Source organism: Scyliorhinus torazame, chromosome 9 (assembly GCF_047496885.1).
Source record: "Scyliorhinus torazame isolate Kashiwa2021f chromosome 9, sScyTor2.1, whole genome shotgun sequence".
NCBI classification, from domain to species: domain Eukaryota; kingdom Metazoa; phylum Chordata; class Chondrichthyes; order Carcharhiniformes; family Scyliorhinidae; genus Scyliorhinus; species Scyliorhinus torazame.
The window spans coordinates 205,935,546-206,071,222 of record NC_092715.1 but is presented as its reverse complement, the minus strand read 5'-3'; the positions used below and the strand labels follow the sequence as shown (position 1 = coordinate 206,071,222).

Below are 135,677 nucleotides of genomic sequence, written 5' to 3'. Positions count from 1 at the left end.
CGCCGGGTTCATTTTTAACAAGGGGTGAATGTGGTAGTATGCATTAGGGGTCATGTGGGACTGTGAAGCCGTGATGTCATTGGCTGACAGATCCCGGGTCCTGGTTGGCTGTTGACCTCTAGCTCCGCCCTGAAGGCGGAGTTAAAGAACCAGGAGTTCTCCCCCGCAGGCCAGTCTGTTGCTGAACTGCGGGGAACAAGTCACGCTTAATAAAGCCTCATCGACTTCATCTCTATTCGTCTCTCGTGAGTCTTTGTGCGCTACAGGTGGCCCGGTTGGCACTGCCGAAACTACTCCCGCATGTTCCACCCCCCCATCTCCGCACCACTGGCCCTGTTGGTGCTCCTCACCATGGGGGCCTCTGGCCCTGACGACTGTCCCTGCTGCCAGGGATACCATCAGCTGGCGCTGCCCTTGTCAGAAGTATGCTCCACGGCTCCCATCCGGCGCCCTCGTGTAGGGGCTACTCTAGGCGTTGCCTTTGGGTGGGCCGTGTGATGCCCCACCAACAGGTGGTGGCCAGTTGGGGGGAAGTGATATGGCGAACGGTGGAGTGCGGGGGTTGTGGGTGATGGAGGGGTGGAGGGTGAGGGTTGAGGTGCGGGGAATGGTGGGGTGTGGGCACCCATATAGCCGTTGTTATTCTGCAGAACCATGGGCCATGATGGGTGGTCAGTGGGGTAAGCAGCAAGATGGCTGTCTGCAGGCCACGGCAATGGCGGTCAACCCCCGCAGCCCCCCCCCCCCTCCCCCCCCCGCCCTCGCCAGCCAGGCCAGTGACAGGACCGGCAGACCACGGTCACTTCTCTGCATTTCCTACCTCCTCTCTCTTCTTCATCAGCCACGGTGCCTGTTTCCTGATTTAAAAAATATATATACTTTTACAAACAAAATTTTATTATAACAAAAGAAAAATAATATTTATCCTTTTAAACTTCAAATCTAACAAGAACATGTATATCTTAACCCTAACATATGATTTAGGGATGGCACGGTATCACAGTGGTTAGCACAGTTGGTTCACAGAACCAGCGTCCCAGGTTTGATTCCCGGCTTGGGTCACTGTCTGTGGAGTCTGCATGTTCTCTCCGTGTCCGCGTGGGTTTCCTCCGGGAGCTCCGGTTTCCTCCCACTGTCTAAAGATGTGCAGGTTAGGTGGATTGGCCATGTTAAATTGCCTTTTGGTTAGGTGGGGTTACTGGTTTACAGGGATAGGGTGGAGATGTGGGCTTAAATGGGGTGCTCTTTCCAAGAGCCAGTGCAGATGCTATGGGCCGAATGGCCTCCTTCTGCACTGTAAATTCTATGATATACATACTCTATTAAACAGCTCGTAAAATGAATATACAGCTCTCAACTCCATTTACACGGTTGGCAAAACTATGTTGAACATGTTCCTGCTGATAGTGAGTCTCCTTCAAATCTTTTTTGAAAGCCTGCCTCTGTGGCAGTTTCTTCACGGCCTCTCTTGGTCTGTTTTCAAATCTTTCTGCCCAACCTGTTCCAATAGGATTCTTTTATCTCTAAACTCCGCCCAGCCCTTCAAAGATGGCTCTGACCAGGCACGTCCAGACTTGAACACATCATCACTACCTGGACTTTTGATTATCTACTCCCTTTTACACAAAAGACCAGGGCCAAGCTATGAATGTGCAACTAACTTCCAATTTATGGAGAATCAAACTCTGAAATAGACTAATGACTGGCCAGATCAGAGTGTCCGAGAGGACAATGGATCTTGAATGAATCATCCCAGCTGAACAGGGGTATCCTGTTTATTCCGATTAACGAATTTAAGTCTGAATGGGACAATGTAATTCAGGCCAGGTGTAGGCGTATACCACTGACTCTGTGCTAGCAGTTTTACCCGCTGGCTGTTAACCGCTAAATTGCCCACTACATCTTCGATCTAATTTCCTAACATCTCGTCATTACAGATCATCAGTTAATCCCTCATGGCACATTACCAGATCTAGAATAGCCTGACCTCTGGTTGGCTCTAGAACTGCTGGTCTCAGAAATTGTCCCAAAAACCCTTTATGAATTAATCTTCCTACATTTACCAATCTGATTCATCCAATCTTTATGTAGCTTAAAATCGTCCATGATTATCATCGTACGTTTCTCACAAGCCTCCATTATTTCTTCCTGCATATTCAGTCCTACAATGTGGTTATGTTTCTTTTAATATTTTTATTGAGGTTTTTGTATTATACAGAGAAAGGATAAGTGTGGACATACATTTGAAGACAAAAGAAAAAGTAAAGAGAAATATTTACACATTGGTCGACTTCTGTTATTTACATCAGTCGTTGCACGTTATTTACAATGGTTACAGTTTCCTGTTTTTTGTTTTCCAGTAGGTTTTTGATTCTGGCTGGGTCCCCTGCTCCCCTTTCACCTTTTCCTTCCTGATCCCCCTCTGGCCGTCGAGCATGCCTTCTTCCCTCGTCTGCTCTTGTGTCCTGCTCCAGTTGCATTGGTGTGATACCGTATCTCTTGTTATTTGTTTGGCATGGTTGGGTTCCATGCCTCTTTGTTCCCCACTCCCCCCTTTCCTTGCTGTAACGTGACTAAATCTGTGGTGATATGCCTATGGGCTATATCATAGATGGATGGTGTGCGACTTCCAAGCAGCAGGTGGCAGTGCAGACACACCATGTGGTCACCAGACCAAGGTCATGTGACCTGTGACTCCGATATAAGAGGAGACACATTCGACCTTCTCCAGAAGAGGATTGAGACAGTAATAAGACATACCTGTGAATGGTCAGTGCTAGGTGCAAGTTCCAGAGGAGTAGTGAGCAGACTCTATGATAACGTGCTCTGTATTAGATTGCCACCTTACCACACGAGACTCAATAAAAGATTCTGGTTTGGACAAGTCAAAGTGTTTGGCGGATTCCTTTGTAGAGTACAAGGGACCAAACACAACATCCTCTCCTTTTCTTTGGTTTATTGGTTGTTGGCTATAAACAGGTCTTGGAACCGAGTGATGAATGGCTCCCACGTTTTGAGAATGGCGAATTTAATTTTCTCCATTTGGAGAAATTCCAATAGCCAGCCTGCAGCTTTGGGTGGTGTTGCTGACCGCTAGCCAAGTAGGATTCTCCAGCGGGCGATTAGGGAGGCAAAGGCAAGAGCATCGCCCCTTGTCCCCATGAATATATCTGGCTGTTCTGAGACCCAGGAGACTCTTGGGCATGGCTCCACCCTCACCCCCACCACCTTGCACATTGTCTCAAAGAAGGCTGTCCAAAACCCAGCATGTCTGAACATGTGGGCATGGTTGGCCAGGGCGTGGTTCCTCCATTAGCACCCACTCAGCCTCTGGCTCTTTATCCACCCCTTTACCCTCTCCGCAGTTGCTGCCCAGTGATAATATTGGAGGTTTGGGAAGGCTAGGCCCTGCATGGTTCTTGCTCTCTGCGGAGCTCTTTTTGGGATACTTGTCTACCCCCCCTTTACGATGTCGATCAGAATTGATCTGAACAGGAAAAGGAACCTGGGCAGTACCCTCCCCACATGGAGAATGGGAGTGTGTTCCATCTTGCAGGTCCTTTTTAACTTCCTCCACCAGACTGGTCAGGTTCCACTTCTGGACCCCTATCCAGTCATGAGTGATTTAGATCCCCAGGTAGCGGAATTTGTGCCGGGCCTGGTTAAACGGCAACCCCTCCAGCTCCGCTCCTCCCCCTTGCGGATTCACCGGGAAGATCTCACATTAGCTCACGTTGAGTTTGTAGCCTGAGAAGGCTCCACACTCTTTCAAGAACGCCATGATTCCTTCCATGCTGCTTTGCATGTCCGAGATTTATAGCAGCAGGTCACCTGCATTGAGCAAGACTCTATGCTCTCTGTCTCCCCTTTGGACTCCCTTCCAATTCTTTGCCCCCTAAAGAGCAATCGCTAATGGTTTGATCGTTGGTGTGAACAGCAGCGGGGATAAGAGCATCCCTGCCTTGTGCCTCTGTGAAACTAGAAATACTTAGAGAAGGAGGTATTTGTCCGTACACTCGCCGTGGGAGCGTTGTACAGGAATTTCACCCAGGTGGTGAATCCTGCTCCAAGCCTCTATGAGATGCTTCCATTTGACCATGTTGAAGGCCTTTTCTGCATCCAGGGAGACGATTATCTCAGGTATTCTCTCCTCAGGTGGGGTGCTGATCATGTTCAGTAGGCGCCTGATGTTCGATGTTAGCTGCCTACCCTTGACAAAGCCGTCTGGTCTTCTGTTACCACCTCTGGTACGTAGTTCTCCAGTCTTTTGGCTAGGACCTTGGTCAATATTTTCACGTTTGTGTTTAGCAGTGAGATGGGCCTGTAGGACCCACATTCTGTTGGGTCTTTGTCTTTCTTGGGTATCAGCGAGATTGAGGCTCATGCTAACATAGGCGACAAAGTGCCCCTCACCAGTGAATCTATGAACTCCTGCAGGTACGGGCCAGTGCCGTCGCAAATTTTTAAAGAGGTCAGCCGGGAAACCGTCCGGTCTCGGTCCCTTTCCCGCCAGCATGGAGGTAATACTCTCCATGACTTCTCACTGTTCTAGCAGTGCTTCCAGGCCCCATCTCCTATCCTCCCCCACAACTGGCATGTCCAGTCCATTGAGGAACTGCTTCATCCTGAAGTCCCCTGCTGGGGGCTCTGAGGTGTACAGCCCCCGGTAGAAGGCCTCGAATGCTTCGTTGACCTTTTCCAGCTCTGCTACTAATTTGTCTCTGCTGTCTCTAATCTGGGCTATTTCCCTTGTGGCTGCCTGTTTTCTCAGCTGGTGAGCCGGCAGATGGCTGGCTTTGTCTCCGTACTCGTACAGTGTCCCCTGTGCCTGGTGGAGTTGGCGCACTGCTTTCCTCGTGGAGAGTAGGTCAAAGTCCACTTGTAGCTTTTTCCTCTCCACCAGGAGCTCTGCGGTTGCGGTCTTGGAGTATCGCTGGTCCACTTCCAGTATGGAGTTAACTAGCTGTTGCCTAGCCGCCCTCTCTTCCCCATCTCTCCATGCTTCAAACGCGATGATTTCACCCAAAAACAGGAAAGGCCTCCAACATGAAAGAACTCGGCACATTTATGGAGCAGATGGGGGCAGTGGACCCATGGCGATTCACACACCCAGAGGAGAAGGAATTCTCCTTCTTCTCCCAAGTACACAATGTACATTCACGGATCCACTTCCTTGTAGTGGGGAAATCAGTGCTTCCACATTCTGAATGTTACTAATATATTCGCCTATGGCTGTGATATTTTCGAGGGCCATGTCCAACATCCATGGTGGGGGGGGGGGGGGGGATTTGTCACGGCCCATCTCCAACCTCACATCCGTATAATGTGGAGCATGGTCGGTGATTATGATTGCAGAATATTCTGTTCTTACTAGCCCTGGAAGCACTGATTTCCCCACTACAAGGAAGTCGATCAGTGAATGTACATTGTGTACTTGGGAGAAGAAGGAGACCTCCTTCTCCCCTGGGTGGGTGAATCGCCATGGGTCCACCTCCCTTATCTGCTCCACAAATGTGCCGAGTGCTTTCATGTTGGAGACCTTTCCTGTTTTGGGATTCAACCTGTCTGTCCATGGGTCCTGTTCAGTTGAAGTCCCCGCCCCCCCCCCCCCCCACCCCCCCACCCCCCATGATTAGTTGGTGTGTGTACATGTGCACTAATACTACCAGTGCCCCATCCAGGACATCGGTGATCATGACATCCCATCCCCCTGGGTCCGTAATTGTCCTTGTCGCTGTAAATGTTGTCCTCATATTTAGCAGTATGGCTACCCCCCTGGCCCTCGTCCCGTAGCAGGAATGATAGGTCTGTCCCACCCAGTCCTTCCTTACCCGCAGTCGGTCCTTCTCCCTCAGGTGCATCTCTTGGAGGAAGACTGTGTCGGCTTTCAAACTTTTCAGGTTGGCGAAGACTCTGGATCTTTTCACCTGACATTCCAGCTGACTATCCTGATGGTTTTTGTTTGTCCCGCCGCTCCTGCGGGATCAATCATACTTACCTTGTGGATGTCCCCCTGCATTCCAGGGTTTCCCTTTGTTAGAGGGCCGTCCAAAATGGCCGCGGTCACCATACTCACCATGAGGCTGGGCCCCTGCGCTCTGGGGTTTCCCTTTGTTCAGGGGACACCCAACATGGCCGCTAACTATACGTTTGCCAAGTGCACTCCGGGGTTTCCCTTTGTTCAGGGACCTTCCAGGATGGCGGCTTGCGGTGCCATTTTGTTCCAAGTCGCCACATGTGGCCTGTTGTAGCCAACCTAATTGCCCTCACTCCCTCTTTTCCAGTGTTCCCCTTATGATGTTTTCTCCCCGCCCGCCCTGTCTTCCTTCCCCCCCCCTCCCTTCTGTCTTGTTATGCTCTAGACATAGCATAAGCAGCTTCCTTGTGGTGCACTTGACAAAGGAAGGTTCAGACGTGGAGATAACTTCAACACGTTTATTAAACTATTTACACTTCTCCTACTCGGGTTCGCCACTGCTGTTAATCCTTCTATAGCTACTCAGACTGACCAACCAGTCTGTTACAATCCACGTGGTGGGTGTAATATTGAATCAACCCTGTGTCTCTACTCACTGACTGTCTCCATTGGAAAGAGGAAGATCATATGTGTTGTGTCCTTTGGGTTGGTGTAATGCCCTCCTGTGGTCGTGTCACCTCTGTGTGTATTGTGAATGCCCATTGGTCGTGTCCTATCTAACTGTTCTATTGGTTGAGTGTCTGTGTGTCATGTCTCTGGTACTCCCTCTAGTGTCTAGCTAGTCTACATGTATTTACATTAACCCCTTGTGTCTTTACAGTGATGCACATCACCACATCCCCCTTTTCTTTACATTTTCTGTACACTTGAAGAAAATTGAACAAAAAACAGGTAGATAAGTTATGGTATGTACAAGTCATGAGAACAGTGATTAAACAATAAGTCCAAATCAAATGTGCGAGTCCAAAACCCTTCAATCATAATGGTCAAATGTCTCTCTTGGTGGGGTGGTGAGTTTGATGGTGGCATGTCCTTGTGAACACCATCGGTGTCCATGTGTATCAGGAACCAAGAAGTGGTCAAATCACTTCGCTGTCTGATTTGGAGTCTTTTTTTTTTCGATGTTTGTGATGGTGATGTTGGATGGCATCTTGTAGCTGATAAGTCGTTGATGTTGAAGAGGTACCATCAACAGTATCATTCGAGGTCATGTATGTGCCATATGTGGAAGTTGGCTAATACTGTGCATACTGGTTTTGGCCACATGCTGTGCAGGAAGGGTAATCCTGCTGAGAACCATTGAAGCTTGTCGAATTGGAAACAGAATTGCTGCTGGCATAAATACCGGGTGATGGTGTGAAACTAGAACCTTGCATCTGATAGGAATATGCCGTTTGGCCAGGCTGGGGTGCAGCAAATCCTGGGCTGTAACTAAGGCATCCAGTCTGTAGTACAGTTTGCGCTTGCGGTAGTCCTCCTTCGGTCTTGATTCCATAAGTGGGCGATCTGTAGTGCTGGCCTGTTTGAGAATATGCTGCATAGACTGCTGGCTGCTGCATTCCTGAATACTGGGTTTGTCCAGCATAAGCTGTCATTGACTGCACTGCTGGTGTGGAAAGAATGTGTGGGTATGGCTTGGAAGGATATAGCTGTGGTCAATATTGGTGTATTCCTCTTGGACTGTAGCCACTACTTGTTATTACTGACCCAGTGTAATTGTCAAGTGATCCATCTCCTGTTGTCGTCGTCACCCTGAGCGTGCCGTCACTGAGTTTGTGGCACTCCCTGCCTGGAGTAAAGTCCGGCTTACGTGAACCAGAGTTGGCGTTTGGTTGCTCTCCACCTGGAGTCTGGTCTGTTTCATCTGAGTCGGTGTTGGTTTGTTGATGCTCCCCGTCCGGAGTCTTAGCAGGTTCGCTGGAGTCAGCTGAGATTTCTTGAAGCTCCACGTCTGGAGTCGGAACATGCAGGAATGCATTGACTTGTGGAGAGGTTCGAGTGAATGAGGTTGGAAGTAACGTGGTGTCACCGGAGTCACCAGTGGTCTCACAGTGATCGTCGAGTGCCTCTGTACACACTAGCTGAGGTCTGTCACATTGCACATCTTACATGGGAAGTGGGATGCTGTCGTCACTCGTCTCACATACAGTGGATAGAGCCTCAGTAGCTTCTTGTTGTTCACTTGGGCTGGGTATACTGTCAGAGTCTTCTCCTTGTGGCTCAGAAAATGTGGGTGGACCGTCATAGTCGCTGTGTTGTTCATTTGGGCTTGGCTGTCATAGTCGCTTTGTTCTTCACTGGAGCATGATAGACCGTTATGGTCATCCTGCTGTGCACTGGAGCGTGGTAGACTGTCATAGTCTTCTTGCTGTTCACGTGAGCATGGCAGACTTGCATCGTCTGCCGCTAGTTGGTCAGAGGAGGTTGCTAGACCCTCATGGTCTTGTTCCTGCAAGGACTGCGCTTTGGAGTCTTGCGTTGCTTCTATCGTGGAGGCTGTACACAAGCTCGCGGCGGAGGCTTGTGACACTGGAGTCACTTCTTGTTCGTGCAAGGACTGCGCTCTGGAGTCTTGTGTTTCTTCAAAAGTGCAGTCTGTCCACGAGCTCTCTGTGGAGGCTTGTGACACTGGAGTCACTTCTTGTTCATCCAAGGACTGCGGTGTGGAGTCTTGCGTGTCTTCTATCGTGGAGTTGGGAACCCTTAGCGGTGCCTGGACCACTCTCTGTGTGGCAGCAGGCCGCGCTCTGTGGGCTTGTACCGCTCTCTGTCTCTTGGTGTCAGGCCGCAGCATCATCCTGCACTCACGAGTCGGGATGTCGTATCTGCAGGGCTGAAGAGCCTCAAATCCGAAGAACGAATCCGCGTCTGCGTCGGATTCAGTACGGGGGTCGCCAATTCTAATGAAAAAACCTTCGTCCGAGTTGTAGTCCTCTAGGACCATATCATCACTGTTTGTGTCGGAGCTGGCATGGGGCTCGCGATGTCCAGAGAAAAAAATAAAGGTCGGTGTCGTAGTATTCAAGGTCTGTGTCATCTCTTTGGGCGGTGCTAACTGCTTGTTGCAGGGTTTTGCGGCGGTTATTTTCAGTTCCTGGTTGAATTTGAGGCATTGTGCTGTCATTCCAGGTGAAAGAAGCTTGTTTTACGGCTTTAAGAGATTTCTTTCGTGGTTTGGAACATTTCCCCTTTAAATGGGCGAGGTCCGGGGCCTCTGCCGACATGACGCTTGTGACGTAGAGCGTAGGAAGCGACTGCGCATGCGCAGATCGCTGCTCCTGTACTTGGGGCCCTTTTCGCAATTGCACATGCGTGGCTTCTCGCGCAACTGCGCATGTGCAGTACCTTTAGCAAGATGGCCGCCGATCAAAATTGTCGTTCTCTGCTCCGAGATCTCGGCCTCGTGGTAAGTACTGCCGCTTCTCTTACCGTTTTCAGCTGGTTGGAGTGTGTTTTCCTCACAGTATTTACCGAATTTGTCCAGGACTGCCTGGAAGTCGCTCCTGTTTTGCCCTTTGGAGAATTTGAATTTTTAAAAGATTTCTTCTGCTCTGGCACCGGCGATGGTGAGCAGAAGCTCTGTCTTTTCAGCATCGGCCACGTCTTGTAGGTCGGCTGCTACCAGGAAGATTTCAAACCTTTGCCGGAATGCCCGCCAGTTTTCATGGAGATCGCCGTGGCACTGGAGCCACTGCCGAACTGGGATCTCGAACATCTTGCCGGGGTATTGTTGCTGGTTGTCACTGTACGCTGAGTTTTAGCTATATGGATTTGAACAGTTCACTCTGGTACCATGTCTTGTTATGCTCTAGGCGTAGCGTAAGCGGCTTCCTTGTGGTGCACTTGACAATCCACGTGGTGGGTGTAATATTGAATCACCCCTGTGTCTCTACTCACTGACTGTCTCCACTGGAAAGAGGAAGATCATGTGTGTTGTGTCCTTTATATATGGGTAGGTGTAATGCCCTCCTGTGGTCATGTCACCTCTGTGTGTGTCGTGAATGCCCATTGGTCATGTCCTATCTTACTGTTCTATTGGTTGAGTGTCTGTGTGTCATGTCTCTGGTGCTCCTTCTAGTGTCTAGCTAGTCTACATGTATTTACATTAACCCCTTGTGTCTTTATAATGATGCATATCATCACACCTTCCTTCTGTTTCTTCCCCCAGTTGTCCCCATTACTGATGTCTGCCCTGTCTCCCTTGCCAGTCGCTATTTGTGGCCTCTCTCTGCTGCATGCTTCCCAGTGCTAGCTTCCCTGCTCATGTGGTGGGCCCCTCCCAGGGCTGGTTGTATATCTTCCCGTCACCCATTCCCTGAGCTTCTTATCTGCCATTCCCCTGACCTTCTCCTGTACTCTGCTGCCCCTGTTCCTTCCTTCCTTTCTTTCCTCCCTCGTCCCCAGAACGAGGCAGTACAAACCCAAGCGAAGTGTTTGACATGGTGGTTCACAGTTGGCAATTCAGAAAGTAGAAAGTCTCTTCCTATGAGTTCTTCATCGTTGCCCCTGCTGTCGTTTTTCTCGTCCGTTCTCCGAGACAAACATGTCCGCATTCGCAGGGCCGTGAAAAAGTTCTCCCTGCCTTGGAATGTGACCCAGAACTTGGCTGGGTACAGCATCCCAAACTCAACTGCTTTTCTACACCGCGGCCTTTGCCCGATTGAATTCTGCCCAGTACTTGGCCAGGTCAGCCCCAGTATCCTGGTCGATCTGAATCCGGTGACCTTCCCAGTTACAGTATTTTGTTTGCCTCACCCAGCACAGGATTCATTCCCGGTGTTGGTACCGGTGCATTTTGCTGATTATCGCCCTTCGTTGTTCTGGTGGGTTGGGGGAGTTATCCCTTCCCACCAGGTTGCCCAGCATTTGGGCCACATAGTCTGTGAGATTCCTACCTTCGAACCCTTCCGGCAGGCCCGCGATCCAAAGGTTTTGGCACCTCGATTAGTTCTCTTGGTCGTTGATTTTCCCCTTCAGGCACCCCTGTGTCACGACCAACTTTGCCACTTCTTTTTCTAGGGTGACTATGACTATCCAGTCGTCCAGGTCTGTTGCGGCTTTCTCCAGCTCTTAAATCGTATTTTCCTGACCTACAGTCGCCTCTCCTCCTTTTCTAGCGCCACCTCCATGGTCGCCAGAGCTTCCGCAACTGCACCCCTGACAGCAGCTTAAATATCTGTTTTTGTCTCTTCCCAATGTTCTCTCAATTCTCTTGAGAGAAACATCTCCACCCATCCCCTGGTGTGTGTGTGTGGGGGGGGGCGGCGGCGCTCCTTGCGCAGCGGGCCGGTCCTTCTCGCTCTGATGAGGCCCAAACTTTGCAGCCTCGTGCATCGACCAGATCGGTCGTTTGTTTCTCGAAGCTCTTCCTGCTCCTGGTTTCCACGCGACCTCTGGAATGGCTGATGTTTCTCATTTTCCTCTCGCAGTGTTGTTGGTAGAGGTGTGGGGCTGTTTTTCCTTGGTGTTAGCGTGCTATTTTGGGTGGATAAAGGCCTATTTTTCAGATTGATGGAAGGAGAGCCACCTGATGTGCGACTTCTCAGCACATCCCCGTCACCAGAATTCAAATTGTTTCCCGATTTTCAAAAGCACAAGTGAACCTTTCTGTCGGGAATTCCACACGGCTGAGGCTCACGGAGGCCCTGGAGAATACCGGGTCAGGCTCGCTAGTGATATGCGAATGGTGTTTGCTGTACATGAGGAGTGGAACGCATTGACACCGCTGTCGAGATATTGGAGAATTGTGATTTGGCATGAACCCAGCGCCTGCCATGATTTTGACGTCAAGACTGATTCTCTGCACAATCACCTTTCCTGAATTCGGCATCGGTCGATGGAGAATCCCGCCCCAGATTTCCAATAAGATACTCTTCACTGGGGCTAGTTTAGCACAGTGGGCTAAATAGCTGGCTTGTAATGCAGAACATTGCCAGCAGTGTGGGTTGAATTCCATTACCGGCCTCCCCAAACAGGCGCCAGAATGTGGCGACTAGGGGCTTTTCACAGTAACTTCATTGAAGCCTACTTGTGATAATAAGTGATTTTCATTTCACTGAAATTAAAGGAAGTGTTATGGCACACTGGGTGAGTGTGCGATCAGTTCCACCACAGACCCCGGAGTCCCAATATAAGTGAAGTAACCACTTGTGTTTGTGTTTTCCTGACTGCTCCAATGAGATGCAGACACCAGATTTATAAGTAAAACATTAACAAACTGTTTATTAATAAGAGGAAATTATGACCATGCAAGGAAATAACAGGACAATGTTCTCCCAGTCTACTTAACCCCAAATCCCGTTCCACCCTCCACCTATACACATATGTGACAGGCACACAGTAAGGGTTGGAGAGGACTTTTTTAAGAACGGGGATTAAAGGAAAGGGTTCGAGATTACTCTTCACTGCTGCAGTTGTGATCTCTGGGGAATAGATTCACACATGAGTTCCAGGTTGGTACAATTCTGTCCTTCTACCACCAGGTGGAGCATCTGCCTTCTTGATATTTTACTGGGTTATAAATATAAAAGTTTACAGGCCTTTCATTCATCTGATTTCTGTTCACAAATTCTGGCTGCGTTATAATAATGCTCTCAGTTTAAGCTTCAATCTGAGCTCTTCCTGGCCTTTCAGACAAATGATCAAAAGGTTACAATCCTGCTGAGTTGACTGCTTGTTTTTTTACTCCAGAAGCCCTTCACCGACCTGAGTGCTGTGTGTGTCTTTTCACTAGAGGAGCCTTCACAGAACTGGCTTGGAGGGTTTAGAAATCATCTGGCTGAGGGAGAGAGAGCAGCAGAGAGAGAGTGCTTTCCAGTTGCTCTCTGGCCTATGTCTTCTCAGCACTGAGGACAAAATGGAGCTTTCTAGATGACCCGCCTTCCTTCTGGAAGTCTCTGAATGGCACCACCAATCGCAAGCAATAACAGGTGATAGTTCAGGATTACAGGGTCATCGATTGGTTGCTTCCCAAGTCTATCAAACCAAAATCATGGGCTCTGCCACAGAACCCAACAAGGAATTTCTGATTAGTGCATTAGAGCAGGGTGTTTCAGTTTGTCCAGTGTCTGGTATTTAAACAGAAATCCTAAATGGTGCAGCAGCTTACCAGAAGACTGTAGATCAGAGGCAGGCAGCAGAACAGGGATAAAAAGGAAACACAGAACAGTCAAAGGTTTTACTACAGTATTTCAACAGAAGGGACAGAGAGAGAGTCTTGCAGGATGCAGACCTGGAGACATCAGCTAGCAAGAGCCAGACAACTACGTTTGGTGACACCTTAATACAGCCTGTGAAACAATGGCATTCTGTTGGCATGGCTGGGTACCTGAGAGATTAGGGCAGCATGGTAGCATAGTGGTTAGCGCAATTGCTTCACAGCTCCAGGGTCCCAGGTTCGATTCCCCGCTGGGTCACTGTCTGTGTGGAGTCTGCACGTTCTCCCCGTGTCTGCGTGGGTTTCCTCCGGGTGCTCCGGTTTCCTCCAACAGTCCAAAGATGTGCAGGTTAGGTGGGTTGGCCATGCTAAATTGCCCTTAGTGTCCAAAATTGCCCTTAGTGTTGGTTGAGTGGGGTTACTGGGTTATGGGGATAGGGTGGCGTGGGCTTGGGTAGGGTGCTCTTTCCAAGAGCTGGTGCAGACTCGATGGGCCGAATGGCCTCCTTCTGCACTGTAAATTCTATTAAATTATGTGGAAGCTTGGATGCATGTGGTGTTTCAAAGCAGAGGAATACTGAAAGGAGAGATTGAAATTCTGGATATGGATCCTTGTGAAGATATTGAGAGAAAATGTGTTCTTCGAGATCAATGTTTGAAAACCCTTGTGTAAAAGTCAAAATCCCGGAGAATCCAATTGGATCACAGGTGTAACAAACACCTGGGGGGAACTGATGAGAAACCCACAGAAGTTGAAGTGGACGGTGTCTGTAACTTGGTTTCAGAATGTGAGTGTCTAACCACATTTTTCTATTGGTTTACATACATGAGAACATTAGTGTATAAGGTTTTGTAACTTGTGTTATCCTTATAAATCTGTATAGATCTGTAAAGGCATAGCTGGAGTGAGGGAGTACTTCATCATAATTGTTCTTTCCTTGTTTAATAAATGTATTATTCTTTTGTTAAAGGTTCATCAGCAGTCTTTTGACTCTGTTCATCCATGTCTCCAAACAAAGGTAAAACTTAGGATCTGTCATACCAGTGTTCCGCCCTGGGACCTCACTGTCCAGTAGTAACATCAGCTGGGATCGTAACACTTAAGAGAAATAGTTCTTCAGGGATAACAAACAATAATCTTAGGGAGCAGAGGGAGATTAGTAGGCAGATTTGTGAAGCATTACTTGGGAGTCATTAAACACTGGGAGATACCACTAGACTAATTTGATGGACCAATAGTCCGATAGATCAACAGGCTAATTTGTAATAATAATAATAAAGTCATGGGAGTGTCCCTTTAAGAAATGTTTGTGCCTTATCACATAGCTTCAGTGATGTTATTGTGTGGGTGGAGCTAGGCTGTGGCCCTGTAGGATTTACTTTCGCTTTGAGTTCAGACTGGTTTTGAACTGCACAGGTTGAAAGACGTGTTTCTCTAGGCAGGATTCTTCAACCCCCCCCGCCGGGCGAATCCCCGGGGGCGGCGCGAATCCCTCCCCGCCGCCCCCACGCCGGCTTCCGTATTCTCCGGAGTCGTTTTTCGGGCGGGGACGGGGATCACGCCACGTCGGTCGAGGGTCGTTGGCAGCGGCCCCTGATGCACAATCAATTGCACAGAGTCAAGAGTTGAATACAACTGAGGCTTTATTACTCTATGATGTGTGGCCTCCTACAGCAACTGGCGAAATGGCTGCTGTATCGGGAGCACACATATCTATACTCCGCCTACTGGACGGAGCCAGCAGGCGGGGACTGCCCTCGTACCTGTAGTACAGGGTCTCACCACACATCTCGTAATATATACAACATATTATATATGTTCACCCCCTGTTAAAATTGAGTCTGGCGGGGGTGGTGGAGAACTATATACAGAGCAAGTTTAATATACAGAAGCGAAAAAAAAAAAATTCTTTCTGAAGTCCAGTACAAGGTGGTTTGATAGTCCCGAACCAATTATAGATTTAGCCGGTCCGGAGCCTTTACGTGGCATTGGGAGTGACGCAGTGGTGGCGGCGATTCTGGTGTTGGTCTGGTCCTCGGTGACTCCGGGAGCGTGCCAAAATCCTCTTAATCCTCGGGCGTGGGCAGGGGGAGGACGGTTGGTCCTGGAGGGGTTGCTGCTGGGTGCGCCGGGGGGGGGGTGGTGGAGCCGGGCCGGAGGGATGTGTGTGTGTGGAACCCGCTGGTGCCAGGTCCCTGAGGGAGACAGTATCCTGGCAGCCGTCGGGGTATGCTACGTAGGCATACTGGGGATTAGCGTGGAGTAACTGCACCCTTTCGACCAACAGGTCTGCCTTGTGGAGTCGGACGTGCCTACGGAGGAGTAGGGGTCCTGGAACTGCGAGCCAAGTCGGGAGCGACACCCCGGATGTGGACTTCCTGGGAAAGGCAAAGAGACGTTCATGGGGTGTGTCGTTAGTGGCGGTGCATAGTAGCGACTGAATGGACTGCAGTGCATCGGGGAGGACCTCCTGCCAGCGGGAGGCTGGGAGATTTCTGGACCATAGGTCCAGTTGGATGACCCTCCAGACCGTCCCATTCTCCCTCTCCACCTGCCCGTTTCCCCGGCGGCTATAGCTGGTCGTCCTGCTGGAGGCGATACCCCTGCTGAGCAGGAACTGACGCAACTCATCACTCATGAATGAGGAGCCCCTTTCACTGTGGATGTAGGCGGGGAAGCCGAACAGCGCGAAGATTGTGTTTGATGACGGTGGCAGACGTCATATCGGGGCATGGGATGGTGAAGGGGAATCTAGAGTATTCATCGACCACACTGAGGAAATACGTGTTACGGTCGGTGGAAGGGAGGGGCCCTTTGAAATCCACGCTGAGGCGTTCAAAAGGGCGTGAGGCCTTCACCAGGTGCGCGCGGTCCGGCTGGTAGGAGTGCGGTTTGCTCTCCGCACAGACCTGGCAGTCCCTGGTGATTGCCCTGACTTCCTCGACGGAGTAGGGCAGATTGCGGGCCTTTATGAAATGGTAAAACCGTGTGACTCCAGGGTGACAAAAGTTATCGTGCAGGGTCCGGAGTCGGGCCACCTGTGTGCTGGCACATGTACTTCGGGATAGGGCATCTGGGGGCTCGTTGAGCTTGCTGGGGCGATACAAAATCTCGTAGTTGTAGGTGGAGAGCTCGATCCTCCACCTCAAGATTTTATCATTTTTGATCTTACCCTGCTGTGTGTTATTGAACGTGAAGGCAACCGACCGTTGGCCAGTGAGGAGGGTGAATCCCCTGCCGGCCAGGTAATGCCTCCAATGCCGCACAGCTTCAATAATAGCTTGGGCCTCTTTTTCGACGGAGGAGTACCGAATTTCGGAGGCATGAAGGGTACGGGAAAAGAATGCCACGGGCCTGCCTGCCTGGTTGAGCATGGCGGCTAGGGCGACGTTTGATGCGTCGCTCCTTGGCGATATCGGCTCTAATACGGTTGAAGGCCTGTTGAGCCTCGGCCATTAGGGGGAAAAGAGTGGACTGGATGAGTGGGCGGGCCTTGTCCGCGTAGTTTGAGACCCACTGGGCGTAGTATGAAAAGAACCCCAGGCAGCGTTTGAGGGCCTTGGGGCAGTGGGGGAGGGGGAGCTCCATGAGGGGGCACATGAGGTCGGAATTGGGCCCAGAACTCCGTTCTGGACCACATAGCCGAGGATGGCTAAGTGGTTTGTGCTGAACACACACTTCTCCTTGTTATAGGTGAGGTTTAGGAGAGTGGCGGTGTGGAGAAATTTGGCAAGGTTGACATCGTGGTCCTGCTGATCGTGGCCGCAGATGGTGACATTGTCTAGGTACGGGAAGGTGGCCCACAACCCATACCGGTCGACCATTTGGTCCATCTCCCTTTGGAAGACCGAGACCCTGTTGGTGAGGCCGAGGGGAATCCTGAAAAAATGGTAGAGGCGGCCATCTGCCTCGAAGGCAGTGTATGGGCCGTCCGCCTTACGGATGGGGAGCTGGTGGTAGGCGGATTTGAGGTCTACAGTTGAGAAGACCCGGTACTGTGCAATCCGATTGACCATATCAGATATGCGTGGGAGGGGGTACGTGTCGAGCTGCGTGTACCGATTGATGGTCTGGCTGTAGTCCACGACCATTTGGTGTTTCTCCCGAGTTTTCACCACTACCACTTGGGCTCTCCAGGGGCTGTTGCTGGCCTCGATGATGCCTTCCCGAAGCAGCCGCTGGACCTCGGACCTGATGAAGGTCCTGTCCTGGGTGCTGTACCGTCTGCTACTGGTGGCGACGGGTTTGCAATCCGGGGTTAGGTTTGCGAATAGGGAAGGTGGGTCGACCTTTAGGGTCGCGGGGCCGCACACAGTAAGGGGTGGTAGGGGCCCGCCGAATTTCAGTGTTAGGCTCTGGAGGTTACACTGGAAGTCCAGGCCGAGTAGTAGGGCAGCGCAGCGATTGGGGAGGACGTAGAGGCGGAAGCCGCTGAATTCTACTGGACTGTGAGTGTGACTATACAGTATCCCCGGATCGCCACGGAGTGGGATCCGGAGGCCAGGGAGATTCTCTGATTGGCAGGGTGTACCACGAGGGAGCAGCGCCTTACCGTATCTGGATGGATGAAGCTTTTGGTGCTCCCGGAGTCCAGCAGGCAAGAGATCTCGTGCCCATCGATCTTCACACTTGTCGAGGCGGTGGCTAGAATGTGCGGGCGAGACTGGTCGATCGTGACTGAGGCGAGTCGTGGCTGGTCGTCGCTGGTGTCGAATGATGGGGGGCACGGGTCCTGGAACAATGGTGGTGCCCATGTGCTGTCGGGATGACAAGATGGCGGCGCCCACGGGCTGCACGTGGCGAGGGTTGTTGCTCTCTTTGGTTGGCTCTGAATATGGCGGTCAATATGGTTGCCTTCCTTGATTCTAATTACGTTTGCTCTAGAGTCGCCAGGTATCTTTCGATACCGCCACAAGGTTCAAACCCGAATACTGATCAAAGACTCGATACACCAGTTAGTTAGTTCAAAGTCAATGCTTATTTATTTACACACACAGTTAAATATACTCATGTACGAAACTCTACAGACTAAACTATCACTACAGCTAAAGCCCATACTTAGCTTCAGGCGCCCACTCAGTCAGAGGAACAATGGCCGTTGTTCGGTTCTGAGGCTGCTGGGGTCGAACTGGTAGAGGGGAACAGCTAAGGTCGTCCGTCTGGTAGCGAGCGTTGACCTTGGACTTACTTGCTTCTGGTGAAGCTGGTGGACGGGTCTCTCCTCGATGAGAGCCGGGTCCAAGAGAACGATTCTCTCTTGGGGGCTCCTTCTTATACCCAAAGGGGCTTTGCGCTCTTTTGGGCGGGCCTTGTACTTGGCCCCAAATCAATTGGGCCATTTCTTGATCATTCCTGTTGATTTCATCCAATAAAGGGGTGGGTGCCCTGATGGCTGGGCGTGTCCTAGGTGGCCGTTGGCCTGCTTTGTTTCGGTCTCCTCTGGCGTTGGGGTGTCTGCCTTCGTATCGGTTACTCAAATGTTACTCTTTTGTTCCCGGAGATGGGCCATTAGTATGCTAATGGGCCGACAGTTTTGGTCTTGTCTGGGAGCTGCGGCTCCAAAATACAGATAAGCTCTGAACCTTCTTGTTTTATCAACACTGTCTATTTTCCCTGCAATCTTTGCAAAGTGTCCATTTTGTAATTGGGAAGTGGCCACCCCAGATGGCTACATGGTTGAAAAAGATGGAGGCGCCCATGGGCCGCACATGGTCCGAGAAGGGGAAGATGGCGGCGCCCACTGGCCGCGCGTGGTCTGAGGTGAAGAAGATGGCGGCACCCACTGGCCGCGCGTGGTCCGGGAAGGCGAAGATGGTGGCGCCCATTGTCCGTACGCGAGGGGGGTCGGGGCAATAGCGGCAACTGAGCGGGCCTGACACACCGCAGCGAAGTGCCCCTTCTTGCCGCAGGCCTTGCAAAGGGTGGTGCGGGCCGGGCAGCGTTGGCGGGGGTGTTTCTGTTGCCCGCAGAAGTAACATCGGGGGCCCCCGGGGTTGGCTGGCTGACGCGTGGCACAGGCGTATTGACCGGGTGAGGCCCCCGGTGGGGCGGCCGTCTGCGGAGTCCACGATGTGTTGGAGGGGTGGACCACGTGGCTGGGGCTGTAGGCCTGAATATTGCGCGAGGCGACCGTCATCGATAGGGCCAGTTTTTTTGTTGCTGCGAGGTCAAGCGTGGCCTCCTCTAAAAGTTGCTGGCGTATGAGGTCTGACCCTATCCCCGTAGCGAAGGCGTCCCACATGAGGAGGTTTGAATGTTCCGTGGCCGTGACGGCCTGACGGTCACAGTCTCTGACCAGAGGAATTAAAGCACTCCAGAAATCTTTTACCGACTCACCAGGGAGTTGACTGCGAGTAGAGAGTACGTGTCTGCCGAAGAGCGTGTTCGTCTGCTGGGCGTAATTCTCTTTCAGTAGCGACATCGCTTCGTCGTAGTTCGGCGCGTCCTGGATAAGAGGAACGACGTTGGAGCTCAGCTGCGATTCGAGTATCTGGATCTTCTGAGCTTCTGGGATTGGGTCTGGTGCAGACCTGATATAAGCTTCGAAACAGGCTAGCCTGTGTTGAAAGTCCTTCTTGGCGTCGCTTGATTGCGGATTCAGCTGCAGGCGATCCGGCTTGATGCGGAGGTCCATCTTCTGAAAATCTTAGAGTAATAAATTGATGCACGATCAATTGCACAGAGACGAGAGTTGAATACAACTGAGGCTTTATTACTCTAAGATGTGTGGCCTCCTACAGCAGCTGGCAAAATGGCTGTTGTATAGGGAGCACACATATTTATACTCCACCTACTGGGCGGAGCCAACAGGCAGGGACTACCCCCGTACCTGTCGTACAGGGCCTTACCACACATCTCCTAATATATACAACAGTGATGATTACCACAGCCCCCCCGGCAGTTCTCCGGGCCCCGATGGGCCGAGCGGCCGTCCGTTTTTGGTCAGTTCTGCTGGCGTGTGTTACGCATGGTCCCACATGGCGGGACCTGGCAGGTAAGTAGGCTGGGACAGTCCTCGGGGGGGGGGGGCGCAGGGGTATCCGACCCCGGTGAGGGGCCCCACGGTAGCTTGGCCCACGATCGGGGCCCACCGATCTGCGGGCGGGCCTGTGCCGCAGTGGCACTCCTTCCTTCTGCACCGGCCCCTGTAGGGCTCCGCCTTGTGCCAACCAGGCTGGCGGTTCCATACATGTGCGAGATTACGCCCGCCCTTTGGCGCATGCATGAACTTGCGCAGTCCGTTTGGCGCCAGCTGGAGCAGCGCCAACCCCCCCGCCGTCCACCTAGCCCCCGGAAAGTGGAGGTAAGTGGAGAATTCCTCACCTTGGGGGCCCATTGTCACCAGAGTGGTTGGCGTCGGTGTTCCCGCTGGCGTGGGGACGTAGGAAAGGAGAATCCAGGCTTCTATCTTCATTTTAAAAGCTTTTTCCAGACTACTTGGTAACTTAAAAGAGATAATTTCTTTCTGGAAGGAATTCAAACCTGCTGTTTTAAAGGGGAACAGAGTATCAATAACAAGCCTCATAGTGGAATTCTGTGAGATGTTTTCGGGGTGCTGGTCCCGCTGCTGGTGAGGGCATTTAATGAGGCAAGGGAGCGGGGTATTCTTCCCCCAACAGTGTCACAGGCTTCAATCTCATTGATCCTGAAGCGGGAGGCTGGACCCAGAACAATGCAGCTCATACAGACCAATATCCCTACTGAATGTTGATGCCAAATTGCTGGGCAAGGTTTTGGCCTCGAGAATAGAGGATTGTGTACCGGGGGTGATAGGGGAGGACCAGACGGGATTTGCCAAAGGGAGGCAGTTAACGGCCAACGTCAGGAGATTCTTGAATGTCATCATGATGCCCTCCGGGGAGGGAGGTGGAGGTGGTGGTCGCTATGGACGTGGAGAAGGCCTTCGACCGGGTGGTATGGGATTATTTGTGGGAGGACCTGGGTTTGGGCAAGGCTTTGTGTACTGGGTCCGTTGCTGTTCCAGGCTCCGGTGGCGAGTGTGCGGACGAACCGGGTGAGTTTGGACTACTTTAGACTACACCGGGGGACAAGACAGGGATGTCCACTTTACCCACTGTTGTTTGTCTTGGCTATAGAGCCATTGGCAATGGTGCTCAGAGCGTCAAAGGACTGGAAGGGATTAGTTTGGGGGGGGGGGGGGGGGAGTGAGGCATGATCAATTTGGCTGGAGACGAAGTTGAATTCAAACTGAGGCTTTATTAGTATCTGAAGTGTGGCCACCTACAGCAGCTGACGAAATGGCTGCTAGCTGAAGGCCACGCATATTTATAACCGGGCTCCTGGGCGGAGCTAGCATGCAGGGGCCCAGGTGAACCTGTAGTGCAGGTTCTACTGTACAACCCTTAATATAGGAACACAGTGGTTTACCACATTCACCCCCTGTTAAAATTGAGTCCGGCGGGGGTGGTGGATAACTATATACAATTCACAATCTTTAATATTTACAGAACAGTGAAAAAAAAATGTTTCTGGTCATCCGGTGGGCCGGTCAGAGGTTCAGACGGTCCGGCGCCTTGATCGTCCTCTGGGATCGATGAAGTGGAGCCGGCGATGTTGGTGCTGTCGTGGTCGAAATTGACTCAGGGAGCATGCCGAAATCCTCTTCATCAACGGAGGTGGGCAGGGGGAGGACGGACGGTCCTAGGGGGGGTGATGGGGGTGGCGGGGTAGGGGAGGGTGGCGCCGGGGACAACGGGGGTTGTGTGGGGGCGGAACCTGCTGGTGCCAGGTCCCTGAGGGAGACGGTATCCTGGCGGCCGTCGGGGAACGCCACGTAGGCGTATTGGGGGTTTGCGTGGAGCAGGTGCACCCTTTCCACCAACGGGTCCGCCTTGTGGAGCCGCACCTGTTTCTGGAGAAGCACGGTTCCCGGAGTTGTGAGCCAAGTTGGGAGTGATACCCCGGATGTGGACTTCCTGGGGAAGGCAAAAAGACGTTCATGTGGTGTACTGTTAGTAGCAGTGCAAAGTAATGAGCGAATGGAATGTAGTGCATCAGGGAGGACCTCTTGCCTGTGGGAGGCCGGGAGATTCTTGGACCGCAGGGCCAGCTATATGACCCTCCATACCGTCCCATTCTCCCTTTCTACCTCTCTGTTTCCCCGGGAGTTGTAGCTTGTCGTTCTGCTGGAGGCGATACATCTGCTGAGCAGGAACTGTCGGAGCTCATCACTCATGAATGAGGATTCCCTGTCGCTGTGGATGTAGGCGGGGGAGCCGAACAGAGTGAAGATAGAATTAAGGGCTTTAATGACGGTGGCAGACGTCATGTCGGGGCATGGGATGGCGAAGGGAAACCGGGAGTATTCATCGATCACACTGAGGAAATACGTGTGTCAATCGGAGGGGGGGAGGGGGCCTTTGAAATCCATGCTGAGGTGTTCAAAGGGGAGGGAGGCCTTCACCAGGCGCGTGCGGTCCGGCCGGTAGAAGTGCGGTTTGCACTCCACACAGACCTGGCAGTCCCTGGTGATTGTCCTTACTTCCTCGACGGAGTAGGGCAAATTTTGTGCCTTAATGAAGTGGTACAACCGAGTGACACCTGGGTGACAAAGGCTGTCGTGCAGGGCCCGGAGTCGGTCTACCTGTGCGGTGGCACACGTACCTCAGGATAGGGCAGCTGGGGGCTCGTTGAGTTTGCCAGGGCGATACTTAATCTCGTAGTTATAGGTGGAGAGCTCAATCCTTTACCGCAAGATTTTATCATTTTTGATCTTGCCCCGCTGTGTGTTGTTGAACATGAAGGCTATCGACCATTGGTCAGTGAGGAGAGTGAATCTCCTGCCGGCCAGGTAATGCCTCCAATGTCGCTCAGCCTCAACGATAGCCTGGGCCTCCTTTTTGACGGACGAGTGCCGAATTTCGGAGGCATGGAGGGTGTGGGAAAAGAATGCCACGGGCCTGCCTGCCTGGATGATGGTGGCGGCAAGGGCGATGTCCGATGCGTCGCATTCTACTTGGAAAGGAAGTGTTTTGTCTACAGCGTGCATTCCAGCTTTGGCAATATCAGCTCTGATCTGGGCGAAAGCCTGTTGGACCTCTGCCGTCAGGGGGAAATGAGTGGACTGTATGAGTGGGTGGGCCTTGTCCGCATAGTTTGGGACCCACTGAGCGTAATACGAGAAGAACCCCAGGCAGCGTTTGAGGGCCTTGGGGCAGTGGGGGAGGGGAAGCTCCATGAGGGGGCGCATGCGGGTGGGATCGGGCCTCAGAACTCCGTTCTGGACCACGTAGCCGAGGATGGCTAAGCGGTTTGTACGGAACACACACTTCTTGTTGTACGTGAGGTTGAGGAGAGTGGCGGTGCGGAGAAATTTAGCGAGGTTGGCGTCGTGGTCCTGCTGATCATGGCCGCAGATGGTCACATTGTCTAGGTACGGAAACGTGGCCCGCAAGCCGTACCGGTCGACCATTCGGTCCATCTCCCTTTGGAAGACCGAAATCCCATTGGTGACGCCGAAGGGGACCCTAAGGAAGTGATGTAGCCGGCTGTCTGCCTTGAAGGCGGTGTATGGCCGGTCTGATTTACGGATGGGGAGCTGGTGCTAAGCGGATTTCGGGTCCACCGTTGAGAAAACCCGGTACTGTGCAATCTGGTTAACCATGTCAGATATGCGTGGGAGGGGGTACGCGTCGAGCTGCGTGTACCTGTTGATGGTCTGGCTGTAGTCCACAACCATTCGATTTTTCTCCCCAGACTTAACCACTAGCACTTGAGCTCTCCAGGGGCTGTTGCTGGCCTCGATGACTCCCTCCTGAAGCAACCGCTGGACCTCGGACCTGATGAAGGCCTTTTCCTGGGTGCTGTACCATCTGCTCCAGGTGGCGATGGGTTTGCAATCTGGAGTTAGATTGGCAAAGAGGGAAGGAGGATCGACCTTTATGGTCGTGAGGCCGCACACAGTGAGGGGTGGTAAGGGTCCGCCGAATTTAAGGGTCAGGCTCTGGAGGTTGCACTGAAAATCCAGGCCAAGGATAAGTGCAGCGCAGAGGTTAGTGAGGACGTAGAGGTGAAAACCGTGGAACTCTACGCCTTGGACTGTGAGCGTGACCATGCAGTACCCCCGGATCGCTACGCGATGGGATCCGGAGGCCAGGGAGATACTTTGATTGGTCAGGTGTACCTTAAGGGAGCAGCGACTTACCGTATTTGGATGTACAAAGCTCTTGGTGCTCCCGGAGCCCAGTAGGCAGGAGGTCAGGTGGCCGTTGACTTTCACGCTGGTGGATGCGTTGGTCAGAGTGTGTGGTCTGTACTGGTTGATTACCATGGATGCGAGTCGTGGTTGATCGTCGGGTAGTGAGACAGCCACTGCGTCGGGGTCCTGAAATGCCATTGGTCTCCGTGTGCTGCGGGGTGTACAAGATGGCGGCGCCCGGAGGTCCTGGGGGGTCACAAAATGGCGGCGCCCATGGAACGCACGTTGCGGGGGTGGGGCAAGATGGCGGCACCTATGAAACGGACGTGGTGTGCGGGGGAGAAGATGGCGGCGCCCATTGCTCGCACATGGCCTGGGGAGGAGGGGAGGATAGCGGCGCCCATTGTCCGTGACCGGGGAGGGGTGGGGGCGACCGCTGCCGCTGAGCGGGCCTGGTGCGTGGGAGAAGATGGCGGCGGCCATTGCTCGCACATGGCCTGGGGAGGAGGGGAGGATAGCGGCGCCCATTGTCCGTGACCGGGGGCGATGTGGGCGACTGCTGCTGCTGAGCGGGCCTGGTGTGGGGGAGAATATGGCGGCGCCCATTGCTCGCACATGGCCTGGGGAGGATAGCGGCGCCCATTGTTCGTGACCGGGGGTGGGGTGGGGGCGACCACTGCCGCTGAGTGGGCCTGGTGCGTGGGAGAAGATGGCGGCGGCCATTGCTCGCACATGGCCTGGGGAGGAGGGGAGGATAGCGGCGCCCATTGTCCGTGACCGGGGTGGGGCGGGGGCGACCGCTGCTGCTGAGCGGGCCTGGCACACCGCTGCGTAGTGGCCCGTCTTACCACAGGCCATACAAAGGGCAGTGCGGCCGGGCAGCTTTGGTGGGGGTGTCTTTGTTGGCCGCAAAAATAGCATCGAGGCCCCCTGGAGATCACCGGCTGGCGCGTAGCGCAGGCGTACTGGGTGGGTAGCGCCCCCGCTGGGGCGGATACCTGTGGGGCCCATGAAGCGTAGGAGGAGTGGGCCATGCGGTTGGGGGCGTAGGACTATACATTGCGCAGGGCGACCGTCATGGAAAACGCTAGTGTTTTAGTTTCTGCGAGGTCGCGCGTGGCCCCTTCTAGGAGCCGCTGCCTGATAACATCGGACCCAATACCAGTTACAAAAGCATCCCTCATAAAGAGATCTGAGTGCTCCTTAGCTGTAACATCCTGGCAGTCCCAGTCCCGAACTAGTGGGATCAGGGCCCTCCAGAAGTCCTCGATTGACTCACCAGGTAGTTGAGTACGCGTTGCGAGCGCGTGTCTGGCGAAGAGCGTGTTCGTCTTCTGCTCATAACTCTCTTTGAGTTGAGTCATAGCGTCAGCGTAATTGGGCGCATCCTGGATCAGCGGGAAGATTTTAGAGTTGAGTCTGGGGCACAAGATTTGAATCTTCTGAGCCTCTGGAACAGGGGTCGGCGCCTCGTTGATATACGCTTCAAAACAAGCTAGCCAGTGCTGAAAGTCCTTTCTGGCGTCGCTTGCGTGTGGATCCAGTTGCAGTCGATCTGGTTTAATCCGGAGGTCCATCTTCTGAATCAGATACTATTAAATTGAAGCACGATCAATGTGGCTGGAGACGAAGTTGAATTGAAACTGAGGCTTTATTAGTATCTGAAGTGTGGCATCCTACAGCAGCTGACGAAATAGCTGCGAGCTGAAGGCCACGCATATTTGTAACCCGGCTCCTGGGCGGAGCTTGCATGCAGGGGCCCAGGTGAACCTGTAGTGCAGGTTCTACCGTACAACCCTTAATATAGAAACACAGTGTTTTACCACAGGGAGGAGCACAGGGTCTCGCTGTATGGGATGACTTACTCCCATTAGGGGGGATGGGGGAGATTATGCGGATCTTAGAGGAATTTGGCCAGTTCTCGGGGTATAAATTGAATATGGGGAAAAGTGAGATTTTTGTGATCCAGGCGAGGGGGCAGGAGAGGAGGCTGGGGAAGATGCTGTTCAATATGGTGGGAGGGAGTTTTCGATACTTGGGAATCCAGGTGGTTTGGGGATCGGAGCAGCTACATAAATTATATCTGGCCCGGTTAGTTGAGAAAGTGAAGGAGGACTTTCGGAGGTGGGACATGCTCTCGGTGTCTCTTGCGGGGAGGGTACAGACCATAAAGATGACAGTTCTCCAGAGATTTTTGTTTGTTTTCCAGTGTCTCCCTATTGCTATACCAAAGGCCTTTTTGAAGCGGGTTAATGCAGTGATCTCTGCGTTTGTATTGTTATGGGAGAGATGTTTTTTCAGAACCCCAAAATGTATCATGGAGTTCAACCAACCTCCCCCTTTAATGGATTGCTGCTTTTGAAGCACACGGCTTGTTCCCCAGGTGTGGTATTACAATTATGGACGCGTGGTTTTTAAAACAAAACAATGTTTATTCCATGAACTCAATTTAACCTTTTAAATAAATATTGGATCTCTTAACACCCCTTACTTTAAAGATAACCCCGAAAATAATACAACACTACCCAATCCTTCAAACTGTCCCTTTAAACATCCACAAGACTTCACCTTCAAAACACAGACCTGAGGTTACATTCAATATATTTATCGTCTTTGGATTTGCAGACATCCACAGACCAGCTCTGTGTTTCTTCCTGCAGCTCTCAGCAAAACACACAGACACTCCCAGTTTTCTCCTCAAACTGGCTTTCTCCTTTCAAGCAGCTCACAGCAAACCAGCCAGGCACTTTTCAGATGCCCTCTCTCAAAACTGAAACTAAAAACTTCAGAATGGCAGAGCTGAAGTCCAGCTCCACCCACACTCTGACATCACTGCATTTCTTAAAGGTACATTGCTTAAACATCCATTTTTTAAAGGCACTCTCACATGACACCTCCCCCCAAGAAAAATTGCACAAGGACTAAAGTTGGGTACAACTGTGGCTTTATTACAGTCAAATGCGTGGCCTCCTGCTGCAGCTGGCGAAATGGCAGGGCACTGGAGGTCATGCATATTTATACAGTTCTCCGTGAGCGGAGCCAGCCGGCAGGAGCTACCGGCGAACCTGTCGTGCAGGTCCTACCTCACATCTCCTATTACAGTGGTTCACCACATTCACCCCCTGTTAAAAATGAGTCCGGCGGGGGTGACATGAAACTATATACAATTAGTGCAATTATGTACAGTGGTAGGGAAAGAAAAGTCCATGTTGACAGTCCGGAGTCCGTCAAAGGTTCAGCCAGTCCGGTGCTTTGGTGCTTCGTTGGGAGCGGCGTAACGGTGGCGGCGAAGTCGTGCTGGCGGTGGTGAAGGTGGCAGCGATGGCGGTGGTGGCGGTGCTGATGCTGGCCAGTCATCGGGGAACTCCGGAAGCGTGCAGAAGTCCTCTTCGTCCTCTTGTGCGGAAAAGGGGAGGGGGTTTGGTCTGGTGGGGTCAATATTGGTGGCGCGGTGGGAGGTGGGGGTGGGGGGGGTGGAACCTGATGGTGCCCGGTCCCTGAGTGAGACAGTATCTTGGCGGCCATCGTGGAACTCAATGTAGGCATATTGAGGGTTGGCGTGGAGCAGGTGAACCCTGTCCACCAAGGGGTTCGCCTTGTGGAGTCGGACGTGCCCACGGAGAAGGACCGGCCCTGGAGCAGCGAGCCAAGTCGGGAGTGACACCCCGGATGTGGACTTCCTGAGGAAGGTAAAAACACATTCATGGGGTGTGTTATTCGTGGCGGTGCACAATAGTGACCGGATGGAGTGCATTGCGTCAGGGAGGACCTCCTGCCAGCGAGAGGCTGGGAGGTTCCTGGACCGTAGGGCCAGCTGGACGGCCCTCCAGACCATCCCATTCTCCCGTTCTACTTGCCCGTTTCCCCGGGGGTTGTAGCTGGTCGTCCTGCTGGAGGCGATACCCCTGCTGAGCAGGAACTGACGCAGCTCATCGCTCATGAATGAGGATCCCCTGTCACTGTGGATGTAGGCGGAGAAACCGAACGGAGCGAAGATGGTGCTGAGGGCCTTGATGACGGTGGCAGACGTCATATTGGGGCATGGGATGGCGAAGGGGAATCTGGAGTACTCAACGACCACACTGAGAATGTACGTGTTACGGTCGGTGGAGGGGAGGAGCCCTTTGAAATCCATGCTGAGGCGTTCAAAGGGGTGGGATGCCTTCACCAGGCGCACACGGTCCGGCTGGTAGAAGTGCGGCTTGCACTCCACACAGACCTGGCAGTCCCTGGTGATTGTCTGTACTTCCTCGATGGAGTAGGGCAGATTGTGATCTTTGACCAGATGGTACAATCGAGTGACCCCCGGGTGACAACGGCTGTTGTGTATGGCCCGTAGTTGGTCCACTTGTGCGCTGGCACATGTACCTCGGGAGAGGGCGTCTGGGGGCTCGTTGAGTTTACCGGGGCAATACAAAATATCGTAATTATAGGTGGAGAGCTCGATTCTCCACTGCAAGATTTTATCATTTTTGCTCTTGCCCCGCTGTGTGTTATCGAACATTAAGGCCTACCGACCGTTGATCCGTAAGGAGAGTGAATCTCTTACCGGCCAGGTAATGCCTCCAATGCCGCACAGCTTCAACGATAGCTTGGGCCTCCTTTTCAACGGATGAGTGTCGAATTTCCGAGGCATGAAGGGTGCGGGAAGAGAATGCCACAGGTCTGCCTGCCTGGTTTAGAGTGGCGGCAAGAGCGACGTCTGAAGCGTCGCTTTCTACTTGGAAAGGCAGTGACTCGTCCACTGCGCACATCCCGGCCTTGGCGATGTCTGCTCTGATGCGGGCGAAAGTGTGTTGTGCCTCGGCCGCGAGGGGGATTGGGTGGACTGAATGAGTGGGCGGGCCTTGTCTGCATAGTTTGGGAGCCACTGAGCGTAGTAGGAAAAGAACCCCAGGCAACGTTTGAGGGCCTTGGGGCAGTGGGGGAGGAGAAGTTCCATGAGGGGGCACAGGCGGTCGGGGTCAGGCCCGAGAAGTCCGTTTTGGACTATATAGCCGAGAATGGCTAACCGGGTCGTGCTGAACACACACTTCTCTTTGTTGTAGGTCAGGTTGAGAAGAGTGGCAGTACGGAGGAATTTATCGAGGTTGGCATCTTGGTCCTGCTGGTCATGGCCGCAGATGGTGACATTATCTAAGTACGGAAAGGTGGCCCGCAAACTGTACTGGTCGACCATTCGGTCCATCTCTCTTTGGAAGACCGAGACCCCGTTAGTGACGCCGAAAGGGACCCTCAGGAAGTGGTAGAGGCGACCATCCACCTCGAAGGCAGTGTATGGCCGGTCCGACTTCCGGATGGGGAGCTGGTGGTAGGCGGATTTCAGGTCAATTGTTGAGAAGACCCGGTACTGCGCAATCTGATTGACCATATCAGATATGCGTGGGAGGGGGTACGCGTCGAGCTGCGTGTACCGATTGATGGTCTGGCTGTAGTCCACGACCATCCTGTGTTTCTCCCCAGTTTTAACCACTACCACTTGAACTCTCCAGGGGCTGTTGCTGGCCTCAATAATACCCTCCTTAAGCAGCCGCTGGACTTCGGATCTGATGAAGGTCTTGTCCTGGGTGCTGTACCGTCTGCTCCTAGTGGCAACGGGCTTGCAATATGCAGTTAGATTGGTAAAAAGGGAGGGGGGATCGACCTAGATGGTCATGAGGCCGCAAACGGTAAGGGGGGGTAAGGGCCCGCCGAATTTGAGGGTGAGGCTCTGGAGGTTACACTGGAAGTCCAGGCCCAACAGGAGTGCAGCGCAGAGATTAGGAAGGTCATAGAGGCGGAAGTTACTAAATTCTATGCCCTGGACCGTGAGGGTGACTGTACAAATGCCTCAGATCGGGGCGGAGTGGGATCTGGAGGCTAGGGAGATCCTTTGATTGGCAGGGTGGACCGCGAGGGAGCAGCGCCTTACCGTATCTGGGTGAACGAAGTTTTCAGTGCTCCCGGAGTCCAGCAGGCACAAGGTCGCGTGGCCGTTGATTTTAACCGTCGTCGACGCGGTGGCCAGGTTGTGCGGGCGAGATTGGCCCAGCGTCATTGAAGCGAGCTGCGGGTAGCCATCGGATGCTTCGGGTGGCGAGCGTGTGCAGTTCCGATGTCGGGATGTCCGGAGACCCTGTGGGGGACAAGATGGCAGCGCCCATGGTGCTCACATTGCGGGGTCGGGACAAGATGGCGGCGCCCATGGGGCGCAAGTGGCCGAAGGGGGACAAGATGGCGGCGACCATTGGTCGCACATGGACCCGGGAGGAGAAGATGGCAGCTCCCATTGTGCGTCTGGCGTGGGGGAGGGGGCGATGACGGGCGCGATCGCAGCGTCTGCGCGGGCCTGGCACACCGCTGGGAAGTGGCCCTTTTTACTGCAGACTTTACAAACTGCAGTGCGGGCCGGGCAGTGTTGGCGGGGGTGCTTCTGCTGACCGCAGAAGTAGCAGCGGGGACCCCCGGGGTGCGCGGATCGATGTGCGGCGCGAGCGTATTGGGAAGGCAGGGCCCCGGCTGAGGTGGTCGTCGGCGGGGTCCAAAGGGGGTAGGAAGGAGTAGAAGGGTGGGCAGCGCGGCGGGAGGGGTACGATTGTATGTTACGGGATGCGACCGTCATGGAGAGCGCCAAGGTTTTCGTCTCCGCCAGTTCGAGCATGGCCCCTTCCAGCAATCGTTCTCGGATGCAGTCCGACGCAATCCCCGTCACGAAGGCATCGCGCATGAGGAGATTCGCTGTTCGGCGGCCGTAACGGCCTGACAGTCACAGTCCCGGACGAGTGGAATTAGAGCCCGCCAGAAGTCTTCGATGGACTCACCAGGTAGTTGCAAGCGGGTGGCGGGTACATGCCTGGCGAAGAGCGTGTTCGCCTTCTGCGCGTAGTGTTCCTTAAGGAGTTCCATTGCTTTTGTGTAATTCGTCGCATCTTGGATCAAAGGGAACACGCTGGAGCTCAGTCTGGAGTACAGGACGTTTATCTTCTGAGCCTCCGTTGGCGCGGGGTCCGCAGGCTTGATGTAGGCTTCAAAACATGCAAGCCAATGAGTAAAGTCTTTTCTGGCATCGGGCGAGTGCGGATCCAGCTGCAGGCGATTGGGCTTAATTCTGATATCCATTCTGTGGAAAGTCTGACTGTAATAAATTGATGCACGACCAGTTGCACAAGGACTAAAGTTGGGTACAACTGTGGCTTTATTACAGTCAGATGCGTGGCCTCCTGCTGCAGCTGGTGAAATGGCAGGGCACTGGAGGTCATGCATATTTATACAGTTCTCCGTGGGCGGAGCCAGCCGGCAGGAGCTACCGGTGAACCTGTAGCGCAGGTCCTACCTTACATCTCCTATTACAGTGGTTCACCACACTCATATTAACCTTTGAAATAAATATTGGATCTCTTCACACCCCTTACTTCTAAGATAACCCCGAAAATAATACAACACTACCCAATCCTTCAAACTGTCCCTTTAAACATCCACAAGACTTCACCTTCAAAAAACAGACATGTGGTTACAATCAATATATTTATAGTCTTTGGATTTGCAGACATCCACAGACCAGCTCTGTGTTTTCTTCCTGCAGCTTTCAGCAAAACACACAGACACTCCCAGCTTTCTCCTCAAACTGGCTTTCTCCTTTCAAGCAGCTCACACCAAACCAGCCAGGCACTTTTCAGCTGCTCTCTCTCAAAACTGAAACTAAAAACTTCAAAATGGCAGCGCTGAAGTCCAGCTGCACCCACACTCTGACATCACTGCATTTCTTAAAGGTACATTGCTTAAACATCCATTTCTTAAAAGCACTCTCACATGACACCTCCCCCCAAGAAAAAAAATAAACCATGCACTTCAAGATGGTTTAATTTTTCACTTTTGCACCCTCCACTAAGAAATGTACACAGTAAATATACCTTTTCGTTTTAAAAAACAACAACACGCAAACAGGTAGAATAATATAGTTCATTTTTCTTTGTTCTTCTTCCTCCAACCGAAATCCTTCCTTTCATCACATTCGTGACAAAGCATCGGCTATGATGTGTTTTCCCGTCCTGCCACATGTACTATTTTTAAATGAAATGGCTGTAACAATAAACTCCAGCGAAACAACCTCGCATTGTTATTCCGGAATCGCTCCAAAAATGTCAATGGATTATGATCCGTATATATAATGGTGTCAGATGGATAGCTGGTCACATAAATGTGAAAATGTTGCAAAGCCAGCACCAAGCTCAAAGTCTCCTTCTCAATCGTCGAATATTTTTTCTGGTGAGAATTCAATTTCTTTGAAAAATAACCAACAGGCCGCTCTAGCCCTTCGTCGTCGTCTTGTAGAAGCACCGCACCTACACCCACATCACTCGCATCAACAGCCACTTTGAATGGTTTTGTATAATTTGGGATGACTAACACAGGAGCAGTGGTGAACACAGCCTTCAGGCCGTCAAATGCCTGTTGACACTCCGCTGTCCACTGGAATTTGATACGCTTCTTGAGCAGGTCCGTCAGTGGAGCGACCACACTGCTAAAATTTGGTACATATTTCCGGTAAAATCCACTCATACCAAGAAATCGCATTATTGCCCGTCGTGTTGAAGGTATCGGAAACTCCCCAATAACTTTTGTTTTCACATCCCGTGGGACCATTCGACCCTGTCCGATTCTATGACCAAGGAAAGTAACTTGGGCTTTTCCAAATTCACTTTTGGCTAGGTTTATCACCAAACCCGCCTCCTGAAGTCGATCGAATAACTCCCTCAGATGTTTTAAATGTTCTTTCCACACCTGGCTGAAAACTACCAGATCGTCGATGTATACCGCACAATTGGGTAATCCTGAAACGGCTGTATTAGTTAACCGTTGAAATGTTGCTGGGGTGTTTTTCATGCCACATGGCATAACTTTGAACTGGTATATACCATCTGGAGTTACAAAAGCTGAAATCTCCTTCACCCTTTCAGATAACCTTTCAGTAAATCCAATTTGGAAATAAAAGCGGATTGTCACACTTTCTCAATGCAATCCTCCTAACGTGGGATAGGATAAGAGTCCGTTCTTGTAACTGCATTACCCTTTCTATAGTCCACACACAACCGTTGGGTAGCGTCTGGTTTAGGTACCATCACTATGGGTGAGCACCATTGGCTGCAACCCACTTCAATTATGCCATTTTTAAGCATACTCTCAATCTCTCTGTTAACCTGTGCCAATTTTAAAGGATTAAGTCTATATGGATGTTGTTTGATAGGAACAACATTTCCCACATCTACATCGTGTATAGCTATTTTAGTACTTCCCAATTTATCTCTACAAACTTGCCCATGTGATATCAATAACTCTTTCAGGTCAGTTCGTTTTTCCTCTGGAAGGTAACTTAACAATTCATCCCAATTTTTAAGGACATCCTCATTTTCCAATTTAATTTGAGGTATGTCAAATTCACAGTCATCTGGATTTGGTTCGTCACTTTGAGTTAGAATCATTAAAACCTTTTTCTCTCCTTCCCTTTCAAAGTATCTTTTAAGCATATTCACATGACACACTCGGTGAGTCTTCCTTCTATCTGGTGTTTTTACCACATAATTCACCTCACTTAATTTCCTTTCAATCTGATACAGTCCACAAAACCTAGCTTTTAAAGGCTCCCCTCCCACTGGTAACAACACTAAAACTTTATCCCCACTGGCAAAACTACAAACTTTGGATTTCTTGTCCGCTACCCTGTTTCATCACATTTTGTGCAACTTTCAAATGTTGTGTAGCCAATTCACCTGCTCTATTTAATCTTTCCCTAAAATTTGACACATAATCCAATAGTGTAATTTCCAATTTCTCACCCACCAATTTTTCCTTAATCAATTTAACCTCATGACCAAAAATTAGTTCAAAAGGACTAAATTTGGTTGACTCATTAGGTGCATCCCTAATTGCAAACAATATGAATGGGATTCCTTTATCCCAATCCTCTGGATAATCTTGACAATACGCCCTCAACATTGTCTTTAATGTCTGATGCCACCTTTCTAACGCCCCCATGCGATTCTGGATGGTACGCAGTTGATTTAAATTGTTTTATTCCTAAACTATCCATAACTTTGAATAACTTTGAAGTAAAGTTTGATCCTTGATCCAATTTAATTTCTGTGGGTAGTCCATATCTAGTAAAGAATTTAAGTGACTCCTCCACAATCCTTTTAGCGGTAATATTACGTCCTGGAATGGCCGCTGGAAACCTAGTGGACACATCCATTATAGTCAAAAGATATTGATTCCCACTTTTTGTTTCAGGAAGCGGTCCTACACAATCAATTAGGACCCTCGTAAAAGGTTCCTCAAATGCTGGAATGGGTATTAAGGGTGCTGGTTTTATCACTGCTTGAGGTTTCCCATCACTTGACATGTGTGACATGATTGACAAAATTTAACTACATCTTTATGTAGTCCAGGCCAATAAAGAATTTTCTGGATTTTAGCTTGAGTTTTCCTTATTCCCAAATGACCTCCCGCTGGTACCTCATGTGCAACTCGCAACACCTCCTTTCTATACCCTACCGGCAATACTACTTGATGAACTTCTGCCCACTTTTCATCCACCTGCATATGTACAGGTCTCCATTTTCTCATCAAGACATTACTTTTACAGTAATAACACTCTGGTATACTCTCAGATTCCTCTTCCGTATATGCTGTCTGATATATCAGTTTTATTTCTACATCTTTCTGTTGTAATTCCGCCAATTTTCCTGAACTAAAAATATCTGCCTCATCCTCCAACTGTTCTTTTTCAACCATCTGATCAAAAATCCTTTCTGATAATTGCACTTCAACTTCATCTTCACTCTTTGATTTCTCCTCTTGTCTTAACCTGTGACTTTGCGACCTTGTTACTACACAATCGGGAAAAATCCCAGGATATTTGTCCTTCAACCCTTCAGTTGTCTGATTTTCCACTGGCTTATCAACCACAGTAGGCATCACTCCCACCTGTGATCCAACTATATCATTACCCAAGATAAACTGTATTCCTGGACAAGATAGTTTATCTATTACTCCTACTACCACTTCACCATTACCCAAGATAAACTGTATTCCTGGACAAGATAGTTTATCTATTGTCCTACTACCACTTCACCACTCTTCACTGGACTTTCCAACCTTATCTTATATGATGGAACGCTACTCCTCTCACCCGGAGTTCCACGTATCACCACCTTTTCTGGCAACATTCTTCCCAAACTACATAATTCCTCATCTCTTACCATTAAAGATTGACTAGCCACTGTATCTCTTAAAATTGTGATTCTTTATCTGCTCCTCCTGATACACATGAGTAAACTTTACCCACACAAGTAAATTCTTTAAAGATATCTGGCACCTTCTTAACAATCACTCTTGAACAGGCTGTACAATCATTTGCACCTCCTTCACTTCCCTTGGGCTTTCCTTTACCACTCTAACAAATCCCACTGTCTTATCCTGTTTTACCACATCAGCCTTCCCAGTGCTTTTCTTCAACCACCACTGTGACTTTACATGGCCTAGTTTATTACAGTGAAAACATTTGAAACTTTTCATCTCTTTTCCATCCCCCTGGATTTCTTTTTTAATCTGAGGTACACTCTCTTTATTGTCTGCCATCAGATCACCTTGATCATTACCACTTGAGTATTTCTCACGACCCCAGTTTCTATCCCTCACCGGCTGAAGCTGATGTCGGAAACCAATCTTTGATTTATGAACTAATTCATAACCATCTGCCATTTCTGCTGCTAATCTCGCAGTTTTAACCCTCTGTTCTTCCACATGAGTTCTCACTACATCAGGAATTTAATTTTTAAACTCCTCCAAAAGTATAATTTCTCTGAGAGCTTCATACGTTTGGTCTATTTTCAAAGCCCTTATCCACCTATCAAAATTACTCTGTTTGAGCCTTTCAAACTCCATGTATGTTTGACCAAACTCTTTCCTGAAATGTCTAAACCTTTGTCTGTAAGCTTCAGGCACTAGCTCATATGCACTTAAGATGGATTTCTTCACCTCCTCATACGTTCCAGATACCTCCTCCGGTAGTGAAGCAAACACTTCACTAGACCTACCTACCAGCTTTGTTTGAATCAGTAATACCCACATGTTCTGTGACCATTTCATTTGTTTAGCTACCTTCTCAAATGAAATGAAAAAGGCTTCTACCTCCTTCTCGTCAAACCTTGGCAATGCTTGGGCATATTTAAATAGATCCCCACCACGTCTTCGACTATGACGCTCTGTCTCATTATCCTCATCCGTCTCCTCCAACTGTATGTGTCCCTTTGCGTCTGCCAATTTTAATTGATTTTCATGTTTCAGAGGCATTTTCCAAAGTTCAAACTCTCTTTTTCCCTTTCCTCTCTATCTCTTACTTTGTTTCTTTCTTCTCTCTCCTTTTCTTTTTCCTCTCTATCTCTTTCTTTTTCTTTCATTGCATATTCAAGCGCTTTAATTCTTTTTCATGTTCAAGTTGCTTTAATTCTTTTTCATGTTCAAATTGCTTAATCTGCAACTGGAGCTTTGCCATATCTAATGAGTCGGAATGTATCACAGGCAAACGTAAATGCGCAGATACCGCGTTAAGTACCTCATCTTTTTGTATTTTTCTAGACAGTGTTAACTACAATGCTTTTGCCAAACCTAACAGTTTGTTTTTAGTCTCTGTCCATAAGGTATCACGTGTCATCGTGTCCATCACCAAAAACTTCTACGCCTCAAAGAGCCATTGTTCACAACACTCTCCCCACTTAAACTAAAATACCACACCGGAAAAGCAACAATCCTTCACTGTCTTTAAGTTCACAAAAGCCAATTCAATAGATAGACTTTTATCCTGGACGAGCTCCCATGTTATGGGCGAGGTGTTGTCAGAACCCCAAAATGTATCATGGAGTTCAACCAACCTCCCCCTTTAATGGATTGCTGCTTTTGAAGCACACGGCCTGTTCCCCAGGTGTGGTATTACAGTTATGGACACGTGGTTTTTAAAACAAAACAATGTTTATTCCATGAACTCAAATTAACCTTTTAAATAAACATTGGATCTCTTAACACCCCTTACTTCAAAGATAACCCCGAAAATAATACAACACTACCCAATCCTTCAAACTATCCCTTTAAACATCCACAAGACTTCACCTTCAAAACACTCATGAGGTTACATTCAATATATTTATAGCCTTTGGGTTTGCAGACATCCACAGACCAGCTCTGTGCTTTCTTCCTGCAGCTCTCAGCAAAACACACAGACACTCCCAGCTTCTTCCTCAAACTGGCTTTCTCTTTTCAAGCAGCTCACAGCAAACCAGCCAGGCACTTTTCAGCTGCTCTCTCTCAAAACTGAAACTTAAAACTTCAAAATGGCAGAGCTGAAGCCCAGCTCCACCCACACTCTGACATCACTGCATTTCTTAAAGGTACATTGCTTAAACATCCATTTCTTAAAGGCACTCTCACATGACAGTATAGAAGGGTAACACCCCGGGAGTAAGGAAGGTGCTGTTGGAGCGGAGCCGAGGGGGACGGGGGATGCGGGGGGGGGGCTGTGAAGGCTGGCTCTGCCGAACTTTAGGAATTACTATTGGGCGACAAATATAGCTATGATCAGGAAGTGGGTAGTGGAGGAAGGGTCGGTATGGGAGCGGGTAGAGGCGGCATCATGTAGGGGTACAAGTTTAGGTGCACTGGTAACGGCACTTCTGCCACTCTCACCGGCCCCGTACTCCTCAAGTCCAGTGGTGTTGGTGGCTCTGAGAGTTTGGGGAGAGTGGCGGAAGCATCTGGGAGTGGATGGTGCGTCGGTGTGGGCTCCAATTTGTGACAATCACCGGTTTGTCCCGGGGAGGTTGGTTGGGGATTTTGGAGGTGGCAGACAGCAGGTATAATTTAGTTTAGTTTAGTTCAATGTAGGCAGTATCAGTGCGAGGAGATGGAGGGACTTGGGGTTGTATGTATGAACTATGTTGGCGGGGTATAGTTGTTGGTTGGGGGGTGTTACGCACTGAATTATGTTTACATTTGTATTTGTAGCTTTTTTTTTGTTATCAAACCATGAATGCCTTTATAAAATGTTTGTTAAAAAAAAACATGCCTCATACCAGTAAGAATGCCGTGTGCTGGGCCACACTGTTGAAAATGTGTTTCTGGTTTTACTTGGATTTTGTTATTGAATTGGAACAGTTAAGGGGGAATTCGTTAAGGGTTATACAAAGATTATTGTATCTGTGTGGGGTCTTTATGTTTGTAGTTGATAAAAATTCTTCCTGTGTGTGTTTATACAAATGTTAGCTAAATTTATAGAATAAAGCTTGTTTTTTAATCAAAAGCAGCTAAGAGCTCTGTTGAATAACACCCGAAAGGCAGACCTTTGTGCCCATCGTAATCAAAATCAATAAACAGTTATAGGTCAGGTGAACTCCATAATAAACTTTGGCGTTTTCTCAACCCTAGCCTATAACAATAATAATAATCTTACATTAACACTGCAATGAAATACCTGTGAAAAGCCCCTTGTCGTCACTTCTGGCACCTTTTCGGGTACACAGAGGGAGAATTCAGAATGTCCAATTCACTTAACAGCACGTCTTTCGGGACTTGTGGGAGGAAACCGGAGCACCCGGAGGAAACCCACGCAGACACGGGGAGAATGTGCAGACTCCACACAGACAGTGAGCCAAGCTGGGAATCAAACCTGGGATCCTGACGCTGTGAAGCAGCAGTGCTAACCATTGTGCCACCGTGCCGTAATTTGGTTTGCTTATTTAAAAAGAGGTGGCAAAATAAATATGGACATATAAAGACCCAATATGACTTGGGTACTAGAAAGACTGGTGTGTTTCATGAACACCAGAAAAACAATTATTTACCTTTAGAAGTTTCCTTTTGTTTTGTTGATTTTATTGTTAAGTTCTTTTATTAGTTCTGCTCCTTTAAAGAAATAGGGGGCACATTTAAAGTTGGGTTTTGTTGATAATACTGAGATACCTCAATGTCTCCTCATGAATTATTATTGTGAAGCCCTTCAATGGTTTTGTGTTTAAGGATTTCCAATAAGCAATGTTAAGAATGTAATATTGTCAAATAACTGCCTTATGGGTGACAAACCAAAATTCTTTAATCACACCGAATGTACATGATTTATTGTTTATCCCTTTTAACACCAACAATGACTACATTAAAATGGGTTATTTAATTGCACTCAAAAGACTGAATGATGTTTAAAGAACAGAGTCAATCCGAATCACAGAAATCCTCGTTTGATGGAATCCTTCAATCAGAAATTCAACATGCTCCGTTGTGTTGGATCTGGATATTCTTCCCGGTTCTCCTGGAATAAGAGCAGAACATCAGTACAATCCCAGTGTGAAATGAAGACAGTTATTTCCAATACACAATGTTGGAGAATCCCCCTGTAGTTCAGACTGGCTGCTCGGTTATGGAGAACTCCTGCAGCCCTCGCTTATTTTACTGGCCCTGTTAGCCTCCAAAGGAAATGGGGGTTATTTTAACCTTCATTACTGGTTAAATAAATTGGAGGAAAGAGGATGCTTACTTTGCATCTCGCTCAATTTCCTTTTCAGTGTGTTTCATTGGAGAGATGTACAATGGAGCTCTGATTTGCTATCTCCCATTTTTCATGCCACCCCATGTTGATAGTGTGAGGTGGCGTACGGTGTGAGGAGCCTTGTGTGAAGCAGAAACATTTACATGGACCTGTTGGCTTGAATGGCCTGTTCCTGTCCTGTAGATAATGTGTAAAACTGTGTATACAACCAGTTGTCAACAATCACTGAAGGAGCAGGTCCACCACCACACCCTTCTCGGGGCAATATGGAATGGGCAATAAAGGTAGCCTTGCCTGGGTGGTACGATAACACAGTAGTTAGCACTGTTGCTTTACAATTTCAGGGTCCAAGATTCGATTCCCAGCTTGGGTCACTGTCTGTATGGAGTCTGCACGTTCTCCCCGTGACTGCGTGGGTTTCCTCCGGGTGCTACGGTTTCCTCCCACAGTCCAAAGGTGTGTAGGTTAGGTGGATTGGCCATGTTAAATTGCCCTTAGTGCCCAAAAAGGATGGGATGGATGGGGTTATTGGATTATGGGGATAGGGTGGAGGTGAGGGCTTAAGTAGGGTGCTCTTCCCAAGGGCTGGTGCAGAGGCAATGGGCCGAATGGCCTCCTTCTGCGCTGTAAGTTCTATGATTCTATGACCCCAATACCTGGGTGGGAGGTCGGAGAATTGCCGGGGGGGGCGGCGTGAATCCTGCCCCCACCGGCCGCCGAATTCTCCGGCACCGAAAATTCGGCGGTGGCGGGAATCGCGCCGCGCCTGTCGGCGGGCACCCCCCGGTGATTCTCCGGCCCGCGATAGGCCGGTCCCGCTGCTGTCATGCCAGTCCCGCCGGCGTGAATCAAACCACCTACCTTACCGACGGGACTGGTGGCGCGGGCGGGCTCCGGGGTCCTGGGCGAGGCGCGGGGGCGATCTGGCCCCGGGGGGTGCCCCCACGGTGGCCTGGCCCGCGATCGGGGCCCACCGATCCGTGGGCGGGCCTGTGCCGTGGGGGCACTCTTTTCCTTCCGCCTCGGCCATAGCCTCCGCGATGGCTGATGCGGAAGTGACACCCCCCCTGCGCATGTGCAGGGATGACGTCAGCAGGCGCTGACGCTCCCGCGCATGCGCGGACTTCCGCCGGCCGGCGGAGTCCCTTCGGCCCTGACTGGCGTGGTGCCAAAGGCCTTTCCCGCCGGCCGGCGGCGCGCCAACCACTCCGGCGCTGGCCTAGCTCCTCAAGGTGAGGGCTTGGCCCCTAAAGGTGCAGAGAAATCCACACCTTTGGGGCGGCCCGACGCTGGAGTGGTTCCCGCCACTCCATCCCGCCGGGACCCCCCGCCCCGCCGGGTTAGGGAGAATCCCGGCCACAGTCTTTTTTCTAATTATATTTGAAGGGGGTGTGTACATAATTATGTCCAGTTTGCTGACATAACAATAGGGACAGCACATTTAAAGTAACCCAATGATTACGAAACATCTTAGGAAATTATGTTGAAATGAGTGATGCTATATGAATGCAGTTGTGACGAAGCTAAGTGGTTGTCCGTGTTGAACCCAACAGCACAATCACCAGGGAGCAGGGTAATGGCAGCTTGTGTGGAGGCTCAGGACCAGCAAGGGTGAGTCAGTGCTGAGGCGGGGGGTGGGGGGGGGGGGGGGCACTGCTGGGAGGCTGGTGGGGGACAGTCACACAAGGTACGACAATGAAGGGACGAAAGGAAGTGTCAAAGTGGGTGTCCATCTGAGGGTGTTGGCAGCCAGACTCTTTACAGGGCTTTGAGTTCATCACCAAAATATCAATTCTCCAGACTGAGAATGAACTCGGACAAGCATCACCAAAGGGGAAAAAGTACTAAAGAAACTATTGGGATTGAGGGCAGACAGGTCCCCAGGGCCCGATGGCGTACATCCTAGGGTCTTAAAGGAAGCGGTAGCAGAGATAATGGATCCATTGGTTATAATGTTCCAAAATTCCCTTGTTGCTGGAAAGATTCCAGTGGATTGGGAAAATGCCTCATTCAAAAAGAGGGTGGGGTGGCATAAATAGGAATTTATGGACCAGTTAGTTTAATATCTGTCATTGGGAAATTGTTAGAATCCATTATTCAGGGAAGAAATAACAGGACAGTCAGAAAGTCAAAACACAATCCATCAGAGTCAGCATGGTATTAGTAAGGATACCCCTTGCAGGGGCAGTCTCAGCCGAGGGTACCCCTGGCATCAAGGATGGGCGCCAGGGCCAAAGACCCCCATGGTGCTGGCCACCAACAGGGCCAGGGGTGCAGGGATGGGGGTTGGGAGGGACATATGGGGGCAGAACCCGCGGTGCCAACTGGGGCTACCATGTAGTCATTGGATCTGCTTGGGCACGGGGTATGCACCATGCTAACATGTCAGCCTCTCACCCCCTGCAGACAATGGATATTGGAATTCAACCAGTAATGGTGGCCTTCCTGCTAGTCGCCACAGCCTTGGGGGATGCCTGCGGCTGTACGAGCTGGAGCTGCACGAGGAGGAGGAGGAAGCCGCAGCAGTGGAGCGTGTCGCAGAGGAACAGGTGACAGCCGCCCAGAATGGAGAGCGAGCAGCCCAACATGCCGAGAAGGAGAAGGTGCCGCATGAGGCCTCGTGTACCGGCACTGCCTGTCACTCGACATCCTTCCGGACCGGGCATGCCGTTGAAGACTCTGGCTGAGCAGAGAGACAGTGTGACATATCTGGCAGATGATGGCAAGCCTGGCACCTTGGGGGTATCAGGGAGGACACCCACTCTCAATGACCGTCGAAGTGAACATTTACGTCACAGGGTCCTTCCAGGCGTCGAGTGGGGACCTGTCCGGAATCTGACACCTCAGTGCACAGATGCATCCGTGCCGTCACGGAGGCCCCATTTGCTCAGCCGGCACCATACATCCATTTCAATGTGGACCGAGCCCACCAGGCTGCCCAGGCAGCAGAATTCACCGCCATCGGCAGGATGTCCCGGGTCCGAGGGGTGATCGGCAGGATGCATGTCCCGCTACGAGCACCTGCAGAAGACAGGCTGCGCTACACAAACAAAAAGGGGTTCCATCCGATGAACGTGCAGCTGATATGTGACCATCAGCTGCACATCATTCACGTCTGCGCCCGATACCCGGGCAGTGTGCACGATGCCTTCATCTCCTGACATGTTTGAGATGCCCATGCAGCAACCAGTATTGTGATCGTGCGATGCTTCGACCTCCTGAAGATGTGGTTCAGGTGCCTGAACCGCTCTGGAGGGGCCCTCCAGTATGATGCTGAGAGGGTCGCCCGCATCATGGCGGCCTGCTGCGTCCTCCACTACACCGCACAACAGAGGGGTGACATGCTGGAGGAGGAACAGCAGGCCTCGTCCGACGAGGAGGATGTGGGGGAGGGCAAGGATGGGCAAGACATGAGGGGGGGTAGGAGGTGGTAGAGCATGGGGGGTGGGCGAGGGGCTGAGTGGTGAGGGGGTGTTCTGGCCAGGGGCACAGACACCGCATTCCACCTCCACCCCTACTCACCCTCCCAGCCCCTGGCCACCCCTCGCCTGCAACCCCCTCAGTGATACATACCTGTCACATTACGGGCTGCAGTCCCTGGGTTGGCAGTAACAGTGGGTCTGGTCCATGGGGTGGAGGATGATGATAGCCAGCTCTGCGGTGAGCTCTGGTTCTCCACATCATCAGCAATGACTGGCTCCTGCCCACGTTAGCACTTTCCAATTGGGTTACCCCTGCATGCGAGCTGGCCAGTCCATCACACGGTGCCATCAATCTCTGGGGTGGCGGTGGTGGGGATGGTCGGGGGAGGGAAGGGACCCCAGGCCCCCACAGGGTCCACCATTCACCCCCCCCCCCCAATGTCCACCCATGCCCCCCCCGATTCCCGGCCATCCCAGACCAGTCCACTCCTCACATCCATCTGACAGAGCATCGAGGCAGGTTGTCACAGATGTTTATTTGAACAATTATATATAGGTGTGTGCCCTTGCCCCTATAACTAAACTGTGCCCTTCACCCGTGCCAACTCAACTGGTACCTAACTTTCTGGCCTTATGGGGCCTAAAGCTATGCCAAGGTGGTTCCCCAGATGGTACAGCAGGAGTGGAGGTGGCCAGCTGTGATTCCTGCCCTGCAACCTGGGTCCCTGTTGGCGGGCGCCTTCTGTGGCAACTGGGCCTGGATGGACCTGGCTGCTGCTCGGGTGTCCCAGGTGGCATGGTGCTGCCCGGTTGTGCCCGCTGCCCACCAGCGACAGGTGGTGGTGGGTGTTATGATATCCATATTAACATATCATGGTGCAATCTCACACACTGATGGACAGGTAGACGGACCAATCAACACACACGCAACATCACAGCCAATCACCAGTGAGAGCACACGCACTATAAAACAGGGAACACCACAGCTCCCCCGCATTGCACCAGGAGATAGTTCAGAGCACAGAGCTCACAGTGTGCCACTCAGACATACACCATATGCTGAGTGCCTCTCTAAGTTAGTGCTAGGGCTAGGTCCACAGGTTAACTGGTGAAGTACGAACCTCAGCCAGAAGTTAACAGTTGTTAGTATACAGAATAATAAAACAGTTGTACCATCTACAACCGTGTTGGTTCGTTTGTATATCGGAACACCCAACACGTCAATGGGGGGGGTCCAAGGTGCTGCGACGTTCCGGCACCTCCCCTGCGAAAGTCAGCGGCATGGGCCCCATCATCTTCTCCTCCCTTGGGCTACTCCATGGGATGGGGGTGCGAGCGGAGCTAACCTCGGAGGCTCCCCTGCCACCTGGCACTGCAGTCCTGGAGATCCACTCTGGGATGGTGTGTTGGGGGTAGAATTGTTTATGTGTGCCTGCAGCTTAACAGCCTTGACAGATGAGGCACCGATTTTTCTGCCGTAAAAGTCCACAGATTCTGCATTGGCATCAGCGGTGAGGGTTGGATCCTCCGATCCCCAACGTCAAAATCACGTTCGGCAACAGGGTGGAGAACCCCCGATGACGCCAAAATCAGGGGTTGCGCACTTTCACAATGCTCCGCCCCCTGAAAAGCGGAGTACTCTAGGAGTATGCTGCCAGCCCTATCCATGGCCTCCATACGTTGGCTGAGGCCCGCCCCACGATCCTCCGTCCCCGACCGGCCGAGTTCCCGACGGCGTGGGACACGTGTGGTCTCACCAGGGAACTCAGCGTGGCGGCTGCAGACTCAGTCCAGCACAGTCGGGGGAGGGCCGATCCGCGGGCAGGGGTGGACATATTCGGGACTGGGGGCCCTGTGGTGGGGCAGTCCGGGGCTCGCGAGCCGGGCAAAAGACGGGACTATTTTGCTGCTGCAGGGACACGGACCCGGCAATTCTCTAGGCCGTATCGGCAGCTAGAGCTGGATGCTCTACTCTGCCTCCCTGCTAGCCCCCAGCAAAACGGGGAATTGGTGGCCGTTTTGCGCCTGTTTTCCGCCACCGTGAAGGCGGGCAGTTCGGGGGGCACGAGCGGCCGATATTGGGTACTACTTTGCCAGTACAGGTCTGCAGGCTGAGCCCGCGCTCAGCACGACGCGGCTGTTGGAGGCCGCCGCCATGTGGTTGCGCAGCCTCTGACCCGGAAGTGCAGGGGGCCGTATTGGCAGCTAGAGCTGCGAGCTCTACGATGGCTCCCTGCGAGCCTCCAGCAAAGCGGTGAATCTGAGGCATTTTGACGCTAGTTTTATAGGCGTAAAAGACCACCGTTTTCCCGACGGCGTGTGGACATGGTCACCAAAACTGAGAATTCAGCCCATAGTCTCCAAATCGGAGAATCCAGACCTTAGTTTCAGAAATGGAGAATCCTGCCCAGGTTCAGCATTTTCTCTGCTTCATGTGTAGGACAGGCTGCCTGCGTTTTCCTGCTCTCCCTCTCAGATTCTTGCAGACTGATTTCTGTCTGTGAGGGTAGTTGATATTATAGGGAATCCTCTAACCTGATATTACAATGGCTTGTTATGGATTCTCAAACCCCATCTCCATGACAATGTGAATCACATGGCCCTTGTATCCAGGAGAAATGGTAATTAGCCATCCTCTAGACTCCCAACATAATTCTGCCTTGGGCAGTTTATCGCCAGTTTAAAGTATAACCATTTAATAAACCTGATATTCCTAACACCACCCTCTGAGACTTGGGGACGAATAGTCTTGCACAGTTAGCCTGCATTCTGCAGGCTGGTCAGGTGATGTGCTTGAGCTGCTTGATGTGGGAGCTGGCAGATCCCATTGCGAGCTGCAGCGACCACATCTGCACTAAGTGTTGGCTGCTCAAAGAGCTCCGGCTCAGAGTTGATGAGCTGGAGTCTGAGCTTCAAACACTGAGGCACATCCGGGAGGGGGAGACTTACCTGGACACTGTTTCAGGAGGCAGTCATACCTGTCAGAGTAAGTAGTTTAAATCCTGCCAGTGGCCAGGGACAGCAGGGTGTGACTGCAAGTCAGGCAGGTAAAGGGAACCAGCAGTCAGGAACTCAGGAGCCTCAGCCCTTGACTCTGTCCAACAGGTATGAGGCACTTGCTCCCTGTGTGGATGGCGAACAGGGCTGCAGGAAGGATGAGTCAGCTGACCAAGGCACCATGGTTCAGCAGGCCATTCAAGGGGAGGGAGTAAATAGGCAAGTTGTAGTTGTAGGGGATTCTATTATCAGGGGGATAGATAGTATCCTTTGTGAGCAGGATAAAGAGTCCCGCATGGTATGTTGCCTGCCCGGTGCTAGGGTGCGGGACATCTCTGACCGGCTTGAAAGGATACTGGAGAGGGAGGGGGAGGATCCAGTTGTTGTGGTCCATGTCGGTACCAACACCATAGGCAAGTCTAGGAAAGAGGACCTGTTTAGAGATTATAAAGAGCTAGGATTCAAATTAAAAAACAGGTCCTCAAGGGTCATAATCTCCGGATTACTGCCCGAGCCACGTGCAAATTGGCATAGGGAGGCAAGAATAAGGGAAGTTAACACGTGGCTGAAAGAGTGGTGTGGGAAAGAGGGGTTCCTTTTCATGGGACACTGGCATCAGTTTTGGGACAGGGGGGACCTATACCGTTGGGATGGTCTCCACCTGAACTGAGCTGGGACTAGTGTTCTGGCGAAAAGAGTAAATAGGGTGGTCAATAGGACTTTAAACTAGAGATTGGAGGGGAAGGGACAGTCAGGGAACCAAGAGGTGAAGTAATCAGTGGGAAGCGTAGCTGCTTAGGAATACAAAAAAGCACAAAAAGACAGAACTCAGGAGAGGTTACGATAGTCCCCATCCCACAAAATATGACACAGTGTATGGAAAGGCTCAGTAAACCAAGGTCCACCACACTAAGAAAACAAAAAGGGACGGTCAATAGAGAATTAAAGGTGCTATATTTAAATGCGTGCAGTGTACGGAACAAGGTAGATGAGCTTGTGGCCCAGATTGTGACTGGCAGGTATGATGTGGTAGGCATCACAGAGACATGGTTGCAGGGGGTTCAGGGCTGGCATTTAAACATCCAGGGATTCACAAGCTATCGAAAAGACAGAGAGGTGGGCAGAGGGGGCGGGGTTGCCTTGTTAATTAGGAATGAAATTAAATCAATAGCACTAAACGACATAGGGTCAGATGATGTGGAGTCTGTGTGGGTAGAGTTGAGGAACCACAAAGGCAAAAAAACCATAATGGGAGTTATGTACAGGCCTCCTAACAGTGGTCAGGACCAGGGACACAAAATGCACCACAAAATAGAAAGTGCATGTCAGAAACTGGGCAGCACGGTAGCATTGTGAATAGCACAATTGCTTCACAGTTCCAGGGTCCCAGGTTCGATTCCAGCTTGGGTCACTGTCTGTGCGGAGTCTGCACATCCTCCCCGTGTGTGCGTGGGTTTCCTCCGGGTGCTCCGGTTTCCTCCCACAGTCCAAAGATGTGCAGGTTAGGTGGATTGGCCATGCTAAATTGCCCTGAGTGTCCAAAATTGCCCTTAGTGTTGGGTGGGGTTACTGGGTTATGTGGATAGGGTGGAGGTGTTGACCTTGGGTAGGGTGCTCTTTCCAAGAGCCGGTGCAGACTCGATGGGCCGAATGGCCTCCTCCTGCACTGTAAGTTCTATGAAATCTATGAAAAAGGCAAGGTCACAGTGATCATGGGGGACTTCAATATGCAGGTGGACTGGGTAAATAATGCTGCCAGTGGACCCAAGGAAAGGGAATTCATTGAATGTTTACAGGAGGGCTTTTTGGAACAGCTTGTGATGGAGTCCACGAGGGGACAGGCCATTCTGGACTTAGTGTTATGTAATGAGCCAGACTTGATTAAAGATCTTAAAGGAAGGGAACACTTAGGAGGCAGTGATCATAATATGGTAGAGTTCAATCTCCAATTTGAAAGAAAGGTAGAATCAGATGTAAAGGTGTTACGGTTAAATAAAGGGAACTACAGGGGCATGAGGGAGGAACTGACGAAAATCGACTGGGAGCAGAGCCTAGTGGGAAAGACAGTAGAACAGCAATGGCAGGAGTTTCTGGGAGTAATTGAGGACACAGTACAGAGGTTCATCCCAAAGAAAAGAAAGGTTATCAGAGAGGAGATTAGGCAGCCATGGCTGACAAAGGAAGTTAGGGAATGCATCAAAGCAAAAGAGAATGCCTATAATGTGGCAAAGAGTAGTGGGAAGTCAGAAGATTGGGAAGGCTACAAAAACAAACAGAGGATAACAAAGAGAGAAATAAGGAAAGAGAGGATCAATTATGAAGATAGGCTAGCCAGTAACATTAGGAATGACAGTAAAAGTTTCTTTAAATACATTAAAAACAAACGGGAGGCAAAAGTAGACATTGCGCCGCTCCAAAATGACGCGGGTAATCTAGTGATGGGAGACAAGGAAATAGCTGAGGAACTAAATAAGTACTTTGCGTCAGTCTTCACAGTAGAAAACATGAGTAATATCCCAACAATTCAGGAGAGTCAGGGGGCAGAGTTGAATATGGTAGCCATCACAAAGGAGAAAGTGCTAGAAAAACTAAGAGGTCTAAAAATTGATAAATCTCCGGGCCCAGATGGGCTACATCCTAGAGTTCTAAAGGAGAGAGCTGAAGAAATAGTGGAGGCGTTAGTTATGATCTTTCAAAAGTCACTGGAGTCAGGGAAAGTCCCAGAGGATTGGAAAATCGCTGTTGTAACCCCCCTATTCAAGAAGGGAACAAGGAAACAGATGGAAAATTATAGGGCAATTAGCCTAACCTCGGGTGTTGGCAAGATTCTAGAATCCATTGTTAAGGATGAGATTTCTAAATTCTTGGAAGTGCAGGGTCGGATTAGGACAAGTCAGCATGGATTTAGTAAGGGGAGGTCGTGCCTGACAAACCTGTTAGAGTTCTTTGAAGAGGTTAGACCAAGGAGAGCCAATGGATGTTATCTATCTTGACTTCCAAAAGGCCTTTGATAAGGTGCCTCACGGGAGACTGCTGAGTAAAATAAGGGCCCATGGTATTCGAGGCATGGATTGACGATTGGCTGTCTCCTTTGTGATGGCTACCATATTCAACTCTGCCCCCTGACTCTCCTGAATTGTTGGGATATTACTCATGTTTTCTACTGTGAAGGCAGAGAGTTGGGATAAAAGGTTCTTTTTCGGAATGGCAACCGGTGACGAGTGATGTCCCGCAGGGTTCAGTGTTGGGGCCACAGCTGTTCTCTTTATATATTAACGATCTAGATGACGGGACTGGGGCATTCTGGCTAAGTTTGCCGATGATACAAAGATAGGTGGAGGGGCAGGTAGTATGGAGGAGGTGGGGAGGCTGCAGAAAGATTTAGACAGTTTAGGAGAGTGGTCCAAGAAATGGCTGATGAAATTCAACGTGGGCAAGTGCGAGGTCTTGCACTTTGGAAAAAAGAATAGAGGCATGGACTATTTTCTAAACGTGGCAAAATTCATAATGCTGAAGTGCAAAGGGACTTGGGAGTCCTAGTCCAGGATTCTCCAAAGGTAAACTTGCAGGTTGAGTCCGTAATTAAGAAAGCAAATGCAATGTTGTCATTTATCTCAAGAGGCTTGGAATATAAAAGCAGGGATGTACATCTGAAGCTTTATAAAGCACTAGTTAGGCCCCATTTAGAATACTGTGAGCAATTTTGGGCCCCCACACCTCAGGAAGGACATACTGGCACTGGAGCGGGTCCAGCGGAGATTCACACGGATGATCCCAGGAATGGTAGGCCTAACATACGATGAACGTCTGAGGATCTGGGATTATATTCATTGGAGTTTAGGAGGTTGAGGGGAGATCTAATAGAAACTTACAAGATAATGAATGGCTTAGATAGGGTGGACGTAGGGAAGTTGTTTCCATTAGCAGGGGAGACTAGGACCTGGGGGCACAGCCTTAGAATAAAAGGGAGTCACTTTAGAACAGAGATGAGGAGAAATTTCTTCAGCCAGAGAGTGGTGGGTCTGTGGAATTCATTGCCACAGAGGGTGGTGGAGGCCGGGACGTTGAGTGTCTTTAAGACAGAAGTTGATAAATTCTTGATTTCTCGAGGAATTAAGGGCTATGGAGAGAGAGCGGGTAAATGGAGTTGAAACCAGCCATGATTGAATGGGGGAGTGGACTCGATGGGCCGAATGGCCTTACTTCCGCTCCTATGTCTTATGGTCTTATTCTCTTGCCATTTTTCACATCTTGCATCTTCTGAGCAAGTCTCTTGACTTCAGCCTCTCTTGTTCCCAAAGCAAGCCACCCTGACAGAATTCAGAGCAGCTCCCATGACCTCCTTCATTCCTTCACATTTATCTTTAATTAAAGACACAGTCCCAATATGTAACAACCTTCTAAACTTTTTATGTTATCAGACAGTAAATAAAATCATCTCAGCTTATCCTCCAGTTTGTGATGATAAGTACAGCCCCATTTTACAAATCCTAAAATATTCAAGGGCTTCAAGTTTCTATTTTTGCAAGAAAAGTATAAAGAACATGGTTATACCCTCTTGCTGCACACAACATGCACTCATTGCTGTAAGTAACTCCGTCAGTTCCACAGACTGGATCATATTGGCGGTTACACATTCGAGGACCCTGGCTTGATTGTCCACAGTTTGGCTGGAATATCAAACAGAATCATTTGTGATGATTGATTATTTTGAAGCAGAATTGTTCACCAATGGACAGGAATAAAAATTTTCCAGTATTGATACTGAAATATAGACACATGGGAATTTCAGATTAAAACATTGACACTATCGCAGAATAGAGAGGGAGATACAGGCATAGAGTCATAGATGTTGACAGCATGGAAACAGGCCCTTCGGCCCAGCCTATCCATGCCGCCGTTTCTATCACTAAGCTCGTTCCCACTTGCCTGCATTTGGCCCATATCCCTCTATACCCACCCTGCCCATGTAACTGTCTAACTGCTTTTGTTGCTCTTATTAGCCTTAGTTTTATTAGCTCTAATTCTGTCACCTTTGCTCATGAGTCGCCAGGTATCTTTCTGATACCGCCACGTGGTTCAAGCTCAAGTAATGATTAATAATGCAGCACACCGCTTAGTAAAAGTTAAATCAACGATCATTTATTATATACAGCAATAAATACTTATACAATAATCCTACTTCTAGACTATTACCTACCACTAAAGGCCAATACTTAACTTTGGTGATGGCCCACCAGGTCAGGGAAACGAATGGTCTATCGAATTGGGTCTGGCCTGCGGGATTCAAAAAGGCTGGTACGAGTCGATAGTCTGGAACACCTATCTGGTAGCGATCGCTGGAGTAAGACTTACTTGTTTCTTCGTCGAAGGGTCTCGAAGGTTGCCAGTAGGAGAAGAAGGGTCGATCTGAACTTGGCCCCTATTTTTATAGTTCCCAGGGGCTTCCCGCCTCTCGGGGCGGACCTTGACCCTGGTTCCAAGTGATTGGACTTGGTCCCAATCACTGGGTTCGATATGCTCCAATAATGGGGCGATTTCTTGATCGGGGGGTGGCCGTCCACCTTTCTTTGTCTCAGCCACTGCTGGCGCCGAAAGGTCTGGATCGGCTTTCAATTGCTAATTTGTAGCAATTGTTCCCGGGGACTGCCGATTGAACTGCAGATGGCTGGGTTGATGTGCTGCTAATGGTTGCAGGTATCGATCTGGGCTGACTTCCCCAGAGCCGAATACACTGTTTTGCCTGCAGCTGTCCGTTTGAGTCCTGTTGGCTGATTTTCCCATCAGCCTCTTTCGTTCGCCATTTTAGATCGGGGTGTGACCATTTTACTCGGGAATCAGCCATTTTAGGTGGCTACATTTTTCAAAGGAAAAAATTGTACCCCCTCTACCACTGCCCCTGGCAACCCGTTCCAGATGCTCACCACCCTCTTGAGATACAAATTCCGCTCTGGTCTCTTTTGTATCTCTCCACTCTCACCTTAAACCTATGGCCTCTATTTCTAGACTCCTCTACCTTTGGAAAAGATGTTGACTATCTACCTTATCGATGCTCCTCATTATAGACCTCTATAAGATCACCCCTAAGCCTCCAGGGAGAAAAGTCCCAGTCTATCAAGCCTTTCCTTATAACTCAGACCATCAAGTTCCTGTAACATCCTCGTAAATCTCTTCTGAACTCTTTCTAGCTTAACAATATCCTTCCTATAATAGTGTGACCAGAACTGAGCACAGTATTTCATGTGTGGTCTTACCAATGTCTTGTACAACTCCAGCAAGACGTCCCAACTCCTGTATTCAATATTCTGACCAATAAAACCTAGCATGCTGAATGCCTTCTTCACCATCCTGTCCACCTGTGACTCCACCTTCAAGGAGCTACGAACCTGTACCCCTAGATCTCTTTGTTCTGTAACTCTCCCCAACTCCCTACAATTAACTGAGTAGATCCTGCCCTGATTTGACCTTACATTTATCCAAATTAAACTCTATCTGCCATTCGTCAGCCCACTGGCCCAATTGGTCAAGATCCTGTTGCAATCTTATATAACCTTCTTCACTATCCACGATGACACCAATCTTGGTGTCATCTGCAAACTTGCTAACCATGTCTCCTACATTCTCATCCAAATCATTAATATATACAACATATAACAGTGGACTCAGCACCGATCCCTGAGGCACACTGCTGGTCACGGGCCTCCAGTTTGAAAAACAACCATCCTTTGGCTTTGGTCACCAAGCCAAAGGCACTCTCAGATGGAAAATAAAAAAGAATTAAGAATGAAACAAGGAAGTTCTAAAACAGAGATAGACTCACAGGAAATCTGGAATGGAGAGCGAACCACAGACACTCCAGAATGGAAAGCGAAACACACGGATTCTCCGATTATGTGACTGTGTCCGGAGGAATCCGTGGCATCTTACGTGGGAAAAGTGGGTGAGGTCCCATCATCAATCCTCCGACCAGTGATGAGCTAGAAGCTGCGCCACGCAAAACGCACGGCCATCCAGATATCAACGCCTGGAGAATTGCCGGGTCCGTGGCCGCACATGCGCACACCGACGACCTGCAGTGGTCGCACCGTATAACATGCGCCAAACCTGCCAGATAGCGCCCCTTTGGATACCCCCTCGCCATCCCTGGGTCACCCCCCACCAGTCGCCCCCAACCCTCACCGAAGCCCCCTTGGCCAGCAGCACGGCACCCACCTGACTGTTGGTGGCGCTGGACACATTCCGCAGCCACCACGCCGGGTTCCCCACCGCCGAGACCATGAATTCGGGAACTCTGCCCATCTGGGGTGGAGCATCATGGGAGGGCCTTCAGGTAACGTCCTGAGACCATGCCAATGGTGTGCCGTGTGCTCCTTGATGATGCCATTTTGGAGATGCAGATCATCCAAAAACTGGCACTGCTCGGATTTCATCGTAAAAAGGGATTCTCCGCCCGATCAACGATTACAAAATCGGTGTTGGGGAACGGAGAATCCCGTCCAGACACTCTAGAATGCAGAGTGTAACACAGACACTCTACACTGGAGAGTGTAACATATATACTCTGGAATACAGAGTGTAACACAGACACTCGACCCTGGAGAGTGTAACGTATATACTCTGGAATGCAGAGTGTAACACAGACACTCGACCCTGGAGAGTGTAACGTATATACTCTGGAATGCAGAGTGTAACACAGACACTCGACCCTGGAGAGTGTAACATATATACTCTGGAATGCAGAGTGTAACACAGACACTCGACCCTGGAGAGTGTAACATATATACACTCTGGAATGTAGAGTGTAACACAGACACTTACAATGGAGAGTGTAATATATACTCTGGAATTCCACTCTCCATTGTAAGTGACTGTGTTACACTCTACATTCCAGAGTATATATGTTACACTCTCCAGTGTAACATATATACTCTGGAATGCAGGATGAAACACAGACACGCTAGAATAAAGAGTGAAACACAGACCTGCTGGAATGTAGAGTGAAACACAGACATGCTAATAAAGGGAGGAAAACAAAGACACACTAGAATGTAGAGTGAAACACAGATGCGAGAATGTGGAGGAAAACACCGACACTCTAGAATGGAGAGTGGAACACAGACACTCTAGAATGCAGAATGGAACACAGACCCGCTAGAATAAAGAGTGAAACACAGACCCGCTGGAATGTAGAGTCAAACACAGACACTCTAGATCTAGAATGTAGAGTGAAGCACAGACCACTCTAGAATGTAGAGTGAAAGTGTAGCCACCTGGGTTGGCCAAGTCCCGATTTAAAATGGAGAACAGCAAAGGCTGAAGGGAAATTCAGCCAACACAGGCAGAAACTAGCAGGTGCAAGTTACTGTGTATTAAACTGTGCAAAAGCCCAGACAGCACCAATACAAGCAGCCATCTGCATAATAATGTAGCAGCCATCTACATACTACCGCTCCAGTATTGGAGAAATCGAACCAAGCGATTGGAGCAAAGTCACTTGGAACCAGGTACAGGGTCCGCCCCGAAAGGCGGGAAGCCCCTTGGGACTATAAAGTTAAGCCCCCAAGTTCAAATATTTCTTCTTGACCGGGTAACTCAGCAACGCGAACCAACCCTTCACAGTGACCGGTGCAGCTGCCGCCGAAATCCAGTAAGTCTTACGTCAACGCTCGCTATGAGATAGGTGCTCCTACTACCAATCCGTACCAACTTCAAATCCCGCAGACTCAGAACCCGAACGAAAGGCCATTTGTTCCCCTGACCTGGTGGGCCAGTCCGAAGCCAAGTATAGGCCTGTCAGGTGTAGAAGTAGAATTTGTGCATGATTAGCGATTACTGTGTATAATAAATGTGCTTGGATTTGAATCTTACTAATTGGTGGATTGAGTTATTGATCATTACTTGAACTTGAACCTCGTGGCGGTATCATAAAGATACCTGGCGACTCGAGAGCAAAGGTAATAAAACAGAGCCAATTGAACCAACCAAAAGTTAGCAACATATTCCTGGCGACATCTGACGGGACCCGAACTAGAAGTGGCTTAATCACTCTGGGAGAACACAAAAATCTGAATTAGAGATCCAATTGGGAACAGAAAACCACAAGTGTTCAAGCAGTTCTGATTAAACCTCATAATTCGGAAGTGTGTGTATGCATGCGTAACTAACAGGGCTATAAGGTAAACTGATAAGATTTTTTGTTGCGACAAAACTGTCGGGAGTTTGTATTTTGGAAATTAGCGAAAGCCGTACCCGTAACTACAGCACCGCCTTAGTTCCCCTGTTCCAAATTTAAAAGAAGCATTCAGATAAGAAAGATGGCAATGCAGGCAATGCAACACCTCATGAACCCAGAAGAATTTGCGGTCGTAGCGACCAGCAGCAGTAGAGTAGGACAGTGTCCCGTAAGGGAAGAAGAAATCAGGAAGTACCTCAAAAGGAAAGGATGGCCCCTTTGGAACAAATTCTGTAGCAAAGAGGAAACAGGTCCCGGGAGTATAGGACATACTTGGTGGGAGAACCTGAGCGAGATTCACAAGAAGAGCTTAGGAAAAACTCGCAAGCCGATGGCAATTGTGTCCTGCTTGGCACAGTTGCGAGGCACAGTGGAGGTCGTTAGGACGCTCCGGAAAGAGATAGAAGACATACATCGAATGAGCAAGATCGATGTCAGTCAGGTAGAAAGAGAGAACTTAGAGTTAAGGAGGAAGTTCATAGAATCATAGAATTTACAGTGCAGAAGGAGGCCATTCGGCCCATCGAGTCTGCACCGGCTCTTGGAAAGAGCACCCTACCCAAGGTCAACACTGCCACCCTATCCCCATAACCCAGTAACCCCACCCAACATTAAGGACAATTTTGGACACTCAGGGCAATTTATCATGGCCAATCCACCCAACCTGCACATCTTTGGACTGTGGGAGGAAACCGGAGCGCCCGGAGGAAACCCACGCACACACGGGGAGGATGTGCAGACTCCGCACAGACAGTGACCCAAGCCGGAATCGAACCTGGGACCCTGGAGCTGTGAAGCAATTGTGCTATCCACAAGGCTACCGTGCTGCCCTTACGTTGGCAGCAAAAGACGGAGAGGTGGATGATGCCAAGGGGGCACACCAGTCTTGTCTGGCGCACTTAAAGCAGCTTCCAGTCCCAGTATGAAAACGTGCAGTCCTGGTACGCGAGGAAACCGAGAAGCAGGTAGAAACATTGCAGAGGCAGTGCAGTGACCTGAAGGCAGCGTTAGAGCACTCCATGCTGCCACCACGGAGCAAAGACGAAGCTCACTTGACCACGCAAAGTGCCGGAAGCAGATTGCAGAACTGCAATCACTGCTTTCGGTTCAAAAAGGATTCCAGGAAACCTTTGGATCAAAGTTAGATGAGGAAGACGGCCCTGATTGGGAAGAGTTAAATGAGACAGCGCAGAGATATGTTCAGGGAACATGTGCGCAGGGAAAGCCCCAAAAGAGAAAAGCGCCCCAACTCCCCACCGAGCAGATAGTTCAGGCTCCAATGAACCCAGTCACCACCCACCGCACAGCCACATCGGACGATATGGAATTTCTGTACACCACCCCCTTAACAGTGACCCAATTACGGGACGCGTGAAAGAAAATCGCACCGTTCCCCCCACCTCAGACCCCCACCACTTCTTTGCCAGAGTAAAGCAGCAGGCGACCATGTGCGGCCTGGATGAGCGAGAGCATGTAAAGCTCACAGTTTTGAGTCTAGACACTTTGGTCATAGCAGCCCTTCCCGACCCACAGAATGTAGGAGGAGGCACCCTTGCAGAAATGCATACCGCGGTCCGAGACGCGATCGGGTATACCCGGGGTGACCCCGTAGATGGCCTCAATAAATGCAGGCAAAAGAAAACCGAGCACCCCACAGCGTTTGCTGGACGCCTGTGGATCCATTTCACAGCAGTTTTCGGAGACTTAGACCGTGCCCATTTGTCTCCAGGCAACATGGCCAAATGGACCTGCACCCTTATCTCCCATGCCACAGAAACAGGACAAAATCAGAGATTTAAAAAGCGCGGGAGCTGCGAGTCGGAGCGGAGATTTAAAAAGAGCGGGAGCTGCCAGTCGGAGCAGAGATTTAAAAAGCGCGGGAGCTGCGAGTCGGAGCGGAGATTTAAAAAGCGCAGGAGCTGCGAGTCCGAGCGAAGATTTAATATGCGCAGGAGCTGCGAGTCCGAGCGGAGATTTAAAAAGCGCAGGAGCTGCGAGTCCGAGCGGAGATTTGAAAAGCGCAGGAGCTGCGAGTCGGAGCGGAGATTTAAAAAGCGCAGGAGCTGCGAGTCCGAGCGGAGATTTAAAAAGCGCAGGAGCTGCGAGTTGGAGCAGAGATTTAAAAAGTGTGGGAGCTGCGAGTCGGAGCGGAGATTTAAAAAGCGCAGGAGCTGCGAGTCGGAGCGGAGATTTAAAAAGCGCAGGAGCTGCGAGTCGGAGCGGAGAATTAAAAAGAGAGGGAGCTGCGAGTCGGAGCAGAGATTTAAAAAGCGCAGGAGCTGCGAGTCAGATCAGAGATTTAAAATGCGCGGGAGCTGCGAGTCGGAGCGGAGATTTAAAAAGAGCAGGAGCTGCGAGTCCGAGCGGAGATATAAAAAGCACAGGAGCTGCGAGTCGGAGCGGAGATTTAAAAAGCACAGGAGCTGCGAGTCCGAGAGGAGATATAAAAAGCACAGAAGCTGCGAGTCGGAGCAGAGATTTAAAAAGCGCCGGAGCTGCGAGTCGGAGCGGAGATTTAAAAAGCACAGGAGCTGCGAGTCGGAGCGGAGATTTAAAAAGCGCAGGAGCTGCGAGTCGGAGCGGAGATTTAAAAAGCGCCGGAGCTGCGAGTCGGAGCGGAGATTTGAAAAGCGCGGGAGCTGCGTGTCGGAGCAGAGATTTAAAAAGCGCCGGAGCTGCGAGTCGGAGCGGAGATTTAAAAAGCAGAGGAGCTGCGAGTCGGAGCGGAGATTTAAAAAGCGCAGGAGCTGCGAGTCGGAGCGGAGATTTAAAATACGCGGGAGCTGTGAGTCGGAGCGGAGATATAAAAAGCGCAGGAGCTGCGAGTTCGAGCGGAGATTTAAAAAGCGCAGGAGCTGCGAGTCGGAGCGGAGATTTAAAATACGCGGGAGCTGTGAGTCGGAGCGGAGATTTAAAAAGCACAGGAGCTGCGAGTCGGAGCGGAGATTTAAAATACGCGGGAGCTGTGAGTCGGAGCGGAGATTTAAAAAGCACAGGAGCTGCGAGTTCGAGCGGAGATTTAAAAAGCACAGGAGCTGCGAGTTCGAGCGGAGATTTAAAAAGCACAGGAGCTGCGAGTCAGAGCGGAGATTTAAAAAGAGCAGGAGCTGAGAGTCAGAGCGGAGATTTAAAAAGCGCAGGAGCTGCGAGTTCGAGCGGAGATTTAAAAAGCACAGGAGCTGCGAGTCCGAGCGGAGATTTAAAAACGCAGGAGCTGCGAGTCGGAGCGGAGATTTAAAAAGCGCTGGAGCTGCGAGTCGGAGCGGAGATTTAAAAAGCGCAGGAGTTGCGAGTCGGAGCGGAGATTTAAAAAGCGCAGGAGCTGCGAGTCGGAGCGGAGATTTAAAAAGCGCAGGAGTTGCGAGTCGGAGCGGAGATTTAAAAAGGGCAGGAGCTGCGAGTCGGAGCGGAGATTAAAAAAGCGCAGGAGCTGCGAGTCGGAGCGGAGATTTAAAAAGCGCAGGAGCTGCGAGTCGGAGCGGAGATTTAAAAAGCGCCGGAGCTGCGAGTCGGAGCGGAGATTTGAAAAGCGCGGGAGCTGCGTGTCGGAGCAGAGATTTAAAAAGCGCCGGAGCTGCGAGTCGGAGCGGAGATTTAAAAAGCAGAGGAGCTGCGAGTCGGAGCGGAGATTTAAAAAGCGCAGGAGCTGCGAGTCGGAGCGGAGATTTAAAATACGCGGGAGCTGTGAGTCGGAGCGGAGATATAAAAAGCGCAGGAGCTGCGAGTTCGAGCGGAGATTTAAAAAGCGCAGGAGCTGCGAGTCGGAGCGGAGATTTAAAATACGCGGGAGCTGTGAGTCGGAGCGGAGATTTAAAAAGCACAGGAGCTGCGAGTCGGAGCGGAGATTTAAAATACGCGGGAGCTGTGAGTCGGAGCGGAGATATAAAAAGCGCAGGAGCTGCGAGTTCGAGCGGAGATTTAAAAAGCGCAGGAGCTGCGAGTCGGAGCGGAGATTTAAAATACGCGGGAGCTGTGAGTCGGAGCGGAGATTTAAAAAGCACAGGAGCTGCGAGTCGGAGCGGAGATTTAAAATACGCGGGAGCTGTGAGTCGGAGCGGAGATTTAAAAAGCACAGGAGCTGCGAGTTCGAGCGGAGATTTAAAAAGCACAGGAGCTGCGAGTTCGAGCGGAGATTTAAAAAGCACAGGAGCTGCGAGTCAGAGCGGAGATTTAAAAAGAGCAGGAGCTGAGAGTCAGAGCGGAGATTTAAAAAGCGCAGGAGCTGCGAGTTCGAGCGGAGATTTAAAAAGCACAGGAGCTGCGAGTCCGAGCGGAGATTTAAAAACGCAGGAGCTGCGAGTCGGAGCGGAGATTTAAAAAGCGCTGGAGCTGCGAGTCGGAGCGGAGATTTAAAAAGCGCAGGAGTTGCGAGTCGGAGCGGAGATTTAAAAAGCGCAGGAGCTGCGAGTCGGAGCGGAGATTTAAAAAGCGCAGGAGTTGCGAGTCGGAGCGGAGATTTAAAAAGGGCAGGAGCTGCGAGTCGGAGCGGAGATTAAAAAAGCGCAGGAGCTGCGAGTCGGAGCGGAGATTTAAAAAGCGCAGGAGCTGCGAGTCGGAGCGGAGATTTAAAAAGCACAGGAGCTGCGAGTCAGATCAGAGATTTAAAAAGCTGCGAGTCGGAGCGGAGATTTAAAAAGCGCAGGAGCTGCGAGTCGGAGCGGAGATTTAAAAAGCGCAGGAGCTGCGAGTCGGAGCGGAGATTTAAGAAGCACAGGAGCTGCGAGTCGGAGCGGAGATTTAAAAAGCGCAGGTGCTGCGAGTCGGAGCGGAGATTTAAAACGCGCAGGAGCTGCGAGTCGGAGCGGAGATTTAAAAAGCGCAGGAGCTGCGAGTCGGAGCGGAGATTTAAGAAGCACAGGAGCTGCGAGTCGGAGCGGAGATTTGAAAAGCGCAGGTGCTGCGAGTCGGAGCGGAGATTTAAAACGCGCAGGAGTTGCGAGTCGGAGCAGAGATTTAAAAAGCGCAGGAGCTGCGAGTCGGAGCGGAGATTTCAAAAGAGCAGGAGCTGCGAGTCGGAGCGGAGATTTAAAAAGTGCGGGAGCTGCGAGTCGGAGCGGAGATTTAAAAAGCGCGGGAGCTGCGAGTCGGAGCGGAGATTTAAAAAGCGCAGGAGTTGCGAGTCGGAGCGGAGATTTAAAAAGGGCAGGAGCTGCGAGTCGGAGCGGAGATTAAAAAAGCGCAGGAGCTGCGAGTCGGAGCGGAGATTTGAAAAGCGCAGGAGCTGCGAGTCGGAGCGGAGATTTAAAAAGCGCAGGAGCTGCGAGTCCGAGCGGAGATTTAAAAAGCGCAGGAGTTGCGAGTCGGAGCGGAGATTTAAAAAGCACAGGAGCTGCGAGTCAGATCAGAGATTTAAAAAGCTGCGATTCAGAGCAGAGATTTAAAAAGCGCAGGAGCTGCGAGTCGGAGCGGAGATTTAAAAAGCTGCGAGTCAGAGCGGAGATTTAAATAGCGCAGGAGCTGCGAGTCGGAGCGGAGATTTAAAAAGCGTAGGAGCTGCGAGTCGGAGCGGAGATTTAAAAAGCGCAGGAGCTGCGAGTCGGAGCGGAGATTTAAGAAGCACAGGAGCTGCGAGTCGGAGCGGAGATTTAAAAAGAGCGGGAGCTGCGAGTCGGAGCGGAGATTTGAAAAGCGCAGGTGCTGCGAGTCGGAGCGGAGATTTAAAACGCGCAGGAGTTGCGAGTCGGAGCAGAGATTTAAAAAGCGCAGGAGCTGCGAGTCGGAGCGGAGATTTCAAAAGCGCGGGAGCTGCGGGTCGGAGTGGAGTTTTAAAAAGCGCAGGAGCTGCGAGTCGGAGCGGAGATTTAAAAAGAGCAGGAGCTGAGAGTCAGATCAGAGATTTAAAAAGCACCGGAGCTGCGAGTCGGAGCAGAGATTTAAAAACGCAGGAGCTGCGAGTCGGAGCGGAGATTTAAAAAGCGCAGGAGCTGCGTGTCGGAGCGGAGATTTAAAAAGCGCAGGAGCTGCGAGTCGGAGCAGAGATTTAAAAAGCACAGGAGCTGCGAGTCGGAGCGGAGATTTGAAAAGCGCAGGAGCTGCGAGTCGGAGCGGAGATTTAAAAACGCAGGAGCTGCGAGTCGGAGCGGAGATTTAAAAAGCGCAGGAGCTGCGAGTCAGAGCAGAGATTTAAAAAGCGCAGGAGCTGCGAGCCGGAGCAGAGATTTAAAAAGCGCTGGAGCTGCGAGTCGGAGCGGAGATTTAAAAAGCGTGGGAGCTGCGAGTCGGAGCGGAGATTTAAAAAGCGCGGGAGCTGCGAGTCGGAGCGGAGATTTAAAAAGCGCGGGAGCTGCGAGTCGGAGCGGAGATTTAAAAAGCGCAGGAGCTGCGAGTCGGAGCGGAGATATAAAAAGCGCAGGAGCTGCGAGTCGGAGCGGAGATATAAAAAGCGCGGGAGCTGCGAGTCGGAGCGGAGATTTAAAAAGCGCAGGAGCTGCGAGTCGGAGCGGAGATTTAAAAAGCGCAGGAGCTGCGAGTCGGAGCGGAGATTTGAAAAGCGCAGGAGCTGCGAGTCGGAGCGGAGATTTAAAAAACGCAGGAGGTGCGAGTCGGAGCGTCTGGTCGTACGTATTAGGTGTCATGTGGGACTGTGAAGCCGTGATGCTATTGGCTGACAGATCCCGGGTCCTGGTTGGCTGCTGACTCCTGGCTCCGCCCTGAAGGCGGAGTAGAAGAACCCGAGCTTCTCCCCGCAGCTTCATTCTGTTGCTGAGCTGCTGGGGACAAATCTCGCTTAATAAAGCCTGAATCGACTTCATCACTTCACTTCTCTCTCGTAAGTCATTGTGCGCTACAATTTAATAAGCGAGTTTAAAAGACTATGGAGCTCCGGATCGCCCCGGAATGCCTGCTGATCAGCCCCCACGCAGCGAACTCGGCAGCAGTATTTAAACACTGGCAAGCATGTTTTGAAGGCTACCTCCGAATGGCCCCCGGCCGGATCACAGAAGACCAGAAAATGCAGGCCCTGCATTCGAGGGTAAGCCCGGAAATTTACCCTCTCATAGAAGACGCAGAGGATTTCCCGACGGCGCTCGCATCACTGAAGGGCATCTATGTTCGGCTCGTTAAACAGGTCTACGCGCGCCACCAACTCGCAACGAGACGGCAAAGTCCCGGAGAATCGCTAGAAGAATTCTACGCCGCGCAGCTAATTTTGGGACGGGGCTGCAGCTGCCCGCCGGTGAACGCGGTCGAACACACGGACATGCATTTGTGGCAGGTATTAACTCTCCCCAAATCCGCCAAAGACCTTTAGAAAGAGAGTCGCTAGGACTCTCAGAGGCACGGGCCCTTGCAGCTTCCCTAGATGTGGCCTCGCAAAACGCCCGCGCCTACGGCCCCGACCGCGCGGCAGCCCCTTGGGCTCCGTGGACCCCCGTCGCGACAAACTCCCCCCCCCCTCGCAAGCTTGCGCGGTTAAAGCGCCAGACCATCCCGGGGGGGCCCGCTGCTATTTCTGCGGACAAGCGAAACACCCCCAGCAGCGCTGCCTGGCCCGCGCAGCTATTTGTAAAAGCTGCGGCAAGAAGGGCCATTACGCGGCAGTGTGCCGGTCCCGGGGGGTCGCCGCAATCCCCGGAGAAGAATGAGCCCAGCACATCCCAAACGCTCCCCAACCCCCCCCCAGCGCCCCATGTGCGACCCGCGGGTGCCGCCATTTTGGGTCCCGGGCACCACGAGGGGAGGATGGGCGCCGCCATCTTGTGACCCCCCAGCCACGTGCGATTCATGGGGGCGGCCATTTTGTCCACCCCGACCACGTGTGATCCATGGGGGTGGCCATTTTGTCCACCCCCAGCCGCGTGCGATTCATGGACGCCACCATCTTGGTTGACAACAAAGGACTCCAGCATCGACGGCTCCACCGGGTCCGAAGAAGACACCGCGACACTACTACCACGACTGGCTTCGGTGACACTGGATCAATCGCAGCCCTGGACGCTCCAGACGATGACAACAACGGTGCTGGTCAACGGATACGAGACGCCATGCCTGATCGACTCCGGGAGCACTGAAAGTTTTTGTCATGATATTCAAACACACACATCATGATAGACACACCAACAGACAAATCAGAACACACAACACCACAACCAATGACAGAAAGATATAAAAGCACAGACACGACCCCCAGTGGTCAGTATTAGCTGCAGAGGAGGACCAGGACACATCTGCCACTAAACACACTCAGGGAGACAGCACGTGCAGAGTATCCAGAACGAACTGTATTATAAGAGTTAAAATAAAATAGAGTTGTACCACATACAACTGTGTTGGCTCATCTGTGCACCAGAGCACCCAACACCACATGGTACAGGAGTGGATCGATACCTGCCGGCATACCTCAGTGTACAGAGACAACCAGCAGTGCCCAGGCAAAATGATAGAGCTCCCGGTTCCGCAGCCGCTCCAGTGCCACGGCGACCTCCGCGAAAACTGGCGGCGATTCCGGCAATGGTTCGAATTGTTCCTGGTGGCAGCTGAACTCCAAGACCTGGATGATAGCGAAAAAATTGAATTTCTCCTCACCATCGCCGGTGCAAGGGCAAGAGAAATATTCACAAGGTTCAGGTTCTTCAGGAGGCAGCAAAGGTACGATTACCAGGCAGTCCTGGACAAATTCTCCAAGTACTGTGAAGAAAACGCAATCCAATCGCCAAATAAAGGTAAGAAAAGCTGCAGTACTCACCTCGTGGCTGGGATCCCGGAGCCCGAATTCCCAGAGGCCGAAATCCCGGGCCTGAGAGAGGGCTGGGTCGAGGTCGGCGGCCATCTTGCTAAAGGTATCACGCTAGCACAGTTGCGCGAGCAGTGCGCAGAACCGGAAGTTTCGTTTGCGCATGCGCGAGATGCTGCGCATGCGCAGTCAAGAAAACGGCCATCGGTAAAGGAACAGCGATCTGAGCATGCGCAGTCGCTTCCTACGTGCTACATACCGAGCGTCAGGATGTTAGAGGCCCCAGACTGCACCAATTTAAAGGGGAAACGTCCCAAATCCAATTTAAAAGGGAAACGTCCCAAATCAAAAAAACAAAAATCTGCTAAAGCTGTAAAACAACCTTCCCTCACCTGGAATGACAGCACAGTGCCGCAAATTGACCCAGGAGATGAATTTGACCTCCGAAGAACCCTCCGACAAGCAGTTACCTACGCACAAGCCGATGATTCCGACCTCGAATACTTTGATGACGATCTTTACAGTGTTTCCGGACCTCGCGAGCCCAATGATAGCTCCGTGGTCCTATACGACTATGACTCGGACGAACCTTTCGTGTTGCACATTGGCGGCCCCCACATTGAATCCGACGCAGATGCGGATTCATTTTTCGGATTTGAGGATCTTCAATCCAGCAGATATGACGTTCCAACTTATCAGTACCGGATGATGCTGCAGCCTGACATTAACAGACAGGGAGCGGTGCAAGCACACGGAGAGCGCCCTGCTGCCACACAGAGCGTGGTCCACGTCCCGCTCAACGTTCCCGACTCTATGAAAGAAGACATGCAAGACTCCAGAGCGCAGTCCTCGCATGAACCAGAAGTGACTCCAGTGTCACAAGCCTCCACAGCAAGCTCGTGGACAGACTCCACAATTGCAGAAATGCAAGACTCCAGAGCGCAGTCCTTGCACGGACAAGAAGTGACTCCAGTGTCACAAGCCTCCACAGAGAGCTCGTGGACAGCCTCCACGATAGAAGCAACGCAAGACTCCAGAGCGCAGTCCTTGCACGAACAAGAAGTGACTCCAGTGTCACAAGCCTCCACAGAGAGCTCGTGGACAGCCTCCACGATAGAAGCAACGCAAGACTCCAGAGCGCAGTCCTTGCACGAACAAGAAGTGACTCCAGTGTCACAAGCCTCCACAGAGAGCTCGTGGACAGCCTCCACGATAGAAGCAACGCAAGACTCCAATGTGCAGTCCTTGCAGGAACAAGACCATGAGGGTCTAGCAACCTCTCCTGACCAACCAGCGGTAGATGATGCAAGTCTGCCATGCTCACGTGAACAGCAAGAAGGCTATAACAGCCTACCATGCTCCACTACACAGCAGCATGACCATGAAGGTCTCTCATGCTACAATGAAGGGCACAGCGCTGATGACTGTTCAAGCCCAACTGAAGACAAGCCAAAGGAATCGCCTCGTCCAAGCCCGAAGAAAAAAGGTTTATGCGCTGACCTTCAGGATCATTATAGCCGAACAGAGATTAATAATGCTGCACGGCCACAGAAGGATGCTGAGGATTTGCTAAAGAAATTTATTGAATGTTTAACTTGCAAGGAGCAGACTGAGAATTGCCAGTGTTTTAGTACGGATCGAAAAAATGGACAAGACATTGATCCTCAGGTAATGGAAATAACACAACCTGAATCATATCTACAGCAGGGACAAATGTCTCCCTTCAACACAACGCCGCAAAATCCCAACTTCGGAGACCAGCAGTTAGTCAGTAATGACTCTTCAAACCTTGAGGGGAACATTAATTGCATTGAACCTATACACACTCCACTGATAGATGAGCAGAACATTGGAGCAAGAATCCTGAGGACACCGACATCGAGTAGCCAGATAACGAATTTAAAACCCACAGCAGTTTCAAGTGAACCAAGTGTGCTTTCCACTAATGGTGAAGATGCAGATAAGGTCGACCTGATTATCCATTGTACCACACTAACCCCAGTGATTAAGCAGTTATGTATGGGGAGTATAATGTGGGCAATTGAGAACAGTAAAAGAGAGACTGTGACCATGCCAGTCCCAGCAAAATCAGACCCAGAGACCATGAAGGCATGTACATTAGACAAAGATACATATGAGGTACCTGAGAAGAAAAGTGAAATGGAATGTTCTTTGGAAAATAGTACAATGTCGATAGAAACATTGGATCCTATATTCGAGACCATATATATGGGAGAATTTGGGGGTAATAAACAAGGTTCTGCAATGTCTGGGGGAAGATTTAAAATTCCAAAGAAGAAAAGCCCAAATGAAGGACAACGGCAAGACAATGACAGTCCACCGACATGGTGTGCACCACCAGATGAAAACTCTGACAATTTATCCAACCCTAGTGAACAGCAAGCTGCTAATAAGGATCTATCCACGGGATGTGAGACGAGTAACGACAGCATCCCACTTCCCATGCAAAAGGTGCAAGGTGACAGACCTCGCCTAGTGCGTACTGAGGCACTCGACGATCACGGTGGGACCACTGACGACTGCGGTGGCGGCGCACCGCTTCCACCCTCGATGGCTCGAGCCTCTCCACTGGTTGGTGCATTCCTGCATGTTCCGACTCCAGAAGTGCAGCTTCAGGGAATCTCGGCTGCCTCCAGTGAACCTGTTGGGACTCCGGACGGGGGGCATCGACGGAAGGCAGACCGGACTCCAGATGGGGAGCAGCCAAGCGCCGACTCTGATTTGCGCACGCCAGACCTTGCTCCGGACGGGCGGTGTCGCGGCCTCGGTGATGGCACGCTCAGGGTGACGGCGGATGCCACGGCGACAGGGAATGGATCGCGTGGCAGTCCCACTGGGTCGGTAGTGGCAACCAGCACCGGCGGTCCAAGATGGACACACCAATTCGCGCCATCGCCAGACGTTGATGCGAGCAACAATTCTCTCTCCAAGGCGACATGCTTCGACGTTTCTCTGCGGAGTCGCCCTTCCGGCACAGCAGGTGGCCGGAACCAGCGTGCACGGTCTCGGCCAACTTCCACACCTGGCACAGTCATCGCCTTGCATGATATTAGTGATGGTGCTACTTCGATGGCAACGACCCATCGGCTACAAGATGCCGTCCACCACAAACATAAAAAGAAAAAAGACTCCACCTTGTTCCTGGCATGCAGGGCGGATGGATTGGTGCGTAGGCGCAATCAGCGAGCTTTGCGCCGCCTTCCACGCTCGCAACTGAACCGTACGCACACGCCGGATCCTCCACTGGTTCCCAAGGATGACTTCGTGGAGATGCCACGGATCATGCCCCTTCCATCGCCACCAGAACCAAACCACAGCCAAGGCACCACTAACAAAGATGTTGAATGTTATATTTTGCACGAATGAAAAAACCAAGCACTGCACGAAGTACAACAAATGGTAAAGTAGAGACTTCGGCAACAGCATCACCTCCAACAGTCCAAGGTGAACCAGTGTGACCCCAAATCTCCACAGCTGAACCGGCTTGAGGACCAGCCCATTCTTGAGGCGGTCACCCATTAGACTGGACTTATAACGCTGTTCATACGTTCAAAAAGTCAAACACTTCTGTATTATAACCTGTTGTTGTTTATTGTTCCAGATATCGTCTGACCAGACCAATGTTCACGTTTTTTTTTCTCTCGTATCCAAGTTTTGTTATGGTACAACCTTGTTAGTGTGACGCACCCGACATCGCCCCATGTAAATAGTTACGTCATATACACACGCTGTACACAACACACACACACACTCTTAGATGCACTCACGACACAATTATATTTATAACCACGTAGGCACATATCTTTGTAAAAAGGGGGGATGTCATGATATTCAAACACACACATCATGATAGACACACCAACAGACAAATCAGAACACACAACACCACAACCAATGACAGAAAGATATAAAAGCACAGACACGACCCCCGGTGGTCAGTATTAGCTGCAGAGGAGGACCAGGACACATCTGCCACCAAACACACTCAGGGAGACAGCACGTGCAGAGTATCCAGAACGAACTGTATTATAAGAGTTAAAATAAAATAGAGTTGTACCACATACAACTGTGTTGGCTCATCTGTGCACCAGAGCACCCAACACCACAGTTTTATTCACCCAGACACGGTAAGACGCTGTTTTCTGACCATCCATCCAAGCACGCAAAAGATTTCCCTAGCTGCAGGATCCCACTCGTAGAGATCAAAGGGTTCTGCATCGCGAACCTAACAGTGCAAGGGAGGGAGTTTAAGAACTACAGGCTCTATGTCCTTCCCCAACTCTGCGCGCCCACATTACTGGGATTAGATTTCCAGTGTAACCTGCAGAGCCTAACATTCCAATTCGGCGGCCCAATACCCCCACTCACTATCTGCGGCCTCGCAACTCTCAAGGTTGAACCGCCGTCCTTGTTTGCGAACCTCACCCGGGATTGCAAACCCGTCGCCACTAGGAGCAGACGGTACAGCGCCCAGGACCGGATATTTATTCGGTCTGAAGTCCAGCGGTTACTGAAGGAAGGTATAATCCAGGCCAGCAATAGTCCCTGGAGAGCCCAGGTGGTAGTAGTAAAGACCGGGGAGAAGCAATGGATGGTCGTAGACTATAGTCAGGCCATCAACAGGTACACGCAGCTAGATGCGTACCCTCTCCCCCGCATATCCGACATGGTCAATCGGATTGCCCAGTATAAGGTCTTCTCCACCGTGGACCTCAAGTCCGCCTACCACCAGCTCCCCATCCGCCCAGGTGACCGCAAGTACACCGTCTTTGAGGCAGACGGGCGTCTATACCACTTCCTAAGGGTCCCATTTGGTGTCACAAATGGGGTCTCGGTCTTCCAACGGGAGATTCACCGAATGGTTGACCAGCACGGGTTGCAGGCCACGTTCCCGTATCTCGACAACGTAACCATCTGCGCCCACGATCAGCAGGACCACGACGCCAACCTCCAAAAGTTCCTGCAGACCGCTAATGCCCTGAACCTCACAGACAACGAGGAAATGTGCGTTTTTAGCACAAACCGGTTGGCCATCCTGGGATACATAGTGCGCAATGGGATAATAGGCCCCGACCCCGAACGCATGCGCCCCCTTATGGAATTTTCCCTCCCCCACTGCTCCAAAACCCTGAAACGTTGCCTGGGTTTCTTTTCATATTACGCCCAGTGGGTCCCCCAGTATGCAGACAAGGCCCGCCCGCTAATACAGTCCACTACCTTCCCCCTGTCGACAGAGGCTCGCCAGGCCTTCAGCCGCATCAAAGCGGATATCGCAAAGGCCACGATGCGCGCCATCGACGAGTCCCTCCCCTTCCAGGTCGAGAGCGACGCATCCGACGTAGCTCTGGCGGCCACCCTTAACCAAGCGGGCAGACCCGTGGCCTTTTTCTCCCGGACCCTCCACGCCTCAGAAATCCGCCACTCCTCAGTGGAAAAGGAAGCCCAAGCCATAGTGGAAGCTGTGCGACATTGGAGGCATTACCTGGCCGGCAGGAGATTCACTCTCCTCACCGACCAACGGTCGGTAGCCTTCATGTTCAATAATGCACAGCGGATCAAAATTAAAAATGACAAGATCTTAAGGTGGAGGATCGAGCTCTCCACCTTCAACTATGAGATCTTGTACCGTCCCGGAAAGCTGAACGAGCCGTCCGATGCCCTATCCCGCGGCACATGTGCCAACGCACAAATAGACCGCCTCCAAGACCTCCACGAGGACCTCTGCCACCCGGGGGTCACTCGATTCTACCATTTTGTAGAGTCCCGCAACCTCCCCTACTCCGTGGAGGAGGTCCGTACAGTCACCAGGGACTGCCACATCTGCGCAGAGTGCAAACCGCACTTTTTCAGGCCAGATAGAGCGCACCTGATCAAGGCTTCCCGCCCCTTTGAACGCCTTAGTTTGGATTTCAAAGGGCCCCACCCCTCCACTGACCGCAACACATACTTCCTGAACGTGGTGGACGAGTACTCTCGTTTCCCCTTCGCCATCCCCTGCCCCGACATGACAGCGGCCACAGTCATTAAAGCCCTTGGCACCATATTCACACTGTTCGGTTGCCCCGCGTATATCCATAGCGACAGGGGGTCCTCCTTCATGAGTGACGAGCTGCACCAGTTCCTGCTCAGCAAGGGCATAGCCTCGAGCAGGACGACCAGCTACAACCCCCGGGGGAACGGGCAAGTAGAGAGGGAGAACGGCACGGTCTGGAAGACCGTCCTACTGGCCCTACGGTCCAGGGATCTCCCAGTTTCCCGGTGGCAGGAGGTCCTCCCGGACGCTCTCCACTCCATCCGGTCGCTGCTGTGTACCACAACTAACCAAACGCCTCATGAGCGCCTCCTTGTCTTCCCCAGGAAGTCCTCCTCTGGAACGTCGCTGCCGACCTGGCTGGCGGCCCCAGGACCCATCTTGCTCCGGAAACATGTGCGGGCGCACAAGTCGGACCCGTTGGTCGAGAGGGTTCACCTTCTCCACGCGAACCTGCAGTACGGTGGCGTACCCCGACGGCCGACAGGACACGGTCTCCGTGCGGGACCTGGCGCCCACCGGCAACACACACACCCCCCCCCCCGACACCGATCATCCCCTCCCTGCCACCGGCGCACCCGCGACCGCCCCCTTCCCTGGGGATCGGTCCTCCTCCCGTGCCCGCCCAGGAGTAAAACAGGAACAAACACCGAAACGCTCCCGGAGACGACAACGCCTGAACAAGCACCTGCACCACCACCGGGGCTGAAGCGATTGACGAGGAAGACCAGACCGCCCGCTCGACTCGTGGAATCAGCGTGACACCAAGAATGTTGATGTAACAAAAAAAAAAAAAAAAATGTTTTGCTAATATTGTAAATAGCTTTAACAAACTTGTACATAGCCCAGTGTAGGGCTAAAACTGTAGTAACATGTCTGAAATTTTCCTTCCAGGGCCAGCCTTGTAAACCCCTACCACCATGCGAACCACCACCCCGCCGGGTTCCTTTTTAACAAGCGTTGAATGTGGTGGTATGTATTAGGGGTCATGTGGGACTGTGAAGCCGTGATGCTATTGGCTGACAGATCCCGGGTCCTGGTTGGCTGCCGACTCCTGTCTCCGCCCTGAAGGCGGAGTATAAGAATCCGAGCTTCTCCCCGCAGCTTCATTCTGTTGCTGAGCTGCTGGGGACAAGTCTCGCTTAATAAAGCCTGAATCGACTTCATCACTTCTCGTCTCTCTCGTAAGTCATAGTGCGCTACAGAGCGGAGATTTAAAAAGCGCAGGAGCTGCGAGTCGGAGCAGAGATTTAAAAAGCACAGGAGCTGCGAGTCGGAGCGGAGATTTAAAAAACGCAGGAGCTGCGAGTCGGAGCGGAGATTTAAAAAGCGCAGGAGCTGCGAGTTGGAGCGGAGATTTAAAAAGCGCAGGAGCTGCGAGTCGGAGCGGAGATTTAAAAAGCACAGGAGCTGCGAGTCGGAGCGGAGATTTAAAAAGCGCAGGAGCTGCGAGTCGGATCGGAGATTTAAAAACGCAGGAGCTGCGAGTCGGAGCGGAGATTTGAAAAGCACAGGAGCTGCGAGTCGGAGCGGAGATTTAAAAAGCGCAGGAGCTGCAAGTCGGAGCGGAGATTTAAAAAACGCAGGAGCTGCGTGTCGGAGCGGAGATTTAAAAAGCACACGAGCTGCGAGTCGGAGCAGAGATTTAAAAAGCTGCGAGTCAGAGCAGAGATTTAAAAAGCACAGGAGCTGCGAGTCGGAGCAGAGATTTAAAAAGAGCAGGAGCTGCGAGTCGGAGCAGAGATTTAAAAAGCGCAGGAGCTGCGAGAAGGAGCAGAGATTTAAAAAGAGCGGGAGCTGCGAGCCGGAGCGGAGATTTAAAAAGCGCGGGAGCTGCGAGTCCGAGCGGAGATTTAAAAAGCACATGAGCTGCGAGTTGGAGCGGAGATTTAAAAAGCACCGGAGATGCGAGTCGGAGCGGAGATTTAAAAAAAGCAGGTGCTGCAAGTCGGAGCGGAGATTTAAAAAGCGCGGGAGCTGCGAGTCGGAGCGGAGATTTAAAAAGAGCAGGAGCTGCGAGTTGGAGCGGAGATTTAAAAAGCACAGGAGCTGCGAGTCGGAGCGGAGATTTAAAAAACGCAGGAGCTGCGAGTCGGAGCGGAGATTTAAAAAGCGCTGGAGCTGCGAGTCGCAGCGGATATTTAAAAAGAGCAGGAGCTGCGAGTCGGAGGGAACATTTAAAAAGCGCGGGAGCTGCGTGTCGGAGCGGAGATTTAAAAAGAGCGGGAGCTGCGAGTCGGAGGGGACATTTAAAAAGCGCGGGAGCTGCGAGTCGGAGCGGAGATTTAAAAAGCGCGGGAGCTGCGAGTCGCAGCAGGGATTTAAAAAGCGCGGGAGCTGCGAGTCGGAGCGGAGATTTAAAAAGAGCGGGAGCTGCGAGTCGGAGCGGAGATTTAAAAAGCGCAGGAGCTGCGAGTCGGAGCGGAGATTTAAAAAGAGCGGGAGCTGCGAGTCGGAGCGGAGATTTAAAAAGCGCAGGAGCTGCGAGTCGGAGCGGAGATTTAAAAAGCGCAGGAGCTGCGAGTCGGAGCGTAGATTTAAAAAGCGCGGGAGCTGCGAGTCGGAGCGGAGATTTAAAAAATGCGGGAGCTGCGAGTCAGAGCGGAGCTTTAAAAAGAGCAGGAGCTGCGAGTCGGAGTGTAGATTTAAAAAGCGCAGGAGCTGCGAGTCGGAGGGTAGATTTAAAAAGCACACGAGCTGCGAGTCGGAGCAGAGATTTAAAAAACGCGGGAGCTGCGAGTCGGAGCGGAGATTTAAAAAGGCGGGAGCTGCGAGTCCGAGCGGAGATTTAAAACGAGCAGGAGCTGCAAGTCGGAGCGTAGATTTAAAAAGCACACGAGCTGCGAGTCGGAGCAGAGATTTAAAAAACGCGGGAGCTGCGAGTCGGAGCGGAGATTTAAAAAGGCGGGAGCTGCGAGTCCGAGCGGAGATTTAAAAAGCACATGAGCTGCGAGTTGGAGCGGAGATTTAAAAAGCACCGGAGATGCGAGTCGGAGCGGAGATTTAAAAAAAGCAGGTGCTGCAAGTCGGAGCGGAGATTTAAAAAGCGCGGGAGCTGCGAGTCGGAGCGGAGATTTAAAAAGAGCAGGAGCTGCGAGTTGGAGCGGAGATTTAAAAAGCACAGGAGCTGCGAGTCGGAGCGGAGATTTAAAAAGAGCGGGACCTGCGTGTCGGAGCGGAGATTTAAAAAGAGCGGGAGCTGCGAGTCGGAGGGGACATTTAAAAAGCGCGGGAGCTGCGAGTCGGAGCGGAGATTTAAAAAGCGCGGGAGCTGCGAGTCGCAGCAGGGATTTAAAAAGCGCGGGAGCTGCGAGTCGGAGCGGAGATTTAAAAAGAGCGGGAGCTGCGAGTCGGAGCGGAGATTTAAAAAGCGCAGGAGCTGCGAGTCGGAGCGGAGATTTAAAAAGAGCGGGAGCTGCGAGTCGGAGCGGAGATTTAAAAAGCGCAGGAGCTGCGAGTCGGAGCGGAGATTTAAAAAGCGCAGGAGCTGCGAGTCGGAGCGTAGATTTAAAAAGCGCGGGAGCTGCGAGTCGGAGCGGAGATTTAAAAAATGCGGGAGCTGCGAGTCAGAGCGGAGCTTTAAAAAGAGCAGGAGCTGCGAGTCGGAGTGTAGATTTAAAAAGCGCAGGAGCTGCGAGTCGGAGGGTAGATTTAAAAAGCACACGAGCTGCGAGTCGGAGCAGAGATTTAAAAAACGCGGGAGCTGCGAGTCGGAGCGGAGATTTAAAAAGGCGGGAGCTGCGAGTCCGAGCGGAGATTTAAAACGAGCAGGAGCTGCAAGTCGGAGCGTAGATTTAAAAAGAACACGAGCTGCGAGTCGAAGCAGAGATTTAAAAAACGCGGGAGCTGCGAGTCGGAGCGGAGCTTTAAAAAGAGCAGGAGCTGCAAGTCGGAGCGGAGATTTAAAAAGGCGGGAGCTGCGAGTCCGAGCGGAGATTTAAAACGAGCAGGAGCTGCAAGTCGGAGCGTAGATTTAAAAAGCACACGAGCTGCGAGTCGGAGCAGAGATTTAAAAAACGCGGGAGCTGCGAGTCGGAGCGGAGATTTAAAAAGGCGGGAGCTGCGAGTCCGAGCGGAGATTTAAAACGAGCAGGAGCTGCAAGTCGGAGCGTAGATTTAAAAAGAACATGAGCTGCGAGTCGAAGCAGAGATTTAAAAAACGCGGGAGCTGCGAGTCGGAGCGGAGCTTTAAAAAGAGCAGGAGCTGCAAGTCGGAGCGGAGATTTAAAAAGGCGGGAGCTGCGAGTCCGAGCGGAGATTTAAAACGAGCAGGAGCTGCAAGTCGGAGCAGAGATTTAAAAAGCGCCGGAGCTGCGAGTCGGAGCAGAGATTTAAAAAGATCGTGGCCTAGTTTCGGGAACCGTTCGGAGGAGGAGCAGTCTCTGTCAGGGAGAGAACCTGAGAACATCTGAGACCCTCAGAAGGTAAGTAAGTGATTTTTACTCATTTTTACTTTTATTACCTTTTCAAATTGTGTGTGTGTCTGTGTGTGTGGGGGGGGGGGGAACTGAAGTGACATCACAGAAAAGCTGTGACCCGAGTGGCTGGTTGGGAATCTACACTAAATTTAAAAAATTAAGCATTGGTAACTAATTAAACATAATTACTTCATTATAATTTCGAGGGGTATCTAAGCCAGAGATCGGAGAGATCTATATTTAGCTTTCACATTTATAGTAGAAATCTAGTGCTAGGAAACAGATAGTTAACAGCAACATTTTAAAATTTTAACTTTTAACTTTAATTTACTAATTAATTGACGCAATGTCAGTTAGAGGGGTGCAGTGCTCTGACTGTGAGATGTGGCAGGTCCGGGAGGCTTCCAGCATCCCGGATGGCTTCATCTGCAGAAAGTGCACCCAACTGGAGCTCCTCACAGACCGCATGGTTCGGTTGGAGCAATTGGATGCACTTAGGAGCATGCAGGTGGCGGAAAGCGTCATAGATCGCAGTTATATAAATGTGGTCACACCGAAGGTGCAGGCAGAGAAATGGGTGACCACCAGAAAGGGCAGGCAGTCAGTGCAGGTATCCCCTGTGGTTGTCCCCCTCTCAAACAGGTATACCCCTTTGGATACTGTCGAGGGGGATAGCCTATCAGGGGAAAACAGCAGCAGCCAGAGCAGTGGCACCACGGCTGGCTCTGATGTTCAGAAGGGAGGGTCAAAGCGCAGAAGAGCAATCTGTGGTCAGGGGCACAGATAGGCGCTTCTGTGGACGTGAAAGAGACTCCAGGATGGTATGTTCCCTCCCTGGTGCCAGGGTCCAGGATGTCTCCGAACGGGTAGAGGGCATCCGGAAGGGAGAGGGTAAACAGGCAGAGGTCGTTGTACATATTGGTACTAATGACATAGGCAGGAAGGGGCATGAGGTCCTGCAGCCGAGGTTCAGGGAGCTAGGCAGAAAGTTAAAAGACAGGACCTCTAGAGTTGAAATCTCGGGATTACTCCCTGTGCCACGTGCCAGTGAGGCTAGAAATAGAAAGATAGAGCAGCTAAACACCTGGCTAAACAGCTGGTGTAGGAGGGAGGGTTTCCGTTATCTGGACCACTGGGAGCTCTTCCGGGGCAGATGTGACCTGTATAAGAAGGACGGGTTGCATCTAAACTGGAGAGGCATAAATATACAGGCCGCGAGGTTTGCTAGTGTCACCCGGGAGGGTTTAAACTAGTATGGCATGGGGGTGGGCACGGGAGTAATAGGTCAGAAGGTGAGAGCATTGAGGAAGAACTAGGGAATAGGGACAGTGTGGCTCTGAGGCAGAGCAGACAGGGAGAAGTTGCTGAACACAGCGGATCTGGTGGCCTGAAGGGCATATGTTTTAATGCAAGAAGTATTACGGGTAAGGCAGATGAACTTAGAGCTTGGAACTATGATGTTGTTGCCATTACAGGGACCTGGTTGAGGGAAGGGCAGGATTGGCAGCTAAACGTTCCAGGATATAGATGTTTCAGGCGGGATAGAGGGGGATGTAAAAGGGGTGGTGGAGTTGCACTACTGGTTAGGGAGAATTACCCACTAGCTGTTGGTAAGCCTGTAGTAAACCCCCAACATTGTGACTGCACCCTTCTTATTCCTGATCTCTACCCATATAGCCTCACTGCCCTCTGAGGTGTCCTCCGCAGTACAGCTGTCTGTACAATACAAACCCGCAGTTGAAAAACCCGAAGACAAGCAGGCAGAAGCAGACATACAAACAGTTAAAACACACCAGAACCCCGCATGGGTAAATGAAGGCAAGAACAGCCCCCCACCAAAGTCACAGGAGTGTTATAACTGTGGACAGTTCGGACACTTTGCAAGAGAGTGCAATGCCCCACGAAAGGCACAGAGAGCCCAGCAGACGGGCACTCTAAGTAAGAATAAGACAGAGCCCATACATAGTGTGAGCACCCGTTCAGATCAGACGCACCTGAACGGAACGGACTGACGGTGTTCGGGCTCCCCCAGTTGGGTCTGCGACACCCTTTGGGATAGGCCTGGACGACCGGCAGTTGCAGCAAAGATACGGGGACAGCCCATCGAGTTTCTCTGGGACACAGGAGGGTCCCGCACCACAATAAATTCCTCCACCATGTTCTAAAAGGACACGTGGCCCACTACAGCCACTATCACCCGCAGTGGCTTTACAGGCCACTCACAGCAGGGACACATCACAGTCCCTGCACCCATTCAAATCGGTAACATCACCACCAAGCACCACATAGTTTGAGTCGATCTGCCCCACACAGCAGAACACATTTTGGGCATAAACGTTATGAACTCCCACCATCTTTCATTTGATCCAGTCAACCAATGTGTCTGGAGAATGGCAAAATCTGCAAGAGCCCCCGCAACACTCACAATAGGTGAATAGATTATCATAGAATTTACAGTGCAGAAGGAGGCCATTCAGCCCATCGAGTCTGCACCGGCTCTTGGAAAGAGCACCCTACCCAAGGTCAACACCGCCACCCTATCCCCATAACCCAGTAACCCCACCCAACACTAAGGGCAATTTTGGACACTAAGGGCAATTTATCATGGCCAATCCACCTAACCTGCACTTCTTTGGACTGTGGGAGGAAACCGGAGCACCCGGAGGAAACCCACGCACACACGGGGAGGATGTGCAGACTCCGCACAGACAGTGACCCAAGCCAGAATCGAACCTGGGACCCTGGAGCTGTGAAGCAATTGTGCTATCCACAAGGCTACCGTGCTGCCCCGAATACGGCAACAAAATTAGTGCAGTAGGCGAATTTTGGTTTAAACCGACGACAATTAGCACGGACAAGCAGGTTAGGGCAGTGTTACAAAAGAACAGGACAGCATTCGCGACCCACAAACACGACTGTGGCTGGATGACTGGTTCAGTTCACATCACAGGACCTGACCCTAGACCCCAAAAGTATGGATTTCCCCAAGAGGCAGAGGGAGAAATCGCAAAAGTTATCAACAGCTTATTAGAGCAGGGCGTACTTAGATCAATAGCCTCTACTAATAAAGCCTCGATTTGGCCAGTGAGAAAGCCCGATGGTTCATGGCGACTGACCATCGATTACCGGGAACTCAACAAAATCACCCCCGCAGCAACCCCCACAGTAGCCACAAGTCCTGAGACCATGCTCAAGCAGGGACTCAATTCCCGATTCTTTACGGTTTTGGATATCAGTAATGGATTCTGGTCCATTCCATTGGCAAAGGTGTGTCAGTACAAATTTGCCTTCACCGTTAAAAATCAACAGTACACATGGACATGCCTTCCACAAGGATTCCACAACTTCACCTCCATTTTCCACCGACAGCTGGCAAATGGTTTAGTCAAATTTTCTCGCCCCGAATGTCTGGTCCAGTACGTAGACAACCTACTACTGCAGACAGACACCAAGGAAGAGCACATTGAGCTTCTATCTGAACTCCTGCAAGCAATTGGATATAAAGTTAACCCCAAAAAGGCCCAGATTCTGGAAAATAAGGGGATATATTTGGGTACAATTATCACACATGGTAAACGCGAAATCTAGCATAAAAGGATTGACTCGATTGCTAAATTGCCCCTTCCCCAGAACGTTTCAGCCCTCCGGTCATTTTTAGGACTCGTTGGCTACTGTCGAAACCACAATGACGGTTTTGCCAGCAAGGCAGCACCCCTCTCAGACCTCCTAAAGAAAGGAGCCCCCTGGGAATGGCTTCCGCAGCCTACAGATGCTGTGGACTTTTTGAAACAAGCACTCATAGCAGCCCCCACATTACACGTTCGAGACCCGTTTTCCCCCTATACAATAGAGGTAGCAAGCAGACCGCACCCTTTCGGCCGTGCTCCTTCAGGAACGGCACGAACAGTTAAGGCCCATGGCTTATGCCTCCAGAGTTTTAGATGCTGTGGAGCAGGGATTTTCAGCCTGTGAAAGGCACCTGCTCGCAGTATTCTGGGCCGTACAGTATTTTTCTTACATTACCGGACTAAACCCATCACAATCCTTACTGAACACACCCCCACCCAACTTTTACTGGACGGACGACTCAAGGACGGTACAGTCAGTTAGATAAGAGCAGCCAGATGGACCCTTCTTTTGCAGGGACGGGACATCACTGTTAAAAGGACAAAGACCCACACTTTTTTAGCCGACAACCTACAGTACCCCAGAACTCCCCATGAATGTGAAATTATATCTGCACACCACAACACAGGCCCCTTTATTGCTAAAACACCCTCCAGAAAGATAGGTAGTTCAACCCAGAGCCCCAAGCACACAGACACATGCGAACCCATAAGGATATATGTGGATGGATCTTCCACAATATTAGAAGGGAAGCGCATAACAGGATGCGGTATTTACGTTGAGGACGCGCAGGGACGCGCCCTAGAAGAAATAGCAATAAAACTTCCAGGACACTTAGGCGCGCAGGCAGCAGAACTTGCGGCCAACGCATACATAGTGGAACACCCAGATTCCTTCCCCAGCCCAGCAGACATATACTCGGACAGCCTCTATGTCTGCAACAGCCTTACGGAATTCCTACTCCTGTGGAAAGCAAGAGGATTTGTTTCCGCAGACGGAAATCCCCTCCCTTCAGCCCCATTGCTCCGTCACATTTTAGAGAGAGCACAGAACAGGACTTTGGGGATAGTCAAAGTTCGAAGTCACCATCGTTCCTCCCTCCCTGGAAATGTAAACGCCGCCCCGGAACACCCACAGACTGCAGCGACAGCGACAGTGACTCAGACAATATCCACAGCACGCCTCCCTACTATCCCCATGCAACAGGACCGACACCCAGCGAATCTGACCACGATTCGAGTGATCCCTTCACGATCACTTTCCTAAACAAACTCCACCACCGACCAACAATGACGACCCCGATTCCGTCCCCACAGAACTAGACACAACCTTTTGGCACTGACATAATTCATACAGACTCGTCCGGAATGACGAGAGCGATCCCAGATCACACCATGCAGCCCTATCTGATACACTCGAGAGTTTGGCACCCGGGAGAAGATGACGACTTTGAGTCTGGCTCCCAAAACGAGAACCCCTTTGCAACCCTGTTCGCAACCGATAACGGAGGTGTCCAGATGATGTTTTAAAAGGAACCGCTTGGGAGAAACGGTGTCCTTTCTCATGTAACCTGCAGCATGTTTTATGTTGTTTGTAGTGTTTTGTTAAATGTTGTATGTAAGACCAGAAGTTTTTTCCCCACAACCCCACGCCTTTTTGGCCGAAACCTGTTGAGAACTTGTCCGCAGAGACTTGTTAATGTCCCAGATGCTAGTTCAGAGGAACTAGTCTGTCGACTCAAACACAGACCCCCGCTCGTAACTGCCCTTCTGGTTCGAAGGTAGAACCAATACGGCAACCCCCCCACGATGACTACATTTCTTGCCCGTTCTTGTCGGTTGCTCAGGCAGTGGAGAAACGGCTTTGGGACCCGCCCTGCCTGGGAACCCCCCCTCTGGTCAGCTACACTCGGGTAGAGGACACACGGCATTGGTCGCTGTCCTACCCGGGGACTCCATCGAAATCTTACCCGTCGCGGCCCATACGCACCTCATTTCGGCAAGTCTTGTTCAAAAAGCTTTGCTTTGTTTTCAGGTAACCCTTAGGTTGCCAACCTTATGCTATTTACATCCTCACACATTTGGATGGTAGATCGCACAGCCTGCGAGATGGCTCACACTGTTTCAGTATTTGTAAGTGTGTCTTGTCCTGAAATTCGGTTTTGAGAAAAAAATGAGGGAGTCACACATAGTGCCAATTACTCCCTTTATAATTGGTCACTAAAGGACAGACAGGCTATCATACGAGATATTAAACCAAGATAGTAACAAACACTATGCTTGATCCCACAGAACTCCAGAAGCTCCAGGACCAGAGAAGAGAAGAGAAAAGAGGAACCATGAGCACATCCTCTGCGTGGCTCATAACCCTAATGGACATTTGGTTGTGCACGAACCCCCTGACCTCAACCCCCACAGCTGTTAATGATTCACTTCCCCACAGTACCCAGAGCCCAGTCACAAGCGACACCACACCATCTTGGTGTGACAGGTTTATAACCTGGTACTCCCTCTCCTACGTGATTAGAATCCCTATTGGTATTGGCGATACTCTGCTGCATCGTGCAGACTATTCGTCTGAGAAAATGGAGAGGGAGAGCGTACCGCGCTCACACCCCGGTATATAGGATAAGATCCCCTATTTTCGGATATGACCAGGCGCCCGCGATCTATAATAAAGAGCATTCGTTTGCGATTTGTTGTAAATAAAGAAATGTTCATGAGCAATTGTACAATCCTGAGCTTGACTGCCAAGCCAGAAAATGTGTATAATACTGCTATGATTTTGTTTGTATGGTTTAGGAAGTTAGTGTGATGAAATGTTTGAGTGAGTGTAGTTTATTAAAGGATAGTTAGAGGTTCCGATTTTGTTTGTTTTGTAATGCATGTCCCTGTTTGACATAGCACCCCTCAGAATTGTCAGTTAAACATTTTTTGCATAGTTATGGTCGGGTGTAGAGGCCATAGAAGAGTGCTCGCCGGGTCAGGGAATGAAAAACAACGCAGTTATGTGATCCTTCACGCTTCGCGTTAGGATCACAAGGAGGGTGTGTAGCCACCTGGGTTGGCCAAGTCCCGATTTAAAATGGAGAACAGCAAAAGTTGAAGGGAAATTCAGCCAACAAAGGCAGAAACTAGCAGGTGCAAGTTACTGCGTATTAAACTCTGCAAAAGCCCAGACAGCATCGATACAAGCAGCCATCTGCATAATAATGTAGCAGCCATCTACATACTAATAAGCGATCCCGAGGAACAATCGCAACATTTGGGATAAACAAAGCTAAGCCAGACTCCCCGGCACCAGCAGGAGCCAACACAAGAGGTTACCGGACCCCTCAAGACCGCCCATCGATCAGGGAACCGCTCCAGTATTGGAGAAATCGAACCAAGCGATTGGAAATAAGTCCAATCACTTGGAACCAGGTACAGGGTCCGCCCAGAAAGACGGGAAGCCCCTGGGGACTATAAAGTAGAGCCCCCAAGTTCAAATCGTTCTTCTTGACCGGGTCACTCAGCAACACGAACCAACCATTGACAGTGACCGGTGCAGCTGCCGCTGATATCCAGTAAATCTTAAGTCAACGCTCGCTACATGATAAGCGCCCCTAGCTACAAATCCGTACCAACTTCAAATCCCGCAGACTCAGAACCTGAACGAAAGGCCATTTGTTCCCCTGACCTGGTAGGCCAGTCTGAAGCTAAGTATAGGCCTGTTAGTTGTAGAAGTAGCTTAGAAGTAGAATTTGTGCATGAGTAGCGATTACTGTGTATAATAAATGTGCTTTGATTTGAATCTTACTAATCGGTGTATTGAGCTATTGATCATTACTTGATTTTGAACCTCGTGGCGATATCATAAAGATACCTGGCGACTCGAGAGCAAAGGTTATAAACAGAGCAATTGAACCAACCAAAAGTTAACAAAACACAGACCCGCTGGAATGTAGAGTGAAACACAGACCCGCTGGACTGTGTAGTGAAACACACACTTCCTACCTCCATTCCATCTCCAGTGCTGGCAGCTGTAAAAAAGTAAAATGGCGGGAAGAAAGAGAGTCACTGCACTGGTTAATAACAGAACTCATCAACACAACAGATTTTCATAATCAGCTGCATCTAAATAATGATATGAGAAGATATTCCACACAACATGTTGCATCCTTTTTCACACTAAACACGTAATTAATTTTAATCTAATGTTTCATTATATCTTTGACAAAGGGTCACCTGGACTCAAAACTTTGCTCTTTTCTCTCTCTACAGATGCTGCCAGACCTGCTGATATTTTCCAGCATTTTCTCTTTGGTTTCATCATTTCTTCTTGTTTACTTTCTAGCTGTGACATTATACAAATGTGCAGCATGTGAAGAGTTAATGTTAAGTTAAACAAGGCAGCATGTGGCACAGTGGTTAGCACTGGGACTATGGCGCTGAGGACCCGGGTTTGAATCCTGCCCTGGGTCACTGTCCGTGTGGAGTTTGCGCATTCTCCCCGTGTCTGCGTGGGTTTACCTCCACAAACCAAAGATGTGCAGGGGCCATGCAAAATTGCCCCTTAGTTTGAAAAAAAAATAAAAATTGGGTACACTAATTTACTTCAAAAAGAAAAAAAATGTTAAGTTAAGCCTAGCCACTAGAGGGAGCTAAGGGACAGTACTATAAATAGTACTCGCTCTTGGGCTCAGGGAGGAGACTAGATTTGGAGGTGACAAAGATAAGATTTATAGTGCATTGCCGAGTTAGTTGAGATATAAATTGTTGTAGTTAGTAGATAGAGATATCAGAGGTGTGCATACAAGTGGATAGCACTGTGGCTTCACAGCTCCAGGGTCCCAGGTTTGATTTCCCGCTGGGTCACTGTCTGTGCGGAGTCTGCACTTTCTCCACATGTCTGCGTGGGGTTCCTCCCACAGTCCAAAGACGTGCAGGTTAGGTGGATTGGCCGTGAGAAATTGCCCTTCAGTGACCAAAAAGTTTAGGAGGCGTTATTGGGATAGGGTGGAAATGAGGGCTTAAGTGGGCCGGTGCAGACTCAATGGGCCGAATGGCCTCCTTCTGCCCTGTATGTCCTATGTTCTGTAGTGTTAGTGAGTAGTTTAATTCTTACATGTGCTATTCAGAATAAATGTCAAACTCAAATTTAGTCGTATTAAGAAAATTAGTTTAGTTCTTCAAAAGAGCTTTGTGTATCTTTGTAACCACTATGCCTGCCACCCTTGAAACCCCTTATAATAATCCACAGGAGGCAGGGGTTCCATCACTACACCAGTATTTATTTGCAATAACTATCTACACGAGCAGCTACAAACAGTGCTGCTAGCATTCCAGTCAACTTAAGACTGCCTCACAAAGCCTACACAGGTGCTTATATGGGCCCCCTCAATGAGCTCTCATTGAGGGAGCTCATACTCCAATTGGCCAACCAATAATGCCAATTGGAGGTCATTACACCCCTCACGAAGATCATCACACTAAACAGGCTGCAATTTAATCTCTTTGCTCTTTGTTACTCTGTGACCAACATCTTTCATGTGACAAGAGCAGCTGATGGATTGAATGTCCATTTCTCCTTTATTCTCCATCCTACTGGTTGGTGCCCAGAGTTTCTCTATTACTCAGTAATGGGATGTGAGCTTCTCTGGCTCGGCCAGCATTATTTCCCATCCCTAATAACCCTTGATATGATGGTGGTGAGCTGCCCTCATCAATGGTGATATTTGTCCAAGTCAGGATTGTTTGCTGCTCACAAACATGTGTTTGAACAAGCTGGTGAATTGCCTCCATGTGTTGTGGAAGCCTTCCTCCGATTTATGAATGGTGAATATTATTTTTTGCATTTTAAGGAATTCTGCTGAGTCGGACAGCCAGTCTGCGACCTTGGGTGGTGCTGCTGATCTTCAGCTGAGCAGGAGTCCGGTAGGTGATCAGGGAGGCAAAGGCTAGGGCCCCTCTCCCTGTAAAGAGTTCTGACTGTTCCCATACCCTGCAGATTGCCACTAGTGGGCATGGCTCCACCCTTCCCCCCACAGCATTGGACATGGCCTCGAAAAAGGTGGTCCACTACCCGACAAGTCTGGGACAGGACCAGAATATGTGGGCGTGGTTGGCAAAGCCTCCCTGGCACCGTTCACATTTGTCCTCCACCTCTGGGAAGAACCTGCTCATGCGTGTTCTGGTTAAGTTTGCCTTGTGCACTACCATTAGCTGCGTAGGCTCAGCCCTGCGCATGAGGAGGTGGTGTTCGCCCTAAGCAGAGCTTTGGTCCAGAGTCCTTTCCCGATCTCTATACCCAGCTCTTCCTCCCACTTTTTCCGTGTCTCATCTATTTCACCTGTGTGCTGGACCCTGGCCCAAACCCAAACCGTTCCAGTGCCTCCATGAGGTACCTCCATTGACTCTGTCAAAGATCCTCTCTGCAACCAGGGAGATGATCACTTCTGGTGTCTCCTCCCCGGGTGGGGTCATTATCACGTTCAGCAGACGTCTGATCGCCGTTAGTTGTCTGCCCTTGACAAAGCCCGTCTGATCTTCCATGACAATCTCTGACAGGCAGCTTTCCAGTCACCTCGCCAGGGCCTTCACCAGGACTTTGAATCAGTGTTTAAGAGTGAAATGGGTTCTATGACCTGTGCTCCATCGGGTTTTTGTATTTTTTAGGAATCAGTGATATTGAGGCCTGAACCAGCGTGAGTGGAAGGGTCCCTCTCGATAGCGAGTCACTGAGCATATCCCGCAGGTGCGGGGCCAATGCTGTCGTAAATTCTTTATAGCAGTCCACCTGGAATCTGTCCTGACCTGGTGCCTTCTGTAATTGCATGAAGTTGATACTCTCCATGACTTTCCCCAGTTCTACTGGTGCTTCCATCCCCTAACTCTTTTCTTCCCCCCCACAGCTGGTACGTCCAGCCCATCGAGAAAGTGCTTCATCTTTGAGTCTCCCTCCGGGGGCTCGGAGGTATACAGCTCCCGGTAAAAGGTCGTAAGGGTCTCATTGATCTTATCTGGCACTGTGACTAGGTTACCGTTCCTGCCCATTACCTGTGCTATCTCCCTTGTGACTGCCTGCTTTCACAGCTGGTGAGCCAGCAGGCGGCTGGCCTTGTCGCCATGTTCACAAAAGGCCCCCATGTCTGGTGGAGATGGTTCACTGCTTTCCCGATGGAGAGCAAGTCAAATTCCATTTGTAATTTTGTCTTCTCCACCAGTCGTTCTACAGTGGTGACCGTGGAGTATCGCCAATCTCCATCCAATATGGAGTCAGTCAGCTGTTGCCTAGCTGCCCTCTCCTTCCTGTCCCCGAGTGCCCCGTATGCTACTAATTCCCCCCTTATCATCACCTTCAGTGCCTCCCAGAATGTGGTGGGTGAGACCTTCCTGTCTGGTTACAGGATACGTACATTTTCTCACAGAACACATTGTTGGTGAGGAGAGCTGTGTCCAGCCTCCATGGGGGGGCACTGGGCCCAGATCGTCTCCAACCTCACGTCCACAAAGTGTGGTGCGTGGTCGGAGATTACAATCCCGGAGTATTCCTCTCCAACTAGCCCTGGAAGCATTGATTTACCCACTACAAAGAAGTCAATATGCGCATATACTTTGTGAACTTGGGAGAAGAAGGAGAACTCCTTCTCCCACGGGTGGTTGAACCTCCACGGGTATCTCCAAGGGTCCACCCCCCCAACCCCATCTGCTCCATACAGGCGGCACTTTGGCACAGTGCATAGCATTGCTGCCTCACAACACCAGGGACCCAGGTTCAATTCCGGCCTCAGCCTACTGTATGGAGTTTGTACGTTTTACCCATGTCTGTGTGGGTTTCCTCCGGGCGCTCCGGTTTCCTCCCACAGTCCAAAGACGTGCAGGTTAGGTGGATTGGACATTCTAAATTGTCCCTCAATATCCAGGGGTGTGAGGTTAGTTAATGGAATTACGGGATAGGACAAGGTGAACACTCGAAAATGGGCAGACATTCGAAAGGTTGGGGCAGACTCGATGGGCTGAATGGACTTTCTCTGCATTGAAGGGATTCTATGATTCTATGAAGACATTCAGTTCCTTTGCCATTGCCAATTGTACCAAAGCAGCTTGGTAGATCTGTCCTATCCAGCTCTTTCTTACCCTCAGTCAGTCCTTCTCCCTCAGGTGTGTCTCCTGGAGGGAGACTGTCAGTCCTTCGGCTTCTTAGGTGGGTGAAGATTCTGGATCTTTTCACTGGGCCGTTGGGTTCCCTGACTTGCCAGGTAACTATTCTGATGGGGAGCTTCGACAGTATTTCCCTTTGTTTGTGGACCATCCAAGATGGCCACCATTTTCTTTTTTTTGTTTCTACAGTCTCCATCTGTGACTTGTTGTAACCAGCGTTCTATCCTCCCCCTCCCCCTTCCCTTCTCCCTATGTAATCTCCGACCCTCCCCCCGAGCACTCCACCCTTGCCATTCCTTCTTCTCTCTCCCCATACTCCTCTTGCCTCCCCTCTTTACCATTCACCCCCTTCCCCCCAGATTTGTTGTTTAGTCCCCTCCCAGTCTGCCAGGCGCTCCCTCCTTTTCGGGAGCTGCGCGTCGGCCCCCCTTACTTCCGTGCACTAGCATACTCGTCAGTGTGGTGGTTCCCCCCCGCCTCCACCCCCCCCCCCCCCCCCCCGGGCAGGAGCTCCCTCTGCCCTCAGCCCGCCTTGTTCGCCCCACCCCCCCTCACTTTGCTGTACCGCTGCTTTCTGCAACACCCCACCCCCATCCCGCCAGTCGTGCAAGTGTTTAATCCAGAAAATGAAAAATTACAATTAATGTTCACTATTGCTTGTGATGTTCTCTGTTGACTCCCTCAAGGTGGGTAAAAATCGTGGTGCTGATAAAGGACATCAAGCTATGTATTTCAAACAAAGCTAGTTTATTTATACTGCTTTAAATGATTTGCACACCTTATTAAGTAATGGCTAAGAAAAGAACAGTATTAAAGCTATGCCACAGAAATCTATAAGATCTAGCTATGCTGTTGCTCTTATTAGCCTTAGTTTTATTAGCTCTAATTCTGTCACCTTTGCTCACGAGTCGCCAGGTATCTTTCTGATACCGCCACGTGGTTCAAGCTCAAGTAATAATTAATAATACAGCACACCGCTTCGTAAATGTTAAATCAACGATCATTTATTATATACGGCAAAAAATACTTATACAATAATACTACCTCTAGACTATTACCTACCACTAAAGGCCAATACTTAACTTTGGTGATGGCCCACCAGGTCAGGGAAACAAATGGCTTATCGAATTGGGTCTGGCCTGCGGGACGCAAAAAGGCTGCTACAGGTCGATAGTCTGGAACACCTATCAGGTAGTGATCGCTGGAGTAAGACTTACTTGTTCTTTCGTCGAAGGATCTCGAAGGTTGCGAGTAGGAGAAGAAGGGTCGATCTGAACTTGGCCCCTATTTTTATAGTTCCCAGGGGCTTACCGCCTCTCGGGGCGGACCTTGACCCTGGTCCCAAGTAATTGGACTTGGTCCCAATCACTGGGTTCGATATGCTCCAATAATGGGGTGATTCCTTGATCGGGGGGTGGTCGTTCACCTTTCTTTGTCTCGGCCACTGCTGGCGCCAAGAGGTCTGGATCGGCTTTCAATTGCTAATTTGTTGCAATTGTTCCCGGGGATCGCCGATTAAACTGCAGATGGCTGGGTTGATGTGCTGCTAATGGTTGCAGGTATCAGTCTGGGCCGACTTCCCCAGAGCTGAATACACTGTTCTGTCTGCAGCTGTCCGTTTGTGCCCTGTTGGCTGATTTTCCCATCAGCCTTTTCAGTTCGCCATTTTACAGCGGGGTTTGGCCAAATTAATCGGGAATCAGCCATGTTAGGTGGCTACATTCCCTCCTTGTGATCCTAACGCGAAGCGTGAAGGATCACATAAATTTTGTCCTTTCCGTTCCCTGATCGGGGGGGGACACCTCCTACATGGCCACTGCTCTGGCCCTAGCTATGCACAAAAATTTTTACCTCAACAATTCTAAGGGCGCTATGTCGGGCAGGGGCATGCATTTACAAAATAAAAAAACTTGGAACCTTTAATTTTACCTAAATACACTATACTCACTAAACATTGCATTATCCTATCTTCCGAAAACATACAACAACAATCACAACATTTAATATACTCTTTATACCCTTATAATTGGTCACTATGTGTGACTCCCTCATTTTTTTTTCAAAACAAATTTTAGGACACGGCACACTTCCCATTGACGGACCAGTGCTGATTTACCATCCGAATGTTCCAGGATGTAAATAGCATATGGCAGCAACCTAAAGGTCGCCTAAACAAAATAAAACTTTTTGAAATGAAAATGTCAAATGAGGTGCGTATGGGCCGCGACGGGTAAGATTTGGATGGAGTCCCCGGGCAGGATGGCTACCAATGCCGTATCTCCCCTACCCAAGCGTGTTTGACCAACGGGGTGGTCCCCAGGCAGGGCGGGTCTCACGCCGTTTCTCCACTGCCTGAGCAACCGACAAGAACGGGCAAAAATGTAGTCATCGTGGTGGGGTTGCTACTGTGATTCTATCCTCGAATCACAAGAGCAGCTACAATCGGGCGTCGGGTACCCGAACCGGTATCAGCTGAAGTGTCTGCAGACAAACTAGTTCCATTGAACAAGCGTCTGGTCTGCTGACCAGGTATCTGTAGACAAGTTGGTACCGCTGAACGAGCGTCTGGCCGCGGTGGGTCTCTGAGGGCAAGTGCTCAGACGTTTCAGGTGAATGGGCGTGTGACAGTGAGAAAATTCTCCTGTCGGACAAACAACATAAAACAAAGGTACGAACAACATAAAACCTCCTGCAGGTTCCATCAGGAAGGACAACACTTCTCCCAAGCGTTTTCTTTAAACATCATGTGGACACCTCAGTTCTCTGTTGCGAACAGGGTCGCAAAGGGGTTGGCGGCTAGGGAGTCCGACTCGAGGTCGTCCCCTTCTCCCGGGTGCCAAACTCTGGAGTGAATTAGGGCTGAAAGGGCTGCTTGGTGTGAGTTGGGGTTGCTTTCATCGTTGTGGACGAGTCTGTAGGAGTTGTTGCGGTGCCAATGAGTGGTGTCGAGTTGTGTGGGGACAAAGTCGGGGTCGTCCGTGTGGTTCGGTGGTCGGTGGTGGGATTTGTTTAGAAAAGTGATCATGAAGGGATCTCTGGAGTCGAAATCGGAGTCGCTGGGTGTGGGTCCGGTTGTATGGGGATAGTAGGGAGGTGTGCTGTGGCTATCGTCCGAGTCACAGTCGCTGTCTCTGCTGCTGCAGTTTGTGGGCATTCCGGGGCGGGTGTGGATTTTGGGGGTGGAGTCGAGGGCGAGTCTGTGGCTGGGCTGGACGTGGTGGGGGTTGGTCTGGTTACGTTGGCTGTGGGCGGGGTGTGGTCTGCTGCGTCAAGCATGACGTGGTGGGCGTGGTTTGACTGTGCTCCATAAGCCTTTAACTGGTTGATATGAAACCACGCAGTCTTACCATTTGGGTATTTTATTTTATATACCGATGGGCTTACGTTATCCGTAATGGAGTACGGACCCGAGTATTTTGGAGACAAGAATGTGCTGGGGTTATATACAGACAACATCACTTGTTGTCCTATATCATACTCCGTTGCATGCACTGCCTTATCAAAACAGGCCTTGCTCTGTTTCTTTTTGGTGCCCAATTTAACTGCGGCTGCTAACTGAGCTGTTTTTACATTAGCAACCAATTGCTCAACGGCTTTCTCGTGGGTGAGGGCCGTAACTTCAGGGCTGGTCAGGTCTAAACCTAACAAGTATTCTGTCCCTTTCATGGGGCGTCCGGTCATAAGAGTGTGTGGGGTGTAACCTGTGGAGGTGGAAACAGTGTTATGCAAAAACATCAGCGCAAAAGGGAGGACTGAGTCCCAAGTGGTGTTGTTCTGCTGGACCATTTTTCGGAGGGTGGTTTTTAGGGTCCGATTCATGCGCTCCACTATACCACTCGACTGTGGGTGGTACGCAATGTGTAATTTTTGGGTTATGCCAAATATCGTGAGGACGTTCTGCATGACCCGTCCCGTAAAGTGAGAACCTTGGTCCGATTCAATACTGCGGGGGAGTCCCCATCTTGTAAAGATGTGGTGGGTTAGATCTTGGCTGTGGTTTTCACGGTGTTGGTGCGGACTGGAAATGCTTCCACCCACTTTGTAAAAGTGTCTATGACCACCAGAACATATTTATAGCCATTCCTGCAAGGGGGCAATGGACCTATAAAATCAATCTGGAGGTTAGTCCAGGGGCCGTTAACGGGTCAGGTGTGGCTGAGTTGGGCCTTTTTTGCATATCTATCGGGGTTGTTCTGAGCGCAGATGAGGCAATTCTCAATGTAATGGCTTACATCTTCCATGAGATTTGGCCACCAACAAAGCTGTTTGAGGTGGGCTGTGGTGGGATCGATTCCCTGGTGTCTATGACCATCATGGAATAAACAGATTAATTGGTTCCTATCCTGCTCAGGAACTACATAAAGGGTGTCCTTTCACACCACACCATCATGTGTGGTCAGCGTATTTCTGAACCTCTCGTAGGAGGCTGGAAACTTCCCTTTCACGATCTCAGTGAGAGCGCTATCCTGCTTCTGGGCCTCTACTAGATCTTCGATCCTAGTCTGCGTGACCTGAACTGCACTCACTGGCGCGCTTTCGGGGGGTTTCCAAAAGTACCCATGCCTGGATCCTGCCTTAGCCAGTGCGTCGGCTTTTACATTTCCAGAGGGGGAGGAACGATGGTGGCTGCGGACTTTTATAATGCTAAAAGTCCTGTCCTTGGCTTTTTGCAAAATATGGCGGAGTAATGGGGCCGAGGGGAGGGGTTTTCCATTCGCGGAAACAAATCCTCTTGTTTCCCAGAGGGGCAGAAATTCTGTGAGGCTGTTGCAGACATATAGGCTGTCTGAGTATATGTCTGCTGGGCTGGAGAAGGAATCTGGGTGCTCTACAATGTATGCGATGACCGCAAGCTCTGCCGCCTGCGCGCCTAAGTGTCCGGTGAGTTTTAATGCTATCTCCTCGAGGGCGCGTCCCTGCGCGTCCTCAACATAAATACCGCAACCTGTTATGCGTTGCCCATCTAAGACTGTGGAAGATCCATCCACATAAATCTTAATGGGGTCACACGTGTCCGGGTAAGGGGGGCTCTGAGATGGATTTGCTAATTTTCTGGGGGGTGTTTTAGCTATAAAGGGGCCTGTGTTGTGGTGTGGAGAGATGATTTCGCACGCATTGGGGGTTCTGGGGTACTGTAAATTGTCCGCTAAGTATGTGTGAGTCTTTGTCCATTTTACAGTGATGCCCCTTCCTTGCAAGAGAATGGTCCACCTAGCAGTGTGTATTTGGCTGACGGTACCGTCCTTAAGTCGTCCGTCCAGTAAAAGTTGGGTGGGGGTGTGCTCGGTCAAAATGGTGATGGGGTTCAGTCCGGTAATATAGGAAAAGTACTGGACTGCCCAGAAAACTGTGAGCAGGTGCCTCTCACAGGCTGAAAGTCCCTGCTCCACAGCATCTAAAATTCGGGAGGCATAAGCCACGGGTCTTAGCTGGTCGTGCCGTTCCCGCAGGAGCACGGCTGAAAGGGTGCGGTCTGTGGTCGCTACCTCTGTGGCGTAAGGGGAAAGCGGGTCTGGAATTTGTAGTGCGGGGGCGGCTATGAGTGCCTGTTTTAATGATTCCACAGCATCTGTATGCTGCGGAAGCCATTCCCAGGGGGCTCCTTTCTTTAGGAGGTCTGAGAGGGGCGCTGCCTTGCTGGTGAAACCGTCGATGTGGTTTCGGCAGTAACCAACCAGTCCTAAAAACGACCGGAAGGCTGAAACATTCTGGGGAAGGGGCAATTTAGCGATCGAGTCAATTCCTTTATGCTCGATCTCGTGTTTGCCGTGTGTGATAATTGTACCCAAATATACCACTTTTTCTTCCAATATCTGGGCCTTTTTGGGGTTTACTTCACAACCAATGGAATGTAACAATTCCAGGAGTTCGGACAGAAGCTCAATGTGCTCTTCCTTAGTGTCTGTCTGCAGTAGTAGGTCGTCTACATACTGTACCAGACATTCGGGACGAGAACATTTCGCTAGTCCATTTGCCAGCTCTCGGTGGAAAATGGAGGGGGAGTTGTGGAAGCCTTGTGGCAGGCATGTCCACGTGTACTGCTGCGCTTTAAAAGTGAAGGCAAATTTATACTGGCACGCCTTTGCCAATGGAATGGACCAGAATCCATTACTGACGTCCAAAACCATGAAATATTGGGAATTAAGTCCCTGTTTGAGCATGGTCTCGGGACTTGTTGCTACGGTGGGGGCTGCTGCGGGGGTGACTTTATTCAGTTCCCGATAATCAATGGTCAAGCGCCATGATCCATCGGGCTTTCTCACTGGCCAAATCGGGGCATTATTAGTAGAGGCTACCGGTCTTAGTACGCCCTGCTCTAATAAGCTCTCTATAACTTTTAGGATTTCTCCCTCTGCTTCTAGGGGGAATCCGTACTGTTTTGGGGGTCTAGGGTCCGGTCCTGTTACTTGTACGGAGCCAGTCATCCGTCCACAGTCGTGCTTGTGGGTCACAAATGCTGCCCTGTTCTTTTGCAGGACTGCCCTAACCTGTCGGTCCGTGCTGAGTGTGGTGGGGTTGAACCAAAATTCGCCTACTGCGCTAATTTTGTTCATATAGTCCCCTATGTTGAGCGTTGCGGGGGCTCTAGCGGATTTCGTCATCTTCCAGACACACTGGTTGACTGGATCGAAGGATAGGTGGTGGGAATTCATAAAGTCGATTCCCAGAATGTGTTCTGCTGTGTGGGGCAGGTCTACCAAAACTACGGGGTGTTTTGTGGTAATGTTTCCTATTTGAATGGGTACAGGGGCTGTGATGTGTCCCTGCTGTGAGTGGCCTGTAAAGCTGCTGAGGGTGATAGTGGCTGTAGTGGGCCACGTGTCCTGACAAAGGGTGGAGGAATTTATGGTGGTGCGGGACCCTCCTGTGTCCCAAAGAAACTCGATAGGCTGTCCCCGAATTTTCGCTGCGACTACGGGTCGTTCTGACCTATGCCAAAGGGTATCGCAGACCCAACTGGGGGAGCCTGTACACCGTCAGTCCGTTCCGGTCAAGTCCGTCTGATCCGAACGGGCGCTAACGCTATGGATGGGCTCTGCCTTTTTCTTACTGAGAGTTTGTTGGGCTCTCGGTGGCTTTTTAGGGGCATTGCACTCTTTGGCAAAATGTCCAAATGTCCACAATTGTAACATTCTTGCGGTTTTGTTGGGGGGCTGTTCTTTCCCTCATTTACCCAGGCGGGGTTGTGAGGTGTGGCTTTTACTGCCTACATGTCTGCGGCGGCTTGCTTTTCCTCTGTGGTTTTAGCGGTGGGTCGATTGTGAACAGACTGCTCCCAAACGCGGGGCAATCTTTTAACCACCCACTTCTCGTTATGAGCCTCCTCCGAGGGATCTTAACTATGACAGGCATTCTGTCCTGCTTCTGTGGCATGGGAGATAAGGGTGCGGGTCCATTTGGCCAGATTGTCTGGGGACAGATGGGCACGGTCTACATTTCCGAAAACGGCTTCGAAGTGAATCCACAAGCATCCTGCGAACGCTGTGGGGTGTTCAGACTTCTTCTGCCTACACTTATTTAGGCCATCTACGGGGTCATTCCGGTTATACCCAATCGCATCCAGGATCGCGGTATGCATTTCTGCAAGGGTGCCTCCTCCTACGTTCTGTGGGTCGGGAAGGGCTGCTGCGACCGATGGGTCTAAGCTGAGGACCGTGAGCTTTACCTGCTCTCTCTCATCCAGGCCGTACATAGACGCCTGATGTTTGACGGTGGCAAAGAAATGATGTGGGTCTGAAGCGGGGAGGAACGGTGTGATTTTCGCACACGCGTCCCGTAATTGGGTCACTGTTAGGGGGGTGGAATATAGGAATTCCGCCTCGTCCGATGTGGCTGTGCGGTGGGTTGTTACAGGGTTCATGGGAGCCTGAACTACCTGCTGTGTGGGGGGTGGGGGTGCTTTTCTCCTTTGGGGCTTTCCCTGCGCACATGTTCCCTGAACATATCTCTGTGCTGTTTCCTGCAATTCTTCCCAATCAGGGCCGTCTTCCTGTTCTAAACTTTCCCCAAAGGTTTCCTGAAAACCTTTCTGAACAGAAAGCAGTGATTGCCGGTCTGCAATTTGCTTCCGGCACTTTGCATGGTCTATGGTGCTCTGCCTTTGTTCCGTGGTTGCAGCATGGAGCGCTCTCAAGGCTGCCTTGAGATCACTACATTGTTTCTGTAGCGTCTCCACCTGCTTCTCTGTCTCTTTCTTTACCAGGACTGCACGCCTTTAATAAGCCTTTTCGTACTGGGATTGGAAACTGCTTAAATGCGCCAGACAAACTAGTGACCCCGTTTGGCGTCAGCCACCTCTTCATCCTTTGCTGCCAATTTCCTCCTTAACTCTAAATTCTCTTTCTCAACCTCGCATACATCGACGTTACTCATGCGATGTATGCCCTCTACTTCTTTGCGGAGCGTCCTGACGACCTCCTCTGTGCCTCGCAATTGTGCCAGACAGGACACAATTGCCATCGGCTTGCGAGCTTTTGTTAAATTCTTTTTGTGGATTTCACTCATGTTCTCCCACCAAGTATGCCCTATGCTTCTGGGACCTGAGTCGTCATTATTACAGAAATCATTCCACATGGGCCATCCTTTGCCCTTGAGATATTTCTGAATTTCCTCTTCCCAAGTGGGGCACTGTCCCACTCTACTGCTGCTGGTCACTGCGACCGCAAATTCCTCAGGGTTCATGAGGCGTTGCATTGCCTGTATGGCCATCGCTCCTATCTGCTTGCTTCGGTTAAATTTGGAACAGGGGGCTAAGGTGGTGTCGTAGATGCGGGTACGGCTTGCGTTAATTTCCGAAAATACAGACTTCCAACAGTTTTGACGCAACAAAAATCTATCAGTTTTACCTTATAGCCCTGTTAGTTTTGCATGCAGGCACACACTTCCGAATTGTGAATTATTAATCAGAACTGCTTGAACACTTGTGGTTTTTGTTTTGTTTCCAATTGGATTCTAATTCAAAATTTCTTGGGTTCTCCCGGAGTGGTTTTTCACTTCTAGATCGGGTCCCGTCAGGATGTCGCCAAAATGTTGCTCTTATTAGCCTTCGTTTAATTAGCTCTAATTCTGCCACATAGAACATAGAACATAGAAAATACAGCACAGAACAGGCCCTTCGGCCCACGATGTTGTGCCGAACCTTTGTCCTAGATTAATCATAGATTAGCATTGAATTTACAGTGCAGAAGGAGGCCATTCGGCCCTTTGAGTCTGCACCGGCTCTTGGAAAGAGCACCCTACCCAAACTCAACACCTCCACCCAACACCAAGGGCAATTTTGGACACCAAGGGCAATTTATCATGGCCAATCCACCCAACCTGCACATCTTTGGACTGTGGGAGGAAACCGGAGCACCCGGAGGAAACCCACGCAGACACGGGGAGGACGTGCAGACTCCGCACAGACAGTGACCCAAGCCGGAATCGAACCTGGGACCCTGGAGCTGTGAAGCAATTGTGCTATCCACAATGCTACCATGCTGCCCTTAAGAACAAATAAATCTACACTATATCATTTTACCGTAATCCATGTACCTATCCAATAGCTGCTTGAAGGTCCCTAATGTTTCCGGCTCAACTACTTCCACAGGCAGTACATTCCATGCCCCCACTACTCTCTGGGTAAAGAACCTACCTCTGATATCCCTCCTATATCTTCCACCTTTCACCTTAAATTTATGTCCCCTTGTAATGGTTTGTTCCACCCGGGGAAAAAGTCTCTGACTGTCTACTCTTACCTATTCCCCTGATCATCTTATAAACCTCTATCAAGTCGCCCCTCATCCTTCTCCGTTCTAATGAGAAAAGGCCTAGCACCCTCAACCTTTCCTCGTAAGACCTACTCTCCATTCCAGGCAACATCCTGGTAAATCTTCTTTGCACCTTTTCCAAAGCTTCCACATCCTTCCTAAAATGAGGCGACCAGAACTGTACACAGTACTCCAAATGTGGCCTTACCAAAGTTTTGTACAGCTGCATCATCACCTCACAGCTCTTAAATTCAATCCATCTGTTAATGAACGCGAGCACACCATAGGCCTTCTTCGCAGCTCTATCCACTTAAGTGGCAACTTTCAAAGATGGATGAACATAGACCCCAAGATCTCTCTGCTCCTCCACATTGCCAAGAGCTCGACCGTTAACCCTGTATTCCGCATTCATATTTGTCCTTCCAAAATGGACAACCTCACACTTTTCAGGGTTAAACTCCATCTGCCACTTCTCAGCCCAGCTCTGCATCCTATCTATGTCTCTTCCGCTCGGGCGCTTCCGACCAGAAGCGAGAGCCCCTCAGGGCTCGCCTTTGCACACGAGTCGCCAGGTATCTTTCTGATACCGACACGTGGTTCAAGCTCAAGTAATAATTAATAATACAGCACACCGCTTAGTAAATGTTAAATCAACGATCATTTATTATATACGGCAATAAATACTTATACAATAATACTACCTCTAGACTATTACCTACCACTAAAGGCCAATACTTAACTTTGGTGATGGCCCACCAGGTCAGGGAAACGAATGGCTTATCGAATTGGGTTTGGCCTGCGGGATGCAAAAAGGCTGGTACAGGTCGATAGTCTGGAACACCTATCAGGTAGCGATCGCTGGAGTAAGACTTACTTGTTCTTTCGTCGAAGGGTCTCGAAGGTTGCGAGTAGGAGAAGAAGGGTCGATCTGAACTTGGCCCCTATTTTTATAGTTCCCAGGGTCTTCCCGCCTCTCGGGGCGGACCTTGACCCTGGTCCCAAGTGATTGGACTTGGTCCCAATCACTGGGTTCGATATGCTCCAATAATGGGGTGATTCCTTGATCGGGGGGGGTGGTCGTTCACCTTTCTTTGTCTCGGCCACTGCTGGCGCCAAGTGGTCTGGATCGGCTTTCAATTGCTAATTTGTTGCAATTGTTCCCGGGGATCGCCGATTAAACTGCAGATGGCTGGGTTGATGTGCTGCTAATGGTTGCAGGTATCGGTCTGGGCCGACTTCCCCAGAGCTGAATACACTGTTCTGTCTGCAGCTGTCCGTTTGTGCCCTGTTGGCTGATTGTCCCATCAGCCTTTTCAGTTCGCCATTTTACACCGGGGTTTGGCCAAATTAATCGGGAATCAGCCATTTTAGGTGGCTACAATACAATCTCTCTCTAATACAATGAACAACCTATCTTAACCTTCCACTAACACCTTCTCCCAGGATCTGTTGCCTTCTTTGCTTTGGGATGAACCACAAGCTGTTTCTTATATCGACCAAATGACCACACAACCAATATGTTAGCTCAAAAACACAGTTTATTAATAACACAAGACTTGTATCTCTCTGCAATAACACACGTGGTCCGTACTAAACTACACCTAATGACTAAGAGGACCTTTACTTAATTTCGAGTGACCGGCACTGTGCGAGATAAGGCCTTTATCCGGATCCACGTGGTCGGTTTGGAAGTGGTTGGGTTCATCTCAGTCGGGCTCGTCCTTCAGGAATGGTCGCGGGTCCTTGAACTTGGTTGTTTTGCTGCAATTAGTCGCACACAGGCCGGTCCCAAAAGAGATCGATCTCTAATGCACAGGACTTTTTATCCTTGGTCTTTTTCGCGCCCTTTTGGCCGGTCCTTACTCCAGGTCCAATGGATCGGTAGGGTTCTCGATCACCCTCATCGATGTCAGCCAATTAGGGGACGGATACCTCGATAGCTGGGAGGGTCCTAGCTATCATTGTCCCAAACACGTAGGCCTTTCCAAATAAGGGGGGGATGGCACCGGTTAGTCTGCTACTGTTGTAACTCCTTAACTCAAACTCTATTGTCCAGGGGGAAATGGTGATTGACTCTTAATGGATACAAGTTTCAGCCAAATCAGGTTTCTTTGCGCAATACACAGGGGCTGTGTATCTGTCCGTGTCCCAAATTGACCACAATTCCCATGGTCCTTTGCAGGTGGCCATTTTACATGGCTATAAATCCCCGGGAATCACAATATATTTATATGACTACTCTGTGGTGCAATCTAGTGTTGAGATATATGAACATCATCTTGAAAACCCTTTACACTCCCTACATTATACACATCACTACACCCCCCTTTCTTTGAAGAAGTTTGTACAGTAAAAAAACAATAGAATAGAATCAATGATATTACATAGTACATTGATATTACTCCGGTAAAGTTAACATGTGAGTCAAAATTTGTTAAGTTTACAAATGAATTCTTCTAGGTTTGTTTCTGATTCTGGATGATCTTCTCAACCCAGTCGACTGAGATTCAGATGCTTCCAGTGTCTTCTGGAAGTCATCTTGTCTGTTATCAGATATCGAGGTAGTAGGATTCAATGTGCTAAATCAGCCCCATTTACAGGGGCTGGTTTAGCACAGAGCTAAAGAGCTGGCTTTTAAAGCAGACCAAGGCAGGCCAGCAGCACGGTTCAATTCCCATTCCAGCCTCCCTGAACAGGCGCCGGAATGTGGTGACTAGGGGCTTTTCACAGTAACTTCATTTGAAGCCTACTTGTGACAATAAACAATTTTCATTTCATTTCATTTCATTTCAATGTGAGTGAGTAACTATCAAACTCAATACATGGAAAAAAGGTTTGAATCCTACTACCTCGATATCTGATGACTTTTAAAAGAGCACGTCTGTTTCTTCTTAGAACAGAATCATCTGTCCTTTTCACAACATGCGAGTGAGGTGCTGCATGACGTATCTTTTTCCTGTGCTTGTGGTGCTGACTTCTTGTCTGCATTACCCGAAAAAACGGTTTGCTTTATGTTTTTTTAGCAACTACCAACTGTCGATACTGTCGGAATGACTTTTTTTCTTCCTTCATTTCTTCCTGGCATTAGCTTCATCATACGTGAACTTTTAAAAAAAAATGTATTTCATTACAAACATGTATCAAAACAGGTTACAGCGAACAAACACCCCGGGAAACATGCTTCCCAACAATCAACTATATAGTCTGTACAGATTTTCCCTCTTTTACTCCCTCCCCCTACCCCGCGACAAACAGCCCCTCAAACATGGTCACAAACATCCCACACCTTTCCTCAAACCCCCCTGAAGAGCCCCTTAACTCATACTTTATCTTCTCGAATCGCAGGAAGTCATACAGGTCACTCTGTTATGGGTCAGTGTTCAGAGAATCCCAAAGCGTATCATGGAGTTCACCTGACCCACATCTTTTAATAGATTGTGGTACGGGGAGCACACGGCCCACACTACAGATATGGTACAGCAGAAATGGACCAGTATTTTTAAAAACAAAACAATGTTTATTCTATGAACTCAAGTTAACCTTTTTAAAACAAACAGTGAATATCTTATCAACCATTAATTCAAATACAACCCCCAAAGAATACAACACTAAGTAATCTGTTTGCTGTTCTTTTAACACCCAGAAGACTTAACAAACCTTTAACCAGAAGCACATCAGAGTTTACATTCACTACTGAAAACATTTATAATTCTTCTGAATTCACCAAATGATCAAGAGATAGTCCTTCATGGCTGAGAGCTCAACAATACAGCTGCTTTGTCTGCCTTCAGCTGCAACACACTCTGAAACACGAAACCAAAAGACACAGACACACCCAAGCTTTTCTCAAAGTGAAACTAAAAAGCAGAACCAGAGCTCAGCTCCACCCACTCTGACATCACTGCAGTAACATGGGGCAGGATTCTCCGACCCCCCCCCCCCCCCCCCCGCCGGTTGGAGAATCGCGGGGGGGGGGCGGCGTGAATCCCGCCCCCGCCGGACACCAAATCCTTGGCACCGGAGATTCGGCGGGGCAGGAATCGCGCCACGCCAGTCGTCGGGCCCCCCCCAGCGATTCTCCAGCCCGTAATGGGCCGAAGTCCCGCTGCTGTTATGCTGGTCCCGCCGGCGTGAACTAAACCACGTCCCTTACTGGCGTGACCAGGCGGCGCGGGCGGGCTCCATGGTCCTGGGGGGGGGCCCAGGCGATCTGGCCCCGGGGGGTGCCCCCACGGTGGCCTGGCCCACGATCGAGGCCCACCGATCCGCAGGCGAGCCTGTGCCGTGGGGGCACTCTTTCCTCTCCGCATCAGCCATCAGCCTCCGCGATAGCCGACGCGGAGGTGACCCCTCCCCGCACATGCGCGGAGATGACGTCAGCAACCGCTGACGCTCCCGTGCATGCACGGACTTCTGCCGGCCGGCGGAGTCCCTTCGGCCCCGGCTGGTGTGGCGCCATAGGCCTTTCCCGCCGGCCGTCGGCGCGCCAACCACTCCAGCGCGGGCCTAGCCCCTAAAAGTGAGGGCTTGGCCCCTAAAGGTTCAGAGGAATCCGCACCTTTGGGGAGGCCCAACGCCGGAGTGGTTCACGCCACTCCATCCCGCCGGGACCCATCGCCCCACCGGGTGGGGGAGAATCCCGCCCATGAGCAGCCAAACATTTCTTAAAGTGACATTCTCTTGACAACTCAACCAGGCCGCTATCCACGGTGGCGATGCTGACCGCCACTCCAGTAAAATTCACCATTGTGCAATCTGAGAGGCGAATGCCAAGACCTCTCCATGAGCTCCGGCTTCACTGAGACTCCAAATATCGCCACCAACGGGTCGGGGTCCACCTCCTCCTCCACAATCCTGGCTACGATGGCGAACTCTCCCGCCCAGAATCTTCCTAATTTTTCGCGCCCCCACAACAACAGGTGCACGTGATTCGCTGGCCCCCTCCCACACCTCACATTCAAAGAACAAAACAAAGAACAAAGAAATGTACAGCACAGGAACAGGCCCTTCGGCCCTCCAAGCCCGTGCCGACCATGCTGCCCGACTAAACTACAATCTTCTACACTTCCTGGGTCCGTATCCCTCTATTCCCATCCTATTCATGTATTTGTCAAGATGCCCCTTAAATGTCACTATCGTCCCTGCTTCCACCACCTCCTCCGGTAGCGAGTTCCAGGCACCCACTACCCTCTGCGTAAAAAACTTGCCTCGTACATTTACTCTAAACCTTGCCCCTCTCACCTTAAACCTATGCCCCCTAGTAATTGACCCCTCTACCCTGGGGAAAAGCCTCTGACTATCCACTCTGTCTATGCCCCTCATAATTTTGTATACCTCTATCAGGTCTCCCCTCAACCTCCTTCGTTCCAGTGAGAACAAACCGAGTTTATTCAACCGCTCATCATAGCTAATGCGCTCCATACCAGGCAACATTCTGGTAAATCTCTTCTGCACCCTCTCTAAAGCCTCCACATCCTTCTGGTAGTGTGGCGACCAGAATTGAACACTATACTCCAAGTGTGGCCTAACTAAGGTTCTATACAGCTGCAACATGACTTGCCAATTCTTATACTCAATGCCCCGGCCAATGAAGGCAAGCATGCCGTATGCCTTCTTGACTACCTTCTCCACCTGTGTTGCCCCTTTCAGTGACCTGTGGACCTGTACTCCTAGATCTCTTTGACTTTCAATACTCTTGAGGGTTCTACCATTCACTGTATATTCCCTACCTGCATTAGACCTTCCAAAATGCATTACCTCACATTTGTCCGGATTAAACTCCATCTGCTACCCCCTGAAAGAACCCATAAGACCATAAGACATAGGAGCAGAATTAGGCCACTCGGCCCATCGAGTCTGCTCCGCCATTTAATCATGGCTGATATTTTCTGATCCACATTCTCCTGCCTTCTCCCCATAACTCCTGATCCTCCTATTAATAAAGAACCCAGCTAACTCTGTCTTAAAGACACTCAATGATTTAGCATCCACAGCCTTCTGCGGTAAAGATTTCCACAGATTCACCACCCTCTGGCTGAAGAAATTCCTCCTTATCTCAGTTTTAAAGGATTGTCCCTTTAGTCTGAGATGGTGTCCTCTGGTTCTAATTTTTCCTACAAGTGGAAACATCCTCTCCACGTCCACTCTATCCAGGCCTTGCTGTATCTTGTAAGTTTCAATAAGATCCCTCCTCATCCTTCTAATCTCAAACAAGTACAGACCCAGAGTCCTCAAGCGTTCCTCATTTGACAAGTTCTTCATTCCAAGGATCATTCTTGTGAACCTCCCCTGGACCCTTTCCAAGGCCAGAACATCCTTCCTTAGAATCGGGGCCCAAAACTGCTCACGATACTCCAAATGGGGTCTGACCAGAGCCTTATACAGCCTCAGAAGTACATCCCTGGTCCTGTATTCTGTAACATTGCATTTGCCTTCTTAACTGCTGAGTGAACCTGCACATTAACCTTAAGAGAATCGTGAACAAGGACTTCCAAGTCCCTTTGTGCTTCTGATTTCCGAAGCATTTTCCCATTTAGAAAATAGTCTATGCCTAAATTCCTCCTTCCAAAGTGCATAACCTCACACTTTTCCACATTGTATTTCATTTGCCACTTCATTGCCCACTCTCCTAGCTTGTCCAAATCCTTCTGCAGCCTCTTTGCTTCCTCAATACTACCCGTCCCTCTACAAATCTTTGTATCATCTGCAAACTTAGCAACAGTGCCCTCAGTTCCTTCTTCCAGATCATTAATGTATATTGTAAAAAGTTGTGGTCCCAACCCACTTATTCTCGCCTGAGTCATATGCACCCTGTGCACCACCTTAAACTGTATCCTTGCACATGACGAGGTCCTGTTTATCCTATGCAATGTCTCACTCCATACTCCCCAATTGATCTCCATTTCCAACTCCGCTTCCCATTTCTCCTTGATCTTCACCATCTGCTCACCTCCCTGCTCCCCCAGCCTCTTGTATATATCCCCAATTCTTCCCTCCCCTTCCACATCCGGGAGCAGCAGTCGCTCCAGCAGGGTGGATCCCGGCAGCCTCGGGAACCCCCTCCAGACCTTTTGCGCAAAGTCCCGAACCTGCAGATACCTGAACTCACTCCCCCTCGGCAGCTCTACCCTCTCCCTTAGCTCCTCCAGACTGGCGAACCCTTCCTCCAAATACAAATCCCTCACCTTGACCAGCCCCACTTCCCTCCACCTCCTGTATACACTATCCAACCCCCCGGCTCAAACTCATGGGGCGGGATTCTCCGGGAATCGGCGGGGTGGCCAGAAACGGCGCAGTGGAGTGACGGGAACCACTCCGGCGTCGGGCCGCCCCAAAGGTGCGGAATGCTCCGCCCCTTCAGGAGCTAGGACGGCGCCGGAGTGGTTTGCGCCCCGCCGGCCGGCGTGAAAGGCCTTTGGCGCCACCCCAGCCGGGACCGAAGGGACTCCGCAGGCCGGTGCGGGTCCGTGCATGCGTGGGAGCGTCAGCGTCTGCTGATGTCATCCCCGTGCATGCGCAGGGGGGTTCATCTCCGCACCGGCCATTGCGGAGACTTACACGGCCGGTGCGTAGGAATAGAGTGCCCCCACGGCATAGGCTCAGCCGTGGATCGGTGGGCCACGACCGCGGGCCAGGCTACCGTGGGGGCACCCCCCGGGGCCTGACCGCCCCGCGCCCCCCGAGGACCCCGGAGGCCGGCCATGGAGCTGGGTCCCACCGGTAGGGACCTACCTTGATTTACGCCGGCGGGACCCGGGAAAAACAGGTGGGAACTCGGCCAATCGCGGGCCAGAGAATCGCCGGGGAGAGGCCGCCGACCGGCGCGGTTCTCCGGCGGGGGTCGGAGAATTCCGCCCATGATTCTCGCACAAAAGCGTTAGCACCGACATCCCTTCCACCCTAAAATGCCTCCTCAACTGATTCCATATCTTCACTGTGGACTGCACCACCGGGCTCCCTGAATTCCTACTCGGAGCCATTGGCAACGCTGCCATCAACATAGCCGTCAAGCTAGACCCCTTACAAGATTCCTCCTCCATGCTAACCCACGCAACCCCTTCTCTTTCCCACCACCGCCGTGCCTTGTCCACATTCGGTGCCCAATAATAATGAAGCAATTTCAGCAATGCCACCCTCCCCTGCTATCATACGTGACCTTGTATGATCTACACACACATCTGTCTGTGCTATCACGAATGGCAGATGTGGGGCGTCATTCACCGACCCCCCAGAGGGTCGGAGAATGGCCGTTGGCCGCCGTGAATCCCGCCCCCGCCGGTTGCCGAAGTCTCCGAAGGGAGAAAAGTCGGCGGGGGGTTAATGTCGCCGCTGCCGTCGGAGAAAGTCACGGGTCTGCGCAAGGCAGCCGATTTTCGGCCTGCCGATATTCTCCCTTCCGGATGGGCCGAAGTCCCGTCGACGTGATGGCCGTTCACGTCGACGTAAATTAAACCTCCTTTTCATCGGCGTGACCCTGTGCTCCAGGTTCACGCCGACCAGCGAGGAGGTGAGTGACGGCCTGGGGGGTTGGCTCTGGGCAGGCGATGGCGTGGCCGCAGTCTGAATGCGTGAGGAGAGGTGTGTCTCGGGTTGTGTGTGTGTGTGTGCGGCGGTGGGGGGGGGTGGTTAGAGTGGGCAGGGCTCCGGGGGAGTGCCGGGAGGGGGTCCGTGCCGGGGAGGGGGATGGGGGGTCCGTGCCGGGGTGGAAGTTGGGGTCCGTGCCGGGGTGGAGGTTGGGGGGGGGGGGTCCGTGCCGGGGTGGAGGTTGGGGGGGGGGTCCGTGCCGGGGTGGAGGTTGGGGGGGGGGTCCGTGCCGGGGAGGGGGATGGGGGGTCCGTGCCGGGGAGGGGGAGGGGGATGGGGGGTCCGTGCCGGGGTGGAGGTTGGGGGGGTCCGTGCCGTGGAGGGGGATGGGATCCGTGCCGGGGTGGAGGTTGGTGGGGGGTCCGTGCCGGGGTGGAGGTTGGGGGGGGGGTCCTTGCCGGGGTGGAGGTTGGGGGGGGGTCCGTGCCGGGGTGGAGGTTGGGGGGGGTGTCCGTGCCGGGGTGGAGGTTGGGGGGGTCCGTGCCGGGGTGGAGGTTGGGGGGGGGGGGTCCGTGCCGGGGAGGGGGATGGGGTCCGTGCCGGGGTGGAGGTTTTGGGGGGGGTCCGTGCCGGGGTGGAGGTTGGGGGGGTTCCGTGCCGGGGTGGAGGTTGGGGGGGAGTCCGTGCCGGGGTGGAGGTTGGGGGGGGTCCGTGCCGGGGAGGGGGATGGGGTCCATGCTGGGGTGGAGGTTGGGGGGGGGGTCCGTGCCGGGGTGGAGGTTGGGGGGGTCCGTGCCGGGGTGGAGGTTGGGGGGGGTCCGTGCCGGGGTGGAGGTTTGGGGGGGGTCCGTGCTGGGGAGGGGGATGGTGGGTCCGTGCCGGGGAGGGGGATGCGAAGGCAAGTGAGTTGGTCCGCCAACAGTTGGACCCATGCGGTCCATGCCACCTGGCTGGGGGGAGGAGGGGCTATGGGCAATGATGACATGTCGTCGTTCCCCTCCCCCCCCACCAGGCCGTCATGTTTTCCGATCATCCAGCGATGTTGGCAGCCGTGGCGGCAGCCGCTAATGTCTATGTTTCCCTGGATGAGGAGGAGGAGGAGGAGGAGCGTGCCAGAGAGGCGGCGCAGGCTGCCGCAGAGGGACAGGCGGCAGCCGCCCAGGCTGGAGGGACACCTGACCGACAGGACGAGGAGGGGGAGGAGGAGGTCGCGGCCCCACGGCAACGGAGGCACCCGAGGGCGCCCCGTGTGTACCGGCCCCGACAGTCATACCAGGTCCTCACGGACCGGGAATGCAGGAGGAGACTCCGGATGAGGCGGGAAACCGTGGCACACATCTGCCACCTGCTGGCACACCTGTCACCGCGTGGCACTGGCGGGGGACACCCTCTCCCCGTGTCCGTCAAGGTTACGGTGGCCCTGAACTTTTATGCAACGGGGTCATTCCAGGCACGAGTGGGGACCTGTCCGGCATATCGCAGACATCGGTGCATCGGTGCATCAGGGCAGTGACAGATGCCCTATATGCCATGGCGCACCGCTACATCCGCTTCCCTGTGGACCGGGCCAGCCAAGATGCCCGGGCCGTGGGCTTCTCTGCCGTGGCTAGTTTCTCCATGGTCCAGGGCGCGATCGATGGGATGCACGTCGCCGTGCGGCCACCTGCATATAACAGGGCCGTGTTCACCAATAGGAAGGGGACCTATTCGATGAACATACAGGTGGTCTGCGACCACCGCATGATGATCCTGCACGTCTGCGCCCGTTACCCAGGCAGTGTACACGACTCATACGTGTTGTCGCGGTCATCCATCCCCGGCATGTACGAGGGACGCCATCCCCGGCTGAGGGGCTGGTTGCTGGGCGACAGGGGCTACCCATTGCGATCGTGGCTGATGACGCCTATACGGAGGCCACGCAATGTGGCGGAGAACCGCTACAATGATGCCCATGTAGCGACAAGGGGAGTGATAGAGAGGTGCTTTGGCGTGCTGAAGATGCGTTTCAGGTGCCTGGAGCTCTCTGGGGGCGCCCTCCAGTATCGGTCAGATAGGGTCGGCTGCATCATTGTGGTGTGCTGCGTCCTGCACAACATAGCCCAGCAGAGGGGCGATGTGCTGCAGGCAGAGGAGGGCGGAGTGGAGGAGCAGCAGGAAGAGGCGCAGTCCTCCCCAGATGAGGGGGATGGGGGTAATGGTCAGGGCAGACGGGGGTAGACACAGGCGGGTGGCTGTCCACCATTACCGGCTGGCCCAGCGGACACGGGACAGACTGATAGCCGCTCCCTTCACTGACTAGATGGGCGTGGGAATCGGGTAGTATGGCCACAGACCGCACACCATGGCAAAAGCCGACCACCCACACCCCCCACCCATCCACCCATGGGGTGGTACGGGGGAAGGGGGGATATGGGGGAGGGGGGATATGGGGGAGGGGGTATATGGGGGAAAGGGGGATATGGGGGAAAGGGGGATATGGGGGAGGGGGGATATGGGGGAAGGGGGGATATGGGGGAGGGGGGATATGGGGGAGGGGGGGATATGGGGAAGGGGGGATATGGGGAGGCTCACCCTGGCTGCTCTGACGAGGTCGTTCACCTTCTTGTGGCACTGGGTGCCTGTCCATGGTGTCAGGGCCGCAGCGGTGACGGCCTCTGCCACTTCCCTCCACAGACGCTGGCTGTGGCGTGGGGCAACTCTGCGGCCGTGCCCGGGATACAGGGCGTCCCTCCTCTGCTCCACCGCGTCCAGAAGCGCCTCCACATCCCGTGACTGGAACCTCGGGGCTGAGCGACGGCCAGCCATCCAGTCGGGTGTTCCGGTCGGGTGTTGCGGTCGGGTGGGGGGGTGCACTTATGAGCCTTATGAGCCGTCACGCCGTGCGGCGTGTATGACGCTGCACGGCGTGAACCACTGCGCAAGCGCGGATCCCGTTACGTCGCTGCTAGCCCATTTTGGGCCGGAGACTGTCGACCCATTTTTCCGACGTGACGCAAGTCGGATTTGCGCCGTTTTTTGCGCCGATCGGCTGACTTTCCGCCGATAACGGAGAATTTCGCCCGTGGATTGTATGTCACTCCCATTTACACAGCCATGTGTTCTTCACCCTGTTTGGCTCCTAGAATGCTATCGTTTATGGAGTTTTTCTATGATTGCCCGCTGTGGTTCTCCTGCTTTGGGCCTTTGGCAGAGCAAGCTCTGGGCCCAATCTACCTCTGGGGACTTGGTGAAGCCTTCCCCTTCGACCAGTTTTCCGAGCACCTGCACGATGTACTCCATCGGGTTTCTGCCCTCTGTGCCCTCAGGTAGTCTGACAATTCTTCGGTTTTGGCGGCTGGACCCGTTCTGACCTTCCACCTTCCCCTTGTGTGCTCTCTATGTTGTTACCAACTTTGTCCCTTCTGCTCGAACAAGGCGATCCGATTGCTCTGGTCAGTGACCGCTTTCTCCAGGTCCCACTGGCTGCCTCCTGGGTCTCCAGTCTCCACTGTCATGATATACACCAGTATATCATGGTGCAGATACACACACACTGATGGACACACAGTGGGACCAATCAACACACACAACACCGCAGCCAATCACCAGTTAGAGCACACGCACCATAAAGACAGGTGGCATCAGAGTTCCCGCTCATTCGGGATACAGCCTCCTGCAAGGACAGAGCTTACAGCTTACAGCACAGATCCTCACCATGTGCTGAGTGCATAGACTGGTTAGGACAGGCATAGGTCTTTAGTTCAATCTAATATCGTGTTAACTCACAGTGAAAGTATGTTCAACAATTTCTAACTTAATAAAATAGTGTTGCACTATTTTAAGTGTTGGTGGCCAGTATGTGTTCCACGGATCCAGAGCACCCAACACATCATGATACCAGGAGTTGAGGGATATTAGAACTTTTAGACCTACCTGCAAGTGATCTGCCTTCCACCAGCATACAGTCATCCTGCAAAATGGACAGCGTCCGCCCGTCGCCGCCGCTCCGCATCACCGGTAACCGAGGGGCCAACTGGAAGATATTCAAACAGCGCTTCCAGCTCTACCTGGAAGCCACAGACTGGGAAGATGCCTCGGACACCAGGAAGATCGCTCTCTTCCTATCCATGGCTGGGGAACATGCCATCCACATTTTCAATTCTCTCACCTTTGCTGACGATGAAGATAAATCAAAATTCAAAACGGTCCTCCTCAAGTTTGACAGTCACTGCAACATAGAAGTGAATGAAAGCTTTGAGTGCTATGTATTCCAACAGCGTTTGCAGGGTAAGGATGAACCTTTCCAGTCCTTTCTCACCCACCTCCGCATCGATGATACGCGACCAGATCATTTTTGGTGTTCAGTCGGACCCCCTACGCCAGCAGCTCCTCAAGGTAAAGCAGCTCACCCTAGCGACCGCCATCGAGACCTGCGTGCTACACGAACACGCCACTAGTCGGTGTTCCCACATCCAAGTGGCTGAAACGGCGCGGCAAGATCCCCATGAGGCATAACGGGTCCAAGCAATCGAGCAACTCCAGGGCCTCAGCCGGGATGAGAGCGGCCATTTCGCGCGCTTTTCTCTGACTCCCGCGCTTGTGCGCACCGAACGAGGGGACGGCGACGAACGTACTGCGCAGGCGCGCACCATGAACGGCCGCACCGCGCATGCGCGGTGGTGCAGCAAACGTACTGATGCTACAACATGCGGCAACTGTGGCTCCGCCCACTTAAAGCGCAATGCCCTGCCAAATCCCGACAATGCCTGAGATGTGGCAAACTTGGCCACTATGCTCCTTTATGCAGATCAGCTCGGCCTGCCAATTTGTATCGCTCCGGCCAGCCTCGCAGGAATGTCCGGGCCATTCAACCCACGGTCACCGAGTCCGATGCGGACCTACTACCCGATATTGACACCGAGGACCCGAAGGCACCTTTTCGAATCGGTATCGTTACAAAAAACAGGGTGTCCCCGAAGCACAGAATCCAGCTTCTATCAGTATACAGCATCGATCCAGACGATGAGTGGTGTGCCACCCTTACGGTCAACCAGAATTCATCGCCCACCTCAGAGGCTTAATTTATGAAGTTTGCGGACTTATGGACTCTCTGAATTGTTTTGTTGCTTTGTTTGATCGTTTCCCTGGTTTGTATATAGTGTTGATCTCGTTATTCTTGTTGCATACTGCTTCTCTGCACCAGGCACCTTCCCATGTAAAAAGCTTAGTTCTCATGTACGTAGTCCTGTAAATATGTCTTCGCACCCCACACGTAGTTAGGAACATTCTCACCATACATTATTTATTGCCACACACATACATTCTTTTATAAAAGGGGGGATGTCATAATATACATCAGTATATCATAGCGCAGTTACACACACACTGATCATAGAATTTACAGTGCAGAAGGAGGCCATTCAGCCCATCGAGTCTGCACCGGCTCTTGGAAAGAGCACCCGACCCAAGGTCAACACCTCCATCCTATCCCCATAACCCAGTAACCCCACTCAACACTAAGAGAACTTTTGGACACTGAGGGCAATTTAGCATGGCCAATCCACCTAACAGCAAATCTTTGGACTGTGGGAGGAAACCGGAGCACCCGGAGGAAACCCACGCACACAATGGGAGGATGTGCAGACTCCGCACAGACAGTGACCCAAGCCGGAATCGAACCTGGGACCCAGGAGCTGTGAAGCAATTGTGCTATCCACAATGCTACCGTGCTGCCCAGTGCTGATGGACACACAGCAAGACCAATCAACACACAACACCGCAGCCAATCACCTCACTATAAAGACAGGGGGCATCAGAGTTCCCGCTCATTCAGGATGCAGCCTCCTACAAGGACAGAGCTTACAGCACAGATCCTCACCATGTGACCAAACAGGTGGATGAGGGTAAAGCAGTTGATGTGGAGTATATGGATTTCAGTAAAGCGTTTGATAAGGTTCCCCACGGTAGGCTATTGCAGAAAATACAGAGGCATGGGATTCAGGGTGATTTAGCAGTTTGGATCAGAAATTGGCTAGCTGGAAGAAGACAAAGGGCGGTGGTTGATGGGAAATGTTCAGACTGGAGTCCAGTTACTAGTGGTGTACCACAAGGATCTGTTTTGGGGCCACTGCTGTTTGTCATTTTTATAAATGACCTGGAGGAGGGTGTAGAAGGATGGGTGAGTAAATTTGCAGATGACACTAAAGTCGGTGGAGTTGTGGACAGTACGGACGGATGTTACAAGTTACAGAGGGACATAGATAAGCTGCAGTGCTGGGCTGAGAGATGGCAAATGGATTTTAATGCAGAAAAGTGTGAGGTGATTAATTTTGGAAGGAATAACAGGAAGACAGAGTACTGGGCTAATGGTAAGATTCTTGGCAGTGTGGATGAGCAGAGAGATCTTGGTGTCCATGTACATAGATCCCTGAAAGTTGCCACCCAGGTTGAGAGGGTTGTTAAGAAGGCGTATGGTGCGTTAGCTTTTATTGGTCGAGGGATTGAGTTTCGCAGCCATGAGGTCATGTTGCAGCTGTACAAAACTCTGGTGCGGCCGCATTTGGAGTACTGCGTGCAATTCTGCTCGCCGCATTATAGGAAGGATGTGGAAGCATTGGAAAGGGCGCAGAGGAGATTTACCAGAATGTTGCTTGGTATGGAGGGAAGATCTTATGAGGAAAGGCTGAGGGACTTGAGGCTGTTTTCGTTAGAGAGAAGAAGGTTAAGAGGTGACTTAATTGAGGCATACAAGATGATCAGAGGATTGGATAGGGTGGACAGTGAGAACCTTCTTCCTCGGATGGTGATGTCTAGCATGAGGGGACATAGCTTTAAATTGAGGGGAGACAGATATAAGACAGATGTCAGAGGCAGGTTCTTTACTCAGAGAGTAGTAAGGGCATGGAATGCCCTGCCTGCAACAGTAGTGGACTCGCCAACACTAAGGGCATTCAAATGGCCATTGGATAAACATATGGACGATAAGGGAATAGTGTAGATGGGCTTTAGAGTGGTTTCACAGGTCGGCGCAACATCGAGGTCCGAAGGGCCTGTACTGCGCTGTAATGTTCTATGTGCCGAGTGCATAGACTGGTTCGGACAAGCATAGTTCACCCACAGTGAAAGTATGTTCAACAGTTTCTAACTTAATAAAATAGTGTTGCACTATTTTAAGTGTTGGTGGCCTGTATGTGTTCCATGGATCCAGAGCACCCAACACATCATCCACTTCATTCTTTCCAGTGCTTGGTGGAATGGGCCAAAGAGATTTCAATGGCTGAGCTAATCGCCGTCATGAGATCCTCCATAATGAACCCCGTGTTTTTGGAACTCTATTAAAAGAAGCTCCATCGGTGGGTTGGGGTTGGTGTTCGCGTTGGCGATCCCACTCGGTCCGCCATGCGCTGCTCCGCGTTGCTCCACATGTCTGTTCACCCTGAGGCCTAGATCTTCCTCTCCCAACTTTTACTCTTGCAATTTTTCCGACTCTTTGTCTGGTTTGAGGGTATTTCCTTGGATGGTTGTTCGTTTAGGGTGAAGGCGTTTTTTTTTTGTTGTTATTTTGGTATCTAATTTACTGGTTAAAAGGGCCTAAATTGACATTCCCAAGGGAGAGCCACCTTCTGGACGACCGCTCAGCACATCGCCACCACTGGAAGAGGAGTTTGTGAAATCCCGGACTGGTGTCCACTCGGCGCCTGGAAAGACCCCGTCACGTAAATGTTCAGCGTGACCGTCACTTTGAAGGCCACTGGGAGCGGGTGTCCTCCCCCTTACCCCCGCAGTGCCAGATGTGCCATCATCTGGCAGACATGTCACACTCTCTATCTCAGCCGGAGTCTCCGGCAGATCCTTGAAATATAGACTGTGCCGGTACACACAGGGCCTCATGTGGCACCTCCTTTGCACCTCCTCCTCCTCGGCCTGTTGGGCGACTCCTTCTCCATCTTGGGAAGCTGCCTCCAATTCCTCTGTGGCACACTCCGTTGTTGCACGCTCAGCTGCTGCAGCTTCCTCCTCCTCGTGCAGATCCAGCTTGTACAGCCACAGGCATATCTCAGGGCTGCGGCGACTAGCATGAAGGCCACCATCGCTGGTTGAATTCCAATATCCATTGTCTGCACAGGGTAAATGACCGACATGTTACCACGGTGCTCACCCCCATGCCCAACCAGATGCAACGGGCTACATGGTGGGCCCAGTTGGCACTGTGGGCTCTGCCCCCGCATGTCCCCCCCTATCTCTGCACCACTAGCCCGTTGTTATCTGGCACTGTGGGAGCCTCTGGCAACTGTCCCTGACACCAGGGGTACCATTGGCTGGCACTGCCTTGCCAGCGCTAATCTCCGTCGCCCCTGCCCGGTGCACCCGTAGGGGCTACAGTGGGCGTTGCCCTGATTGGGCTACAGGCAGGTGGTGGCCAAGTTGGGGGGGGAGGCTATGGCAGATGGTTGAGTGTGGGGTTTGGGGGGATGGGCACCCAACACGGCCGGTGTCACTCTGCACAACCAGGGGCCAAGGCGGTTGGTCAGTGGGGTGCTCAGCAAGATGGCTGCCTTGCAGACCATGGCAAAGGTAGTCCGTGACTGGACACCGCCCCAGTCCCCTGGGGGGGGGTCCCCCCGGCCAGTTGTCCTGTTCCCTCATCACCCCCCCCACGCCAGTGTCTGGCCCAGCAGCCCACAGTCACGCCTCTCCACGTCCTACCTCCTCTCTCTCCCTCATCACCCACGACGCCGGTTTCACGCTTTTTAAAAGCACAAATGAACTGCGCATTCGGGAACTCAGCCCATCAAGGCAGAGAATCACGGAGGCCCCGGAGAATACCGGGTCGGGCCCGCTAATGACATGCAAAAGGTGTTTTCTGTAAGTGCGTTCTGGACGTGACATTGACGCCACTGACAAGGTGACCGAGAATTGCGATTTGGCGTCAAATTGGTGCTCTCCGCGATTTCTGCGTTAACCAACGGAAAATCCCACGCAAAATCTATCGAGGACGAACAGAGCTTTCTATCATGGAATCACACAGAAGACAGTATTCCAACTCTGTAATGAAGAGCACTCTCCTTTCACATACAGCGCTGGTTACTGATTGCTGGGGAGCAGGGTCAATGACTCACTATCATGCCAATGTTTGTCCCAGTAACTCAAGCACGGGTTACTGCCCCTGAGTTTGATGAAGATCCTGATATTGGTCCTCAGGCCTCATTTCAGTGCAGGCAGAATCATTAATGAAGATCAAGTTGTAGCTGAATGAGGAAGGCTGGGTGATTGGGCTTTGGAGTGAGGGTCAGGGACATTTGATGATTTGGGGTGGGGGATGGGGGAGTGGGGGGTGGGTAGTAGTGGTCAATGGGGGGGTGATTTGTGTCTGGGGGCTGAGCTGCCCATATTCTTGTAATATGGGTTTGAGAGGAACATCCCTGCACATTCTGAATTGTGTTAAGGATCAGGGCCTGCCAGGTGATAAGTGCCAAGTTGTATTGAGTTCAGAGTGTTGTGAGTTATGTGCTGGAGCAGAACTGTATTGAACATGGGCCCTATAAATCACCCAGGACCCTAATCTAAACAACAAATTCTGTTATTAGCATAATCAGGTTGCACATTCCTGACATTCATTTAGCATTCATGTCAAAAAGGTTATAATACAAGAGTAGGGATGTACTTCTGAGGCTGTATAAGGCTCTGGTCAGACCCCATTTGGAGTAGTGTGAGCTGTTTTGGGTCGTATCTAAGGAAGGAATGTGCTGGCCTTGGAAAGGGTCCAGGGGAAGATCGGAAGAATGATCCCTGGAATGAACAGCTTGTCGTATGAGGAACGGTTGAGGACTCTGGGTCTGTACTCGTTGGAATTTAGAAGAATGGGGGGTATCTTATTGAAATTTACAGGATACTGCCTGGATAGAGTGGATGTGGAGAGGATGTTTCCACTTTAGGGAAAGCTAGAACCTCAGATTAGAGGGACGATCCTTTAAAACAGAGATCAGGAGGAGCTTCTTCAGCCAGAGGGTGGTGAATCTGTGGAAAACTTTGCCGCAGAAGGCTGTGGAGGCCAAATCACTTAGTATCTTTAAGACAGAGATAGATAGGTTCTTGAATAATAAGGCGATCAGCGATTATGGTGATGGAAAAAATATCAGCCATGACTGAATGGCTGAGCAGACTCGATGGGCCGAGTGGCCTAATTCTGCTTCTACGTCTTATGGTCATATGACACAACCGCATCCACTTTTCACCAATATGGTGGAGGTGTGCTTTGTAGTGAGTGTGTACTTCCTACCCGCCATATTGGAAAATCAAGAGGCCTGAGAAACCAGGAGGTCTTTCGGAATTGATACATATTAGGAACTGAAGGAAGGGTCATCATTGTCTTGTTCAATATCTACGGATATTGTCCTAAATTACAATTCATCAACAATGCAGATGGGAAATACGTATACTATTGCAAGTCTGCTTGTTGGAACTGGCGTCTTTTGGAGCTTACCCGTGAATATGGGAGGGTGTGAACCCATTTTAATGTTATGTTGCTGAGCATCCTTCACTAAATATCCTGGAGTGCCATCCCTGCTTGGTGTGGGCTCCAGTGGGTGTTTAGCAAAGATTGACACCGTCCCCAACACTGTCACTCAGTGACAGACAATCACCATTCAAGCTGCGAGTCAGACTCTTCACCAATCAGCAATGGGACGTGAAATGCTCAGTGAACAAGTGCAGCAGCATCACAGAAACATTTTTAAAATCCACGTGTGTTGATGAAGTCGCCGTCCAGAACAACCAGAGCCCCCGTAAGCCTTAAGCAATTGCAGATCAAATGATATAATGTGAATGTGCAGACTCCAGTCCTTATTTAACTAAACAAAATGGTAATAAATAAATATGAGCGTGAGAAGCAAGTAAAGTCCATGACTATAACCAGCGGTATTAAGAGGCACTTACCGATTTCAGAGAATAAGAACATGGACAGAAGAGCAAAGGCTGAGAAAGACCCCATTCTCCTGCAGTGGAAGCTTTGAGTCAGTAACCGTGCAGTCGTCCACTTGTATTGACACTTATCTCGTATACGGAGCTGGTTTATATGAAGGGAAGGCTGCTCAGTGACTCACTGAGCATTGTGAACATACTGCTGGTTAATGTTGACACAAAATGACAGACTGAGCATTCCTGGGCCAAATACGTCACTGAGACAGGTAAAAACAAGCTGACAAGGACACAAATCAGTAGAGGGTAACCCAGAGTGCTTATCCTTTCACAGACGTACAGAGGGCTAGATTCTCTGATTCTGAGGTTAAGTGCGGAGGATCTGTAGCGTTTAATGTGGAAAAGATCGGCGCATCCCCTCGCCGATGCTGCGACCGGTAAAGGGCTAGCAGCCGCGCCATGTAAAACTCCCGGCCTCCATGATATAAATGCCAGGAGAATTGCCGGGTCCGTGGCCGTGCAAGCACACGGCGATGACCTGCAGCGGTTGTGCCGCACAACATGGTGCCGGCCGTGCGCGGACCCGACCTGCCAGATAGTGACCCTCTGGAAACCCCCTGGCCACCCCCCACCTGTCCCCCCAGACCTTGCGGAAGCCCTCCTGGCCAGCGGAATGGCTCCCGCCCGACTGTGGCGGCGCTGGACACAGTCCGCAGCCACCATGCCAGGTTACCGCATGACTGGGGCCACATATCCCCTGCTTCGTCGTGAACTCAGCCGATCGGGGCAGAGCATCAGGGGAGGGCCTTCAGGTGACGCGCTGTGGACGCCCCAACCGCGTGCGATGTGCGCCGCAATTATGCCATTTCTGAGGGGGCGGAACATGCAAAACCTGCGTCAAACAGGCGCTACCCCCGATTCCGTCGTAAAAAGGGGTTCTCCACCCGATTGACGATTACGAAATTGGCGTCGAGAAACGGTCAATCCCGCCCAGAGTGATTTCTTTGAGTTATCCCATTGCTCCCCACAGCTGAAAGATACAAATAATGACAATCAGAAACGCCCAAGTTCATAAAGTTTTGATGAAGCGCTTCCATCTCCCTGTCTTGCTTGTCTTCATAAATATTAAAACCTGAATTTTCACCATTGCAGTGTCTCCAGCTTATGCAAAATGATGCAAAGGCCAAATCCAGATGTTCTTCTCCCAAACCCACTCCTGCTCCTCATTCTGCATGCCTGGGGGCTTTTCACAGTAACTTCATTTGAAGCCTACTTGTGACAATAAGCGATTTTTATTTCATTTTCTTATGGGTGTTCAAATGTTTGTAAGTAAACGTGATGTCCAACATCTTCATCGGGAGGGGTGGGGGAAGTGGTGGGTCTCACTGTGGGCATGTCCATTCATGGGGGCAGCTCCACCTATAAAACTGCAACTGCATTCCGTCAGATCTGATTTTCATTGGCAAGAAGGACATGTCAGGAGAAGGTGCAAAGTTTGTGGAGTTTGTGGGATATTGGGGGACCTTTTTGGATAAAATGAGGGACTCCTTTGGATACCCCTAAAAAGTTGCAATCACTTCCGCAGAAGTGGCAACAAATCAATCATAGTTGTATTGCTGTCTCCCACAGGACTTTGATAATGGGGATGTTGGTCTTGGAAGGGCAGACTTTATTCCCCCTACTGACTTGGGTTCTCAGGAGTGTGTGCCACAGAAAGCTGTAGTGCGCATTGTACTAAATACGAGCCACAATGGGAATGGCACCTTCTCACATTCGCACCAGACAGGCAAGTGACTGAAGTGAGACCAGGGCCAGACCAGGAGGATGGTATAGGTGGTCAAGGGGACAAGGCTCACAACCATCCCATTATTTGTATTATTTCTTTCAGACCTTCCCAGGGAGAATGATAGGGCTCTGCGTCCTCACCTTTCAACCACCACAATCAAAGAATCATCCTCAAACATTTCTCCAGCATGAGGCCATCATCAAACACGCCTTCTGCTCGCTTCCCCTTTTAGCACACACTACCAATGGTGTCAAGTTGGCTTTGTTCTGAATTTTTATGTATTAAGCTCTTTCTAGAGCTCTGCAGAATATCACAATCAGCCACGTGCAACTGTTTCGAAGCAGCCCCGGCCACATCCTGGTGTTATGTGCTCTCTTGAACAGTAAATACTGCTCAGGAAGACATTCTGCCAGTACACGTTTAAAATGAAAGGGTGATGAGGCATGCAGACTACACGGCTCCAAAGATACTTGTCTGTTGTTTTAAGCACCCCGCTGATGTTAAATGTGAGAGTATCCCAAAACCCAGGAGGTAACTTGAAACATTCGTTCCTCGTGGTGTATATGTTCAATTTAGTACAATGTGAGGAAAATATGTGAACCAGGGAGGAATAGTCCTGTATGAACAATAAGTAAAGGATATTTATTAACTTAAAAGAAAAACAACACACAAAAAGAACAAAGAACAAAGAAATGTACAGCACAGGAACAGGCCCTTCGGCCCTCCAAGCCCGTGCCGACCATGCTGCCCGACTAAACTACAATCTTCTACACTTCCTGGGTCCGTATCCCTCTATGCCCATCCTATTCATGTATTTGTCAAGATGCCCCTTAAATGTCACTATCGTCCCTGCTTCCACCACCTCCTCCGGTAGCGAGTTCCAGGCACCCACTACCCTCTGCGTAAAAAACTTGCCTCGTACATCTACTCTAAACCTTGCCCCTCTCACCTTAAACCTATGCCCCCTAGTAATTGACCCCTCTACCCTGGGGAAAAGCCTCTGACTATCCACTCTGTCTATGCCCCTCATAATTTTGTATACCTCTATCAGGTCTCCCCTCAACCTCCTTCGTTCCAGTGAGAACAAACCGAGTTTATTCAACAAGAAGGACTATAATATCTCAACACTTGGGTACACTGATGGCTATGGACATCAGGTATTACAAATAATTATCTCTTAGTTCCCAACGACCTACGTTCCCTGGCCTCTGAGACACTCCTTTGTTCCGATACAACATCCAATATTATATAACTGTCTGAGCTAAAACCAGCAAATAATTACCACGCACAGGTTATGTGACCACATTTGATATAACTGCCAGTCTCAGCGAAGACAATATCTGCTCAGTTCAACGTCTGATCTTAACTGGCTGCCTGTTTGCAGCAACTTGTTTTTGGGAGACTGTTTCTGCAGCTAGGTGTGGCTGACGGCAGCTGTGTCTGTGTTTGTCTACCTTTCATCCCAGTCAATGTTCTATGGATACCATTCTTTCCCTCTGATGTTATCCACTTTGTGGAGTCGGCTTTTGGCATATACATGTCAATTTCCTCATCTCTCTACTTTGAAGTTATCTTTTCGACACCCCCATTGTTTTCCTCTAGTCATCTAGGAAAACACTGATATGCTAATTTGCATCTCAACATTTCTTCAGAAATCTCCATTTTATTTTCTTTTATCCCAGTTTCATTTTTCATCCTGTAATTTCCTTTGTTCCCATTTATTTTATTTTATAGTATTTTGGTCCATGGACCCAAAATTGGGGTGTGCGTTTAAGCAGAAATCTTTCAGAGGGTCGGTGCAGACTTGATGGGCCGAATGACCTCCTTATGCACTGTAGGAAATCTACGACCCTATGATTACTTGTGTTAAAGTCACAAACCTGGTGACTGCAGTTTATTTGTCTCAATCAAGGACGTTGGGTATCTTAAATAAAATCTAATTTCACCTGTGCTACGACTCCAGGTCAAGTGGAGCTGGAATTAAGCATGCCCTAGCCCAGGGTGTTACAATGTAATTTGGGGGCTCGGTCTTGGGATCTAAAGATATATGATGTATTTGTTGAATGCTTGAGTCAGTTCGAAAGACAGGAGATCCATGAGCAAGTCCAGGTAATGGAGCATCCGGAGATAACGGAGAATTTCGCCCGTGGATTGTATGTCACTCCCATTTACACAGCCATGTGTTCTTCACCCTGTTTGGCTCCTAGAATGCTATCGTTTATGGAGTTTTTCTATGATTGCCCGCTGTGGTTCTCCTGCTTTGGGCCTTTGGCAGAGCAAGCTCTGGGCCCAATCTACCTCTGGGGACTTGGTGAAGCCTTCCCCTTCGACCAGTTTTCCGAGCACCTGCACGATGTACTCCATCGGGTTTCTGCCCTCTGTGCCCTCAGGTAGTCTGACAATTCTTCGGTTTTGGCGGCTGGACCCGTTCTGACCTTCCACCTTCCCCTTGTGTGCTCTCTATGTTGTTACCAACTTTGTCCCTTCTGCTCGAACAAGGCGATCCGATTGCTCTGGTCAGTGACCGCTTTCTCCAGGTCCCACTGGCTGCCTCCTGGGTCTCCAGTCTCCACTGTCATGATATACACCAGTATATCATGGTGCAGATACACACACACTGATGGACACACAGTGGGACCAATCAACACACACAACACCGCAGCCAATCACCAGTTAGAGCACACGCACCATAAAGACAGGTGGCATCAGAGTTCCCGCTCATTCGGGATACAGCCTCCTGCAAGGACAGAGCTTACAGCTTACAGCACAGATCCTCACCATGTGCTGAGTGCATAGACTGGTTAGGACAGGCATAGGTCTTTAGTTCAATCTAATATCGTGTTAACTCACAGTGAAAGTATGTTCAACAATTTCTAACTTAATAAAATAGTGTTGCACTATTTTAAGTGTTGGTGGCCAGTATGTGTTCCACGGATCCAGAGCACCCAACACATCATGATACCAGGAGTTGAGGGATATTAGAACTTTTAGACCTACCTGCAAGTGATCTGCCTTCCACCAGCATACAGTCATCCTGCAAAATGGACAGCGTCCGCCCGTCGCCGCCGCTCCGCATCACCGGTAACCGAGGGGCCAACTGGAAGATATTCAAACAGCGCTTCCAGCTCTACCTGGAAGCCACAGACTGGGAAGATGCCTCGGACACCAGGAAGATCGCTCTCTTCCTATCCATGGCTGGGGAACATGCCATCCACATTTTCAATTCTCTCACCTTTGCTGACGATGAAGATAAATCAAAATTCAAAACGGTCCTCCTCAAGTTTGACAGTCACTGCAACATAGAAGTGAATGAAAGCTTTGAGTGCTATGTATTCCAACAGCGTTTGCAGGGTAAGGATGAACCTTTCCAGTCCTTTCTCACCCACCTCCGCATCGATGATACGCGACCAGATCATTTTTGGTGTTCAGTCGGACCCCCTACGCCAGCAGCTCCTCAAGGTAAAGCAGCTCACCCTAGCGACCGCCATCGAGACCTGCGTGCTACACGAACACGCCACTAGTCGGTGTTCCCACATCCAAGTGGCTGAAACGGCGCGGCAAGATCCCCATGAGGCATAACGGGTCCAAGCAATCGAGCAACTCCAGGGCCTCAGCCGGGATGAGAGCGGCCATTTCGCGCGCTTTTCTCTGACTCCCGCGCTTGTGCGCACCGAACGAGGGGACGGCGACGAACGTACTGCGCAGGCGCGCACCATGAACGGCCGCACCGCGCATGCGCGGTGGTGCAGCAAACGTACTGATGCTACAACATGCGGCAACTGTGGCTCCGCCCACTTAAAGCGCAATGCCCTGCCAAATCCCGACAATGCCTGAGATGTGGCAAACTTGGCCACTATGCTCCTTTATGCAGATCAGCTCGGCCTGCCAATTTGTATCGCTCCGGCCAGCCTCGCAGGAATGTCCGGGCCATTCAACCCACGGTCACCGAGTCCGATGCGGACCTACTACCCGATATTGACACCGAGGACCCGAAGGCACCTTTTCGAATCGGTATCGTTACAAAAAACAGGGTGTCCCCGAAGCACAGAATCCAGCTTCTATCAGTATACAGCATCGATCCAGACGATGAGTGGTGTGCCACCCTTACGGTCAACCAGAATTCATCGCCCACCTCAGAGGCTTAATTTATGAAGTTTGCGGACTTATGGACTCTCTGAATTGTTTTGTTGCTTTGTTTGATCGTTTCCCTGGTTTGTATATAGTGTTGATCTCGTTATTCTTGTTGCATACTGCTTCTCTGCACCAGGCACCTTCCCATGTAAAAAGCTTAGTTCTCATGTACGTAGTCCTGTAAATATGTCTTCGCACCCCACACGTAGTTAGGAACATTCTCACCATACATTATTTATTGCCACACACATACATTCTTTTATAAAAGGGGGGATGTCATAATATACATCAGTATATCATAGCGCAGTTACACACACACTGATCATAGAATTTACAGTGCAGAAGGAGGCCATTCAGCCCATCGAGTCTGCACCGGCTCTTGGAAAGAGCACCCGACCCAAGGTCAACACCTCCATCCTATCCCCATAACCCAGTAACCCCACTCAACACTAAGAGAACTTTTGGACACTGAGGGCAATTTAGCATGGCCAATCCACCTAACAGCAAATCTTTGGACTGTGGGAGGAAACCGGAGCACCCGGAGGAAACCCACGCACACAATGGGAGGATGTGCAGACTCCGCACAGACAGTGACCCAAGCCGGAATCGAACCTGGGACCCAGGAGCTGTGAAGCAATTGTGCTATCCACAATGCTACCGTGCTGCCCAGTGCTGATGGACACACAGCAAGACCAATCAACACACAACACCGCAGCCAATCACCTCACTATAAAGACAGGGGGCATCAGAGTTCCCGCTCATTCAGGATGCAGCCTCCTACAAGGACAGAGCTTACAGCACAGATCCTCACCATGTGACCAAACAGGTGGATGAGGGTAAAGCAGTTGATGTGGAGTATATGGATTTCAGTAAAGCGTTTGATAAGGTTCCCCACGGTAGGCTATTGCAGAAAATACAGAGGCATGGGATTCAGGGTGATTTAGCAGTTTGGATCAGAAATTGGCTAGCTGGAAGAAGACAAAGGGCGGTGGTTGATGGGAAATGTTCAGACTGGAGTCCAGTTACTAGTGGTGTACCACAAGGATCTGTTTTGGGGCCACTGCTGTTTGTCATTTTTATAAATGACCTGGAGGAGGGTGTAGAAGGATGGGTGAGTAAATTTGCAGATGACACTAAAGTCGGTGGAGTTGTGGACAGTACGGACGGATGTTACAAGTTACAGAGGGACATAGATAAGCTGCAGTGCTGGGCTGAGAGATGGCAAATGGATTTTAATGCAGAAAAGTGTGAGGTGATTAATTTTGGAAGGAATAACAGGAAGACAGAGTACTGGGCTAATGGTAAGATTCTTGGCAGTGTGGATGAGCAGAGAGATCTTGGTGTCCATGTACATAGATCCCTGAAAGTTGCCACCCAGGTTGAGAGGGTTGTTAAGAAGGCGTATGGTGCGTTAGCTTTTATTGGTCGAGGGATTGAGTTTCGCAGCCATGAGGTCATGTTGCAGCTGTACAAAACTCTGGTGCGGCCGCATTTGGAGTACTGCGTGCAATTCTGCTCGCCGCATTATAGGAAGGATGTGGAAGCATTGGAAAGGGCGCAGAGGAGATTTACCAGAATGTTGCTTGGTATGGAGGGAAGATCTTATGAGGAAAGGCTGAGGGACTTGAGGCTGTTTTCGTTAGAGAGAAGAAGGTTAAGAGGTGACTTAATTGAGGCATACAAGATGATCAGAGGATTGGATAGGGTGGACAGTGAGAACCTTCTTCCTCGGATGGTGATGTCTAGCATGAGGGGACATAGCTTTAAATTGAGGGGAGACAGATATAAGACAGATGTCAGAGGCAGGTTCTTTACTCAGAGAGTAGTAAGGGCATGGAATGCCCTGCCTGCAACAGTAGTGGACTCGCCAACACTAAGGGCATTCAAATGGCCATTGGATAAACATATGGACGATAAGGGAATAGTGTAGATGGGCTTTAGAGTGGTTTCACAGGTCGGCGCAACATCGAGGTCCGAAGGGCCTGTACTGCGCTGTAATGTTCTATGTGCCGAGTGCATAGACTGGTTCGGACAAGCATAGTTCACCCACAGTGAAAGTATGTTCAACAGTTTCTAACTTAATAAAATAGTGTTGCACTATTTTAAGTGTTGGTGGCCTGTATGTGTTCCATGGATCCAGAGCACCCAACACATCATCCACTTCATTCTTTCCAGTGCTTGGTGGAATGGGCCAAAGAGATTTCAATGGCTGAGCTAATCGCCGTCATGAGATCCTCCATAATGAACCCCGTGTTTTTGGAACTCTATTAAAAGAAGCTCCATCGGTGGGTTGGGGTTGGTGTTCGCGTTGGCGATCCCACTCGGTCCGCCATGCGCTGCTCCGCGTTGCTCCACATGTCTGTTCACCCTGAGGCCTAGATCTTCCTCTCCCAACTTTTACTCTTGCAATTTTTCCGACTCTTTGTCTGGTTTGAGGGTATTTCCTTGGATGGTTGTTCGTTTAGGGTGAAGGCGTTTTTTTTTTGTTGTTATTTTGGTATCTAATTTACTGGTTAAAAGGGCCTAAATTGACATTCCCAAGGGAGAGCCACCTTCTGGACGACCGCTCAGCACATCGCCACCACTGGAAGAGGAGTTTGTGAAATCCCGGACTGGTGTCCACTCGGCGCCTGGAAAGACCCCGTCACGTAAATGTTCAGCGTGACCGTCACTTTGAAGGCCACTGGGAGCGGGTGTCCTCCCCCTTACCCCCGCAGTGCCAGATGTGCCATCATCTGGCAGACATGTCACACTCTCTATCTCAGCCGGAGTCTCCGGCAGATCCTTGAAATATAGACTGTGCCGGTACACACAGGGCCTCATGTGGCACCTCCTTTGCACCTCCTCCTCCTCGGCCTGTTGGGCGACTCCTTCTCCATCTTGGGAAGCTGCCTCCAATTCCTCTGTGGCACACTCCGTTGTTGCACGCTCAGCTGCTGCAGCTTCCTCCTCCTCGTGCAGATCCAGCTTGTACAGCCACAGGCATATCTCAGGGCTGCGGCGACTAGCATGAAGGCCACCATCGCTGGTTGAATTCCAATATCCATTGTCTGCACAGGGTAAATGACCGACATGTTACCACGGTGCTCACCCCCATGCCCAACCAGATGCAACGGGCTACATGGTGGGCCCAGTTGGCACTGTGGGCTCTGCCCCCGCATGTCCCCCCCTATCTCTGCACCACTAGCCCGTTGTTATCTGGCACTGTGGGAGCCTCTGGCAACTGTCCCTGACACCAGGGGTACCATTGGCTGGCACTGCCTTGCCAGCGCTAATCTCCGTCGCCCCTGCCCGGTGCACCCGTAGGGGCTACAGTGGGCGTTGCCCTGATTGGGCTACAGGCAGGTGGTGGCCAAGTTGGGGGGGGAGGCTATGGCAGATGGTTGAGTGTGGGGTTTGGGGGGATGGGCACCCAACACGGCCGGTGTCACTCTGCACAACCAGGGGCCAAGGCGGTTGGTCAGTGGGGTGCTCAGCAAGATGGCTGCCTTGCAGACCATGGCAAAGGTAGTCCGTGACTGGACACCGCCCCAGTCCCCTGGGGGGGGGTCCCCCCGGCCAGTTGTCCTGTTCCCTCATCACCCCCCCCACGCCAGTGTCTGGCCCAGCAGCCCACAGTCACGCCTCTCCACGTCCTACCTCCTCTCTCTCCCTCATCACCCACGACGCCGGTTTCACGCTTTTTAAAAGCACAAATGAACTGCGCATTCGGGAACTCAGCCCATCAAGGCAGAGAATCACGGAGGCCCCGGAGAATACCGGGTCGGGCCCGCTAATGACATGCAAAAGGTGTTTTCTGTAAGTGCGTTCTGGACGTGACATTGACGCCACTGACAAGGTGACCGAGAATTGCGATTTGGCGTCAAATTGGTGCTCTCCGCGATTTCTGCGTTAACCAACGGAAAATCCCACGCAAAATCTATCGAGGACGAACAGAGCTTTCTATCATGGAATCACACAGAAGACAGTATTCCAACTCTGTAATGAAGAGCACTCTCCTTTCACATACAGCGCTGGTTACTGATTGCTGGGGAGCAGGGTCAATGACTCACTATCATGCCAATGTTTGTCCCAGTAACTCAAGCACGGGTTACTGCCCCTGAGTTTGATGAAGATCCTGATATTGGTCCTCAGGCCTCATTTCAGTGCAGGCAGAATCATTAATGAAGATCAAGTTGTAGCTGAATGAGGAAGGCTGGGTGATTGGGCTTTGGAGTGAGGGTCAGGGACATTTGATGATTTGGGGTGGGGGATGGGGGAGTGGGGGGTGGGTAGTAGTGGTCAATGGGGGGGTGATTTGTGTCTGGGGGCTGAGCTGCCCATATTCTTGTAATATGGGTTTGAGAGGAACATCCCTGCACATTCTGAATTGTGTTAAGGATCAGGGCCTGCCAGGTGATAAGTGCCAAGTTGTATTGAGTTCAGAGTGTTGTGAGTTATGTGCTGGAGCAGAACTGTATTGAACATGGGCCCTATAAATCACCCAGGACCCTAATCTAAACAACAAATTCTGTTATTAGCATAATCAGGTTGCACATTCCTGACATTCATTTAGCATTCATGTCAAAAAGGTTATAATACAAGAGTAGGGATGTACTTCTGAGGCTGTATAAGGCTCTGGTCAGACCCCATTTGGAGTAGTGTGAGCTGTTTTGGGTCGTATCTAAGGAAGGAATGTGCTGGCCTTGGAAAGGGTCCAGGGGAAGATCGGAAGAATGATCCCTGGAATGAACAGCTTGTCGTATGAGGAACGGTTGAGGACTCTGGGTCTGTACTCGTTGGAATTTAGAAGAATGGGGGGTATCTTATTGAAATTTACAGGATACTGCCTGGATAGAGTGGATGTGGAGAGGATGTTTCCACTTTAGGGAAAGCTAGAACCTCAGATTAGAGGGACGATCCTTTAAAACAGAGATCAGGAGGAGCTTCTTCAGCCAGAGGGTGGTGAATCTGTGGAAAACTTTGCCGCAGAAGGCTGTGGAGGCCAAATCACTTAGTATCTTTAAGACAGAGATAGATAGGTTCTTGAATAATAAGGCGATCAGCGATTATGGTGATGGAAAAAATATCAGCCATGACTGAATGGCTGAGCAGACTCGATGGGCCGAGTGGCCTAATTCTGCTTCTACGTCTTATGGTCATATGACACAACCGCATCCACTTTTCACCAATATGGTGGAGGTGTGCTTTGTAGTGAGTGTGTACTTCCTACCCGCCATATTGGAAAATCAAGAGGCCTGAGAAACCAGGAGGTCTTTCGGAATTGATACATATTAGGAACTGAAGGAAGGGTCATCATTGTCTTGTTCAATATCTACGGATATTGTCCTAAATTACAATTCATCAACAATGCAGATGGGAAATACGTATACTATTGCAAGTCTGCTTGTTGGAACTGGCGTCTTTTGGAGCTTACCCGTGAATATGGGAGGGTGTGAACCCATTTTAATGTTATGTTGCTGAGCATCCTTCACTAAATATCCTGGAGTGCCATCCCTGCTTGGTGTGGGCTCCAGTGGGTGTTTAGCAAAGATTGACACCGTCCCCAACACTGTCACTCAGTGACAGACAATCACCATTCAAGCTGCGAGTCAGACTCTTCACCAATCAGCAATGGGACGTGAAATGCTCAGTGAACAAGTGCAGCAGCATCACAGAAACATTTTTAAAATCCACGTGTGTTGATGAAGTCGCCGTCCAGAACAACCAGAGCCCCCGTAAGCCTTAAGCAATTGCAGATCAAATGATATAATGTGAATGTGCAGACTCCAGTCCTTATTTAACTAAACAAAATGGTAATAAATAAATATGAGCGTGAGAAGCAAGTAAAGTCCATGACTATAACCAGCGGTATTAAGAGGCACTTACCGATTTCAGAGAATAAGAACATGGACAGAAGAGCAAAGGCTGAGAAAGACCCCATTCTCCTGCAGTGGAAGCTTTGAGTCAGTAACCGTGCAGTCGTCCACTTGTATTGACACTTATCTCGTATACGGAGCTGGTTTATATGAAGGGAAGGCTGCTCAGTGACTCACTGAGCATTGTGAACATACTGCTGGTTAATGTTGACACAAAATGACAGACTGAGCATTCCTGGGCCAAATACGTCACTGAGACAGGTAAAAACAAGCTGACAAGGACACAAATCAGTAGAGGGTAACCCAGAGTGCTTATCCTTTCACAGACGTACAGAGGGCTAGATTCTCTGATTCTGAGGTTAAGTGCGGAGGATCTGTAGCGTTTAATGTGGAAAAGATCGGCGCATCCCCTCGCCGATGCTGCGACCGGTAAAGGGCTAGCAGCCGCGCCATGTAAAACTCCCGGCCTCCATGATATAAATGCCAGGAGAATTGCCGGGTCCGTGGCCGTGCAAGCACACGGCGATGACCTGCAGCGGTTGTGCCGCACAACATGGTGCCGGCCGTGCGCGGACCCGACCTGCCAGATAGTGACCCTCTGGAAACCCCCTGGCCACCCCCCACCTGTCCCCCCAGACCTTGCGGAAGCCCTCCTGGCCAGCGGAATGGCTCCCGCCCGACTGTGGCGGCGCTGGACACAGTCCGCAGCCACCATGCCAGGTTACCGCATGACTGGGGCCACATATCCCCTGCTTCGTCGTGAACTCAGCCGATCGGGGCAGAGCATCAGGGGAGGGCCTTCAGGTGACGCGCTGTGGACGCCCCAACCGCGTGCGATGTGCGCCGCAATTATGCCATTTCTGAGGGGGCGGAACATGCAAAACCTGCGTCAAACAGGCGCTACCCCCGATTCCGTCGTAAAAAGGGGTTCTCCACCCGATTGACGATTACGAAATTGGCGTCGAGAAACGGTCAATCCCGCCCAGAGTGATTTCTTTGAGTTATCCCATTGCTCCCCACAGCTGAAAGATACAAATAATGACAATCAGAAACGCCCAAGTTCATAAAGTTTTGATGAAGCGCTTCCATCTCCCTGTCTTGCTTGTCTTCATAAATATTAAAACCTGAATTTTCACCATTGCAGTGTCTCCAGCTTATGCAAAATGATGCAAAGGCCAAATCCAGATGTTCTTCTCCCAAACCCACTCCTGCTCCTCATTCTGCATGCCTGGGGGCTTTTCACAGTAACTTCATTTGAAGCCTACTTGTGACAATAAGCGATTTTTATTTCATTTTCTTATGGGTGTTCAAATGTTTGTAAGTAAACGTGATGTCCAACATCTTCATCGGGAGGGGTGGGGGAAGTGGTGGGTCTCACTGTGGGCATGTCCATTCATGGGGGCAGCTCCACCTATAAAACTGCAACTGCATTCCGTCAGATCTGATTTTCATTGGCAAGAAGGACATGTCAGGAGAAGGTGCAAAGTTTGTGGAGTTTGTGGGATATTGGGGGACCTTTTTGGATAAAATGAGGGACTCCTTTGGATACCCCTAAAAAGTTGCAATCACTTCCGCAGAAGTGGCAACAAATCAATCATAGTTGTATTGCTGTCTCCCACAGGACTTTGATAATGGGGATGTTGGTCTTGGAAGGGCAGACTTTATTCCCCCTACTGACTTGGGTTCTCAGGAGTGTGTGCCACAGAAAGCTGTAGTGCGCATTGTACTAAATACGAGCCACAATGGGAATGGCACCTTCTCACATTCGCACCAGACAGGCAAGTGACTGAAGTGAGACCAGGGCCAGACCAGGAGGATGGTATAGGTGGTCAAGGGGACAAGGCTCACAACCATCCCATTATTTGTATTATTTCTTTCAGACCTTCCCAGGGAGAATGATAGGGCTCTGCGTCCTCACCTTTCAACCACCACAATCAAAGAATCATCCTCAAACATTTCTCCAGCATGAGGCCATCATCAAACACGCCTTCTGCTCGCTTCCCCTTTTAGCACACACTACCAATGGTGTCAAGTTGGCTTTGTTCTGAATTTTTATGTATTAAGCTCTTTCTAGAGCTCTGCAGAATATCACAATCAGCCACGTGCAACTGTTTCGAAGCAGCCCCGGCCACATCCTGGTGTTATGTGCTCTCTTGAACAGTAAATACTGCTCAGGAAGACATTCTGCCAGTACACGTTTAAAATGAAAGGGTGATGAGGCATGCAGACTACACGGCTCCAAAGATACTTGTCTGTTGTTTTAAGCACCCCGCTGATGTTAAATGTGAGAGTATCCCAAAACCCAGGAGGTAACTTGAAACATTCGTTCCTCGTGGTGTATATGTTCAATTTAGTACAATGTGAGGAAAATATGTGAACCAGGGAGGAATAGTCCTGTATGAACAATAAGTAAAGGATATTTATTAACTTAAAAGAAAAACAACACACAAAAAGAACAAAGAACAAAGAAATGTACAGCACAGGAACAGGCCCTTCGGCCCTCCAAGCCCGTGCCGACCATGCTGCCCGACTAAACTACAATCTTCTACACTTCCTGGGTCCGTATCCCTCTATGCCCATCCTATTCATGTATTTGTCAAGATGCCCCTTAAATGTCACTATCGTCCCTGCTTCCACCACCTCCTCCGGTAGCGAGTTCCAGGCACCCACTACCCTCTGCGTAAAAAACTTGCCTCGTACATCTACTCTAAACCTTGCCCCTCTCACCTTAAACCTATGCCCCCTAGTAATTGACCCCTCTACCCTGGGGAAAAGCCTCTGACTATCCACTCTGTCTATGCCCCTCATAATTTTGTATACCTCTATCAGGTCTCCCCTCAACCTCCTTCGTTCCAGTGAGAACAAACCGAGTTTATTCAACAAGAAGGACTATAATATCTCAACACTTGGGTACACTGATGGCTATGGACATCAGGTATTACAAATAATTATCTCTTAGTTCCCAACGACCTACGTTCCCTGGCCTCTGAGACACTCCTTTGTTCCGATACAACATCCAATATTATATAACTGTCTGAGCTAAAACCAGCAAATAATTACCACGCACAGGTTATGTGACCACATTTGATATAACTGCCAGTCTCAGCGAAGACAATATCTGCTCAGTTCAACGTCTGATCTTAACTGGCTGCCTGTTTGCAGCAACTTGTTTTTGGGAGACTGTTTCTGCAGCTAGGTGTGGCTGACGGCAGCTGTGTCTGTGTTTGTCTACCTTTCATCCCAGTCAATGTTCTATGGATACCATTCTTTCCCTCTGATGTTATCCACTTTGTGGAGTCGGCTTTTGGCATATACATGTCAATTTCCTCATCTCTCTACTTTGAAGTTATCTTTTCGACACCCCCATTGTTTTCCTCTAGTCATCTAGGAAAACACTGATATGCTAATTTGCATCTCAACATTTCTTCAGAAATCTCCATTTTATTTTCTTTTATCCCAGTTTCATTTTTCATCCTGTAATTTCCTTTGTTCCCATTTATTTTATTTTATAGTATTTTGGTCCATGGACCCAAAATTGGGGTGTGCGTTTAAGCAGAAATCTTTCAGAGGGTCGGTGCAGACTTGATGGGCCGAATGACCTCCTTATGCACTGTAGGAAATCTACGACCCTATGATTACTTGTGTTAAAGTCACAAACCTGGTGACTGCAGTTTATTTGTCTCAATCAAGGACGTTGGGTATCTTAAATAAAATCTAATTTCACCTGTGCTACGACTCCAGGTCAAGTGGAGCTGGAATTAAGCATGCCCTAGCCCAGGGTGTTACAATGTAATTTGGGGGCTCGGTCTTGGGATCTAAAGATATATGATGTATTTGTTGAATGCTTGAGTCAGTTCGAAAGACAGGAGATCCATGAGCAAGTCCAGGTAATGGAGCATCAGAAACACTTTTGGGTGGTGAAACCGGTCTTGAGAGAATTTGGCTGCAGTTCAGTTCATGTATGAGATGGAATTTTCAAAAATGGACATGCTAGAAAGTGAAATGGAGATGTGGAAAAAAGAAATAGCTTTTCAAAAGGAAATGGAAATGAAGAAACATGATATGGAAATGGAAAGAATAGCGAGAGAAGATCAACTTAAAAAATTGGAGTTAAAGGCAGAAGTTTGAGAAAGTCAAGAGAGAGGAGTAACTTTTCACAATCCAAATCTAGTGTGGATATGCTTAAATATTTACAGGCCCGACCAAAATTTGAGGGAAAGTATGTAGAGGCATTCTTCATGGTATTTGAGAAAGTAATAACTCAATCGGGTTGGCCTAAGCAAAAGTAGACACTACCCAAGCAAAGTAAACTGACGGGGTAGTTTCAAGGAGTTGATGCTTCTTTGTTAGAGTGCCTGTCTATGTCTATGTATTATGATGAGGTAAAAAATATTATTATAGGCGTGTGTGAATTAGTTCCAGAAGCATAGAGGCAAAAGTTTTAGAATTTAAAGAACCAGCTGGGAGATACTGATGTTTAATTTGAATGGGTTATGCAGAATAATTTAATGGGTGCGTGCATTGGTAGTTGAAACTACCTATGAAGCTCTGAGAGAAACCATTCTTGATAATAATAATCTTTTATTGTCAGAAGTTGGCTTACATTAACTCTGCAATGAAGTTACTGTTAAAAGCTCCTAGTCACCAAATTCAGGCTCCTGTTCGGGTACACAGAGGGAGAATTCAGAATTCTCAGCTGGTACGGGAATTGAACTCTCACTGCTGGCCTCGTTCTGCATCACAGATCAGCTGTCTAGCCCACTGAGCTAAACCAGGATTTAAGAATTCACTGCCATCTGTGATGACAATTCTTGTTGAAGACCAATGGGTTATGACTGCGAGACAAGCAACAATAATGGCTGATAATTATGAGCTGATCCATTGGTTAAAAGCTTCGCTCCTTCGCTCCTATAGTTCTGAAAAGGATAAGAAGTGGGAGAGTGAAAGGAGAGTGAAAGGAAGGCAGGTAGCCATTGTAAGGACTGGATATCTGGGAATGCTTCACAATCCCCTGCTCACACCAGGAAGGAAGGTATTAAGGGCGGAGGTGAGACTCGAAGGACTCAGTGTTACCACGGTAATAAAGTGGGACACGTTCATTCAGGATGTTGGATGTTGCAAGAAAGCCCATGAGACTTGTTAGGGTTCATAAGGAGTATTCTGAAAAGGGAATGATTGTGGAAATTACTACAGGGCTTTAGTGAGAACGAGAGACTTGAATTAGACACTGCTGTGGGAGCAGGTGTGGAAAATGAGGTGGATGGGAGATAAGCAGGGTTTTTGTCTAAGGGGATGATCAGCCCATTTTAATCCAATGATGTAGCTAAACCCACAGTTATTTTAAGGAACTCGGGTGCTATGCAATTTCTCTGACTGGAGGGGGATTTGGTTTTCTTTCCGGAGAAAATGAAAGCTAAGGTGTTAGTGAAGTGGGTAAGTGGAGAATACATCCCAGTTCCCTTGTGTAAAATACAATTGTAGTGCGGTTTATCATCAGGTCGAGCAGTTGGCAAAGTGATATACCAGTAGACAGAGTAGACCTACTTTTAAGGAATGTTTTGACGGGTGTGAATGTTATAGCTTCATCCATGATTACAGAGTCCATGGGAAGATAAGGACACAGAACAGTTATCGGAACAGTTTCCAGATATTTGTCTGCCATGTGTGGTGACCAGGGTAATGGCTAAACAAAGTCCACCACCAGAGATGGAAGTCACACCACCATCGGATGGTAGAATAGCCAAAACCATCCTCGAGGACAAGTATAATTCCGAGGAAGTGTTTGGGAGGAAAATTAGTTGAGGCCCAGGAGGCAGACCCAGAATTGCATAGATTACCTCAGTCAGCTCTCACAGAAATTGAGGCTGAGGGAGTTCCAGAGTTCTATTAATAATCTTTATTGTCGCAAGTAGACTTACCCTGCAATGAAAAGCCCCTAGTCACCTCATTCCGGCACCTGTTCAGGTACACGGAGGGAGAATTCAGAATGTCCAAATTACCTAACAGCATGTCTTTCAGGACGTGTGGGAGGAAACCGGAGTACCCGAAGGAAATCCACGCAGCCACAGGGAGAATGTGCAGACTCCGCAAAGACAGAGACCCTAGCCGGGAATCAAACCTGGGACCCTGGAGCTGTGAAGCAATAGTGCTACCCACTGTGCTGAAGTACTATGAGGAAATGAAGACATCCTCAAAGACCTGCAGACTAGGGATGGAAGGTTATTCATCAGATAGTGGTACTGCCCAAATATCATAGTGAAATACTGCAGGTAGCACATGAGATACCAATGTCAGGACATGTGGGAAATCAGAAAACTCAGGCATCAGCCAACAAGCATTTTTCCTGGCCAAGACTGCATAAGGATATGGTGCAATTCTGTCCTACCTGTCATACCTGTCAGGTAATTGCCAAGCACAACACAGGATTAGACCAGCATGTTTGATACCCCACACCAGCATTTGATAAAACCATTTAGTCAGATAATTGTAGGTTGTATAGGACCATTGTCAAAAATGAAGGCAGGGCAATGCATTCTTACGGTCATGGATATGACCACCTGATTTCCGGAAGCGAGACATTTGAGGACAATTACAGCTAAGGTACTAGTGGAAAATTTGACACAGTTCTTCACAAGGTCTGACCTAATATTAGAAGTAGGGTGATAACTTTTTGTACAAACCTTTCCAGCGCAAAATTCATTTTGTCAACCGCCTATCATTAACAAACCCAGGAAGCGTTGGAGAAATATTATCCATTGTCAATTATGATCCCGGACCAGACTCAAACAGTAGCTCGGATACTAGACAGAAATCTCAATATTTTAATTATTGTGCAAGACTGTGAGGAAAGGATACTTCACTCTAGGAGCCATTCCACGCACAAAAACGAATATGGCCTATTAAAACATACATTATTACTGATGTAGGACTAAAATAACTTCAACATCATTCAATAAAAGAGCTTACAATTGCGCGTTAAACAATGCTTAACAATGGCGATAATATACTAACTCCTAACTGGTATCTTTTTATCTCCACTCAAGCAAAACCCATCTTAGAAAACAATTTACTTTTAAATACAGTTAGCCAATCCAGAAATACTTGCTGTAAAGAGATGTCTTTGATAAACCACTTTGAGAGAGAGATCCTTCAGGAACGAGCATGCAGATTCTTGCCTGTGTCAAACTATTGTTTAACTTCTCATCATTTGGCAAAAAGTTGCTTGTCTGTTCACATCCCCAATCTAAACTAATCTAAAACTCAACATCTGGCTGCTTCCATTCCTGGCTCCTCCCTTTAACTACATTATTTTAGTAAAGCTAAATATGATGGGCGCAATTCAGCAGATTTTAGTTCAAGTCACTTGGCATTTTTTTAGCCTGCTAATTCATTGCACAAATATTCAGAAGAAACCACTCATGCTCAGAAATCTCAGATTTCTCTTCTCATTGATAGCATTGGGAGCTCACCAATAGCATTTGTTTTCAAATTCCATGAGGTCATCTGACCATGTCCAATTGTATAGCCTAAGAATGTGACTCGAGCTTTCACAAATTCACTTTTAATCACGTTTACCACCAATCCAGCCTCCTGTAGTTGATCAAACAATTCCTTTATATGCTCTAAATGCTTTTCCCGCATTTGACTAATACCATCAAATTGGCAATGGACACTGCTTTAATTCAGAAATGACCTTGTTGGTTAATCTTTGGAATGTTGCTGGCACATTCTTCATTCCAAACAGCATCACTTTAAACTGATACAGACCATTTAGCATCATAAAATCCAAAACTTCCTTTGTTCTGATCTTGTCAGTATCCTTTAAGTAAGTCAAGTTTGGTCATAAAATCTGCTTGTCCCACCTTTTCACCAGTATCCCACATGAGGATTAGGATGCAAATTTGATTTCCTAAATGCATTGGCTCTTCCTTAGTCCACCCACAATTGTCGCATCCCATCTGGTTTTGGTACCATCACAATAGATGAGCTCCAATGCTGTCAATCACTTTGATGATATCATTCTTCAGCATGCTTTCAATCTCCTTTTGTACCTGTGCCAACTTTAGTGAATTGAGACTATATGGATGTTGCTTAATTGGAGTAGCATTTTCGACATCTACATCATGAATAATTACTTTTGTACTTCCTAATTTGTTCCCACACACAGCTCAATGTGACTGTAATAACTCTTTCACGTCACTTTGATTTTCCTCCGGAAGGTAACGGAAAGATCTTTTTATCGCTACTCAGGATAAAGCACTCAGTCCAGATCAAGAGGTCTTCAAGAATTCACTCAATACATTTGCACAAAATT

At 50.4% G+C, this 135,677-nt stretch overlaps 1 protein-coding gene across 1 annotated transcript; it reads right to left on the bottom strand.

Annotated features, from left to right (window-relative positions):
* Positions 1-39,382: 39,382 nt before the first annotated feature.
* LOC140430061 (PI-actitoxin-Avd5a-like) lies at positions 39,383-115,762 on the bottom strand. Its single transcript, XM_072517601.1, has 4 exons — positions 115,607-115,762; positions 82,275-82,300; positions 50,831-50,946; positions 39,383-39,620 (listed from the first exon to the last, which is right to left on the bottom strand). Exons 1-4 carry the CDS (start codon positions 115,659-115,661, stop codon positions 39,575-39,577), a joined length of 243 nt encoding a protein of 80 aa, XP_072373702.1. The 5' UTR covers positions 115,662-115,762; the 3' UTR covers positions 39,383-39,574.
* Between the last annotated feature and the right edge of the window lie 19,915 nt (positions 115,763-135,677).

What these genes read in the sequence shown, in the direction of transcription:
- LOC140430061 (XM_072517601.1), bottom strand. Translation starts at nt 115,661, where the DNA reads ATGGGGTCTTTCTCAGCCTTTGCTCTTCTGTCCATGTTCTTATTCTCT. An exon ending in GCACTGGAGATGGAATGGAG is followed by an intron (nt 50,947 to 82,274) that starts GTAGGAAGTGTG and finishes TTGATATTCCAG; the next exon opens with CCAAACTGTGGACAATCAAG. An exon ending in ATGTTGTGTGCAGCAAGAGG is followed by an intron (nt 39,621 to 50,830) that starts GTATAACCATGT and finishes CTCTTATTCCAG; the next exon opens with GAGAACCGGGAAGAATATCC.